At 33.2% G+C, this 144,179-nt stretch overlaps 9 protein-coding genes and 6 long non-coding RNA genes across 21 annotated transcripts; 9 read left to right on the top strand and 6 right to left on the bottom strand.

The window, feature by feature from the left end:
- The first annotated feature begins 9,798 nt into the window (after window positions 1-9,798).
- Window positions 9,799-12,174, top strand: LOC121223344 (uncharacterized). 2 transcript variants are annotated; one of them, XR_005920691.1, is made up of 3 exons: window positions 9,831-10,711; window positions 10,808-11,167; window positions 11,836-12,174. It is a non-coding gene; the product is annotated as an uncharacterized lncRNA (long non-coding RNA). The 2 variants fall into 2 exon arrangements; XR_005920690.1 differs by having other exon boundaries at window positions 9,799-11,167.
- A 6,632-nt stretch (window positions 12,175-18,806) lies between these two features.
- Window positions 18,807-25,698, bottom strand: LOC107933830 (uncharacterized). Its single transcript, XM_041104331.1, is given in 7 exon segments — window positions 18,807-18,949; window positions 19,002-19,074; window positions 19,185-19,619; window positions 19,717-19,837; window positions 21,140-21,237; window positions 21,335-21,922; window positions 21,924-25,698. Coding segments are annotated over 7 exon segments (4,833 nt in total). The 5' UTR covers window positions 25,299-25,698.
- Window positions 25,699-28,380: 2,682 nt separating this feature from the next.
- LOC107933823 (uncharacterized) lies at window positions 28,381-31,614 on the top strand. Its single transcript, XM_041104618.1, has 2 exons — window positions 28,381-28,589; window positions 29,143-31,614. Exons 1-2 carry the CDS (start codon window positions 28,577-28,579, stop codon window positions 31,353-31,355), a joined length of 2,226 nt encoding a protein of 741 aa, XP_040960552.1. The 5' UTR covers window positions 28,381-28,576; the 3' UTR covers window positions 31,356-31,614.
- LOC107933824 (uncharacterized) lies at window positions 31,514-32,530 on the bottom strand. The gene is made up of 2 exons (XM_016866115.2): window positions 31,890-32,530; window positions 31,514-31,773 (listed from the first exon to the last, which is right to left on the bottom strand). The coding sequence occupies exons 1-2, from the start codon at window positions 32,046-32,048 to the stop codon at window positions 31,669-31,671; spliced, it is 264 nt and encodes an 87-aa protein (XP_016721604.1). The 5' UTR covers window positions 32,049-32,530; the 3' UTR covers window positions 31,514-31,668.
- A 15,253-nt stretch (window positions 32,531-47,783) lies between these two features.
- LOC107933829 (glutamate dehydrogenase 1) lies at window positions 47,784-50,105 on the top strand. Of its 2 annotated transcripts, XM_016866122.2 has the most exons (10): window positions 47,784-47,857; window positions 47,951-48,083; window positions 48,164-48,277; window positions 48,351-48,572; window positions 48,642-48,716; window positions 48,836-48,952; window positions 49,041-49,291; window positions 49,373-49,448; window positions 49,535-49,621; window positions 49,733-50,105. In XM_016866122.2, exons 2-10 carry the CDS (start codon window positions 47,976-47,978, stop codon window positions 49,916-49,918), a joined length of 1,236 nt encoding a protein of 411 aa, XP_016721611.1. In that variant the 5' UTR covers window positions 47,784-47,857; window positions 47,951-47,975; the 3' UTR covers window positions 49,919-50,105. The 2 variants fall into 2 exon arrangements, with proteins under 2 accessions (XP_016721611.1, XP_040960551.1); XM_041104617.1 differs by lacking the exon at window positions 47,784-47,857 and having other exon boundaries at window positions 47,878-48,083.
- A 4,148-nt stretch (window positions 50,106-54,253) lies between these two features.
- Window positions 54,254-56,627, bottom strand: LOC107933832 (receptor-like protein 46). The gene is made up of 6 exons (XM_041104330.1): window positions 56,381-56,627; window positions 56,010-56,256; window positions 55,696-55,973; window positions 55,199-55,512; window positions 54,759-55,123; window positions 54,254-54,662 (listed from the first exon to the last, which is right to left on the bottom strand). The coding sequence occupies exons 1-6, from the start codon at window positions 56,625-56,627 to the stop codon at window positions 54,254-54,256; spliced, it is 1,860 nt and encodes a 619-aa protein (XP_040960264.1).
- A 2,248-nt stretch (window positions 56,628-58,875) lies between these two features.
- LOC107933850 (uncharacterized) lies at window positions 58,876-60,362 on the top strand. Of its 2 annotated transcripts, none has more exons than XR_001693720.1 (3): window positions 58,876-58,923; window positions 59,358-59,403; window positions 59,989-60,362. It is a non-coding gene; the product is annotated as an uncharacterized lncRNA (long non-coding RNA). The 2 variants fall into 2 exon arrangements; XR_001693721.1 differs by having other exon boundaries at window positions 58,878-58,923; window positions 59,358-59,441.
- An 8,825-nt stretch (window positions 60,363-69,187) lies between these two features.
- LOC107933855 (casein kinase 1-like protein HD16) lies at window positions 69,188-75,261 on the bottom strand. 3 transcript variants are annotated; one of them, XM_016866145.2, is made up of 17 exons: window positions 74,814-75,261; window positions 73,607-74,069; window positions 73,140-73,265; window positions 72,980-73,053; window positions 72,807-72,876; window positions 72,652-72,707; window positions 72,467-72,538; window positions 72,274-72,368; window positions 72,001-72,067; window positions 71,789-71,918; window positions 71,481-71,699; window positions 71,265-71,395; window positions 70,644-70,818; window positions 70,461-70,551; window positions 69,936-70,093; window positions 69,643-69,831; window positions 69,188-69,486 (listed from the first exon to the last, which is right to left on the bottom strand). In XM_016866145.2, the coding sequence occupies exons 2-17, from the start codon at window positions 74,012-74,014 to the stop codon at window positions 69,427-69,429; spliced, it is 2,121 nt and encodes a 706-aa protein (XP_016721634.1). In that variant the 5' UTR covers window positions 74,015-74,069; window positions 74,814-75,261; the 3' UTR covers window positions 69,188-69,426. The 3 variants fall into 3 exon arrangements, with proteins under 3 accessions (XP_016721634.1, XP_016721636.1, XP_016721637.1); XM_016866147.2 differs by having other exon boundaries at window positions 74,836-75,215; XM_016866148.2 differs by having other exon boundaries at window positions 74,885-75,215.
- Window positions 75,262-80,621: 5,360 nt separating this feature from the next.
- LOC121223343 (uncharacterized) lies at window positions 80,622-87,669 on the top strand. The gene is made up of 5 exons (XR_005920689.1): window positions 80,622-80,831; window positions 81,129-81,459; window positions 81,542-81,900; window positions 82,007-82,116; window positions 87,391-87,669. It is a non-coding gene; the product is annotated as an uncharacterized lncRNA (long non-coding RNA).
- Window positions 87,670-98,035: 10,366 nt separating this feature from the next.
- LOC107933820 (ADP-glucose phosphorylase) lies at window positions 98,036-100,510 on the top strand. Its single transcript, XM_016866110.2, has 3 exons — window positions 98,036-98,621; window positions 99,217-99,507; window positions 100,099-100,510. Exons 1-3 carry the CDS (start codon window positions 98,139-98,141, stop codon window positions 100,357-100,359), a joined length of 1,035 nt encoding a protein of 344 aa, XP_016721599.1. The 5' UTR covers window positions 98,036-98,138; the 3' UTR covers window positions 100,360-100,510.
- A 1,287-nt stretch (window positions 100,511-101,797) lies between these two features.
- Window positions 101,798-106,104, top strand: LOC107933854 (YTH domain-containing protein ECT3). 2 transcript variants are annotated; one of them, XM_016866144.2, is made up of 7 exons: window positions 101,798-102,050; window positions 102,712-102,788; window positions 103,353-103,928; window positions 104,144-104,725; window positions 104,827-105,039; window positions 105,132-105,278; window positions 105,437-106,104. In XM_016866144.2, exons 1-7 carry the CDS (start codon window positions 102,035-102,037, stop codon window positions 105,665-105,667), a joined length of 1,842 nt encoding a protein of 613 aa, XP_016721633.1. In that variant the 5' UTR covers window positions 101,798-102,034; the 3' UTR covers window positions 105,668-106,104. The 2 variants fall into 2 exon arrangements, with proteins under 2 accessions (XP_016721633.1, XP_016721632.1); XM_016866143.2 differs by having other exon boundaries at window positions 101,840-102,077.
- Window positions 106,105-106,516: 412 nt separating this feature from the next.
- On the top strand, window positions 106,517-108,248 carry LOC121223342 (uncharacterized). The gene is made up of 2 exons (XR_005920688.1): window positions 106,517-106,773; window positions 107,001-108,248. It is a non-coding gene; the product is annotated as an uncharacterized lncRNA (long non-coding RNA).
- Window positions 108,249-118,918: 10,670 nt separating this feature from the next.
- LOC107933862 (protein SINE1) lies at window positions 118,919-121,836 on the bottom strand. Its single transcript, XM_016866164.2, has 3 exons — window positions 121,533-121,836; window positions 119,608-120,943; window positions 118,919-119,519 (listed from the first exon to the last, which is right to left on the bottom strand). Exons 2-3 carry the CDS (start codon window positions 120,937-120,939, stop codon window positions 119,043-119,045), a joined length of 1,809 nt encoding a protein of 602 aa, XP_016721653.2. The 5' UTR covers window positions 120,940-120,943; window positions 121,533-121,836; the 3' UTR covers window positions 118,919-119,042.
- A 16,500-nt stretch (window positions 121,837-138,336) lies between these two features.
- Window positions 138,337-139,885, bottom strand: LOC107942843 (uncharacterized). The gene is made up of 4 exons (XR_001695924.2): window positions 139,757-139,885; window positions 138,990-139,175; window positions 138,690-138,916; window positions 138,337-138,607 (listed from the first exon to the last, which is right to left on the bottom strand). It is a non-coding gene; the product is annotated as an uncharacterized lncRNA (long non-coding RNA).
- Window positions 139,886-140,692: 807 nt separating this feature from the next.
- On the top strand, window positions 140,693-143,024 carry LOC121223341 (uncharacterized). Its single transcript, XR_005920687.1, has 3 exons — window positions 140,693-140,889; window positions 142,470-142,583; window positions 142,712-143,024. It is a non-coding gene; the product is annotated as an uncharacterized lncRNA (long non-coding RNA).
- Window positions 143,025-144,179: the final 1,155 nt, after the last annotated feature.

Below are 144,179 nucleotides of genomic sequence, written 5' to 3'. Positions count from 1 at the left end.
GCTTTCGATTTGTTATCTATTCGAACTTAGGCTTTTTTCTTACATCAAAGTGTATGAGTCACGCATACATAGTTCATCATCCACTTAAGATTTAGGTATGTCACACTATGAACATTACAAGTGAATAAATCCATAAACGGATTCAGAATCTATTCTACTTGGATTATGTTCGATGTACTGTCATTCCAGTCAATCATATCTGTGTCTGTATCTTCTAGGAGTCATCTGCTCCGATGTAACACCCCAAACTCACCTAGACATTATGCCCGAATTTGACGACGTCACAGGGTAGTGCTTTTCAAAAAATATGTCGTTGCTAAATTCCCTTCTCTATTTAACCATTTTTTTCATTATCTTATGTTAATTTCAAATCATATCGTTCGTTTCCAAAACATCATTCATTTACAAATCGTTATTCAATTTCAAAAAAATTTTTATTGCTGAAGCTTTTAAACAGTTGCGTAATCGTTGTATTTTTTATAAAATATTAATTTCATTGAAAACCCAAGTTTTACCTAACACTAGCAGATTTAAATCATAAAACCGTATAAAATCCAAATTTAAACCAAAATCCGTAAAGGCCACAATTACAGCAAAATACTCCCAAATAAAAGTAAAATCATAAATAGGTAATAAACTGTGTAAAAGAAGTCGTGTGGCCACCACTGAGTCTTCCGCCGCACCAGTCCGCCTAAATCTGGGGATTACCTGTACAGATTAAACAAAAGGGGTGAGTTTACGTAAACTCAGTGTGTAATCCCCATACAAATGAACAGACAGTAAACAGATAACCACAGTCTGGGCTTAAGCCCTTTTCAATATCAGTCTCACTACAAAAACAATCATACAGTAGGGCTTTAGCCCATCACAGTATCAGTAGCATTAACAGATATGCAGTCACAAAAATCCTACCCATCCAGCCTCTACACACCATCTCCGTCCAACCCTACACCCTATGTGGGGACATAATCAACCCACCCATCCCTACACTCCAAGTAGTACCGAATACGGCAGTAGACAGTATTTTACAGCTGAGCTACCAGTAAATTAGGCTCGAGGCCTTTCAGTACACTTCCTCCGAATATTATAAACCCCCAACCCAATGCAATGTAATATACAGATATGACATGCTATAACATAATATCATGCATGAAAACAGGGCATATAGTATCAAATCAGTGGGACATCAGGCTTAATCATATCATTCATACAGTAATTTAAGTCAATTAGGGGTCTAGGTAAGCTTACCGACCCTACAGTAGGTCCACAGTCGACTCAGGCGACCCGTGCAACCTTAGCAGTAAAATAGTGAAAATAGGCCTACAAGCCCATAATGTTCGCCTGTGCGGGCCCACACGCCCGTGTGGCCCACATGACCCAAATTGGCCTTGGCCTCGTGATCCATTTTAATGTAACCCGTGCTAGTTAAATATTCATATGTGTTTCCACTATTTACTTATATGATCCTTCAAAGTTGTCTACTTGAGTCACTATTACTAAATTATTTGTATCTTAAGCTACAGAATTCTGAATTAAGATCTGCAAATTTTCCTGAAACTAGACTCACATATCTTCTTACCATAAAATTTTCAAAATTTTTGGTTTAGTCAATAATTACAGTTTATTCTTTAAAATTTCCCTAATTCTACTATTTGACAATTTTGACCTCTTTGCACTAAAAATTAATTATCTTCTCGTACAGAATTTAGATGATGTTCTCGTTTTTTCCCTTGAAAATAGGCTCATTCAGGATTTTAAACATATAAATCCTAAGCATAATTATTTTTATAAAATTTTTAATAATTTTCCAAAGTCAGGACAGGGGATTCCAAAATCATTCTAACACTATCTCACTAAAATTAAAATATATTCTCATATGAAATTATTTTGCTAACTTCGTTTCTTCTATGAGAAACTAGACTCAAATATCTTTAATTCCAAATTTTTCCATCCTCTCATTCGATTTTCACAATTTATGGTAATTTTTCAAATTTAGCCTACTGCTATTGTCCAAACAGCAAGCAATTTCAGCTTTTCGCCAAATCCCTTATTTTTGCGATTCGGGTACACACCTAGTTTTAATTGATGCTAAAATAGTCCCCGAGCACTCCAAAGCCTATAATTGAAAAAATAACACCATAATCAGTCTTACCTCATGATTAATCAAAATCCCAAAACCAAAATACTTACCCATAAAACGATGGACACTTATCACAAAACTTCAAATCGGTACGTTTACGAAAATCATGAGGAGAGCCTTAATCCTCGCGAAATGTTGCTTCCAACACCCTGGAATTAGACTATTGAACACAAAATAATATCTTAAAATGATACCCAACAACTTACTAAATTTGCACAAGTGCTGCTTAACGCTACGAAATCAAGAGTAAAGAATGGTTTAGGGGAAACAAGGGAATTTTGGCAGTAGTAGAGGAAAGAAAAGAAAAGATAATCGAGTAAGAAGTAAAGAAGAAAAAAATTCGGCAGAGATGGGTGAGAGAAAACGTCATAAAGATGGAGAGAAAAACGACTCTATTTTTTTGAAAAAAGAGAAAATGATCAGATTTTGGATATTCTCCCCCATAATCCCCTAATTCACTCCTAAAATCGCTCCCTCACTTCCCGCTACACATCCACCACTCGAAAACCCAGTTCAGCAAAAATCTTGCCGAAATTAGGAGAAAAATACAACCCTTACCGTCCCAAAGATTCAAACCCATGACCTCCCTTACACCAACACTCCACTTAACCACCAGACCAACATGCCCATTATGTTAATTATTTGCCACCTTTTACTTAAAAGCCTACTGACCAAATATAGGGCTTATTCATAAAAATAACAAAATTTGCCCAAGTCCTGGCTTGAACTTGGGACTTCCCAAACACACCCAGAACAACTAACCACTAAAGCAGATAGATATTTGTGTCACACATTCACAATACCAAAAATTAAAATTTTGGGGCGTTACATCCGATGCCCAAGACAAAATATCTCCCAAATGGACTTGATAAACGACATTAGCCTTTCTATTCGTTTAATCATTTCCAATTACACTAAGGACATTAGGTTCACCTACTAATACAACTTGTCTTTTCGTATTACAATCTGACCATGTAATGTTATTTAGTATTAGTTAAATATTAGACAACCAGTGAGCAGCATTTGCTTCTATTTTTCCCTGTGTGCAAAAACTATGTGAGGACAACATACAAAGGATTAATGTAATTCATGAATTATTTTATTAACCAATCTATTTGAAAAAATTACAACTGTAGCTAGACAAAAATACTACACTTAGGAAACCAGATCCAACACAAGTATCCTAACAATTAGATGCCAAGATCTAGAAGTTGTGCTTGGAAATCCAATAGCAAGGCACTAAGCATCCAAAATATAGCTAGGATGGTAGGTTTCTCAGAAGGAAGGGTAAGATTGCGGTGGGAAATGTGACTGAACTTAAACAAAATTGTTCCAACTTTTTTCTGCTAGTGATATAGGGGGCACTCAGGGGGACATACAACAAAAAATAGGATGGAAAGTCTACTATATTAGAGGGAATTTTCCAATGATATCAAGAAGTGGGTGAGGGAATGCCCCACTTGCCTTAGTGCAAGTCAAAGAATGTAACCTTTCTCATTTTGCTACAACCTATACCAGAGAGAGCTTGGTCATCCATTTGCATGGATTTTATAGAATGACTCCTTGTTCTAGAGGAAAAAATGTCGTCTTTGTGGTGGTAGACTGCCTTACCAAGTATGGACATTTCCTGACTCTTTCACATCCATTTATTGCTACTATTGTAGCTCAAGAATTCATGGACCACATTTACAAACTCTATGGCATGCATGATTACATCATATCCAACAGGGACAAGGTGTTTGTCAGTAACTTCTAGCAAGATTTATTCAGAATAGCTAGGACTAAGTTTCAACTATCCAATGCATACCATCTCGAGACAGATGAGCAAACTAAGGTATTGAACAAATTCCTTGAAAGGTATTTAAGATGCATGTCTAGAGATAGACCTCAAGATTAGCGTAGCTAGCTCCCTCTAGATAAGTGGTGGTACAACTCCACTTTCCACTCAGCCATACAAATTACCCAATATGAAGGTTTGGTATGGGCAACTTCCCCCTTAACATATGTCATCCTTAGTTGGGACATCACTCGTGGTCACTGTGAATAAGAGCTTGCAGCATAGAGAGGTTACCAGAAAATTCCTATAGTTCCATTTAAAAGAGCCCAAGGTAAGATGAAGCAGCAAACTGATAAGCATAGGACAAACAGGCAATTTGAAATAGGGGATCTAGTGTATTTAAAACTCCAACCATATTTCCAACACACATTCGGACTGTTGAACCAGAAGCTCTCTCTCAAGTTCTTTGGCCCTTTTATGGTAAAAAAAGGTGGGAAATGTAGCCTACAGATTAAAACTACCCCATGGTTCCCAAGTGCACCCCACTTTCCATGTTCCCCAACTCAAGAAAAATGTGAGAGTAGCACAAATCCAGGCTACCTTCTTAATAATAGATACTCATGGTGTTCGGGCTAAAGAGCCTACTAGAATTTTGGATCGACGAATGGTGAAACAATGCAACATTGAAGCCACAAAAGTTTTATGTGGTAGACTATCCAATGTCATACGACGCCATCTTTAGAATGCCAATAATGAGGATGGCGATAATGGTGATTGCAACATTTTGTATGAAAATCAAGTTCTTGATGAAGAATGGGTTAAATTCCTGCGATCTGATCAGGGCACTACAAGGCAATGTCACATGCTATTCTTCAAGCAAATGAAAGAGCCCATGGTTGAAAGATAGGGTTCACAAGGGGCTCAGTTAGTGAGCCAAGCTCTGGATTTTGATAGTCTGGACAGAAGAGATAAGCACAGGAGAAAAAAACCCAAAGCTGCCGAGCATATTGAGACTCTGCAACTATTTTACGACAACGAAAAGTGAACCGTTAAAATCTCTTCAACATTGGCAGAAAAAGAAAAGAACATGTTGGTCAAATGCTTGAGGAAAAATATGGACATTTTTTCCTGGTCTGTGATAGACATGCCAAGCCTAAACCCCTAAGTGATTGTCCACAAGCTGAATGAGCTCCCAAAGGCAAACTTAGTAAAGCAGAAAAGAACGAAGTTCGCACCACAACTAATAGAAGCAGTGAGGCAGGAATTTGCTAAGCTGCTCTCTACAAAGTTCATTAGAGACGTGAAATGTCTAGATTGGGTTTCAAATGTTGTAATGGTGAAAAAAGCAAATGGTATATGGAGAATGTGTATCGACTTCACCAGCCTCAATAAAGCATGCCTAAAGGATAGTTTTCCCTTACCCTCGATTGACTGACTGATTGATGTCTCTACAAGCCAGAAAATTATGAGCTTCATGGATGCCTTCTCGAGGTACAATTAGATTATGTTGGACTAGAGCAACCAAGAAAAGATGGTTTTCATCATTGAAGAATGAATCTTTTGCTATCGATTCATGCTCTTTGGCCTCAAAAATGTTGGAGTAACCTATCAAAGGCTGATAAATAAGATATTCAAAAACCAGATAGGTCACGTCCTCGAGGTCTATGTCGATGACATGCTAGTAAAGAGCGAGCCCAAGAGGAAGCATGTGTGAAGCCTATCAGAGACATTCATAGTCCCAAGAACTCACAGCATGAAACTGAAACCAAAGAAGTGTGCTTTTGGGGTGCAAGCTGTCAAGTTCTTAGTTTTATGATTTTGGAAAAGGGAATAAAGGTAAACCAAGAAAATATCTGAGTCATCATGAAAATGTCCCCTCCACAGACCATAAAAAACATACAACATCTCATGGGAAGAGTGGTAGCACTGAACAAGTTTATCTCGAGAATGGCGAACAAGTGCCTCTCATTCTTTAAAAGCTTTAAAAACTTTCTTCTCATGGACAAAAGATTGTCAAGTTGCCTTCTACAAACTGAAGCTATACCTCACCTCCCCTCCACTATTGAAATTGTCTCAGGTAGGAAAAACACTTTATCTCTACTTGGCTACCTTGAAGAAGACAGTCGCAGCGGTATTAGTCAAGTCAGAGGGTGTCCACCAGTTCCCAATATATTACACCAGTAAAGTGTTCCAAAATGGTGAACTAAGGTACTCTAAAATAGAAAATTACATCTATGCTCTGATTGTTGTAGCAAACAAGCTACGACTGTACTTCCAAGCCCACCTGGTTACGGTGGCCACCAATCAGCCTATAAAAAAAGTATTATCCAAGGTAGACACTTTAGAAGGTAACGAAGTGGAGTATCGAGCTCGCTAAATACGGGATAGACTTCGCCCCGCAAACAGTGATAAAGGGAGAAGTGTTGGCTGATTTCATAGTGGAATATTCCTTCGAAAGAACTATCGACGCCACAAGTAATGTGGGCTATGATTTGAAATGTTGGATATTGTATGTCTTATAAAATTTGTACATTATGAACTTTGAAGAATGATAACAACTTGATCTGTTATATTTTATGATGAAGCATGAGATGCTAATGATTCAATAAGTTATATTTTGTGTTGAGACACCATGTGTTCCATATTTCACACTAAAATTACTTTTTCATTTTCTGAACACCGTTTAATAGTTAGCCCGCCCCCAAAAAAAAAGTGCACATGCAATTGAAAATCCAAAAGGTTGGCTAGTTTATGTTAAAGGCTCTGCATCCAAAACAGGATCAGAGGCAGAAATGCTCATAGTCGACCCCAGTGGGAACGAGTGGTAGTACGGATTATCATTTGGGTTCCAGACATCGAATAACATTGCCGAGTATTAAGCCTTAATATTAGGACTGCAATTAGCTCACCAACTAAGGGCAAAAGATCTAATTGTCCATACAAATTTGTAGTAGGTGGAAAAGTAGATAATGGCGACTACAATGTAAAGGAAACAGTGCTAAAAAATATCATACAATGGCAACTCATCTACTCACAGGATTCGATAAAGCTCAAATCAAACAGCTCTCAAGACTCGTACTGATACCTTGTCAAAGATAGCTTTCTCAGTCATTATCCAATAAATGGGAAAATCCTACTTCAGCATAGGGAAACCCCGAGCTACGATGAACCCCAAGTACTATATACGACTTAGGAGGAAATCTAGACCACGCCAATAATCCACACACTCCAAGGTGAACAAGACAGTCGAAACAGGAAAGAGCTCATGAAGCTACAATGCAAAGCTGCAAGGTACGTCATTACGAAAAATTACAAACACTTGAAAAACTCCTCATATATGAATTGAATATTCGAATATTGAAAGCTCGTTGCATGATAAATTAAGATAACATATTTGAATAATGAATCCACCGGACATCATTGATTAATAAGGTGGTTGCTATGTGCAGAATCCACCGAGTATATATTATTATTCCGAAGTGTTCATCGGGAAATTGGCTAAGTGTAATTGAATAGCGAATATAGGTGTGGAATTGAATTGAATATCGACTTAAAAAAGGAAAAGTGAATTTTGAATTGAATTGTGATTGAAAGTGAAAAAGTGAAATTATGAAAGAGTACATTTAGCAATAAAACAGTTTAGACAGCAACAGTTGTGTGACTTTGAAAAATCACCAAAAATGGTGGATATTGAATTAAAGGCTGAATAATATATTAAATTGAAGCTGAATGAGTCTATTTTCACATAAAAGAAATAGAGAAAGCAAAAGAGTTATTTGAAGTTTAGTTAGACAGAGTCAGAATGAGTTCGGAATCCCCTGTTCTAACTTTGGAAAATTGTCAAAAATTTAAAAAAAAAATTATGGAATAAAATTTATATGTTTAGAATCCTCAGTGAATCTATTTTCAAGAGAAACAAATGGAAATAATATCTGAATTCTGTACAATGAGATAATTATTTTTTAGTGAAGAGAAGTTAGAACTGTTGAGTAGTGAAACAGGGGAAACTTTAAAGAATAAACTGTACTATTTGAATAAACCAAAAATTCTAAAAATTTTATGGTAAGAATATATGTGAATCTAGTTTTGGGGAAAATTTACAGATCTTAATTTGGATTTTGTAGCTCCGGGTAAAAATAATTTAGTGACTCTGACTCGAATAGACAGCTTTGAATATACATGTGAGTGAATAGTGAAATTGTAGTTAATGTTGTTTAAGTGTGTTATACACATTAAGGATGTGGAATGGAGAGGAGGAGGAGGAAAATTGGAAGAACATATGAATGATTTGTGTATAATTGGCCATATGCTCGATTATAATCGATAAACGATTGAAAAGAAATGATGTTTATAATTGTGCATTATTATTTATAGTTAAAGTTCATGTGAGAAAATAAAGTTTCATAGTATGTGTATGTGGTATACTTGGTATATGATTTGGTATGTAGCAATGTCAGAAATGGTTTATGAATTAACTCATGTTGATAAGTTTGATACATAAATAAATGTGGTGCTTATCCATGCTTATAATGCTTATACTATATGTTTATTTGGCTAGCATGTTTGGTGTGTATGCTTAGGCTTTGGCCAAGTTGTGGCTGAATTACGCCACATTAAATTTATAAAATTATGCATTGAGATGGTAAATGTCTAGATGGAAATATGCTTGTGATCATAAAAGGGTGGTAAAGTTTAAAGTTTGTAATCTTTATTAAAATGGTTTATTATGTGGTTAGTCTTCAAAAAGACTAGCTTGCGACTATGGTTGAGTGTAATATTTATATCTTGTGTGATATGCATAGGAAATGGGAGTGGAAAGGAAATGAAATACTAGGTTCATGCCTGAAGTGTAAAATGGTGCAAAAAGGGGACGTTAAGTTAAACGATAAATACGTATTAGTATTGAACTTAATGAAATTGAGTTGTACGTGAATTAAATGGAAATTGCAAATGATATGATTTGAATTAAATGAATTATTGTGGTATTGAAATGTATATTGAATTGAGAAATTGAATTGAATCGTGAATTAAATGAAATGGAAATGAAATATTGAATTGCATGAGTATGTATTGGGTCTCAGAAGCCCTATTTGTTACAAATATAGTATTTTGAAGTTATAACGTGAAGATTTATAAAAGCATGTTAAAAATTTGAAGAGTTTAAATTTGAATGAAATTTTATAACTCGGTTTAACATGTTTATAAGTGTATGTGTTCTGGTAATGCCCGTACCCTATTCCGGTGTCGAATGTAGGTAAGGGGTGTTACAATGTGACATTTCCAGATTCGGTCATAACGTTTAGACCGAATTTGGGGTGTTACAAATATAACTATTATTATAATAACTTAATATAATATATATAATACACATGCATAATCATTAAAACATGGCTGGTCACCATCTGGTATTTTTGCTACTTTAGCCCCTTTAGTTTGTTTTAATCTATAATTCAATTTTTAACTCTTACGCGATTTAGTCCCTGTACCTTAATAACCCTGAATTTCACGAGATTTACCAATCCAAAAATTAATTCGTCTCTAATATGACTCCATAAGTATTTAACAAAAACATTTACGGGTCCAGTTTATGATTACAGAGTCCTGGAATTACACTTTTTAACATCCCTAGCTATCGGGTCATTACAATTTTCAAGTACACGTGGTGGAGGAAATATTTTTCGAGGAGCCAAACAATTAAAATTTTCAAGTCGTCGCGCTAATGACGTTAAACAAAAGCACTTTATGAGAAGTAACTCACATTTATTTTTATTTGTTTTTATTTATTTTAATTTCGAATACTAATTTAGTTTGAGTATTAAATAAAATATTATTTTGATCGTGTTATTTTCCAAAGGTATGGACAAAGACAGACATTGTTTTAGGAGGTCAGAATTAATTCATCCATCTTTCTCAAATAAATAAACCCATGACCTAACCCAAAGTTTAAGAGCCCAACTTGACCAAAAAGAGAGAAAAAAAGCCAACAACCAGCCCAAGCCCAAGCCCCAACAAAAAGAAGAAGGAAAGAAAAAAGAGAAAGAAAAAAAACCAAAATTCAAACCCCACATTTCCCTTCCTTTTCTTTCCCTATTCTTCTCTACCCATCTTCTTTACTGAAATCCTAACCCCGAAAGTCGTCGTCGTTCACCCCTTTATCGTCGTTTACTGTTAACGACCTTTTCGCCATCCCTCAAATCGTCCCTCTTCTCACCCCCATTGTCGAATAAACCCCTCAAAACACCACCTCTCACCATCTATGCCACCACGACCATTCTTAACCCCCTTCCGTCGAACACCACCTTTTGCAAGCCAACATCACCAACGTTCATAGGCCCCATCATCGAACCTATACAAAACCCCTAAAAAACTTCATCTTCTTCACCCTAACCTAACCACCACCTTTACAATCCCAAAACCTTAGCTTTCACCCCATAACCGCCGCCCATAGAAGCACCCAAACTAACCAACGACATTTCAACCATTTACCGCCATACATCGTCATCCACCGCAGTTTACTGTCGCCCACAATCACTACAAATCACCGTCGGTCGACTCTAAAGCCCGAAAATGGACCATGGTTCGTACTAGATGCCAGTCAGCCAACATTTTCTCGATTCTTTTAAACCGAGGCTGAAACTGATTTTTAGCACCACCGGTCATCGACCTTGACGACGAAGTTCTAGAACCACCACCACGATACATGTTACTAGAGCGAGTCAACATCGACAAAGAAACTCGACACCGATTGAGATAGAAAGTTCATACGTTCATCTCGATGATTCAAATGACACAAGGTATAATGTTCTGAACCCACAAATCTAGTTTATTGTTATTAATGTTTTCTACAAGTCATTTAGACGGAGCTAGCGCCTCGACTAACAATGACACAGCATTCCTGAACCAAAGTGAGCAACCAACTCCACAATGAATAAGGGCGTCCACTGCTCGTGCTCGACATACAAGATCACACCAGCCTAATGAAGGGTCATAGTCAAACCCGAACAGCAGTACTAAAGCTACTAATATGCTGAGTCTATCGCACAGTCCAGTCAAAAATGAATACCAGCCTCCTCAAAATAATAGATGCGGTCAGCGGGGTCGAACCTATACAATGTCGTTGGAACAAAGACTTCGAGGGTTTCTAAATTTCACAACATTGAAACACCAAACAAGATACGAGGAAATTCAACATTGACCAATTCCAATCTGCAAATATATCTTTCACTTTACTCTTGATACACTTAACATACGTAAGTCGGTGTTTAATTATTTTACTATTATTGGTTGGATCATACACAAATATTTATTGTGCTGCACATTATGAACTTGTGTTCAAATTTTATACGATATTTAATTTTGACATGTCTACAAATAGGACTGTTAAAACCCCGAATGTAATTAAATTCAGATTGCTTGGTCATTCATTTTCTATGTCTATTTCTAATTTTAACATTGCTATGGATTCTGTTGACCTTGACGATGTTCAGTCCAATTCGTACCATATTACTTTTCTTGAGATACCTAGTGATTTTGATGTCGATTCAGCTTACTCTATTTTGACTAACTTAATATCACCAACCCTAAGGTACATTCATAGGTTCCTCACTTTTAATTATTTGGGCCACAATGATTCTACGTCTATCTTAACTAGGACAGAGCTATTTTTCTTACAATGCATGCATTCTGGTTTTAAGATCAATTTGGGATATTCGTCTGCATGTAATTTTCATGTTATAACTCACCGACCTCTCATACTCGACCCTTACATCACACATTTAGCTAAAAATATACTTCCATCTAGAGCTGATTTTTCATCATTTACATATGCTTATAATATGGATCCTTTGGATGAATATTGTTTAGATCCTATTGGTTTGCTTGTCGACACCCTTACTTCATTTTACTTTGTTCCTCCAAGTACACAAACCACTCGAAGTACTAAATTCTTTCGATGAAGACGTGATTCGACTACTATGGATGAGCGGCTTCATCGTATTGAAGCTCACCTCGACACAATGGAAGGAAACATCTTAAGCATTCTCAACATACTACAAAGCGGTCACTTCCACCGTCCTCCGACCCATTGAATATACACGGGGAGTACACTTTCCCTCCACTTTTATTATTCTTTTTGCACATTATGGGCAATGTGAGCTAAGTAGGAGGAGGATCTTGCCATACTTTCTTCTTTGCATGTGTTTTGTTAAGAATAACTTCTTAATTCGTTTCGGAAATAAATCTCTAATTATTATGTTTAGTTTATTTAAATAAGTGGGTGAATCATGAATAACTATTGCTTACTTGATCAATGAATATTTTGTACAATTGAAAATGTTATGCCTTAGTCAATATTTCATGAAAATTGTTGGCTTTTTTGAACTTACCTAATGAAAGTACTCGTTTAAATAAGTAAATAAATTTGCTAATAGCTTGGTTAAGAGTAAATATTCAAAAATGTGATCAAGTTGAGTAACCGAAATAAGGTGTTTGGGTTGTCATCTCATTTCGTGTCAAAAGGTTTGGTGAAGAGCCGAAACTTGTAACACTCCGTTAACCAAGCTGCCTTGAAAAAGGAGAAATAAATCAATTAGGGACATATGAAATTGAGTAATCAGGATGATGTGCTTGGGTTGTCATCCTATTTTGTGTTAAAAGGTTTGATTATGTCTCGAATTTGTTAAAAATAAATAAATAAATAAAGAGAACATGTAAGGTTGAGTAACCGGAGTAAGGTGCTTGGGTTGTCATCTCACTTTGCGTCAAAAGACTTGACTACGTTTGAAAAAAATAAAAAAAAATAAATAATATATAAATAATAAATGAAAAATATAAATAAAGTATACATTGAGTATGATCATTTCGCATGTTTAATTAAGTCTAAATTTAGTGAAATAGTTGAATTTGACATATTATTCGAGATTTTATAAAATGCTTATTGATTGAGGTTAGCAACTGTTTAATTTTTATTCACTTAATTATTTGCAATATGCTTGACTAAGAAAGGGGGTTTTATTTTGAAAAGGATTGACAAGTTATTTTTAGTAGATATCATGCTTGAGGACAAGCATTGGCTAAGTAGGAGGAATTTGATAGCAAGATAAATTCGTATTTTTAATATATTTGTTTTTGGTTAATTATCGGATAAAATGTTATTAAATTTGGGTTCTTGTTATCAGAAATTAAGTTGGTGTGCTGAATTCAAACTCATACAAAAATGGGCTAAATTGAAAAAAAAAGCCAAAGAGGAGGGCTTGATTGAAAAATTGAAGATTTAGAGTTGACCGGATAAAGATTGAAGGGTTGAAGATTTAAAAAAAGTGATTGGATAAAGATTAAAGGATTTTTTATATTGTTAAAAGTATGTAATTAGTTTGAATTTAATCTTTAATTTAAATTTAATTTTTAAAATTTTGATTTATTTAGTGATAATATTTAAGAAAAATCTAACTAAATTTTAGTACTAAAAGTGCATATAAATACTTAGTGGTTACAGCCAATTAAAAACACTTAGCTTTTGGAATTAATCAATTTCCTTAATTTTTTTCCTCCTTGCGTCACTTTTCATTCTGTCATTCCAATTTTTTTTTTTTTTTTTTTGCTTTCAACGTTTTTGGCTTATTTCCTTTTCAAGCCCTCTCCCCTTTTACTTTCCACAATTTCATTTAAACCATTTTTATACACCTTCAAGCATGATTCCTTTTATGATTAACTAAATCCCTTTTTAGCCTTAGTCCGGTTACCGCTTTAACAAAATAATCGTGAGATATGAACCCACCCTAAATACTTTGCAATATGGTATTCGCTATCTCTCCAGTATATGAGATACTAAAAATTCATCCCTTAAAGTTGATTCAACTTCAATTCAAAAAGTGCATGTTGGGTTGGAATCGTTTGGTGTACAATTAGGAAGTTGAGTCGACCGTGCTGTATCAAAAATTCTGTGAACAAATTGGCGTATTCAGGTGGGAAAAGCCAGTTCGACTCCCTCAATGGAGATAAAGATCGAATTAAAACGACCTACACGATTAAAGCCTTTGATTCGAGTTGGGCTTTTCAGATCGCAAAGTTGTCGAAGTCTTAAATTACGGGCACATGTCACGTGGTTAGAAATATCGATTTGAAGTCGAACCAGAATAGAATACAAGAAGAAAAGCTAGTAGTTTGAGGCATCTTCGATTGTTATAACCAACTTATCGGTTGGAAGCAAAAACTTCTTTTCAAGGATCAGTTCAAGTTTGAGGTGAACTGAGGCTAAGGCTAAGCTTTAAAATATTTTATTTACCAATTTATTTTATTTTCTTAAATTTATTTTTGCAATTTTGAATCTGTTTTTTTTTATTTTATTACACTACGCATTTCCTTATTTTATTATCTTTATCAATTTAAACCCCCCATTTTTTATTTTTTAGCATTGCTACGCATATGTCGTGGGCACGACTGTGACTGCGGCTACTATTCTGGTCATGGAAAAAGATAAAATTAGATAGCCAGTCCCTATAGATTCGACCCTACTACTTTATATTGTTATTTAATTTTATCTTGTCATAGGAATTTATATTTGGTGGTTTCGACGCCCATCAATCACTCGAACAGAAAATCTTCGAACAAATGTACCACTGGCCTACAATCCAAGGAGACACACACCAGTTGGTTCGCATGTGCGATTCCTGTTAGAGATATGCCAAAGTCCAACGACAGCCAGCGAAGCCCTTTCAAGCCATGTCAGGTCCTTAGCCATTCACAACTTGGGGAGTTGATATCCTTGGTCCATTTCCTATAGTCACAACTTAATAGAAATTCATAGTAGTGGTTGTTGACTACTTTACCAAGTGGATCGAAGTTGAAGCTTTGGCAACCATCACAGAAAAGTAGATAGTCTTTCCTATGGAAATCGATTGTCTGCAGATTTGGGATACCTCACACAATTATTACAGATAAAGGTATGCAATTTCAGGGAAAATTCAAAAAAAACTTATACTGACCTCCAAATAGCTCTAACTCAAAGCTCAGTGAAAATTCCACAAACTAAAGGGCAAACGGAAGAAATGAACAAGAAAATCCTAACAGCCATCAAGAAAAAAATTCGATGAAGTTAAGGGTGCTTGGTTTGAAGAACTGCCTAGAATTTTATAGACTCTGCGAACTACACCCCACAACACAACAGGAGAAATGGCTTTCTCTCTTATCTATGGTACAGAAGCTGTAATCCCTATCGAAATTGGTTTGAGGTCACACAGAACATAACACTTCGATGAGGATGTTAATCAGAAGGCTCTCAAGCTCAACCTAGATCTGATTGATGAACTTAGAGAAACAATAAAAGTCAGAAATGCAGTGCGCCCCCCAACAGGTAGCTCGTTATTATAATTCCAAAGTTAGAAATAAACAGTTCCAAGTGCGTGATCTTGTCTTAAGAAATATCGATGCTAGTCTACCCGCTTCTCAATGAGGAAAAATGAATCCAAATTGGGAATGGCCATACAAAGTGATAGAAAAAATAGGTTATATAGCATATAAACTAGCAAGAATGATCGGCATAGTGGTACCGTGAACTTGAATGCTTGTAATCTTAAAAAATACTATGCATAACTCCTTATCCTATGAATGAAAAATCTTCCTAAATAGTAGTTGTGTCATATCAAGGCTCGCAGGCGAAGAGTCGCAGCCTCCAACACAATTAGCGAGAGCAATGCTCTCAGCTATCATATCAAAGCTTGCAGGTGAAAAGTCGCAGCCTCCAACACAGTTAGCAGAAGCAAAACTCCCAGCTATCGTATTAAGGCTAGCAGGCGAAGAGTCGTAGCCTCCAACACAGTTAGTGAAAGTTGAAAAGCCCTAACTGTGTTATCTTTCAAAATTTTCTTAAGTATGAAATAGCTCGTGGATTAAAATCCCTAGTTGTGTTATCTTTCAAAATTTTCTTAAGTATGAAATAGCTCATAGATTAAAATCCCCAATTATGTTATGTAACAACCCGATTTTGGGGCTAGATGGAACAGTGGTTTCGGGACCACAAATCTGACAAGGAAAATTTTATTTTAAAATTATGACATGGGTTGCATTATGATAGGAAGGTTGCATGAAAATACTGATATGGTAAAATAAGGAAATAAAGTGATAAAAATGATAATTGAGTTATGTCAACATTGGAAAGTATATTATGACATATTAATCCAAGAAAGGATTAAATTGCAAAAGTGAGAAAGGTTTTGTTACCCAAGAGTAAATACTCAAAATTTGAGAGGTTAAAGTGTAAATATGAAAAAATTGAAGGACCAATAGTGTAAATATTTTAAGGGTGGAATAATCTAGAAACTAAGGAAGATGGATGAATTGGGACCAAATTGAATAGATGAAGGAATTATGAGGGACTAAATTGTAATTTTACCAAATTAAGTGATGACTCAATGATGGGATTTTAAAAGAACATAAAGGGCAAAATGGTCAATTAGAAGAGAGAAAATCTAGAAGGCAATGATGATATTGGTGATATTTTAGATTAATTAATTAAATAAATATTAGTTTATTAATATTTTAATTTAATTTTTAAATATTATTTTATTATTTTATTATTAATTTATTTAGTATATATATGTGGAAAGAAAGATGAAAAGGAATCGACCCATCATCTTCTTCTTCCATGCAACCAACGTGAGAAGAGAGAAAAAAGAAAGAAAGTTTTGTTTTCTTTACAATTTAGTCCTTTCACCAAAAATCCACCATTTTCACTTAGAAGTCAAAGAAATTTCCACAGCCACCAAGAGAGAAAATTGACAAGGAGACTATGGGGAGCTAGAATATCAAGTTAGATTCAAGAAATAGAGGCTAGAGGAGAGAGAAAATCAAGTTAAAGATTGAAGTCAATTGAGCAAGGTAAGAACATCATGATTTCAATATATTTTTGAGTTTGATATTATTGAAAAAGTATGAGATTGATGTTAATGTAGGGTTTTATTATATAAGGTTATATGTTCTTGATATGTTAGTGAAGAGAAAATAAGAGAAAGTGTTGAGAAATAGTGTAGAGAAGGAAAATAAGAGTGTTATAGACTTAGTAATCAATATTTTGCACTAAAACAGTTTTGGACAGCAGCAGTAGGTTAACTTTGAAAAATCACCATAAATTGTGGAAATCTAATTAGAAGATCAATAAAACATGAAATTAAATATTATTGAGTCTAGTTTCTCATAGAAGAAACGGTGTAAGCAATATAATTTTAAATCATGAGATATAATGAATTTTGTGAGACAAGGTCAGAATGAATTCGGGTTCCCCTGTTCTGACTTTGGAAAATAATTAAAAATTGTAAAAAAATAATTATGGGATAAAATTTATATTTTTAGAATCCTTGATGAGTTTATTTTCAAATAAAACAAACATAAACATCATTAAAATTCTGTACAATTAGATAATTCATTTTTAGTGAAGAGTGGTTGGAACAGTCAGACAACGAAATAGGGGAAACTTTAAAGAATAAACTGTACTATTTGGATGAACCAAAAATTCTGAAAATTTTATGGTAAGAATATATGTGAGTCTAGTTTCATATAAAATTAACGGATATCAATTTTGAGTTCTTTAGCTCAAGATATAAATAATTTAGTGACTATGACTCAAGTGGACAGCTTTGAATGAATATAAATAAATGTGAAATTATAGATAATGTTACATATAAGCATGTTATATATATTAAGGATGTGGAATGGAGAGGAGGAGGAGGAAAATATATGATTGTTCAACTAGCATGAGTTTTTTTTATTAAAAATGACCAATTATATGTTTCAGGGACTAAATTGAACAAAAGTGAAAATTTAAGGGTAAATTTGTAAAAATGTCAAAAGTGACCAAATTGTATAAAATGAATTGTTTCATTATTTAAAGTAGTAAATTGAATAAATATTAATTTAGATCAAGATTGGATGGAAATTCGAGAAAAATAGAAAATTTCTAAAATGTTCCTAAATTTTGGTATTTCTGCAATTTAGCCTGGTAAGTTCGTATGAACTATATTCTGTATAATTTTAATTAAAGTGAGTGTTATTTGGATGATTTGATTCTGATTATAATGACATGTATAAGTTAAATTGGCCAACGTTAGCTCATTAATGTTTTGATTTTTGATTAGTTATAAACATGAATGCTTGATGAAATGAAATTCTATGGAATGGAATGGAATGGAATGAAATAAAATAAAATTCTAAAAATATATGAATGAATTGTGTATAAATCGGTCACATGTTCGATCATAATCGATAAACGTTGAGTTAAATGGTAAATACGTATTAGTATTGAGTTTAATGATATCAGATTATATGTGAATTAAATAAAAATTTCCATTGCTGGTGAAATTGATTTGAATTGTGAACATGAGAATTTGTGAATTTAATGAAATGAAAATGAAGCATTGAATTGTTAAGATTTGTGAATTGCATGAATATGTATCGGGTCTCGTAGGCCCTAGTTATTATGAATATAATATTTTGAAGATACATTGTGAAGAATTATAAAAGCAAGATAAAAATTTGAAGAGTTTTAATTTGGATGAAATTTTATGACTCGATTTAATACGTTTACAAGTGTATGTTTCGGTAATGCCTTGTACCCTATTCCAGCGTCGAATACGGGTAAGGGGTGTTACCTTTTAAAATTTTTTTAAGTATGAAATAGCTCGCGAATTAACATCCCTAGTTGTGTTATCTTTCAAAATTTTCGTACGCCTCGAACAGTTCACAACTAGCGACCTTCGAATATTCTCAAAGCCTTTACGAATAACGGCATAGTTGTGCGATAAATGTGATTAAACTCACAAAAAAACAAAAACAATTACTACAAAATAAAGCATATTCTCATTTCATTGAAAATAACAGAGTACTGAGTACTGAAAAAAACTAAGGCATATTATCCCTATCCGTTACATCTGCACCTTGGTCTTCATCATCAGAAAGGGCAACGTTGTTGTTCATAGTAGTAGGGGCCACATCCTCATTCACAGTTGGCTCCTTCTTTGTAAAAATCCGAAGAGCTCTTCCAACTCGACACAAAGGAATCTCATGCAACACCCAAGGGGCATAACACATCAAAACCTAGCTCGCTTATATCCACCCCCGCGAGAGCATTGAGATCCACTTTACAAATACCGAAAGGACTAACAGCAACCTGGGCATGGAGTAGTATGTTCATCTACAACTTCAAAATAGATTTTACAACATTCTTAACTGTCTTTTTCTTAAAATCCTCCAGGACCCGAAGTTGTTCCCTGATCGTACTATCCATTTGATCATGGCACTCCCGATAATCTTATCATTTTCTAATGCGTGCTCTTCTACAGTCCCATCCAGCTTAGCCTGCAAAGCTTCTTTGCTTTCTTTCTCAGTGATCAACTCAAGTTCTAACCCATCAGCTTTAGCCTCCACAATTGCCAGACACTCCGTGAGATCTTTATTTTGCTTATTGATAATCTCGTTTTCCTCTATCATCTTATTGCGTTGCTCGCAAACTCTCGCCAACTCCGTCTTAATCTCTGTGAGCTTCTTCTGACAGGCTTCTTCATACATCAATCCAACCATGTTGGCCTCGGATAATAAGAATCCCATAGACGAGGAAAGACTCAATGTCGAGGGTGTTTGTGAGTTTAAGTCCCCACGCCATAGATATGAACTCCCACTAACTCCAACTGGTACTTCCTCAATGACAAGCACAAACTAAAAGCCTCAAAAGACAGGTAAAGGGGTATCTTCGTCAACGGCGATCAGCAAGCGAACAGGGGGAATAAATGGCGAGCTCGTCCCTGAAAATTACAAGGACTCGGAGTTCCAGCAAAAGTGACAATAACATCAACAGGATCTGACCTTTTACCAGAATCGGAGATGACAGATAGACTGGGACGATGCGATTGTCAGCTCCTCTCGTCCTCACCATACTATCAATAAAAGAAGAAAACAAAAATTTTAAAAGAAAAAAGCAAGGTTTCTAAAAATTACCTCTGTTTTGTTTGCAAAAAAATCGCTAAGAACGAAGGATTTAGGGTTATGCAAGATATCCTATTAAGGAAGAAGTTCCTTTCCCGCATTTTAGACAATTCGTATAACCAAAGGAAATCAACGGCCCAAATGTGAATAGATGGAAACAGTTCAATTTTCAACGATCAAATACGCATACGTGAGAATCCCTCGCACACGTAACAGAGCGCTCATTGTGCGTCACAGCTCTCAGCGTACCCAGCAAGCTGCATTTAATCCTAATGTGATGGACCTAAGGAGCGTCACTTTATAACACCCCTTAGGCCCATTTAGGGAGGGAGTAGATTGTTATAGGTCAATAACCTGAGACCCGAATCCTAGAAAAGATCCGAGCCTCCAAACCATGACCCGACCACAAGAAGACGACAAGGCGAACCAACTCGCAAGGCGAGGTTGAGGATCCAGCTCGCAAGAACCTTACGTGAGCTCACAGGGCAAGATCCCAGGTATAACCCGTGGAACCAACTCACAAGATAAGGTTACAAACCCAACTCACGAGAACCTAGGGAAAGTCGCAGCCTCACTTCACATATACCTAAAGAACTCACAAAAATGGTCACGTACTCCGCAAGCTACTCAAACACGTGTCCAATAAGTACAGAGCTTGCCCAGAATGTCAATCCCATGAGCAAAAAGGATCGCTTGCTCCGTAGACACTTACCTAACAGACCTAGAGTTCGCAAATAATGTCAGTACTAGGGACAGAGAATGTCAGTCCTGGAGGCAGCGGAGTCAAGACAATAGTGGGGGTCTATCATGGGCTATAATAGTACCTATAATAACATGTATAAATACTTGAATATTCATATCAATAAGACACGAGCAATTTATTACTCAATAGTATTAATTATCGTATGCTACACAAAATTTAAGTATAAATGGATTGAACGACGTTGAACCTTAAATCACAGTTTCAGTATTCTTATTAACATTATTCCTCTTATTCGCTATTCTCTGACAGGCTCTTTCTTAAGCATCATATCTCAGAATAGCAAATCTGACATTTCTCTAGCTTGTTTGCTTCGGGTGTTTCAACAACTGCGTTGTATCTAATTAAAACATATATCATATATATCTCTGGACACTAAAATCAAGTCAAACGTATATTTCTGTAAATGGGTGGTGAAAAAGGTCTTTTAAGAGAGAACAATAGAAATAATTTTAGTACAACAAGAGTTATTGTTGCTGAGGGGTTGGACTACAATTTGGAAGAAACAAGACAAGCCGTTATCTCAGGAAGATGCCATAAACTATGTATCACTTGGAAAGACTGCGTTGCAACCTGAACCAATTGTCTCTCCTACAATATTTATTGTTCCTGCAAAGAAAAGAAAGAGATGTGAAGAGACATAAAAATGAAAAGGATGGAGATAGGAATTGAGAGGAATTTAACTCACCCATCCAGGAGAAAAGTAGAAGTTTTTCATGATTGTTACTTTGCTATCCATGCTTCTTTCTACATCTGCTATAAAGTCTTCTTTCATATTTGTGAGGGCCAGTTCCTCCAAGGCTGCCAGATTTTCCAACCCATCAGGCTTTTTAAGATTTTTGCAGCTTCTGATCTCTACTTCTCTTAACTTCGGCATGGCTCGTTCCTTCACAGTCCAGCATTTCAGTTTATATAACATCCACAACTTTAAGACCCTAAGTTGAGGAAATCCTGGTGGATCACAAGTCATCTTTGTCCCCAAGAAGGATTGAGCATAAAGCCTAAGGACCTTCAACCGCTTCAGCTCCCCAAGCTTTTTCATTGGGTCTTCTAACAGATGTGTCATTGACAGTGTCAGTATTTCAAGATTCTCGGGAAAACCAATTTGCTTTGGAAGTTTTCCAAGCAAATAAAGTTGTGATAGTCCCATCTGATGCCATTTCTGCAGGTCCTCTACTATGAGGTCTAAAGGTTTATTGAATTTATCTATTAATCTCAATTTCAAGGATTGAAGCTTTTCCATAAGAGTGATCCAGGGACCTATGACTTCATGTGATGCTTCATTGCATGTTAAATTTCCTCAGATCAACCAAACTCTTCATCCAATTTCTGTTGGGACTCGCATTTTTAATCACCAACCCACACAAAATCTTAAGATTGTTCAATGAACCACTAGAAAATGGCTTTAGAGAGGACAAATCAACATCAATATCACTCATATATAAATGCTGAAGTTTCTTTGCCTTCCAGATGGTACTAGGCAACTTGGTTATGAAAGTGTGCTTTATGTCTAAAGTCTCCAGGTGATGCAGGTCACCAACTGACTGTGGGACATCATCCAAAAGTGTTCGCCTCAACCCCAAATACTTTAGATATGGTAGTTTGCCCAGTGTATCAGAAAGCACTGGTTTGTAAACACCTTCTAGATCAAGCACTACAAGCATTCCAAAGCCTTTATCAACAACCTTGCTAAGAAGCTCATTTACTCCATATGTAGGTGCATCTCTTCTTTTTCCATAGAAAGAAATATAAGAACGCAGTCGTCGAACTCGGGTTTCTAAGTGCTTGGAGTGGGAGGAAATATCTGAGTCTTCTGAAAGCCGTCGGATGTTAAACCACGGTGATCCACATATACCTGAACTGTTGGAGAAGTGAAAAAACCCAACTTTCTCTGTATCTAGAAACAAATCATTGTATATGGTATTTGGCACACGACAGGCCTTGGGCCTTCCATCTAACTTGTGTTTTGTAACCTCAATCATGTTTCTACACTTGAGTTCTTCAAAATATTCTTCCACTAGCTTTTCAGGAGGAGTTTTCACTTGGTCTGTTGCTGTCACAAACCCCTCAGCAAGCCAAAGTTGATACAACCTTCTAAGAGGAATCTCATACGACTTGGGAAAAAGACCCAAGTAAAGAAGACAGCATCCCAAAGCTGGAGCTAAATCCTGGTAGGCTAAAGCCACAATATCTGAGTTTGAGAGATCACCGACAGAAGTTGCCTCCTTCTGCAAAGTCCTCTTTTCTTCTTTTTGCTTGGACTGATTTGGAAAATCTTTGCCATCTGTAGTAGCTGTTTTAGGATCTATCATTATTGCTTTCTTCTCATGTTTTTGCTTGGTATATAAGGAAGCTGATTTGCCAGATGGGTTCATTTGATCTTCAGTTCTTACCTTCTTTTTCTTTTCCAATTTAGGAATGGGATGATTGATCACACTTGTCCATTCAACATAATTATCCTTCCTAGATAACAAACCTCCAAGCAGGACAATTCGAAGAGGTAGGCCATGGCATATTTGCAAGATCTTCTCCTTTAGGTTAATATCTCCCTGCATATTCTTTACTTTGTTCAAGAACAATTCCCAGCTTTCATCATCAGTTAAGGGCCGTAGTTGCAGAACTACAGTCTCTGGGTTGATATGGTATGCTAGATATGCATTACGAGTAGTGATTATCACCCTGCTGCCATTTGATAAATTGGGAAAGACATGATTAAGTCTCTCCCAAACATCTGGTGTAGGGACATCATCCAAAACTATCAAGAATCTCTTCCAGGTTAAGAAAAGCTGAAGCCTTTCCCTCAACTTCTCAAGAGTCAAGCTCTCTTTTTGCTTGGCATTTCTAAGCTGTCTCAGTAAGTCAATTAATAGCTGTCTCTCATTGAATTCATCCAACTTCAGGGGAACATTAACCCAAGCTCGACATTCAAAGTGCCTCTTACTTGCTACACTGTCATAAATCGTCCAGACAAGGGCTGTTTTGCCTGAGCCTGCCACCCCTAACACTGAAATTAGAAAATGCAACTTGTAGCTGTTGAGTGTTAGTTCTGCTAATTCCCTTCTTTTATCAGCCAAACCAACAATGCTTGACTTTTCGTCCTTACCATCAGAAAGCTTATTGCAGTTCTCTACAACTGTTTGATCTGAAAAATCTTTTAGCACATCTTCTAAGTGTGGAAACTTTCTCATTATTCCAGAGTTAGCTTCACCTTCACTTAGAGTAAAAATTACCCGGCTACCATTCAACGAATTTGGAAGGGAAATTTGGAGACTGCACCAAATTTTACTCATCCATACGTCACATAAAACCACAAGGTACCTCTTTTGAGCTAAGAAATTGTGAAGCCTTTTTCGTAGTAACTCCACAGTCAGCCTTTCTTTCAACTTGACACTTGTGACTTGCTCAAATATGTCAGTCAGAATGTCTATTTCGTGATACTCCTGAGGAACATGAACCCAAGCATGGCATTGAAAGCGCTGTTTAATGTCTTTTGCATTGTAGATTGGCCATAACAAGGTTCTCCTGCCAGAACCTACTGTACCCTTGATTGAAATGAGGAAAAGCAAAATGTGCGGATTCAGAATCGATTGTGTCAACTTGTCAATTGCAGCCTTCACACCAGTCATACCACATTCCTCCTCCAAATAAGTTGAAGATTGAGGCAATCCATCTATTAATTGCCCCTTCAGCTTTTTTAAGTTGGGGAAATAGTGTCTCCCTCCTATCCATGAATTAATTTTCCTTGCAACATTTTCATTCTGAACAACAGTGATCACCTTGCTACCATTCAATGAGTATGGGAAGGCTGCTTTGATGTTGTTCCAAAACTCAGCTGTTTGGACACCATATAAAACTATCAAATACCTCTTTGAAAATAAGAAATCATGGAGGGTCCGCTGCGGTGACTGAAGGGGCAGCTGCTCTTCCTCTTGGCCACCAGTAACCTGTTTTAGAATGGTAAGTGATATCTCTCTTTGTCCAATCTCTTCAGAGACACGAATCCAAGCTCGACACTGGAAATGCCTTTTGATATCATCTGCATTGTAGACTCTCCACAGAAGAATCGCCTTACCAAGGTATGCCCCATTAACTGTTAAAAGGAGATATTGCAAAGTAAGCCGGCTGAGTACTTGTTGACTTAAATTCTTTTCAAGATCTGTGAGAACAATCGTAGATGCAATTGATGAAACAGTCTCATTGTCAGTTGAGACTTGCAGATCTTCCAAGTCAGTAGATGGCTTTGCTGGCGGATTCAAAACTACTGCTGGAACTCCAGAGTCACTTAATGGACTTGATTGAATTTTTTTGCTGTAAGACCTTATTCCCTTTGTCAGTTGCTCAATCTTGTTACTTAAAGACCCGTCACTCGAGAAGCTGCTGGAAGTACGCCTCTTTCTCCAGACTTTGTGACTCTGCAGCACAGTTCTGCCCAAAAGGACCTCAATATCATCCTCCAAAGAAAAAGTATCTTTCAGAAGGTTGTCCCACTCATCATCAATTGTTTTATTTGAAGTTTCAATGATTTCCCGCAAACGTTTTAGCTCTTTAATTCTGTTATTGATGACATCGGTTTTCAAACCCGGAAAGTTAGGTTCATGACTTGCAACCAATTCTAGTTTGGTTATCAGAATATGTATTGTTTCAAACGCCATGGAACTCAACTCTCAGTATTTGTGTGCCTTTCTTGTGAATGCCAAACCAAAAGCTGAAAACGGCTGAATTGCACAAAAATTCAGAGCTGAGCCGGAGATGGAAAATCACTTGCTTCCTTATTCATGCCTCTTTCTTCTATGGTATGCAGCTTTTGTTTTTCACTCGTCCCCTGCATTTTTACATTTTTCACATGCTTACAGTAATTAGCTCTGGAACTGTATTCTATAATTATCAAAATTAATTTTCTGAAATACGGTAAGAGAAGAAAGTTTCCTGTTGAATTTCCAACCAGAAATAAACTAACTGGATATAAGTATATTTGGAAACATACAATGAACTCATCTTTTATTTGTTCCAAACATAAATATTCAGTTTTTTTCATTTTCCTTTATTGGGTGCGGCAAAAAAAAATTTTAATGAAACCCTTTTTGTCCAAAAACTTCTATGGTTTTCATGTGCTTGAGGAGTATTTCAGGCAAATGCAAGAAAAAAAATCTAGATTTTGATAAGTTCTTTCTCCAAATATAATCCAAGTACATGACCAATTCCCAAGCGTATATCCCAACAATTAGAATTTGGGATTTCATCTTGGAAGTTTCGATTACAAATATGACAAGGCTCATTTACAAATTCATGAACTTTAAATTAGGATTTCATTTGAACTGTTCCAATTAAACATAATCTAACCCCCATCATCTATTTATTGTCTTGTAAAAGTTCATTTAGAATCAAATCCCATTACAATGATAGATTTAATATATATATATTGCTTTTTATTTTTCTGTTCTCATGAATTTCTGTATTGCTAGAAGGACAAATTAAAAGATAAAAAAGCAGGAACTAGATTCTAGTGTATACAAAGAGAAATGGATTGCAATAAATAAAAAATAAAAAAATAAAAAACTGAAAAGAACTTGCCTAGATCAGTTGATTGGCATGGTCATTGTTTCATATTGGAGCTTTGGGCTGTTAGAAGTTTCGAGGCAGTAACTTCCAGGAAAATGGCAGAAGCCTCTTAGAAGTTCCAGGGAGGATGTATAATCGGTGAGATGGCAATTGACAAAGTTTTTTGTTGTTTTGAAATCAAAATCAACTTTACCTCCAAATCATTTTTGTCTGTTAAGAATAGAATTTAACATTAATCATATTATTTATTTTCTGCTTTTTCCTTGGATTTCATTTAAAGTTGTAAAAGAAAAGGGAAAAGAAAGATTCTCAGAGACCTTGGACAGCAAGTATTCATAATTTCAGAAGCCATGTTTCTCAGATACTTTTATTTTTCCTTCACGTAACCGTGTCCTTTTGATATATGCCCAAGTCCCACATCCCTGAATTCGAGTAACCTAGCCTCACAGTTGCAATTAATCTCTTTCCATAGGCACCCAAACCAGAAAGAAAATGGAAAAACAAGAGGTTGAACAACTGGATGCCCCAATAATCCTAGCAGTGAAAGGCCAGACAAGGAAAACAGTAGCCTACGAGCTTGCCAAACACCTGAAATACCCTGTCATTGACCAAGATGAAATCACCCTAGTTCTCCAAAACTCTGAATGTCTCGACAACATATCCTTCAAGATTGCTCTTTCAATTGCTTCAATCCAACTGAAAGAGTTGAAGCTCGGGGTGATCATCAGCATACCACTCTCTCAAAAAGAACACTTGGATAATTTAAAGAAACAGGCCAAGTCTGCAGGTGCTTTTCTGGTGATAATTCAGTGCCTGCCAAAAGATGGAAGCAATGATTTCAACATTGAAGGAGTTCCAAGGCTCATTGTTGATCCCACAAAGCCAACCTTTGATGCTGAAAATTTTGTTTCAGATGAGTTGGATAAGGTCAGAAAAAGATCTTACAGGCACTTGCATCCCTTAATATTCAAAAATAAGCTAACTGCTGAATCTAAAGTGGAGTGCAGTCGCTGTCAGAAAACCATTTCAGGTCCGAACTATCAATGTTTTCTTGGATGTGATGAATACATATTCCATAAAGACTGTGGAGAGCATCCTGGTAACTTGGAACAAGTCGGGAAAAACTGCCCTAAATATCTAAGGGTAACTGAACCTGAATATCTGTTCCCAAAAAAGAGTAACTGCAAAATATGTGAATATAAAAGCAAAGAGTTCTCGGATGGTTGTCATGATTGCCTGTTTCAAACCAACATGGAAGGTGAATTCTTACCAATCATTGTTAACCATGAATCTCATGCACATCCCCTCAATCTTCTAATGATGCCATTGTCTTACAATTATGAGTTTAGATGTTCTGGATGTGGTGGTTTTGGCCATTCTATTAGTTACAGATGCTACGATTGCAACTTCAATTTGCATGTCAGCTGCATGTTGCTGCCACAAACTGTTTCGTACGACTACGATAAGCATCCCCTCAGGCTTACCTATGATTCCCTTGAACAAAGTTATTTCGAGAAAAGCTATTGTGAAGCTTGTAAGAAGGAAAGAAATCCAGGGCACTGGTTTTACTACTGTCCAGCATGTGAATCCTCGACTCACTTGGATTGTGTCACAAATCAGTTAACCAGGTCTTAAAAAGCCGTTGTCGGATAGATCAAGCATCAAGGGTGGCTCACAAAATTGAAGCAAATGTTAGAATTTTCATTTTAATTCCACAGTTTGCAACTTTAACCATGTATGATTGCTGGCTAATTCAAATAGCCAATGGTTCTTTTATGGAGACTGTATGTCAGGAAATGTGATTTCAGTTTTATTCAAATTTAGTTTAAAACCAATCTAGACTTTCTAAAATTTTATGCTTTCTATTCTATTTTCTTAGGAAGGTGGGCTATAAATATGTTTAACCTGATATATCTTTGATTCACCAATCAATGCCACGAACTAAAACACGGTTTCATCACACAGATTCAATGAAACATTAAAAACATATTAATCCTTCATGAGCATTTATCCACGGGTAATGGCATTGAATTCAGTTTATTAAAACTCAACCCTTTAAATGTCAAGATCCTTTCCTTTGGATCAATATAAGGAACTTAATAGTTCCTCAGTTAAAGAAAGGAACCCTTTCTTTTCCTTGCAGTTTATCCCCCATTAGAAACAAAGAATCTGATTTAACTTAGCCCTCACTCTCATTAATCAACTGTCAAGCACAAGCAATACACTTTGTAGATTAAGTAATGTAAAGTTCCATTCAAAGTAATGAAACTATTAAAACCTTCTGAAGGTCTAAAAATGTAGTTTAAAGAGCAACTCAAAATACCTTGTCTGACAAGAGGTATCAGGAAGAGGAACAGCATTAGTATTTCCAATGATTACCGCTGGTAAGTAACTGCTTTCTGCTGCTTCTTTTATAATGATGTTTCAAATGTAGTGTCTTCTGTTTATGTTGAGATAATCATCACATTGTAAGAAAAATAAGAAAATCTGTAGCATGGGAGATAACAAGTTATTGGCATATACATTTAGTACAACGTTTTCAGAATGCAATGTTAGGAACCTTTAAATGATCATATAATTGATTTCTAGATATTTTAGTTCAAAAGACTAAAGATAAAGATTGAACCAACAAGCTGTTGGTCAAGTTGGAAGCAATCTCTCCCTTGTAAAGGTGAGAACACAAGCTCAATCCCCAAGAAACACACTTGTTGGGAAGGCTTTACTTTAAACACTTCCAGCCTGACAAGGATTATTAGACTTAAGTCCAATACGGATTGGGGATACCCTGGGTTTACAAAACAACATATATATATAAAGAGAGAGAGAGAGAGAGAGAGAGAGAGAGAGAGAAAAAAAAGATTTTCTTACCAATTGTGATTTAATGAAGAGGTTATGTAAACAATTGTCAAACTTAACTTTCTGTTTATGCTTATTCAGTTATTACTGGCTTGATTACAATGAGGAGGGGGAGGGGGACAATGGAGGTTTTTACCCCAAAGCTAATGAAGTTATGGAAAGAATGGGAGCTTCGAGCAATGGTTGTAACGAGCCTTCTTGTCCAAATAATTCTCATCGTATTAGGCAGCCAAAGGAAATACATTCCTAAAGTAAAGATTAGAGCCATTGTTTGGTGTTCCTACTTGCTGGCTGACTCTGTTGCAACCATTGCACTTGGCATACTAACAAATAACCTGGGAGATATATATGATGAAAGAGGTGATGTTGACATAAACACTAAACTTACAGCATTTTGGGCGCCTTTTTTACTGCTGCACTTGGGTGGCCCCGATACCATTACAGCTTATGCCTTGGAAGACAATCAGTTGTGGTTAAGGCACTGTTTTGGACTGATAATACAGACAGTTGTGACTGGATACATCTTCTTGATGGCCTGGTCAGATAGCCGTCTTTCGCTGCTAAGCATTCCGATGATTGTGGTGGGATCAATTAAGTACGGAGAGAGGACTTGGACTCTTTGGAAAGCAAGCAGTGATGAACTTCGAGACTCAATGCTGACTTCTCCAGATCCTGGTCCAAACTATTCCAAGTTGATGAATGAATACAGGCAGAAACAAGCTGAAGGTTTCTTTATGGAAATTGAGGAGGTTAAGGATGTTCAGCAAGAATTGGATGTAGCTGCCCCTCAAGGAACCACTCCTGATGACCAAAACATAATCAAAGCTCATGTGTTGTTTCAAACATTCAAGTGCCTGTTTGCAGATCTCATTCTAAGCTTCAAAGACAGGGAGAAGAGCCAATCTTTGTTCCAGAAAATGTCTGGTAAAGATGCTTTTGATGTGGTTGCTATTGAACTAGGGTTCATGTATGACAAGCTATACACAAAAGCAGCTGTCATTTATACTCCTATGGGTTTGATTCGCCGCATCACTACTTTCTGTCTCACTTTCCTGGTGTTGCTGGTTTTCTCTTTTGAGGACATGAAGTATAAAAAAGTAGACATATTCATTACTTTTCTTCTCCTTGTTGTAGCTTTTTTTCTGGAGATATATGCAGCACTGGTACTACTTTTCTCAGACCAAACCAATCATTGGTTGATCAAGCACAACAAAACATCATGTCTCAAACTCATCCATTCTTTACAACCAGTAAGGAAAAGGTGGTCGAGTCGGGTGCCACAGTCAAGTCTACTTGGAAGTTTCCTCAAGGAAAAGCCTTCCTTCAGACTCCTGAAAAGGGTAGTGGAGAAATGGCCACCTGAAACTTATGCAGAAGTTGATGATGATCTCAAAAGGCTGATTTTCAAGCATGTCAAAGAGAAATTTAATCAGTTTAAGGAGAAACAAGATGATGGCAATTTCAGGGATTTGTGCAGCCAAAGGGGAAGCAACATACTTCAAATGTATAAGCGGCAAACTCGCCTTAGCCTTGAGTGGAGTATCAATGTCGAATTTGATCACAGTATCCTTATTTGGCACATTGCCACAGAGCTCTGCTACTTCTCAGAGGGAGAGCTGAGTACCATAACAAGCGATATTCAATCATCCCGTGAAGTGAGCTATTGCATCTCAAATTATATGTTCTGTCTGCTGGTCACTTTTCCTTTCCTGTTGCCAATTGGGATTGGACTTATCAGGTTCCGGGACACTCAGGCTGAAGCCAAGAGGTTCTTCAAAGAAAGATTAACCCTTTCAAGAACAAAGGCAAAACACAGGATTACATGTAACAAAATGTTTCTTCAAGCCATTGACGGTGAGTTAGAAATGCAAGAAGAGGAAAGCAACACAAGTACATGTTGGAAGTCATTGGATCAAGCCATGATGTTCTTGGAAGAACCAACAATGTACCAAATGATTGCAATTTGCAGAATGTTGCTTCGAGAAAACATTGATGTTCTGCCTGGGAAAGTGAAGGGGGATAGCAGCAAGTCTGTGTTGTTCGATGCATGCCGGCTAGCATCAGCACTAAACGGAGTCACCAACAAGAAAGTTAAGTGGGATATGATTAGAGATATCTGGTTGGAGATATTAACCTATGCTGCTAGTCACAGCAGGGGGAGTCAGCATTGCCAACAGCTGAGACGAGGTGGTGAGCTTCTGACTCATGTTTGGCTTCTCATGGCACATTTTGGCATGAGTGAGCAGTTCCAAATATCTAAAGGTTATGCAAGAGCTTTGCTGACAGCAAAATAACCCCAGTTCTTCAATTTTATTATGTATTTTTTTAGCAGCCATGAAAATGAATTTCATTTTTAACAATTCAAGAAACAATTTCACTGGGGATTCAGTTATGTTCTAGCAAAGATTCTACTTGAATAAATTGAATTCACAATCATAACATTGTATAGATCTAGAAAAAGTGAAGATTTCATATCTTTATATTTCAAGTTCCCTCTGTCTGAGAAGAACAAGAAAGGATTCACATGTTCTTATGGTACAATTATTGATACAATAAAAAGAAAAAGGAAAAACTAGTTCAACATACTTGTACAATATGTTAAAACTGTTAAGAGTTCTTCATTTTTTTATCATTCTTCAGTTCCTTGAAATTCCTCCACAAATACTTCCCACTAGCCATATCCACAAATACCCAGAATCCATTCTGAACCATCTGAAATTCAGGAATATGAATGTTAGAAACAAGAAGAAATAAAACCCAAACAAGAATAACAGAAACCCAGAAAAAAAAAGGAAACATTCCTGGAAAAGAAAGAAAATATTTCATACCCTTTTGAAACTGAATTCTTGCTTATCTTTTACAATAATCTTCTCGGAATCCTCAGAAGCTTGGCCGTCGATATCAGATGATGAACGTACCGTCCTCCATGCGAAATACCCTGCTATAATGGCCGAGAAAAACACCAACAAGAACCTCATAGGACACATTTCGCCTCTCTTTCTTTTAGTTTCAGTCCCAATGGGGAAAAACAATCTCTGCCTTGGGTTGCCTTCAATAGACAAAGAATTAAAGAAGATTCTAACAACCCCAAACTTTTTTTTCTCTCTTTTTTTTTCCTTTGCTTACTGTGATAACAGATAATATAGATTGGATTTAATAAGAACAAAAGCAAGGGAAAGAAGAAATGGGAGAAATATTCATTCTATGAAGGCAAACTGTGCAATATTTTATTATGTCAAAAATCATATCCATGTGGAAACCACGTTGCTGGTGGCTGGAGATTGAATTTTTCTCCCCAAAGGCATTGAGGATTTGGTACTGGGATTAATGAATAATTTTACAAGGTCAATAATGGCTCACAAGTCAGCAATCACCAACTACATTACCAATTCTATGCATTTTACTTTTTCAATTTTGTTTGTAAATTGCAAAAGTAGAGAATTGTATTTCTATTTCCTTTTTTTTTTCAGATGCAAATTTGTAAACGGTTTAAGTAGAGAATGACTTTGTAACTTTGCAAATTGTATTTGTAGACAAATTATATATTAATTGATAAATGGCAGTTTTTGGGTATAAATTATATTAATACAGTCATAATAGTCCTTAACTTTTATTTTGTTTTGGGTCTCTAACCCTAATTACTTTTCAAATCACTTTGGCTTTTTACTTTCACATTTTTAGTTAAATAATTTTTCTGTAGATGAAAAATTGATTGTAATAATACTGTGGTCATTTGTTCAGTGTATTTCATAAAAATTAAAATTATTTCAAGTCTTCGTATATATAGATTGTCATGTAGATTATTGCATTAGTGCAATTAAATTTTGAAAGTCGAGTATCAAAGTGATAAAAAAAGAATTAGGACCAAAAGTAACTAAAGAGATCAATGTTAGGGACTAAATTTATCATTATGTCATTACCATATAAAATCAGTTTCTAAAAGAATCTTATGAAGTAAATAGGGTCAAAATGGACATTTCCTTAACCAAAAAGAAAAGCATTTTCATATTTTACATTAGATGTGAAATTGCTTGAAATTGAGAATTGAGAAGGCTAGGTTTGATCACAAGTAAGCGAAGGGAAAAGATTGTGATGTAAGGGCATTAAGGGTATAATAGGTAATAGGTATTAAATATAAGGTTTTTAATTGGATTAATCTAATATTGTCTATATGAAATTGATTCCTAAAGTTATACTTTCTTGTCTTCATGGTTTGTTAGGTAGCAAGCATTGCATTTCTTAATAACTTCTATTAAATACTTATTAAAGTTTCAGTTTCTTGATTTTAATATAAAATTTTAAAGCTTAATTAATTAAATTATTTATTTATCATTATCTCTTTTTACTTTTTTTTGTTTTTTTTATTTGCTAAATTAGCAAAAAAAATTGTCGAAAAAAATATTTGACAAAATAAATTTTTTCTTTAAATTTAGGAAAATAGGTTGGTTTTAAAGAGAGTGTATAAAAGTGCGTCCAACTGGACGCATTTTCTGCAAAGTTGACATGAAACCTCACCTAGCTGAACAAGTTTTTTTATTAAGTCGCATTTTCTAACTTTTTTAATATAACTAATTTCTTTGGTCAGATAATTAAATGTTAGTGGTTTTATTTTTGAATCTTGGGTTCAATTCCTCTTTCACTCACTTTTGTATTTTGTATTTCAGCTTGTTTTAAGCTTTTTATTATTTTTAATTAATATTTTAAATATTTTAGCTCCCTTAGTTAAATGGTTAAATAATTATGATTTCATTCTTGAATCTTAGGTCCAATTCATTTTCTAAACACATTTGTAATTTTTATTTCATATTGTTTTAAGCTTTTTTTTAATTAATAAATATATTGTTTTCAATTTTTTTTACTTTTAATTAATAACTCTTTTATTTATAAAATCGAATAATTATTATAAATATCATTATTTTTAGTAAATTTATTTTTTATATGTGTAATATTGTCCAATTCCTTTTCTAAACACATTTGTAATTTTTATTTCATGTTATTTTAAGCTTTTTTTAATTAATAAATGTATTGTTTTCAATTTTTTTATTTTTAATTAATAATTCTTTTATTTATAACATCAAATAATTATTATAAATATCATTATTTTTAGTAAATTTAATTTTTATATGTGTAATATTTATTTTTCAATCCATATTATGTGTGTAGTAAATTTTAGTATTATATATTTTTGTATGTGTATTTGAAATATTTCACATATAAACATAATGATATTTGAAATAATTAATTGAAATATTTCACATTTAAAAATATTTGAAATATCATACTCACAATGTAGATGAAAAAACAGTTATATTTAAAATATTTTACATATAAAAATCATAATTATATTTGAAATAATTATTTCATTTTATAATATTAGAAATTATTGTACTCACAATGTACGTGGAGAGAATAAATATTATATATAAAGAAAAATATATAAAAAATTAGTTGATGTTTATATTATATATAAAGGAGTTATTGATTTCAAATATTTTTAACATAATGATATATATAATATATTTTTATTATATAATTATATAATTATTATTTAATTTTATAAATAAAAAATTATTAATTAAAAAGATGAATTAAAAATAAAAAATTTAAAAACAATATATTTATTAATTTAAAAAAGACTTGAAACATATAATAAAAATTACAGTTGTGTTTAGAAGAGGAATTAAACTTAGGACTCGATGATGAAATTATTATTTAATCATCTAATCAAATGAGCTAGTATGTTAAAAGTATTAATTAAAAATAATAAAAAGTTTAAAACAACATGAAATAAAAAAAAATACAAATGTGAATAGGAGAGGAATCAAACCTGAAACTAAGGACAAAACCATTAATATTTAACTATCTAACAAAAAATTGATTATATTAAAAGGTTAGAAAATACGGCTTAAAGGAAAAACATGTTTGACTGGACGTGCTTTTCTTGGAAAACTCGTCTAATTGTGCAGAAAACGCGTCTAACTGGGTGCACTTTCACACACTCTCTCCAAATTCAACCTATTTCCCTAAATTTTTTTAAAAAAAACAGTATTTTTTTTTGCTAATTTAGTCTCTCTTTTTTTAAGCTATAAATACCTTTCTTTTAGTTTATTTCAACGGGTTTTTTATATTTTTGTTTTTCATGATTCCTTTGGCATATTCCTTTGATGGATTATTTCAACAAATTTTTATATTAAAAATTATTTTAAAAATAACATTTTTTATTTAACTTTAAAATGTTTTTGGTGTTCTTGATAATATAAGCAAATTATTTATCTATCTTCCATGGTGGAGCACCGAATGTTTTTCTACGTTAAAAAAAGTAAATATCATGAAAGGGATACACACCCCATCGTGCATATTCGAAGGGAGAACATCAAAGTGAAAGTCTAAAGGACACGTGATGGAATTCAAGCAACAAGGATGATAGGGCCTGATTAAACAAAATAAAAAGCAAAACCATATCAATCATCCATCACTGTTTCTTTTTATCACTAATTTATAAAAATTTACAAAATATCACTTAATTATTTAAATTTGTCCTCTTTTTTATCCGTTACCGTTGAATTGACTAATGAAAAAAAATGATATGACAACTTTCCAAATAAATATAATAACAATTTTAACCTTCAAGATTTATACATTAAGTCAATTTAATTTTGATTCTAAAAAATTTAACTTTCGATGTTTTACATATTGTGTAATTTGATCTTTCTAAAATTTTGCTTTCTTTTTTCTATAACTCTTTTACTTAAAAAGTTCAAAAAAGTTATCAACTAAATTCGATTGAAAATATAACAAAATGGAAACACTCTAAAATACAATATCATAATTTTCATTTTTTTTTCTCTTGATTCTCCGGTCCTCCATTGTTGGATAGAAAGCCAACGGTTGAGAGGACTTGAGCTTCATCGGTTCACTCATCATTGATTTCTTAAGATTTGTGCTTGAATTGTTCAAGTTCAATTTAGTCGAGTTGCTCTTGTTATTCTCATTATTGTTATTGTAATCTTTAAAGAAAATAGAGAGCCTCGTCACTTGTTCCATTAACCCACGGTTAAAAAAAATAAAAGTACCTTTGAAATCATCAACTTCGAAGTTGGAATGGCAATAAGCTTAGTTGAATCCAAGTGGATAAGTTGAACAATTTCGTGATCTGGAAGTTTGAACAAACTTGTGAATGAACTCATCACATTACCAATTACCAAAACCGATATAAAATTATGAATTTCGTCGGTAATTAAGAGCGATTAGAGTGTTACCACTTTATCCTTTTGCAATGTTGTCCTTGACTCCATGAAAAACCAAAGAACAACAAACAAACAAAACAACCCAAATTTTAAAAAGTATCTATCCAATCCATTGGAAATAAATAGTATTGACTCCACTAATTTAATCCAATTTTAAGTCTAATAAGTTCAAAAAAATTTTAAGCTTTGATATCAATTAAGTTTTTAACCATTTGAAGTATAAAGAAAACACCATATTTGTAGATTTTCTAGTTTAAAATAAACCATTTATTTTTATTTCTAATTTACACCTTGTTTTCATGTGAAAAAAAAAAAGAGAATAAAATAAGGTAACGTGTAAATGTTGAACCTAATTTTTTAAAAATTTAAAATCAAATTGACATAATGTATAGACGTTGAGTGTTAAATTTATAATTATGACAATTTTAAAATTTACCATGATTAGTCATTTAACGGTTGATGACTAAAGAAAATTTTAATAGTTGAATAATAGAAAAAATTACTAATAATTGAGTGATTACTAATATAATTTGCTCAAAAAAATAAAAACTTACTTTTTAGAGCTATATAAATATCCAATAGGAAAAAGTATTCAAATATGATAAAAAGTTCATTGAACCCCTTTATGGTTTGAAAAGCATCCTCTTACACCTAAAGTTTGATCGCTAACCCATAAGGTTTTATTTATTAGACAATTTTTAAATAAAGAATAATTTTATCATTTATTAATTATTTATTATTCTATTTATTATTGTTATATTAAATTCTTATATGCCATAATTTTTAATTAAAAATAATAAAAGTCTAATTAGTTATAAAAATATTTTAATTAATTAATTATATTATAATTTTTATTATATTTTAATATAATCATACCTTAAACATAGTGTATTTTTCAATCCATATATGTATCTTTTTGTAGTTACAAGTATATTCATAATTGTAATTACATGGAGTCATCCGAATAAGTATAATCCGAATTAATTATTATAGAACTCGATTAAACTTATAATCATAATACATTCAAACTTAAACTAAAATAAATCTAAAAAGAACTCACATTTAGTGGAACATAAATTGAAATAAATATGAACTAAAAACTCATACATGTTTTATACGGAGTGAATTTCAAACATGTGATCTAAAACACTTAAAAGGCTTTAACATTGTTATTAAGCTAAAATCTGATTCACTATGTAAGTTTATTTTTATAAAATTGTTATCAATGATAATTATATTATATTTTCTCTTTTCTCTTTTATTTATTTTTAAAATTTTATACAAATACATACTGAATATTTGAAATTTAATTTAGTTATATATTAATTTTGAATAATTCATTTTAATGTTATTAAGCATGTTCCCTAGCACAAACAAAACCAAAAAAAAAAACAGTCGAAAATATAAGAAATTATGAAACTAAAATCGAGTCTGGTAAAAGTTTTTTGGGTAAACTACAGCACAAGTCACCTGATTATTGCCTCTATTTCTTTTTTAGCCACTTAACTATCAATTCTTTTAATTTGGTCACCTAACTATTGCCCCTTTTTTCTGTCACTCAACTAAGCAATCTAATAACAAATTTATCCTCTAACTTTTTAAATATTATATCGATTTAGTTATAATTTTAAAATATTAACTCTCAAAGTTCATAAATTATTTCAACTTGATCCACAAAATTTACCTTACTCTTTCATTACTCCTACTTCCACTACCATTGTACCCTCCACCTCTACCTCTTCCTTCACGTTTCTCAAAAAAATATCCCCCTTTTTTTTTTTCTATTTGAACCCAATTTACAATGGTATTAGATATGATTATGTAGCTCCACCGTTCAAAATTCAAACTACTGAGCTCCCGTTGAGGCCATTTTCAAGATCCTTTTTGTTTTATTCTTTAGTTCTCACAAAAGCATTCAACAGGTAAGATTCTACCCTTCACCCTCCATCTGCTAGCTTCAATATAATATCCACTAAATCCTGATGTATGTTTTTTCCTCATCTTTTAAGCGCATTTAAGAGTTAACTTTTAAAATTTTTGACTAAATCAATACAATATATAGAAATTGAAGGATAAATTTGACTATTTTACTAAAAAAAAGACCAATTTCCTACATTATTTACAGAAATGAGCCACTTTAAACTTTATTTACCGGAATGGGCCAAAAAACCAAAAACGCGTCCACATACGCGCGTTTCAAGGGAAAATTTCACAAAAGCGTGTCCCTGAGAGAGCGTTTTTGCCATGTCAGTATAAAACGTGTTGACGTAGATGCGCTTTGCTGACATGACAAAAGCGCTCCCCCAAGGACGCGCTTTATCCCGTGTTTTTTCTAGGGTGAGTTATTTGCATGTTTAGGGCTTATGGTTTAGGTGTTTAGGGCTTTAGGGTTATGGTTTTTGTTAAAATAAATTAGGATTTTATTTATTTAAGTTTATGGTTTTGGAGCAAATAAATTAAGGTTTATGGTTTTTAAAAAAATAAATTAAATTAGGGTTTATTGTTTTTAAAAAATAAATTAAGGTTTAGGAATTTTTAAAAATAAATTTCTGTTTAGGGTTTTAAGATTTTTGTAATAGTTTTAGGGATGAGTTCTAACAAAATTATTTTGACAAGATGGATTTTATTTTATTTTTTGTTCACTCAGCAAAAGTATTGAAAAAAGCTCCCAGCTGGATGCTATTTTTCTACAGTAATTTCTAAAAAATAATTTTGAGAAGATGGTTCTGAAAAAATAGGGTAAAAAACGCTTCAAGCAAGATGCACTGTCAGCAAAAGTACTAAAAAAGCTCTCAGCTGGACGCTATTTTTCTACAGTAGTTTCTAAAAAAATAATTTGAGAAGATGATTCTAAAAAAATAGGGTCAAAAACGCTTCAAGCAGGATGCACTGTTAGCAAAAGTACTAAAAAAAGCTCCCAAATGTACTAAAAAAAGCTCCCAAATGGATGTTTTTTTTCTATAGTAGTTTTTGAAAAAAAATAATTTTGAGAAGATGGTTATGAAAAAATAGGGTAAAAAACGCTTCAAGCAAGATGCACTGTCAACAAAAGTACTGAAAAAAATTCCCACCTGGACGCTCTTTTTCTACAGTACATCCTGCTTGACCTTAAGCTATAAATGCGCCAAATTTCTTTCTCATGTTGCATAAGTTACAGCAAGAGAAATTAGAGAAGTTCAGAAGAATAGAAATTGAATAAGTTCAAAAGGTATAAGTTGGTTTATCGTATTAATATTTATACGAATCATTATATTTTTGCATAATATTTTGTGTTTTGAATTTCTTTCGACAGATCATTTGGTTGAAAATGAGTGAACATATTAGAGTCATTATTTACTATGATGGTCAGGTTCGTGACACCGAGAACGGCGTTTTTTTTTACCGGAGAACATAGCGCGACTGATTTTTAACTAAAACATAAATTTGACAGAACTTCGTAAAAGAGTTAAGCGCAAAATCTTCAGAATGACGCCAATGAGAGTTTCATCTATTAAGTATCGATTTTGTGCTTCGATTGATCCCGTGACATATAACTCATTTGATATCAAATGTGGTAGTAGCTTGGAAGCGATGGTGCAGACTCATCTTGCTAGTGGATCACCCTATCTTGAGTTATATGTACAATTTTCATCGCCAGATAAAGCATTTACGACTTCAACATCTATTTTTGTTTGAGAGGAATACACAACCTTTGCCCAACACTCCATTAGTAGGAGAAAAAACACGGAAGTGTCATGTTTGGTTGCAATATAGAATACACGACCCCTACAAAACACTCCGTTAGTGGATGGGACATGCACATTGGTGGGTCGATGTTCGATGCTGAAAATACGTACTGGGGAATGACATCAACTTCTAGTGGTTGGCAATCCACATCTGATTGGGGACGTTATGAAACGTCCACGAGAAGAAATGATGTACTCCCTACGACATCCACCGTCGAGGGGACCTCATATGTTGCAGATAATGGTGGGTTGAATGATGAGTCCAATGTGGATCCACCTAGAGAGCCCGGCCTTGATGGTGTAAAAGTTACATTATTTTCTGAATCGGAGCCTATTCCAACTGAACCTGAAGAAAGTGAAAGGGATTCAGATGAATAAGAAGAAGAAGATTCGCGATTCACGACGTACTCGTCTCCAGCCTACATACGTAATGTTGATCTACCGATAGATGATACGTTGGAGTTTCCAGATCAACCACACAGAATGTGTAACCATACAAGTTCGTCGTTGAATTCATGTGAATTGAAAGTTGGTAAGGAGTTTTCCAGTAAGGATAGTTTTATCGGTGCATTAAAATAATATAGCATCATGAACGAGGTTAATTACCACGTGGTTAAATCCAAATTCAAGAAGTTTGAGGCCAAGTGTGCAACGCGAAACGGTATATGTTCATGGAAAATCATGGTTTCAGTTAAGAAAATGATAGGGTTGTGAGAGATAAAGAAGTTTAAAGGTCTACATATGTGCATTTTCGGTACAGTATCACTGGGTGTTTAGGGTTTTTAAATATTACTGTTATTATTTAATGTTGCATTATTTAACGTACTAATGGGTTGACGGTGTTTCACAAGATCATCCCAAAATGGATTCAGATATGATAACGAGCTTAATATTACCGATGGTGAAGGCGAATTTCAAGACTTCTGTGTCGATCTTAATCGTCAATATTCGTAGCCAATTCAAGTACACGCATTCTTATCGCAAGGCCTCGATAGCTAAGTAGAAGGCGTTGGATAAGATGCACAGTGGGCGGGACGTTTCATATAATGAGGTGTGACAGTAGTGTCAGGTGTTGGAGAGGTACGTCTTAGGTTGCGTAACAGACCTTAAAACGAGTCATGCATACTACAACGGCCACTTGCTCCGTGGATGCCAAGTGTTCAAGAGTCTATTCTGGAGCTTTAAGCAATACCGAGACCTATTTGTGAACTACAAGCCATTGGTACAAATTGACAGTACCTTTATGTATGATAGATATACCCATCGGTTATTGCTAGCTGTGGCACAGGATGGTGGTAGGAAAATCCTTCCAATTGCGTTTGCAATAACACTAGGGGAGTCATGTGACGACTGAGATTTTTTCTTTCTAAGTTAAGGAGACATGTTTGCCCCTAGCCTAATATCTGCGTTATATCGGATCAGGGTACTAGAATACTAGCCGCAATTGAGCGACAGGGAAGCCTGTGGGATTGCACACACTATCAGTATTGTCTAAAGCACGTTGCATCCAACTACTACGGGAAATATCGGTCTACCACTAAACGACAACAAGTGACCAACATGGGTATTTAATCACTACTAATATTATTTCATTTGTAATATTCAATTTGTTTTGAATAGAAGAGTGGTATGTAATTATCACTATCCACTTATATTAACAGGGCATGAGATCAATAAGGACCATTTTCATGAGATGTTAGCGATGTTGTGGTCAATTAAATCAAGGCACAAACTACCTCTGTAACATACCTTTCGATCAGTGGACACAAGCATACGACGGTGGCCTACGATATGGTCATATAACCTCAAACTTAGCTAAATTCATAAATTATATTCTAAAAGGAACACGTCATTTGTCGATAACCTCCATTGTGCGAGAGACATACTTCCTTTTGGCGGTACTGTTTCTAAAGCGAGTAACGAGTTATAAAGGTCAAATGTAAGGAGGCCGTGTATGGTGCCAAAAGGTAGTGTAAGAAATTAACAAGGCGAATGTGCGGGCCAACACCATACACACAGTGTGTCACGACCGTGACAACCTGTGGTTTGGTGTGACAGAGTTTGACAGACCGAACCAAGGTATTATCGGTGGGCAATATCGTGTACACTTAAGAAATATGATTTGCTACTGTGGGAGGTTTAATGCACTTCATTATCCATGCGTTAATGTAATTGCAGCTTGTCAGAATCTTCATTTGGATTCCATGAGTTATGTCGACGAAGTGTACAAATTAGAATACATGTACAACGTGTGGAGACATGTATTCCCACCGATCTCAGATGAATGTAAGTGGTTGTTTATATGGCTTACTCTATTTAAGTTGTTACCGGATAGAGAATTACGTTGCAAACCAAAAGGTCGACCTTGTTACCGGATATCCAGGAAAGAACGAACTAACAGAAGTTGTGCGGATGGTGTAGGAACCCAGGTCATACAATTCAAATATATCCAAATTGAAATAGTTCATAATTGATTAAATAAAACTATGTTGCATTATTTCTATTGCATTGTTCAAAAAAAAAAAATATTTTATTAAATAGGACAAAATATAAAAATAATTGACTATTAAAATATTTAAAGAACTCCTATTTTATTAAATAGGATAAAATATAAAAATAATTTGTTTAAATATATTCAAAACAACTTTTATTTTATTAAATGAAATAATATAAAAATAGTTTGTACAAATATATTAAAAAAATTAATACATGTGACGATTGGAATCAATGCCACATGCGGGTGGTTGACAGTTACGCGCTGGATTCTTTTTTGGTTGAGCTTTCGACAGGGGTTATGGTTGTTTCGGTGAGGGTTGTGGTTGTTTTGGTTGTGGGTGTTGGGAGGATGACCCACCTTGATAGAACAAATACTGTAGAGGTGTTTGCATCACCCACGTCGTAGGTGTTTGAATCCTATAAGGTGATGGAGACTGGAAATAAGATAAGCTCACTAATGGTGCCTCGTGCGATCCCTTCTACGATAATAGCCTATATATTGTAGGTTGAGTCAGAGTAATCGGGAAAATAGATGCATTGAGCCATGCATTCCAACCTGGAATAGAATTGGGAAAAGAAAATATATAAGGGTTAGGATACATTAAAGGGTTAGGATACGCACCAGACATAATCTGAAAGGGCTGTGGTGTGGGCATTGGGCCCAGCGATTGCGTGGGTGCTGTTGATGGGCCCGCCCCATCAGCCATTCTCATTGGATTTAAAGGGCCTCACTATTCCCCTTCGACACAGATTTGCCGACACTTTTGCTCTTCCTAGAGCAAATATGGCTTATCATGGATCTTAAACCATGGCCTGTAATTCGGCTCACAGGCTAACTCTAGAACAATGATCGGTTCGCGAGTAGGTATATGATCATACCGGTTTTCCCACATTTTGATATAATTTAATCAGAAGACTGGCCAATGCGTATCCGGTCGTTGTAAGTTGATTTTGTGCTCTTCATCGAGCACCTCAGGTGCCACGAAAATTGGTTGTCAGAATCCAAATTACCGCAACACTCTATTTGTTTGGTGCATCTTGACAGTAGTGTAGTTGATTAATGGAACCCTAACATGCCAGATGTTCGGATTCTGTAGGAATTCATCCGGAATTATTACCCGAATTGCCAGATCCTCATATGGTATCCATTGAAATTATATGAACGTGATAAAAATATTAGTTATATACATAATACATAATACTAAATACGAAACGATTATGTTATGTATATATATTTCATTTATATATATACTTACAAGCGCTTCCGATCGTTGGTCTAATAGAAGCCGTATATCTTTAAGAGCGGTAGGTATTCCAATATAACTCATCGAATAGCTCCACCTAATTAAATAAAATTTTAGCATAAAATCATATTTTAAATATATGTAATAATTGTAAAATCTAATATAAATTTTACCTCATTAAGAGTGGGAATGTATATGAGTAGTTCACTCAATAACATAAAAATGGAAAGCGAAATTGAGCCTATGATTGTAGCAGTGATAGGAAACCTCTAATTTTGGCTTTACTTGGTTGCGTCGCTCGACACATCTCCCAGTACAATACCGATAACACGGTAGACCCCCAACTGAGTTTGCCAATTGCTCTAAAATTGACGAGTTTCAGCAGCCACCTTAGATGTACGAGGTTCAGTGACAAGTCTGGCATCAAATAACCTCCAATGATCTCAAGGATGTATGCCTGAGCATATCGTATTCTTTCTACTTCAGTCAAATCATCCACTGGTTCCAGGAATGTGTCTCATAACTAGCCTATCTCGATCCAACCTCTGTAAATATTATCTGAAATCGCACCCAAAATATCGTAGCATACGGCTCCCCAATCAGCAGATTGAGCGAACCCGGTGAGTACGGGCCCATTCATCAGCAACCCCAATTGTAACTGCAGGTCTTCCAAAGTGATGGTACACTCCCCGCATAGAAAATGGAATGTGTGCATCTCGAGTCTCCACCTCTCTATGAACGCGCTGATGAGTTTCGGGTCCAACTTGCATCCCCGGCCTATATTGGCCACATGCCAAAAACCCGCTTCCCTTAAGTAATTTTCTATCAACGGTGATGAAGGACCAGGCATATTACGAATATAACATTGTAACATCCAACCTATCAGTTGTTATAAAAAATTATAAAATAAATATTAATTAAAATTACATAAATGAAAAAAATATTAAATAATATTCAAAAATTGAAATTAACCCTTACCATTTTCATTTGCTCGACGGAGATATGTTTATGATCGAGACGAATTAATTCCCCAACCATTGCTAACATGATCAAATATTTTAGAAATTATAAAAAAAATAATACTGATTTAGAAAAAATTTTAAAGGAAATTGTGATTGAAAGAGAGCTTTGAGAAATTTAGAGAGAAATTTGAGAGCTTTTTTGAGAAATTAAAAAGAAATTTAGAATAAATTAAAGAATATTGTGTGAAAAAATAGGTGGGGTTTATATATTTTTTTCATGACCATTCACCCCCTAATGGTCAAATTTTTAAATGATCGTTGGGGTGACCATTGGGGCAAAAAACACTAGTTAAAGCGTGTCCTTGAGGGATCACTTTTGCCATGTCAACAAAGCGCGTCCACACTAGCGCGTTTTATGCTGACATGGCAAAAGCGCTCCCCTAGGGACACGCTTTTCTAAAATTTCCCCTTAAAATGCGCCTACGTGAACGCGTTTTTAATTTTTTGGCCCATTTCAGTAAATAAAGTTTAAAGTGTCCCATTTCTATTAATAAAGTAGGAAATATGCCTTTTTAATAAAATAATCGATAAATTTGTTATTAAATCAAACTTTTTACTGTCACATCAACGGCAGCTCATGGAATTAGTTGAATGATCAAATTAAAAAAATGATAATTAGGTGACCAAAAAAAAGACAATAATTGAGTAACTAAATTAAATGAATTAATAGTTGAGTGACAAAAAAAAAAGTAATAATTAATGATTTATGACGTAGTTTATTCTTCTCTTTTGAATGTTAATGCAATAAAAATAATAATGTTAAATGTTTATTTTTCAAAATTCTACAAAAATAATAATCTTAAATGTGCATTATGCTAATCAACTTCATTTGTATGCTATTTTTTCTGATTAACGATAGAAATAAAAAAATAAATTTAACGATAGAAATCAACAATTAAAGAGAAACAATACTATGACCGGAGCCAGCAAATTCATTCCATACACCCATATTCTATTATCTAGGATTTCCATTTGATGAAACTGTACGTTTGGTTCACTGTATTGGAATAGAGACGTAATAGAATAGAGACGTAATAGGTGAATTTTTGTAACATAGGAAAATCTAGAAATTCAAATGCAGATAGAAAGTGTGAATGTATGGTACTAAATAATATACTCACAGAGGTTTCATCAACCAAGATTGAAGGCAATTTCTTCTCAGTAGCAATTACTACCCCATTAGCAGCCATAATTTAAAACCATTTATTAGCATAAAAATCAAAACCATCATCAACTTTTTTACTACTTCTAAAATCCCCAAACCCTTTTTTAAAAAGAAAACAAAGAAACCTTTGATTCCAAGAGATGTTTGACCCGATCCTACTGCTGTCAAGGCGTGCTCGATCTGAACTAGCTTTCCTAAAGGACTGTTCAAGAACACAACAGAAAAAAGAACTTTTGTTCTAAAAAAATTATGAAATATAGTACATTAACAAAGCTATAAAGCGATGAAAACATTACAGAAAAGAAATATTCCAGATTTGAGCACAGGCAAAACCAAAAGCAAAACAAAATCAAAATCGATTTTACAGAAAAGAAAAGAAAAGAAAAACAGGGAAAGAAATTTGGAAGAAGAAGCAGAAATCTGGAGAAAAGAAAATGGAGAAAAGAAAAGAAATGTGAGAAGAAAAGAAGCGTACCGTACCAGAAGAAGAAGTAGAAATCTGGAAGGGAAAAAATTGGGAAACGTCGGGAGAGGATGAGGGCAAAAAAAGGAAAATAAAATTGGGAATTGATGGGGAATCTCTATTCCCCGCTTCAAACTCAGAATGGCTATTACAGCCAATATCAGTAATAGACACGAAAGGGAATAGGGGTATAATAGGATTACACCCAACCAAACGTCTGTTTGGTGGTGGGCCCAGAGAATAGGGGGAATGCATTTCTATTCCCCTTCTATTTCCCCAACCAAACATGCTCTTAAAAACGAAGACAATAAAGTAGAGCATCCAATATGAGTGACATGTAATAAGGCTATTCGAGAAAGTGAATTCAAGAAAGTGAATGAGTTACTTTATTGGTCAACTGATGTACCTAATTCAAGAATCAGTGCTGAAACAAAGTATTCAGCTTTAAATAGTCCAAAATTAAACAACCGAACTCCGAATCGTCAATAATGGATCGATTCAATGCATACACCACCAACCCCGTGAAATCTATTGTTTTTACATATTGTTTTTACTGTCAAATTCATATATTTTTGGACATCATACTTTCTTGTCATGTCTAAATATTTGTGAAAACAATTGTCAAATAAAAATACATTAAGAAAATAAAAAACTCGGATAAGATATATGATATATTTTATCTTAAATATAAATATTTTAGTTTTTGATGTTACCTTTAGAATCCAACCAGGGCAATTGATTAGATTAGAAATCGGATAGCATATTGATCTAGATAAAGGGTTAGTTTTGAACAAAATGTTGAAATTAGTTGAACCGATTTTGTCTTTTCTTTTTATTTTTATAAATTTTTAACAATTTATTTAATTAAAACTAGACCAATCGATTGAACTAGTTGAACAAAAACTAATGGTGTATTCGATCAACTTAAAAACCTTACTGCTGCCTCCAAGAAATGCATATAATTTCACCATTTTAATAATTTATATCTTTATAATGTTTAAAGAATTGAGTCAAATTTTGTTATTTTAAATAAAGATCAAAGTATAATTTTATATTTATTAATTTAAAATTATAAAAATTCTAAAAAAAAAACAAATAATTTTTTTTCATTTTAGGCAAGCTCCTACCAACCTCCCTATTACGCCCTACCTGGTAAGAAATTAACTAATCGCCAGCCTTAATATGACCTGTATTACCAAATTAATAAATAACTCAAATCAAACTCTGAGGAAAACTTACCTTATTTGATTCTTAACCTTTATCTTTCCTACAATTTTTGCCTCATGATTGGGCTACGAATCAATGCTCATTTAAAGATAAGATCTCCAGCTCTACAGTACTCCACAATCCCACACCATTAATTACTTTAAAATACCTTATTTAAACAAATGTTGATGCCAATCTGAAAATACTCAGTAATTCACAATTACAAAGGTAACGTCTCTTATGTTCTTTTGTAACAGCTTTGGAGTGCCTGTGTTATCTTCTTCATCTTTTGAATTCTGAATCCATTTTGTTTCTCTTCAGAAAGTGTTATATCCTAAGAACAACAATGAATGCATTAGTAGCAACCAACAGAAACTTTAAGCTAGCAGCCAGGCTTCTTGGTTTGGACTCTAAGCTTGAAAAAAGTTTGCTCATCCCTTTCAGGGAAATCAAGGTGGTTAAATTTCTCCCTTTTTTTTCTCCATTACTCTATTCTAATCTGCAGAAACACTATTTTTTTTACATATTTTGCAGGTTGAATGCACCATACCGAAAGACGACGGCACCTTGGCGTCTTTTGTTGGGTTCAGGGTTCAACATGACAATGCAAGAGGTCCCATGAAAGGAGGAATAAGATATCACCCTGAGGTAATCTACATTATTCTACTTGAAATCTTTTGGAAACATGTCATTCTGATAATCCTTTGAATGATATGTACAGGTTGAACATGATGAAGTGAATGCTTTAGCACAACTAATGACATGGAAGACTGCAGTTGCTAATATCCCATATGGTGGTGCTAAAGGTGGGATAGGATGTGATCCAAGAGACTTAAGCATATCTGAGTTAGAACGGCTTACTCGAGTTTTCACCCAGAAGATACATGACCTGATTGGTATCCACGCTGATGTTCCAGCACCTGATATGGGTACAGGTCCACAGGTACAATTTATATATGCTTCAAGTATCTCATTGTTAATCAATGATGACATTTTCTGTTTGGTTAAACAGACAATGGCATGGATGCTAGATGAATACTCCAAATTCCATGGTTATTCACCTGCTGTAGTGACTGGAAAACCGATTGTAAGTATATCTGGAAAAAGAGAGAGAGCATTCAACTTCACATTGTATATATGAAAATTTTAAGCATAGAGTAAATAGACTACAAAACTCCACATTGTATTATTAATTTTTTCCATTAGGATCTTGGAGGATCACTCGGCAGAGATGCAGCTACAGGAAGAGGAGTGCTCTTTGCCACAGAAGCCCTTCTTAATGAGCATGGAAAGGCCATCTCTGGGAAAAAAATTGTAATACAGGTGCACCTTTTATGCCGCACAAACTTAAATACTGAGATACACTTCAAAGTATAAGTTTTTAAACTGATGAATGTAAATTCGGTTTCAGGGTTTTGGAAATGTCGGTTCCTGGGCTGCTAGACTCATCCATGAAAAGGGTGGGAAGATTGTTGCTGTAAGTGATATCACAGGAGCCATAAAGAACAGCAAAGGGATTGATATTCCCAGGCTACTCAACCATGTCAAAGAAAACAAGGGTGTCAAAGGATTTGAGGGCGCGGATTCGTTAGATCCGGAGTCAATTCTGGTCGAAGACTCTGACATACTCATACCAGCAGCACTTGGTGGCATCATCAACAGGTTTCTTTTTTCTGCAATCAAGAAAATGGTTTGTTTCTTTTGATATTTGAAACTAAATGTTGCCCTTTGATCTTAATGAAGGGAAAATGCAAATGAGATTAAAGCTAAGTTCATCATTGAAGCTGCTAATCATCCAACCGATCCCGAGGCTGACGAGGTTAGTGCTTGTTTATCAAGTTCTGAACTACAATCAACTATAAAAATGTGCAAACAGTTTCATTTCATTATCTTCTTTACCTACAGATCTTGTCGAAGAAAGGGGTCATTATCCTTCCCGACATATACGCCAACTCCGGTGGAGTGACGGTTAGTTACTTCGAGTGGGTGCAGGTACCGTATTCGAACCTCGTGTGCCTATGTTACAGGCCAATCCTCATTTCCATTACCATTCTTCACACAAGATGCACATAAATAGTCTAAGGTCGTTACTTTTTGTTGCAGAACATTCAAGGCTTCTTGTGGGATGAGGAAAAGGTGAACAATGAGCTAAAGACATACATGACCAAAGCATTCAAAGATGTTAAAAAAATGTGCCAGGTGCACAACTGCGACCTCCGTATGGGAGCCTTCACTCTCGGGGTTAACCGTGTTGCGCGAGCGACTGTTATGCGAGGTTGGGAAGCATAAGATGCTATATGCTGGGTTGAATAAAGATGGAAGCTACCATGAAGCCCCTGATTTTTGTCCACAGTATTGCTGTAAACCCTCATTCATGAGGAGCAACAAAATTAGTTTTACCATTTTCGTTTGCTGCTTTATGACCAGCAGTTTTGTCCCCCAAAAGATGTTTCATTACTTAGTATGATTTTGATAAGGTTTATGGCTGGATCATATTCATAATTGATAGCAACAAAATCCATATATTGCATCTTCGATAAACAAAGATTATGAAATAAATATATCTCTGAAGAATAGAACTGAGTTACAATTGAAGTTTGTATCTAATTTTTCGTAAGTTGTATCCTTATGGCTTCCTAATGGGATAGCAGAAGAGGGCATTGGTAATATTACCATTTGTTATTACTCCAAAATTGGTAAATTATATAAATCAAAGCGTATGGGTATTCATATGGAGGGAGAAAAAAGTTTTAGGGGCTGAAATTAAATTGTTATCTTTATAATTTTTAAAAGATTAAATTAAATTTTTACTATTTTAGGGGATAAATTACAATTTTACTTTTATTAATTTAATTTTTTTATATTGACAAAATTTCTATTTTAAGGGGAGGCGAGACCCTGCCAGCCTCGTATCCAATTAAAAATGATTTCTACTAATTAAAAATAAAGGCATGGTTCTTTTTCTATATTATCTATGATTTTTCTTTACCAATTATACATGTGTTATGTTTATTTTTAATTGATAGAGATTGCGAATGATGTAATAAAGAGGAGAGGACGTAAAATAATTTTTTTTCTTAAATAATCAATTGGTGTCGGTGAAATCTAGTTGACCTCTTTTATCAATCAACTGCACCATTACTTTGTGTTTGGCTTGGTGGATTGAAATGAAAAATAATTAGCTTAACATTTCTCTTAGGGTTAAATTATATTTTGGCTTTTTTTTTAAAGTTGCACTATAGTTTCTATATTAGGACTTAAATTTTTTTTATTTAAGTTAAGCCTTAAACTTGACAATTGTTTGTGGTAAATAATTGTCAAGTTCAAACCTTAATGTGAGAATAATTGTCAAGTTTAAAGATTAACTTGAATAAAAAAAATGTTCAAATCCTGATGTGGGAATAGTTACATAGTTCAAACCTTAATATGTAAACAATTGCTAAGTTCGAGATCTAACTTAAATCAAGAAAATACACTAATTCATTAATCTTAATAACCCTAATCTCTTGCTTTACATTCTACCCTTTCTCTAAAAAAAATTAAATTTGAAAGTAAATATTATCTTTTTTTTCACCTTGATAATTTAATTACAGGATAAAAAGGAAAAAAAGAAGAGAAAAATTGGGTATTATTGATCTTATTTCAACAAAATAAAATAAATACAAAATTTAAAGCTTGGATTCATTTATTTTTATTTAATCAATAAAATCATTTTAATTCTTTGTCTGACATTCTTCTTCTTACACAAATGATGTTTTGTTTTAGATTTCTTTATCATAAACCTCTTGAAAGGTTTGCTTCTAATGAGAAAATCATATTTATTTATTTTAAATATTTTTTAGCCACAACATGTCACAAATCCAAAAGAATTATATTTTAATGTTTATAAAATTTATTTGTTTAGTCGTAAGTCTAAGATCAACTACCATTCAATGTACATAAAACTATAAATTTAATTTAAATAAAAAAATCACGATTATTCGACCATGTAAAATGAGTTTAAATATGTACAAATATGCATCAATAATTTTACCTTTAATTCGCCAAACTGCAATATTTAAAAAAATAGAAAATTAGAAACCACGTTAATAATTAATTAACTTTTTTTTTTAAAATTAACTTTTTTAATTTTTTAAAAATATTTTTGATTTTTTAAAATTTTTAAAAATTAATTAATTACTGATGTGACAATCCACGTGTATGTCACATCAGTAAAGTTAACAAATGTTAATTTTTTATTCATTTTAGATGATTTGACAAACAATACAAATTTAAAGGCTAAAAAAGACGCAAAAAATAAATAAAAACTTTTTTTACAAAATTGGAGGGCTGAATAAGTTATTATACCTAAAATATATATACATTAAAAGTATTTTACTTACCTTCCAAGCTTTCTTGAAAAATAAAAGATTAATGATATAACTCATAACCTAGGAAGAACGGACACGATTCATCTCTCCTAGTATTGGTGTCAAATGTGTGTTCGATATGGACACTCGTCAAACACACCTGAATATATACGAGACACGTCGGAATAAATTAAAAGAAAATAAGAAATCGAACACGGTCTCGGCACCGTCACAACACGGGTGTCTAAAAACGAACACGTGACAAACGTAGGAAAAGTAAATGGTGACTAATAACACTCTAGAATATCGTATTTTTATGTATTAATTATGTACTTATTCTGAGTATGATCCTGCTAATTTGAGCTATTTATGATCTTTTATCTCATAGGGACTAAATTTGAGGCAAAAGCAAAATTAAGGGCCAAAAGCGTGAATTTAGAGATCAAATGGGCCAATGTGCAACACAAGGAAAAGTTGGTGCCAAAAGTGCAAGCATGGAGGACACAAGGGTTGAAATGCAAAAAGAATAGATTTTATTCTATCAGACTCTATTTTAATTATATTAGGATAATTAATATTAAGATAATTATTAAGGATTATTTAATTTTAGAATTTTATTTTATTTATCTTTATTTATCTTCAATTAAATGTATTTATTTTTTGGGAGTTTAAGTAGGATTAGACTATCTCCCCTAACACTATAAATAGGGGGTGAAGTGACTCAAAAGAGATCCATCTTTTTTTGTAAACACTCTCTCCCCAAAAGTCTAGGCTTTTGTTCTTCTCATATTTCCTTTCAATAAAATCTCTATTTTTATTTTATTTATTTTCTTTTCCACCACAACCATGAGCCACTAAACGTATCTAGCCGAAGGTTGTTGATATTCCCCAAAAAGGGTTCTTGAGGCTTAGAGTCCGTACTTAGCCTCCTCGCCAAGTATTTATCATTTCTCCGCACTGCAGGGCTGACGTTTCCGTCTATGTCCCTTAAGAAGTAAGCTTTTCAACGTATGCAAAGGCGGCTGCTTTGTATGTTTTGGGAAGGTTGCTCAGTCGGTTCATTAGCTTACTACGTCAGAGGCTGGCGAGCCCAAGAGACAAAATGGCGCAGGATTCGCCATTGAGAAGCATTGATCTAGCATAAGATGATCCCACAGAAGCGATTGTTGGCTAGAGTCAGGTTCCACTAAATCGTAAGTCTAAATCATTGGAGCTAGTGGTTGTAGGCGTCCTCTTCCACTATAACTGGCTTATTCGGTTTGGGAAGGATCATCTAAAGCCGAGGATTGAAACCAAGGCGGAATGAGACAACTGGAGGCTGGAACCTCCCATAAGAATTTCCTTTCTCTCAACTCTATTTTTAATTTCTCGAATTTTCGATTCAATATTCTTAATTCTATTTTTATTTTATTTTTCGTTTCCAGATCCAAACTTTTAATTTTGTTATTTTCTTATTTTTTTTCCATGAATACAAGTTTTCTTGGTTAAGATTCTTCTTGGGATTTCACGAAACAAGATATTGTGCAAATCCAGTCCCTGAGGATTTGACCTTACTTCCCTTTTACTATTCTTTTTCATTATTTATTAGGGATAGGATATTTTTAGTGCTTTCAATGACCGCATCAATGACTGACGAGCAGCGGCTGAAATTTTGGCTTTCAAAAGTGGCGAGAAGAAAATAATGTAAAGAAGAGGAGGTGTTGCTAGGTTTTTTGGTGTGTCGTTCTATTTACTTTGTTGCTATGAGTGTTGATTTACTATTTTCGCCATTTTTATTTATGGTCTTTATTTTGTTTTTATTTGTCTTTTGACTTTAGTGTTGGTTAAAACGGGTTGTGGGGCCCAAGACTTGGTGGTTGTGAAAAAATAACAGTATCTTTTTTTATTTTTAATTCTTTGAATGGAAATCTTAATCCGTTTCAAACAAAAATTTAATTTGTTTGAAAAGCATTCAAGCTTTGTACTTGCTTTATTATCTTTGCTGTTTCCATTTTTCACATTTTAAAAAATATTTTACTACTTTCAACGAACTTATATCAATATTTTCATTTACATTAAATATTTTAACATAACATATATATTAAAAATATTTTTTTTATTGTCATATCCTTGTCCTATTTTTAAAAAATCACAGTATAATCATCTTTGTATCACATTATACTTATATTGTGTGTCTGTGTCCGTGCCCGCGTCCGTGTTTGTGTCTGTGCTTCTTAGCTCATAACTTTTGTCTAAGATTAATTAGTATTTCTGGTGTATCTTTGGGTCAATCATCTCAGGAACTACGACGGTGCCCACGACGGTGATACGCCGGTGCAGTGTTGAAATAACCTAAAACATACATCACTGCAGTAGAAGACAAGAACCCAACAGGGTACCTAACTCCTGTTGCTATCCATGAATACATTGGTTCCTGTTTCTTCCTCAATGGTGGCCCCGGTAGCACCAAATCTTTTTCACAAGGAACCTCAATTTGCACCCCACATAGTCCACTGTTATTGGCATACATATTTGGATCAACCAGGGTATCCATTTGAGGTCCTCCAGGAATCTTACCACCAAGCTTGTTGTTGCTCAAGTCTAAATAATTTAGTTCTAAGAGCTTGGAAAATGTCCCTGGTATTTCACCATCAAGGCTATTGTGTGACAAATCCAAGGTCTCGACACTCTCTAGATCACCAAAACTGATTGGGATTTTGCCTGAAAGTTCATTAAATGAAAGGTTAAGTAGCTTCAAGCTTTTGAGACCACCTAATGAATGTGGAATTTCTCATGATAACCTGTTCTTTGACAAGTCCAGAAATGTATAGATATCCCGGTTTCGGATCGAAAGGCCCTGCTTTGCTTTCTTACAATTTACTATCAAATCATGGATTTCAACTGGAAATTTGAAAATTTCAGAAAGTGTTAATGGGGCATTAGGTGTTTCAATCATCCCTATAAGGTTTCCCAAGCTTTGAGGGATTTCACCATTGAGGTAGTTGTTGGAGAGGTCTAGGATTCTGAGACTGCTATGACTTGACAGATCATTGGAGATTGATCCTTTAATGGAATTTTTCCTAAGATTAAGAACTTGAAAAGAGGACATTTGAGAGAAGAAAGCTGGAAATTCACCACTGATATTGTTGCCATGAAGATCAAGGTGCTAAAGCATAATCAAATTGCTGAAATTTTTAGGCAATGGACCGTAAAAGCCATTTTGACTTAACGAAAGCATCACCGTAAAGAGTCTAAAATCCGAAGGAACTTTACCGGAGAAAGTGTTGGAAGAAACATCAACAAAAGCAATTAAGCTATCTGGTCCAAATGCTGGAAATTCATTGCCAGAGAAGCTGTTCTTTGACAAGTCCAGTAGCAACAACCTGTGGGTATTGGAGATAGATTTTGGCAGTGGCCCTGAAAAATTGTTTTCTGAGAGCAAGAGGACCATAATTGAAGCAATATTGATTTCTGACAATTCCCCAGAAAAGTTGTTCCTTGACAATGCAAGGACCGATAGATTTCGAGATTGAAACAACTGAGATGGCAAAGAACCTGTGAGTTTGTTATCTGATAGAATAATAGTTCTAAGATTTCTTTCAGCTAACCACTGTGGGAAGTCTCCTTCAAGATCATTCTCACTCAAATCCAAGTAAATAAGATCAGTTTGATTAGAGATCTAGCTAGGAATTTGCCCCTTAACACTGCATGATATCAATGATAAAGAAGATAACTTACATTTTAGTTCGATAGCCAGATTATTGTTCCATGTTAGTTTGTTTCCTCCAAGGTGCAACTTCTTCATCTCATTGAGATCAAAAAACCATGTTAGGAACTCACCAGACAGCATATTCCTTATCGATAATGGGACTTCGCCACTCAACCGGTTCTTGCTCAAGTCTAAAGTTGTTAGATTCGCCAGGCTCCCAATATCAGCTGGAATCTCTAAGGAAAATGAGTTGTTCTGCAAGTTTAGAACTTCAAGCTTTCTTAGCTGCAATATTGACAATGGAATCCTGCCAGAAATTTGATTACCAGGAACTGTAAACTACTTTAGTTCAATGAGGTTTCCAATCTCTTCAGGTAGCTGTCCATGAATGAAGTTGGCATCCAAGCTCAATTGTTTCAAGCTTTTAAGACCAACAACATCATTAGGTAACACCCTTTCAATCATATTATCACTTAGATCAAGGAATTCCAGGTTAGCCAAATGAAACAACTCCAAAGGAATTAAACCATTGAAGCTATTTCCTCTCATGTCCAGATATACCAGCTCGCTCAAGTTTTTCAATCCAATCCCTAAAATTTCATCTTGTATAGAATTGTAGGATGTCAAGTGACATCAAGGTCTTTATCCTGAAAATAGGAGCCAAAACAATTGAAGTCTTTCCTAGTGTAGGAAAAACACTGTAAATATTCAGACCAGTCACTTGTTGTGAATTACGTTCCACCAGAGCCCACTGACAACATTCTGAATTGGAATTCCATATCTCTAAGCCACCAAGAAACATGTCTGTTGAGTTGTCTGTCATCAACTCTCCAAATAGTAAATCCTTGAATTCTAGTAAAGCTTCTCGTTGATCATCAAGCCTTGGAAAAGAACCAATGAAGCTAAGACTTAGAACAAAAACTATGTAGTATGATTTAGAAAGTAGGCTTAAAGTGGCCATCATTTTAGCTTTTTGATGTTCTCTTTTTTCACTAAATCTGCTACTGGTTATTGCTATATTTCAAGGAGGGAAGTAAACTACACTAATTCATACATGGCAGTCAAAGGGAAAGTGAATAGAAATTGCATTTTTCTTGCGTCAGGTAAAAACGCGCTGACGTGGACACACTTTAGTAAAAAGCGCTGACAGGAACGCACTTTGGGCCGTGTAGTCTCTCGTGGGTTATTTGCAAATTAGGTCTTAGGTTTTGGGTTTTAGGTTTTGAGTTTTGGGTTTGATTAGGGTTTAAGAAAAATTAAATTACGGTTTAAGGTTTAGGATTTTAGGGTTTTAAAGTTTATTTTTTTAATTGCTAAGTATTGTTCTAGAAAAAATAAATTTGACATGATGTGTTCTGAAAAAATTATTTTGACGAGGTGGATTTTATTTTATTTTATTTTTGAAAAAAACGCTCTAAGTAGGATGCAGACAGTAATAGTACAGAAAAAGCTTCCAGCTAGACACTTGTTTTGTACTGATGATTCTAAAAAAATATCTCAAGATTCCCGAGAAATCTGATAGTTGGGGTTGAAAACCGCTCCAAGCAGGATGCATTGTCAGCAAAAGTACTAACAAAGCTCCCAGTTGGACGCCCTTTTCAGTAATGCTGGTGATAGTGCATCCTTCTTAGAGCATTTTTCCCCTACAAATTTCAACCCCCACTATCCGAGGAATTATACAGAAATGAGCATCCCACTATCCCTTAGGCTATAAATGACCCAAATTTCATTCTCTTGTTGCATAAGTTGTAGCAAGCAAAATTGAAGAAGTTCAAAAGAATAGAAATTGAAGAAGCTGAGAAGGTATTGATTTATCGTGTTAATATTTATACGAATCATTATATTTTTGCATAATGTTTTTTGTTTTGAATTTCTTTCGACAGATAACTTCGTTGAAAATGAGTGGACGCATTAGTAATGTTATTTACTACGACGGTGAGGTCATAAACACCGAGAACGACGTTTTTTTATTGGAGAACACAGCATACTAGTTTTTAACCAAAACATAGAATTGACAGAACTTCGTAAAAGAATTAAACGCAAAATATTCAGAATGACGCCAATGAGAGTTTCGTCTATTAAGTATCAATTTTGTGCTTCGGCTAATCCCGTGACATATGACTCGTTTGATATCAAAGGTGCTTGTGGCTTGAAGGCGATGGTGCAGAACACCTCGCTAGTGGATCACCCTATCTTGAGTTATATGTTGAATTTTCAAGGTCATATAAAGCACTTGCTGTAACAGCCTGATTTTAGAGTTAGTCAGAATAGTGGTTTTGGGACTACAATATGAGGTCAAAATTATTATTTTATTATTTTATTAATGTTTACAGCATGATAGAAAGTTTGTGTGAAAATTTCGTAAAGAAATTTTACCGTTTGAGTGGTTAATTTGATAAAAAGGACTTAATCGCGTAAAATTAAAAAGTAGCATGCTATAAGTTAATGTGCTTATTTGCTTTACTTAATTAAAGGTGAGGTCCTTATGTTGTGATTTGACCATTGAATAATTGAGTGGACAAAGATGGAAAACCATTAAGTGTTTTATTTATGTTTTATTAATGGACATTTTGGTAATTAAATAAATAATGGTTAATTAAATAAACCAAAACATGACTTTAGTCCATCTTTTTGGTGAATGTCGAATTTCTAAAGAAAGAAAACACCATTTTTGAGCTCTCATGCATTCGGCACTTGTATCTTTGATCAAGGTAAGTTCTTTGCTCGATTTTTAATGATTTTTATATTTTTGAGATCATTATTTCGTAATCTAGCTAGCCCGTACCTCCGATTTCAAAACTGTTAAAGATTCTGATAGTTGCCATTGTTGAATACATGTGTTAATTGATGTTTGATGATTAAATATGAAATTTTGATGATAGTTTTACATGTTTGGTAAAGTGATTTTGAGTAAAAATGTCAATTTTGGAGAAAAATAATAAATCGTGTGGTAAAAGTGTGAATAAATGAAAATATGGGCTGTTATGGAAATAATAACATTCGGCTAGCTTGGATTTGTGTTTAATTTCATGAAATTGTGATTTTATGTGATAAGGACTAAATTGAAAAAATGTGAAAGTATAGTGGCAAAAGTGTAAAATTACCCTAATGTGTAAATTGTGTTAAATTTAGTGAATTAGTGATTAAATAACTAAATTTTGTATTAATTTAGATCAAGAAAGGAAGAAATTAGAATTGGATCGGGGGAAGTCGAAAGTTATTGAATAGTCGTTCCGGTCCGTTCGTGTCCGTACGAGGTAAGTTCATAAGTGAATAAATGCTCTTGAATTCAAATGTATATGTTTTATATATTACCGAATTGAATTGTATTTATATACATATTGCTGAATTGAATTGAGCATGGAATGACGTGTTTCGAGCTAGAATTGATTGAATTATGACGTCTGAAAGCCCCGTACGAACTATAGGAATAGTATAGGATATATATGTCATGACATAGGATTCCGAGATGTGTCATCGTGTAAGACCACGTTAGGGATGTTGGCATCGATTTGTGATTTACGTGTAAGATATATCTGGGACATCGGTATCGTATATGATTTCGTGTAAGACCCTGTCTGGGACAGTGGCATCGATATGTGATAACATGTAAGACCATATCTGGGATATGGCGCTGTATGAGCTTTCCGAGCTATCCGAGTATCCTTATTGATTTCGAATGGTTCAACAGGTAATATTGAGAAATGGATGACTATGTGAAAGTATATCCGATTCAGGTACATACGAAGTGTATATGTTATTCAAAAATTGAAAGGTGAGTATGTTTAAAATGACGATATGTGAAATATATGATAATGAATGAAATGAATGTATACAAATGAACGTTGTGTTACATATGCTCATTATATGAAATTGTCGTCATATGTTCGAACATGGGAATTATGAAACATGAAACATGGTGTTGAGTTATGCTAATTTGGTTTGAAATTTGGATTAGATAATTGATATCGAGATGGTGGTGTTATGATGCATGGTTAGCATATATGTGAAATGGCTAGTAAAGCATGACTTGTTCTGGTTGGTTATGTAATTAATATGTGCAAATTTAATTTATATGATTAAGCTAACGTTTGCTATTCGAATTTGAAAGCATGGTTTATATGTTCATTGATAAATAAGATAAGTGAAGTTACTTAATGTGGTCATAAGAATTTACGAGTATGATGAATGTATATGTGGTTGAGATTTGCTAAATTCTGCCTAGTTAAATTGAATTATAAATATCATTGAGATGATTTATTTGCTTATGGCTTACTAAGCTTTCTAAGCTTACTCTGTGTGTTTTCTTTCTATGTTTATAGAGTTTCAGATACTTGCTCGGGTTGAAAGTCATAGGAGACCTCATCACACTATCCGGTTATCGTTTCGATAAATATAAGCTTTGAGTTTTTGGTTATGTGGCATGTATAGGCTTGTTTTGATAAGTTTGGTTTTGAAAATTGTATATATGTATATAGCCATGCGAAAATGGCTTGATCATGATACTAATGTTGGTATAAATATATTCGGTCATGTTATAAGCTTAATTTGGAGGTATGTTTCATGTTAAATAGGTTTGTGATGTTGGTTATATGATTTGGCAATGAGAAATGTTAATGATGATGTATAATCGGCCATGAAAGTAGCCCATTTTGGATGTATAATTTGTCTTGTATAGAGGTTTGAAAGTGGTAAATGATGTGTTTTTGACATAATACATATGCTCACATAAGTTATGTAAGTGTGATAGCTTGCATATTGATTGTTAAAGTACAGATTGTGATAGTAAAAATATGAACATATATTGTAATTTATTTGATGGTCATTTAGGTACGGTTATAAATGGTACAATTAGCTTTTGATTCGAATTGTGAAATTGGTTGGATTATCGGAGGATAAATTTTATGACCGAATATATGGTTAAAAGATCGATTGTGCATATGTATTTTGGAAACGGTAAAGGGTGTGTATTTATATTTGGCTAATAATAGGAAAAATATACTTATCCATGCCTGTGATATGTTTTGTTCATGATTTTGGTAATTAATGGTTAAGTTGTTAAGTCAAATGCTTGAGTTTAAAATATACCATATATGTGATTTGTGAATTTGGTAAAGGATAGATAGGTATTTTGGATATTTATTAGTCAAGGGGTATTGTAATTATGGTATGATTTGATTCGGCTCTTTTATATATAAAATTGGTAGTTATTATTTTGGTAAAATGTGCATAATATGGTAAAACCAAATTTTATACTTGACCATTATGTGAAGTTGTTAACATCGTGTATATATATATTAACGTTTAATAAATCATGTGGTTTGGCTTGACTTAGTAAAATATGAAAAAGTGCATAATTATAAATAACACTTTTGGAAAGTAGTTAATGAATTAAATTTATATGAATGGATGTCTTAATATATGATCGGTATATGAAAAAAAATTATACTTGGTTATAAGTTAAGTATTTGATTGCCATGATTCATTGGTTATAATGTTTGAATATTAATTTGGGTAGAGTATGAATTATAGAATCGAAGCACGTTAGTTTGGTTTAAAATTATACTAGATGAATAGAATTGAAATGATTATATTTTTTGGTACTTGAATTGAAATGAATGTCTGTTCTGAGTTGTATTTTGATCGGTAATGCCTCGCAACCCTAATCCAACGACGGACACGGGTTAGGGGTGTTACACTTGCTACTTCAACATCTACTACTGTTCGAGAGGAATACACGACCCCTGCCCGATACCCTCTAGTGGGAGGTAGAACACGGAATCGTCTGTTTTTTGTGGCAGGACGGAATACACGACCCTTGCCTGACACTCCGTTAGTGGATCGGACATGCACCTCGATGGGTTGATGTTCAATGCTAGAAATACTTACTGGGGAATGGCATAACTTCTAGTGGTTGGCAATCCACATCTAATTGGGGACGTTCTGAAACGTACACGATGAGGGATGATGTACTCCCTATGACGTCTACCGACAAAGGGACCTCCTACATTACATATGTTGGTCGGTCAGATGATGACTCCGATGTGGATCCACCCAGGGAGCCCACTACCAATTATGCAGAAGTTGCATTATTTTTTGAATCGGAGTATGTTCCAACTGAACCTGAAGATGGTGAAGGGGGTTTAGATAAAAAAGAAGAAGATTCGCGATTCACGGCATACTCGCCTCTAGCCTACATGCATAATGTCGATCTATCGACAGATGATGCGTTAGAGTTTCTTGATCTACCATACAGGAGGCGTGACCACACAAGTTCTTCGTTAGATTCGGGTGAATTGGAGTTAGTAAGGAGTTTTCCAATAAGGAAGGTTTTCTCAATGCATTGAAGCAAGATAGCATCAAAAATAGGGTTAACTACCATGTGGTTAAATTCAAATCTGAAAAGTTCGAGACCAAGTGTGTAGTGCGAGACGATACATGTTCATGGAAAATCATGGCTTCGGTTAAGAAGAGGACAGGGTTGTGGGAGATAAAAAAGTTCACCGATCCCCATATATGTGTTGCCTCTTGTACAATATCACTAGGTGTTTAGGGTTTTTCAATATTACGGATATTATTTAATGTTACATTATTTAACGTACTCATACGTTGGCAGGTGTTTCACAAGATCATCCCAAGCTAGATTCAGATATGGTAGTGGGCTTAATACTGCCGATGGTGAAAGCGGATACCAGCACTGCTATGTCGGTCTTAATTGTCAATATTCGTAACCAATTCAAATACACACCTTATTACCTCAAGGCTTGGATAGCTAAGTAAAAGGCGTTGGAGAAAGTGCACAGTGGGTGAGATACTTCATATAATGAAGTGTGGTAGTGGTGTCAGGTGCTGGAGAGGTACATCCCAGGTTATGTAATAGACTTTGAAAAGGTTCCTGCGTACTACAACGACCGCTTACTCCGTGGATGCCAAGCATTCAAGCGTCTATTTTGGAGTTTTAAGTAATGTTGGGATTCATTTTAGTACTGCAAGCCATTGGTACAAATTAACGGTACCTTTATGTATAATAGATATACCCATCGGCTATTGCTAGTTGTGGCAAAGGATGGTGATGGGAGGATCCTTCAAATTGCATTTGCAATAACACTGGGGAGTCAGGTGACGAATGAGATTTCTTTCTTTCTGGGTTGAGGAGGCATGTATGCCCCCAACCTAATATCTATGTCATATCGGATCGGGGCCCTGGAATACTAGCCACAATTGAACTACAGAGAAACCTTTGGATCGTACACACCATTGATATTGTCTAAGGTACGTTACGTCCAACTACTACGAGCAATAGCGGTCTACCGTTGAACGACGACAAGTGACCAACATGGGTATTTAATCGCAACCAATATTATTTGGTTTGTAACATTAAATTTGTTCTGAATGGAAGCGTGGTATGTAATTATCGCTATCCACTTATATTGTCAGGGTATGAGATCAATAAGGACTGTTTTCATGAGATGTTTGCGATTTTACAGTCAATTAACGATCAAGGTGCAAACTACCTCTGTAACATACCTTTTAATCAGTGGACACAATCATACGACTGCGGCCTACGATATGGTCAGATGACCTCAAACCTAGTTGAATGCATCAATTTTGTTTTTAAAAGGAACGCGTTATTTGTCGATAACCTCGGTTGCCAATAACCTTAGTTGTTCCCAAAGTAAGTAGCGAGTTATAAAGGCCTAATGTAAGGAGGCCATGTATGGTGCTGGAAGGTAGTTCAAGAAATTAATAAGGCCAAGGCGCGGTCCAACTTCATGCACGTAGTCTGTCACGATCGCAACAACCTGTGATTTCGTGCGATAGAGTTGAACAGATCGAACCAAGGTATTCCCAGCGAACAATATCGTGTACACCTCATAAATAGGACTTGCAGTTGTGGGAGGTTTGACACACTTTGTAATCCATGCACTCATCTAATTGCAGCTTGTCAGAATCTCCGTTTCGATCCCATGAGCTATGTCGACGACGTGTACAAATTAGAATACATGTACAACGTGTAGAGACAAGTAATTCCTACCAATCCCAGATGACTATAAGTGCCCATCTGTATCGCTTACTCCGTTTAAGTTGTTACCGGATAGAGAATTGCGTCGCAAACCAAAAGATCGACCGTTCTCGATTAGAATACATGATAATATGGATATTTGGGAAAAAACTAACCAATAGAGGTTATACGGATGGTGTAGGAACTCGGGTCATACAATGCCAACATGCCCACATCGAAATAACTTCTGTAAAGGCTCAATTTCATCCGGCCCCACAAAGAAAAACAAATAAATAAAAATAATAAATAGTTCATTAAAAATCCATTTACAAATACAAAAAACCCTAAAAGCCCAAAAAACCTAAAGCCCAATTGCCCATTGTCTTAAACTAACAACAAAACCCTAATCCCTCCAGCGCTGCTCCCCACGCCATGTCAGTAAACACGCCCCTAGCCACTATCGCCATGTTACCTGCAAAAAGAACAGAGACAGAGGAAAGACAGAAACAGAGATAAAGAAAAAAAGAAAAAGGAAATATGTTGTAATATTCGGCTATAAAGCCGAAGCCACCATGTAACACAAAGGGGAGAGAATGAAATAGAAAAAATAAACAGAATAGAAGTTTGAAAAAAAAAGGTAGTTCTTTTATTTTTTTAATTTTCGAAGCAAACAAAAAAAAGAAAAAAAATTTAACTTTTTTTACCTGTTAAATTGTCGTCGTGGAACCCCCCTTTTCCCTGACTTGAGAAGCCTCGAAACCCCTAGGGTTCTGTCAAGGGCCTCATTTGAAAAGGGAGAAGCCGAAGGGTTTCTTGGTCCATAGCCGAAATTTGGCTGAATTTTTGGGGATTTTAACCTCAGATTTGTATTCCAAGTGAAAATGGGGCAAAAAGAGAATTTTTTGAGAATTTTCGACCACCGAAGGTGGCGATCGCCGACGCCAATGACCGGTAGCTGTAGCAGCATGCGGCAGCCTTGTGGCCAGAGGCGGAGAGGGGATTTGAGAGAAAAAAGAAGAAAGGGAATAGTTTTTTTTAAAAAAACTGATAAAAATGAATTTTTTTTAGACATTTTAACTTATATAGCCCCCACAAAACGGCTTCACTTTAAGCTTGGCTTCAAATGCCTAAAACGACGTCATTTCAAGCCTGACCTGAATATCCGACCTGATCCTCCTAGGATCCACGTGTTTTCGCAAGGGATGGGTCTAATTGCCACTTTGGTCCTTCCGTTTTTTCCCCTTTTTAATTTCGTCATATTTCTTTTTTATTTGTTTTACTTTCACCCCTTTAATTTTAATTTCTTTACAAGTTAGTCCTTTAACCCAGTGTTGGCCTAAGGGAATGAAATGGGTTTGGGATAATTTTGTTTTTAGTCCCTGTACTTTTCTATTTTATTTTAATTTGAGCCTTTATGTTCTATTTTTTATAATTTATACTTTAAAATTTATTGCATTTTCAATCTAGTCCCTTGTTCATTTAATTAAATCTCTATGCTTGCTTTTTTTTTTAATTTTCACCCAAGTTGCATAATTTACATTTTTTCCCTCGAATTTCCTGATTATTTTACTTTAGTCCTTTATTTTTAATTATTGATGCTATTAATACTATTAAGTGATTATCGTTGCTAATTAATATTATTTTTGTTAAAATTTAATCAAATATCAATATTTTATGTAATTATATTATTATCATACATTTTTGTATTATTTCATTATTATTATCATTAATATATAGTATTATTAATTGAATATTTTTTTATTGTTATTATTTATTATTATTGTATTCACTATAGTATTGTCATTTTATTTCTTTATTTATGTTGTTATTTTGTTAATATCATAATTTTGCCATCATCGTGAATTGCAAATATTGCTACATACATTCATCCGTTTTTCAGCTCAAGCGCATAAAGAGAAAAAATAATTAAAACCGAGGCAGTGTTTGTTATTTTTGGGATTCAATGAGTCATGCTCCTAACTTACAGAGTATGGCCTCTTCCTAGAATCAAAATAATCAAACATCCTTTTAAAATTCAGTACACATAGGACTTAGGTAATAATTAAATGACTATTATTCTTGTTTTCGAGGATTTGAGACCTCGTGCCCTGACTTACAGGGCATGATCTTTTCTTCTCGATTAACTCGAAATAAGAATGCATTTTTCATAAAATTTAATTTAGTTAGCGATATTTTAATCAAATAACATTATGCAAAAAAAGGGGATCATACTTTAAATTTTCTTTGAATTCCCAATTCTCGACACTAAGACATCAAGTAATCAACTATATACCAATTTTGGGCGTTATGAGTTTGCTAATCCTTCCTCATGCGTAACCCAATCACGAAACCATTTCATGGATTTTGTAGACCGAAAATCATCGTTTTAGTAAATCTAACATTTTATTAAAATGATCAAATTACGAAGTGATCCGATCACATCTAATAAAAAGGATTGGTGGCGACTCCATTTTCGTTTTTAAAATTTAAAGTCGATTTCTAAAAACGGGTTTCAACAACTTCTAATTTATTAAATGAAACAATATAAAAATAATTTATACAAAAATATTCAAAAAAAACTTCTATTTTATTAAATGAAACAATATAAAAATAATTTGTACAAAAATATTCAAAAATAAATCAATGCATGTGTCGGTCGAAATTAGTGCCACATAGGAGTGGTCGATAGTTACATGCTGGATTCCTTCTGGGTTCAGTTTTCGGTCGGGGTTGTGGTTGTTCGGGATCAGCTTATGGTTGCGGGTGTTGGTAAGATGACCCACCTTGATAGAACAAAGATCACGGAGGTGTTTGCATTACCCACGGCGAATGAATGTAACCGGCTTGAATCTTATAAGGCAATGGGGATTAGAAATTAGTTGAGCTCTCCGACAGTGTCTCGTACGGTCCCTCCTTGGACGATGGCCTATATATCATCGGTTGACTCAGAGTTATCGGGAAATGAGATGCACCGGGTCATACATGCCAACCTTGCATAAGGCTGGAAAAAGTATACATATAAGGATTAGGATACACATAAGGGTTAAGATACGCACCTTGCATAGTCTGAAGAGGCAATGGTGTAGGTATCGTCGCTTGCTTCGTTGGGACTAGTGATTGCATAGGCGCTATTGATGCACCCGCCTCGCCATCCCTTGTCATTGGATTTAAAGGGCCCTGTCGTTCTCTTTCGACACAAATTAGCCGATGCCTCTCCTCTTCCGAGGGCAAATATGGCTTGCCATGGATCCTAAACCATGGCACATAATCTGGATCACACGCTAACTTCGGAACGATAATCGGTTTGTGAGTAGGTATATTATCGTACCGATTTTCCCACATTTCGATATATTTCGAGTGGAAAAGTCGCCAATGCGTACCTAGTCATTGTAAGTCGATTTTGCGCTCATCATCGAGCACTTCAGGTGCCACGGGAATCGGTTTTCGAAATTCGAATTGCTGCAACACTCTATCTGTCTGGTGCATCTCAATGGTAGCGTAGCTGACCAATCGAACCCTAACGTGCCAGATGTTCAGATTCTGTAGGAATTCATCTAGAATTACTGCCCGAATTGCCGGATCCTCGTATGATATCCATTGAAACTATATGAACGTGATAAAAATATTAGTTATATACATAATACTAAATACGAAATCGACTATGTTATGTCTATATAGTTCAAAATGAAATAAATACTTAATGCACTTCCGACCGTTGGTCTAATAGAAGTTGTATATCTTCAAGTGCGGTAGGTATTCTCTCGTAACTCGACAAATGGCTCCACCTATTTAAATAAAATTTTAGCATAAAATTTTATTTTAAATCTATTTAATAATTATAAAATCTAAAATAAATTTTACCTTATTAAGAGTGAGAATGTATACAAATGGTCCACTTGAGGACGTAAAAATGGAAAGCGAAACTGAGTCCATGATTGTAACAGTGAGAGGCAACGCCTGATTTTGATTTTATTTGGTTGCGTCGCTCGACACATCTCTCGGTACAATGTCGCCAACACGATAGACCCCCAACTGAGTTTGTCAGCTGCTCTAAAATCGATGAGTTTTAGCAGCCACCTTAGATGTACGAGGTTTCGTGACTTGTCCGGGATCAGATAACCTCCGATGATCTGAAGGATGTACACCCGAGCATATCGTACTCTTTGTACTTCAGTCGAATCATACCTTGGCACCAGGAATGTCTCTCATAACCAGCCCATATCGATCCGGCCTCCGTAAATAATATCTAGAATTGCACCTAAAAGACCATAACATATGGCTCCCCAATCAGCAGATTGAGCGGGCCCGATGAGTATGGACTCATCCACTGATAACCCCAACTGTAATTGCACATCCTCTAAAGTAACGGTACACTCCTCACATGGAAAATGGAATGTGTGCGTCTCGGGTCTCCACCTCTCCACAAACGCGCTAATGAGTTTCGGGTCCAACTTTCACTCTAGGCCTATATTGGTCATATGCCAAAACCCGCTTCACTCAAGTAATTTTCAATCAACGATGATGGAGGACCAGGTAGATTACAAATAAAACATTGTAACACTCGATCTACTGACTATTATAAAAAAATTATAAAAAAATATTAATTGAATTATAAAAATAAAATAAAAATATTAAATAATATTAAAAAATGAAATTAACCATTACCATTTTCATTTGGTCAACAGAGATATGTTTATCATCGAGACGAATTAATTGTCGAGTCATTGCTAACACGATCAAATTTCTTAGAAATTATAAAAAAATACTAATTCAGACAAAAATTAAAATTTTAGAGAGCTTTAAGAGCTTTTTTGAGAAATTTAGAGAGAAATTTGAAAAAAATATAAAATTGGTGTGAAAAATGGGTGGGGTTTTTATAATCTTTTTTTCCTTACCGTTGTGCCCAACGGTCAGATTTTTTAAACGGCCGTTGGAGATGACTGTTGGGAGATTACACGGGGAAAAACGCGTCCCCGTCAGGGCTTTTTACTAAAGCGCGTCCACGTCAATGCGCTTTTGCCTGACACAAGAAAAATACATTCCCGTCAACGCTTTTCTGCGTTATCCCCTAAAAACGCGTCCACGTCAGCACGTTTTTGAATTTTCAATCCATACCCATTATTCTTTTTTGGAACGACCCATTTCTGTAAATAGTTTCAAAAATAGACCTTTATTGGTACTATACCCGATTTATAAATCTTTTATTTAATTATTATTAAATCGATAATCAATCTGAAAACCAATAGTCTAACTACAAAAAAACATTTGAGTTATAAACCATATTCTGAAATGTCAAAATGCATTTCTTGGGCAGATTTGTTTCAAGGGGAAATCAAAGGAAGTAATAAAGGATGGAGAAGTGGTCAGACTTCCCATTATTTTTATGATTAATCACAATGATTTTCGTAATTAATAAATAAGATCAGCAATGTGAATGAAGAGGATGATGATTGATGAGTATATTGAAAACAACCCCCGCGGTGTGAAGCTGAATGGTTTCCAACTTAAGGAAAAAACAATTGCAATTTAGTAGCAGCCATTTATAATAAATTCAAAGCATTGTATGATTCAACAAACAGCTGCCATTACTTTCTGAGGTTCTCAAATTGTATTTGTTCTCTTTTCTTTCTCCCTTTTTACATATGAGAGGTTTCTATAGCTGAATTAACCCCCCACCACCCATTATCTCAACACCAAATATACCTCAACAGCTTCAGATTTTTAACATTTTTGGACTCTCGTAATTTACAGTCCAGAGTTAGCAGACCGTCCGCCCATAACAAATCGATGCAATGTAGAGATTTTTTGCCCATTTTCCCTACAATAACACCACCAGAAACAGTGAATAATCGTCACATATTCAAAAACTAAACTCCTCAAAGAGGTGGAGCTTTTAATGCTTGAACAAGTTAAAAACTGCATTGCCAGAGGTTTTAAAAAGATAACAAGGGTATGAATATCGGCTTATGCCCACCTTTACATGGGTGCTTGGAAAGGCAGATGTGCGAAGAGTTTCCTGAGTTTCATCCATCGTTTTTCGTTTTGGAATGCTCAGTATGAAGGCAGCTTGATCTACGGTCGCAGCCATAGATGTTATCCGGTAACCACTTTCCCATCGCCGATGTATTCCTTCGCTTGGATACAAAAAATCAAGCTCCACAACCTTGAATCATTAAATTAAATACACAATGAAGTTATAACCAGCTATTTTGGAAATGGAGGGCAGTAGAGAAATAGATGTACATAAAGAGCAAAAGAAAGGAATACCTGGTCAGAGAATCCAGCGTTCCTCGACATCACTACACCCCAGCGACTCCCAGCAGTTGTCATTGATGTTACATGAAACCCCTCTTTCCACTTCTTGTTTATCCATTTGAAGGGAAAAGATTCACTTACTTTGTAGGACTGCTGAGTGTAAGGAGTTCCTACAAATCACAGAATTTCGAAAGCAGCTTAGTAACAATCTGAGGCATGCTCAAAACTCATTACTTTAGCCAATCTCAGCTTGCAGCTGACAAAGCTAGACGTTACGCGCACTTCCTTGCTTAAGGTTTAATTACATCAAACAAGCCTCAATGATACAATCTCTAGGCTGATTTGAAAATATATTCATATTCATCTGTTAATAATCATCAAGCTATCAATGGCTGCAGCATCTTCGCAGCAGGTACAGGAATATGCACGTAAATTGGAAGTGTATCATCCAGGCTAAATTGTAAATATGAAGTTAGTGCAAGACTATGGTCTTAGAAAATTCAGTGGCATAAATATATTTGGTAGGAAATTACCAACCTTTCGACATAACAACCAAGGAACTCCCATTATTTGCTCCAGCTATTGAACTAATATAGTAGTTCCTTTCCCACTGCTCCATAATCCAATCCTAATGAAATCCAATTGGGATATTAAAGTAAGTCAAAATGTATGTAATCCGAAAAGAAAAATTGACAGGAACTAGTGCTTTAGAATAATAACCTTGTGCAGAAAGACTGCTGACAATTCATAAACCTGGGAAGTGAAACCTGTTCCCGCATCCATGATCAGGGCCCAGAGATTTGCCGCTGAAGCCACACAACTAATAAACAATGCATCTTCATTACCCTTCTCTACATGCTGATGCAACCTTGAATCTGCTACGTTGTAGTGATATCTACAAGATTGATAAAAAGTTACGGAAACGTGGAACAACATTTGAGAACTACCCGACAAAGAACAAACTCTATGCAGAACAATTTGTAAACCTCATGGCTCAATATCTCATATTTTAACAAAGAAGCATGCACCATAAAAACAACATCAAAGAGAGGCAATCTGATTTGAGTGGACCATTTTCAACTTTGAACACCATATATGTTTCGTCATCACATATGAGACATCAATAATGGGAAGTGTTCTCCAAATATGCTACAATATTACTGTGAAGATGAAAACATGCAGAAACAACGAGATTAACGCAATGCCTGAATAGCTTCTGGCAAATGTTGATATTCATACCACTCAATTAAACCCAGCAGTGGAGATATAATGATAGAGTGGTACATGATAAAAGCAGAAGTACAAATGAATATTATATTTAACAAGAAAATGCAACTTTACCGCTGCTTCATGGGGCGTCGTGCATTGTAAACAGAAACCCACTGAGTAGCAGGACTACCCAGTCGTACTTTTTTCTTAGGTTGCTCATCTTCTTCCAAATTAATGACTAATCTTCCACGCTTTTGCCCAACCTATTTATACAAAAGCAAACAGAGAAAGGTTGTTCATTCGAATACCCTATGCAATCCAGTTTAATTGAGGGGGGAAAACAACAACCTTAAGAGCTCCATCAATTCTAATTGGTCTCAATGGTATGCATGGATCAATTAGGCTTTCAAAGAAGGATATGAGCTTGGCATAATTGGGCTCCTCATCAAACTTCATATTTATAACAGCTTCAAGAAACTGCTTGAACGGGGCAGGACAAAAGCAGCACATCAACTCTGGAGATGTACCCATCTTTTTCTTGCAAACCAGAAAACTTTTGTCATCCCCCTGTGCAGTTCCAAAAAGTAAACAAGAATAACTCAGGCAGGAAATAAAATCAGATTACGTAAATCATCAATCAAAACAACAAACGAAACCTGATAACCCTGCCATGGTAACCGTCCTTTTATGAGAAATATCAATGTGTATGCCAATGACTCAAGGTCATCCCTATGACTTCCAGTCCGACCTAAATGAGCATGTACACTAGCATACCTAATTGTTCCCCTGACAGAAGAAATATCCAAAGATATTAATACCAAGCTTAAGCAATAATTAATGACATTTAAAAAAAAACAGGTATACGCACCTGAATACATCAGGCCTCTGATCATAATCAATGTGTTTATCAGAGTGTGCATCTTTCCATCTAGAGGCTGATCCAAGAACATGGGAGGCAGGCAGTAATAAGTACCAAATCTTGAATAGCATTTATTACAATTCAATAAGACATGACTGAAAATAAAATAGAAATCTTCCATTGAAGAGAATATAAACTAGTAGTTAACCATGATGTGATCATGGTTGACAGTTCAGGAAGAAAATACAATTAGCAGGGAAGAGAGGACAGAGGCAAATATACCTAAACCAAGATCAATAAGATATAGCTTCTTCTCATCGACTGATCCTGGTTGACCTAATAGAAAATTCTCAGGTTTCACGTCGCCATGCACAAACCTTTCTTCAAGCAGACAATAAACAATAACAATAAGTTGCTACTATGCAAAACAGGAAGGTGAATTTAGTAAAATGCAGAAGGGTAATGTATGACCAACCCCTTTAAATGAAGCCTTTCAAGAATTGATATTGCCTCCACTGCAATGCAGGCAACCATATTTGGTGACATCCTGTCACAGTACAACATGTTACAAAGCTGAAAGAGTATAGCAGACATATGTACTCGGGTAGAAATGTACGGGTAGGTACAGCAAAGAGAAAAGAAGAAGATTCTATTTCTTACGATTGTCCTAGAGAATTCCAAACATCCCAGAGACTAGGACCAAGCATATCCATTACCTGAAACATTCATTATAGTTTTGTAAGATACATTAAGTAATTAGTGAGTTAAGACACTACAGAGCTAAAAACAAAAACAAAATGAAAATGAAAAATCACCAGAATGTAGAAGTCTCCCTGGCGACCCTTGTAGTGCACCCCAGGAATCCCATAGCATCCATTTAGGGTACTTTTCATTTCACAATTAGATTAAAAGGAAAACAGTTAGAATTTCCTCACTGCACCAAAATAGATAGTAATGTTTAATAATTTTTATGATAAAAATGCCATACTTGTAGACTTGCCACTCATAAGGTGGACCATAATTGCAACCTTTACTGTTTCGGTGCTCTAACTTCAAGGCTACCTGTGATGAAAACATCTCATAACATTACATCCCAAGTGGATTAACCTGGAAAACCCTTAAACAAGGCATGAGTTTCCAAGCCATACCTCAATTGCATCTGGTCCAATTCTATCACTACCGCCACTTACCCTTCGGCCGACATAAACTTGGCCAAAACCACCCTTACCCAATTTCCTTTCTACCTTATATGCAGGAGAATTGCCCACTTGTACCTGCAATGAGTAACAAAGTGATATTCAGTCAAGAGCTTCCTTAAGAAGAACGACTAACTAACGAGGAATGTTTTTGTTGGTAAGAAACTAATGATAAACTCAAAACAGAAATGATTATCCAAATAGTTTTCAGCAAATTTTAAATGCTGAAATAAAGAAACCACTATATCTGAAATTGTATTAGCAACATAGTCAGCTCTTAACTGAAAAAAAGCATACAGGAAAAAAATTGTACTCAGCTGCTTTTCTCATCAAGAGTGAGGCAACTTAATATGGAAGACTTAAGCTAAAAATAAATATATCTAGCAAAAAGGAAATATTAAATTAGTAATATGAAGCACCATTTCAGGAACCGGGGTTGTGCTAGCTTCTTCTTCAACTCCCACTATTTTGTCACCACTTCCACCCTCCATCGCAATATCTTTATCTGCCACTACCTCTGCTTGGTTGAAAACAGGTTCAGCCGCAGCCAAAGGTGCAGCCTCAGGAAGAACTTGACAAAGCTCAGGGTCAAAATCTGTCAACCTAATGCCCCGGCCTCTACCAGCAGCTCTTGGCCTTGTGGGTACCGCTGGTGAGGGTCCTTTGGCTACACCTACAGCATTACCCCTTCCTCTTCCACCAACTCTCCTCCTTGATCTGTTTTGAGCAGGCAGTACCCAATTCTCTGCTTGAACAACAGGCTGAGAAGGAGGCTCAAGATCACCAAGGCGTTTCGATCTCCGGGCTCCACTTCGCAATTCTGGCATCCTCACTCCATGCAATTCACATTGCCCGACTTCCCTCAGCACCACTCCAGATCTCCTGTAACCAAAAAAGTAACCAACTTTACCAACATAGAAACTAATAAACACATATAGCAAAGCACCGCAGATTTGCAAAGATCAAATGATCAATGACTAAGTAATGAAATTTTTTAAAGCGCCCTTACGAAAAAAAAAAACCAAGATTTACATAAGCTTTTGCTGTCATGACATTGCCAGATACCAAATTATAAACAATAAAAACACAATCATTGAGTAATTTAGCAAAATGTGGAAACATGCAATTCTTGCTATAAATCATCCATTAGATTTCTCTCAAAGCGGATACCAAATAGACTATTTAGCAAATACCCTTCAAAAGAGATTTTATTTTTACCAATTACAAAGCAAATGTAGCTGCAACCATACAAAAATCAATGCAAGTACATCACATATTTGATAATAAAAAAATCAAACTTCATAGATCGCGGGAATCAGTCATTCAGTATCAAACAAAATAAACATAAAAAATTTACAATATAAGAAATAATATTTCAGCTCTTTAAATCTATCAAACAAAACAACAATGCTCAATCAGCAATATTTAAATTTCATCACCCCCAAAATATGATATAAGAAACAGAAAAATTGAAATTTTCACATGAAAACTTTTCATTTCACAATCAGTTAAGATCAGGTTCTCAGTAACCAAACAATTCTCAAACAGATCATTCAAATTTTCATCAAATATAAATAATCAAGGGTAAAACTGATCATCAAACAAGCTTAGGAAAAAAACATGTACCAACAAAAACAAAAGAACTCGCAGATCAAATATCCTCAAAACAACTTGTTGGGTCAAGCTCAGATCCTTACGAAATGTTGAGAAAAATAATTTTTGGGGCTCAACTTAAATAAAGGGGAAAACCCCAGAAATAAAAGTCAATACTTGGGGGAAACAAGGCAGCCTTGCTCCTTGGATTTTGGGGATAAAAAACGAAGATACAAAACTCAGGGCGATTACAGACAGAAAAAAGGGGGAAATTTTGAGAGATTGATTGAAATGGGATGTAAAAGATGATACAAAGAAGTTTTTTTGGTGGAGAAATGGGTGAGTCTTTAATAGGTCAAACAAAAAGGAAAAAAGAAAAACAAAATTTGTGTGAAAATGAAAATGGTGGTGACAGTGGTGTTCTTTGATGTTGTTAGCTAGTTTATCAACATAAATATGGATGTCTCTTAAAAAATTATCAATATCTTCTTCTTTTTTTAAGTTTCTCTTATTTTCAATAATTGTTAGTGTAAACTATTTTTATAGTAATTTAATTATTTAAAATTTTAATTTTAGGCAAGTATTTTATAATTTTTATAATTTAAATGCGTACTTTATATAATTCGATCATTTTGATCACTCTTTTAAAATTACTCACATTAAAAACATAACTCTTTCATTTTTAAATTCACCTCGGATAATGCTTTAAAAAAATGCCAAAAAAATCTTAAATGACTAAAATGATCGAATTATGTAACTTGGATACTTAAATTGTATATCTTTTTAATTCCTAAAATATTTTTTTATAATTAAGTGACTATTTATATAATTTACCCTAAATATTAATACAATTATTTATATATTACCACTTGCATATATAAAATTAAAATTAAAATGCAATATAAAAGCACATTCTTGTATGGAAGAACAACCTATTCAAACTTTTAAAATAATATTATTAAGAGAAATAGTAACCAAACTCAAAATAATTATTTTTTATCGAACGTGAAGATAATCTAATTAAAAAATTAGCGTAAGCATAAAAAGAGGAAAATAAGGAAAAATTTTATATTTAAAGAAAATGTTTAACATGTTATAATAAACATGGTATAATAAATAAATCATAGTAAAATATACTAAAGATCTTTAACATCATCATCACCTACGTATGGATTATATAAATTTAATTTCTTTGGATAATTATTATCCATAGTGTGCAGGCCTCAATTAAAGATAGAAATTGTAATAGCTCTAGAAGGCAATCGACAACAACTTAAGCAACAGATTTGGAGTGGTCATATTATAAAATAAAAAAGAATAGTGTTGGTAACGTGTTATAAAATAAAAAAGATTGAAAATAAAGAACAAATAAAATTGTTAGGGATTGACTCGATTAAGCAACGAATAAATAAAAATAGAGGAAGAAATTGAGAAATTAAACACACAAATTTAACATGGAAAAACTTCTCTAAAGAGGATAAAAAACCACGAGTAAAGATAATTTACTATAATAGCAAAAAAACGAAGAGTACAAAAGATGGAGATAAAAAAACCAAACACGTAAACGCAAAATTCTCCTCCAAAAGTGTTATGAGTTCTAATATTTTAACGAATGTGTTTTCTAATGTTGTAAAAGAGTTTATTTATACTAATAAATGTTAAATCTTCTAGAAAAAAATATATTATGTTTAATTTAACTTGCAAGCAATCTCTTATTTTATTTAACAGGAATTTGTTAAAGTTTCATTAAAAAATTTTAACGTTTCGATAGTTAATTAAGCAAAAAGGAACTAAATCGTAATAGTTGAAAAAGTCAATCGCTATTAGTGTAAAAGTTTAAGTTTTAATTTCCTTTAAATTTTAATGGGTAAATTACTCATTCTTAAGATGGTGGACGGTTTAAGTTTTAATTTCCTTTAATTTTATATGTTTTATATATTATTTTCTAATATTAAAATAATATAATAATGTTAAAATAAGAAAACATAAGGTTTTCTTCTTCATTTTTGGTTTTGTTCACCACCGAATTCACCATGGACGTGCTTCTTTGGCTATGGCTATACCATTGCATGATCAAGATCGAATAGAAAATCGAGGAGAATGAAAAATTATCAAATAGCCTTTATACTTTGACATTTCTGTGATTTGGCCAAGTAAGTTCGTATGGTTAGAATTTAACATCAATATGAATTGTTGAATAGATTAACATGGTACAACTTGTATATTTATTTTTAATTATTGATAGTTAATGGTAATTTGAGATATAATATTGAATTTGATACTCAGTTTGGATTCAAAGCGGGATAGAGTATAATTGTGATTTGGTGTGTTACGGCGGCTTTGAGTGGAGATAGTATTGGAGGGAGATATCTGTATATTACCCGAGTAAATCAATGTTCAACATTTGTTGCGAACTCTCGTGTTATACTCTATGTTTGGTGCGTTTCAGTTGGATCAGCTCTTATGAGCTTCTGTCTGGTGTGTTTCGGTTGGATCAGCTCTTATGAGCTTCTGTCTGGTATGTTCGGTTGATTTAACGATGTACTCTTATCCGTAAGTCATTCTTCAAATGGAAAATCTCTATAAGGTAATTTGTTTAATGAATTCAAAAGATTTGCTATTTATTGAATATTGATCTAAACATAGATGAATTCATTGGTTGAAATTGTGGATGATAGGGAATTCTCATGGTTGATTATTATTGTTTGAACTATTGTATTTACTTTGGTAAAATTTATCATTTTATTTCGTCGAGCTTACTAAGCATTCATTTCTTACGTAGTCATCTTTCTCTTACTTTACAGATTATTGGAAGCTCGGTCAGGTTGGAAGCTTGTCGGAGATGTATCATACTATCCAGCGATTATATCGGTAGATTTGATATCTTGATCAAGGTTATAATGGCATGTAGAGGTGAACTTGTGTTTGATGAACTAGTTGTTATGTTTGGCTTGTAAATATAGTAATATGATTGGTGTGCTTTTGGCATTTGATGTTTTGATGATTGGTGTTTTTATTGCCAAATTGATGCATGGGTTAAATGGCCAAAGTGGTATGTGTTGGCATGGTTGAAATGTGGTCAATTAGGTTATGTGTTGATATAGAATTTAGTTAAGTTTGTTTGGATGAAACATGATCCTTTTGATGCAAATGTAAGTATGAATGCTTGGTTGTGATTGAGGTGCCTAAATGGCATATTGGTTGAATGGGCTTATGGTATATTGAAATGGTCTTATTATGCATATTTTGGCATGTTTTGGTGCATTGATCATAGGTTCATTTGGCGTATTGGTAATCGTTGAAATTGAGTGAAAGAAAGCTTGATTTTGGCCTATTTCTTGTCCACGCGGCCTAAGAGACGGGTGTGTGTCCCCTGTAGGTTGTTAATGGTTATTTTTCAAAAGTTGCATGGCCTAGCACACGGCCTGGCACATGGGCATGTGAGGCCATTTCGAATGTTACACGGCCTGAGAAACAGACGTGTGTCTTAGCCATGTGAGCCACACAACCTGGTTACACAGCCGTGTGACCCCTGCAGTTTAAATTTCTGACTTTTTCCTAAAGTTTTTGATTGTTTTTTTATTTAGTCTCGAATCATTTTTAAAGTGTTTCTATGGCCTCGATGGCTCGAATAAGGGACGATATGCATGTATTTAATTGAATTGTGATATGATTTATCTAATGTTTAAAAATGAATGTCTTTTATGTTATAGATTTTTGGTAATGCTCCGTACCCCTATTCCAGTGACGGATAAGAGTTAGGGGTGTTACATAGAGATTCTCAAGTAAATTCAAAATTGAGTTAGATAGAATTTTTAAATGAGGTAAAACTTTATCAAAACTGTTTTATTTGTTTGCAACACTCAAATAGAAAATTTTACTTAAAAATATTAAATTTCTCACAACTGGATTCGAATTAAATATTTCAAAATAAAAACTATTCGATACTAAATATTTAAATATATACATATAAGAAAATTTATTTGGAACATTACTAGTGGAGTTTTTAGACCCCACAAATAGAATGAGAAGGTTGACAAGTGATATATAGGTGTACAATTTAATATGAAAAAAATAGAGACAAATGTCAAGTTTTTAAGATTGCTTATAAAATAATCAAAGAAGTACACTGCTATTGTATCGAATACTCACCCATAAAGAAATTGTTTTTGAAATTCATGAGAGATTTTCACATGATTACAAAACTAGATGAGACCAATCAATTCAACCGAGTAAAAGACTTATTAAAAAATCATTTGAATCAAATTTATGTTTATTATTGTTTCCTTTGACTTATACGAAAATTTTAGAATTTTTTAGGAAATTTTATATTATTATATTTAAAAGATAAATCAATCTAATCGATTCGATTATCGATCTAAACTGTTCTATTATCAATCTAATTTTCACGGGCATTAAATTTTTCCTAAACATTTTATAATTGCGTTGACTAGTTTTTCATAGAAAAAATCGAATTTCGAGTAAATGTATTTTAAAAAAAAAACTTTTTTAGGGTAATTTACATTAGTAGTCATCAAATTATTAGTAAATTTTTTATTAGTCATCCAACTATAAAAATGTTACAAAAGGGCCACTAAACTAAAGTAAATTTCTTTTTTTGATCATCCAACCATGACAAGTTACAAAATGGTCACCCGCCAACAATTTTGTCATTTTTCAATCACCAGTTGGCTAACACAAAAAAATGAAAACACCCAAATATCCTAGGGTGACCAAAAAAGATAAATTTAAATAGTTAAGTAACTATTTTATAACTTTTTATAGTTGATGACCATAAAAAAAATTCACTAATAGTTTAGTGACTGCGAATATAAATTACCCTTCTTTTACGAGGAGAAAACATTTTTTAAATACTATTTCCTTTATTGTTTTTCTACATTAATGGAATAATCTTAAAATAGAAAACAATTTGCATGTCCTTTTATTTTTATTTTTGGTAATTAATGTCCTCTTATTTTATGTGATAATAAATGCCGATGAGGCATACAAATTGGCTGTCCAGTAGCCCAAAGGAAATTATTATTTTTTTAGTAAAGAAATTTAATATTTTAGGCTTACTAATTACGTGACTTTACAATATTAAACGTTATATAATGGAATAACCTTTTTTTCCCTAATAGAGGCTTATTTTAAGGTTAATATGAGACATAATAAATTTTTAATTCAATTCACATATTTTTTTTTAAATTTAGTTTTTCAACTTTTTAAAAATTTAATTTTAGGCCCAATTGTTAATAATAGGGGTGAGCGTTTGATCGAATTAAATGAAAAAAATCAAGTTAACCAAGTTGGCGAGTCTTATTTTATTATCCTAACTTGATTTGAATTTTTTTAGAATCGAGTCAAGTTGAATCGAGTGAAATTGTTCAAGTTAAATTAAATAATCAAACATGTCAAATTAAAATCTTGTTACAGTATAATTTTTTTTTAAAAAATAATTCGATTGGATTATAACTTAAAATTTGAAACAAATAATAGTCCATTGGGCTAAACCCAACTAATTGATCCTAAGAGAACAAAAGTAGACAACGATAAAGCGGGCCACCATCAAATTAGCCCATAAAATCAAAAGCATGAACAGAAAGAAAAGAAAATAAGTGTGAGTTTAGATAGGTGGTGCTTTTACCTGCAGTTAGTGTAAAATCAGCGGTGGCGGTGAGATTAGATACTGTAGCGATACTGTAGCGTGAGATAAAAGTAAGCTAAACGCACCGCACCGCACCCAATCGCCCATCCAAACCCACCCTAAATTTTCAAACTTCACTCCAGTCGAACAGTACAGCTGGCCTTCATTAATGTACCTAACATTTCCTTTGCCCAAGACCACTGTAAAGTAATAGCAGATCTCCTAAAAATCTTTTACTTATCTGCTTTCTTCTCAATCGGCATCATTTTTCATTTCAAAAGTCACAACACTTTTCCTCTTTCAAATCGATAGCCATAATCGTTTCCTCTTTCCTTTTACTCTGAAGAGCCCAGGAGATTTTCCTCCGATTCTCCTCTAAACGATCTTGAAATCCCTCCCTTCAGGTACTGTTCCTCTCCATACTTGAGTGTTTCTTTTGCTAATCGATGGGTTTCTGTGTTTTCTGACCTTGGAGTAAAGTAATATCTGATTTCTTGAAAATGAGCTTTTAGACTTTGAATGTCACTGATAATTGCTCCTATTTCTAACCTGTCGAGATTTGCATTTTGGCATTTTGTTATCACTGATTTCGAGTCGCCTATTATGTCCAAAGTATGATAGCGCAAATGAATCTCTAATTTTGTTGCTTGAAATCCTGCATATGCTTCCGCCGCGAACGAATATGCAACGTTGTCGTGAAGAATCGATTTTGCCGCAATGAATCTGCCCCCCTTGTCTTTAACGACTAGGCCTGATGCAAATCTGAAGTTTTGTGTGTCAAAAGCAACATCGAAAAAAATAGCCACGTTCGCCCTTTGTATGCTTTGTTTAGGTCTTGCATTAGTTTCCAAGCTGAGTTCCCTATCTTTAATACCTTCCAATTCTAAAATATAACTTTTAATTTGTTTGGAGATATCCCAACTCATGCTTGATTTGCCTTCATATATTAACTTGATTCTATTTGTCTAGATTAGCCAGATCCCGCAACAAAACATTCTACACTGCTCATTTGTCCCTTAGTTGAAAACCTAGGTAAGCCAACTCCAAAGATCTAGACTACTGTTGTTGAAAACACAGGAGAAATTTAAGTGACTCCATATTTCTTTCGTTGTAGAGCACAATTGGAATACGTGGTTGCAGTCTTCTTCTCCTTGACTACATCTCATACATTGATCCTCAGCCATCACTCTTCTCAGCTTCAGATTAGAGAAAATGGGAATGTAGTTCCACAAAATTTTCCATACTATAATTTTGATTTTTGAGGGCATGTGTAAATACCACAGTTTCCTGTAAAAGCTTTTAGTATCGGTCTATAAATAAACACTAGGATTCACTGTAATATCTTGTAATAGTTTATAGGCACTCCTTACTGAGAAGTCTCCAGTTGCCTCCCCTCTCCACACCTGGAAGTTTTTATGGGTTGACTTTGATAGCGGAATTTGTAGTATTCTTCTAACGATATTCGTATTAAAGGTATGGAAAATCAAATCTCTGTTCCACGTTCTACTATCTTTATTGATTAAGTCGGACACTATTCTGATACTTTCATTGCTGTTGTTGTTTTGTATTCTATCTTCAGTATTTCCCGATATCCAGCGATCAGTCCATAATGAAATATGGTCTCCCTTACCGACCCTCCAGCATAATCCATCTTCCAAGAGTTTTTTTGTTGACCAAATACTCATCCAGGTAAGTAAAGGTAGGTTACTTAAAGGAGCATTTAAGAAATTCGTATTTGGATAATACTTAGCTTTTAAAACTTGGGCTAATAAAGAATTTTGATAATTAATGAGACGCCAACCCTGTTTAGCTAATAATGCTATATTAAATTTATCCAAACTTCTGAAGCCCAGACCACCCAATTCTTTCACCAAGCAAATATCCTTCCAAGCACAACAATGAATCCCATTTTTCCCCTTACTTTTTTGCCACCAAAAATTTTCAATTATACCCTCCAATTCCTTGTATAAAGATTTAGGGAAAAAAATACGTTATTGAATAATTGGTATAGACTGTAAAATAGCTTTGATAAAAACCTCATTACCCCCTTGTGAGAGATATTTGATACTCCAATTATCAACTCGTTGTTTTAGTCTATCCTTCAAAATCTGGAACGCTGCCTTCTTTCTTCTACCCACCAAATTAGGTAACCCTAGATACCTTTCCAAATCATTTGAGCTTTGCACCCCAAGAACTCGAGTAATTGTTCTTCTTTCTCCTTTCCGCGTATTACTACTGAAAAAAATTGTAGATTTTGAATAGTTTACTTTCTGTCCCGAGCAAGCTTCGTATTCATGGAGGATCTATTTCAAAAAAATTGAACTCCTCTCAGTAGCTTTCCCAAACAACATACAATCATCTGCGAAAAGTAAGTGTGAAACCTGCGACCCACTTCTTCTTACCTTGACACCTCTCACTTTTTTCTCCTACATTCCCAACTTCATAAGGCTAGAAAGGTCTTCTCCACGGAATAAGAATAGGAACAGAGTCAATGGGTCTCTCTGTCATAATCCTCTACAAGGAGAGAAAAGTTCTCCACTGTGCCCATTTAGAACCACCGAATAAGAAATTGTAGTTATGCACTTTATTAGTAAGGCCACCCACTCATAATCAAATCCTAGTTTCTTCATTATTTCCTCCAAAAAGTTCCATTCAACCCTATCATATGCCTTACTCATATCCAACTTTACCTCCATAAATCCTTTTTTCCTTGCCCTTTTATGTCTCAACCTATGAAGTAGTTCATAGGTCAGCAACATGTTATCCGAAATCAATCTCTCAGGGACAAAAGCACTTTGAGCAAGATCAATGCATTTGTCTAGCACTTTTCGAATGCGATTTGCCAGAACTTTAGCCATCAATTTGTAGATAACATTACACAAACTAATAGGCCTAAAGTGTGTTATACCCACTGGATTAGAAATTTCGGGATTAATACAATATTAGTTTTATTGACTGGACCTATTTCCATCCCTCCATTCGGATGAATGAGACAAAAATTAGTGACCTCTTCCCCGATAATTGACCAACACTTCTAATAAAATAATGCTGGAAACCCATCTTCTCTTGGCACTTTTGTGGAACCCAATTCTGCCAAAGCCTTCGAAACTCCTCCTTCGTATATCTCGCCTTTAGCATTAAATTATCTTCGTCTGAAATACTAGTAACTCCTGATAAAATATGCTCATAATTTCCTTTTCTTCAAGATGAGAATAGTTGTTGGAAGTATGATCTAGCTATCATTCTCATTTCCATTATTTCATCCTTCTCCCTCCCATCATCATGCTGCAGTTTATGGATTAGATTCCTCTGTTGCTTCTGTGTTGCTTGTTTGTGGAAAAAAGTTGTATTTTTATCCCCAAATTTCAGCCAGTTAACCCTCGCCCTTTGTTCCCAATAACGTTCATCCTTATCAATCTCAAAATTGAGTTAGATTTTTGTATAGATCATGTAACACCCCTAACCCGTATCTGTTGCCAAATTAGGGTTAAGAGGCATTACATTTCAAAACACAAATCAAAACAGACATTTATTAAAGTTTAATTTTTTTTACAGTTACATATTATAAACTAGGTCTAATATTAAACATGCAAAATTTTAAGCTTCTCTTTTAACCATTTTGAACAAAACAAAGACATTACTATACAAATAAACCATAAGAAAATAAGCCATTTTTGTATGGCTATTAATCTCATATACATTATATATAGAAGTACGAACTTCAAAACATTATCTAGTCTGTACATGCCATAAGTTAAAATTTAAACATTTTAATACCGAGACAATAGATAGAGTGATGATCTTGCTGACGATCCCCGAGCTTGAAGCTTAATCTTTAAGTCTAAAAAAAACAGAAAGACATAAACAAACAAAGTAAGCTTTTATAGCTTAGTAAGTCTATAGAAGCTTTTATAGCTTAGTAAGTCTATAGCATAACTAAAATATATATAAATAATTATATAATTTCCTGGTACACTTAAAGAATTCACAATATACCATGCATGTTATCATTTGAATATTTGTTATTCATAATCATCTTATTTATAACCAATTATATGAACTCATAGAATTCATATCAATGAGTACATATATATAAACAACATGCATACAACCAATTGTATATATAAATACTCATCAAAATCTTATAATCAAATACATTTACATATCATTTACATATAGTCAAATGCACACATAATTATCAACACTTAAAACCGAAAGCATATACAATTTGAAACATGAATAGCCGAATGTATATATACATATATGCTTAACAAATATTATCATCGAATGTATATACACTTTAAACATGAATAGCCGAATGCTTATACACATAACAAATATAATAACAAAATGTATATACACTTTAAACATGAATAGCTGAATGCATATATACATATGCCTAGCAAGTATTATGTAACGACCTAAAAAGTGCAGGCATTGGAAAGTGAATTATCGGGCTGTCGTTTTAGTGAAACGGGTTCATAAATATTTTATTAAAAATACTTACAAAGTTAGTTGTGTGATCAATTAGGTTTTGGTTAGGTGAATTTGACTTAATTAGAAGTAATTATGAAAAAGGATTAAATTGTAATAGAGATAAAAATTTAATTACAGATTAAAGAAAGTTAAAAAGACCAAATAGGTAATTATGCCATCAGCCTAAATTGAGGCGGCATAACAAAAGAAATATCTAAGATATTTTTAATTTAAAATATATATTATATATTATGTTTATTTAATTAATAAGTATGTTGTTATATTATATTATTATATTATTATATATATAAAGCAAATGAAATAAAAGAAAGAAAGAAACAGAACATTAAGCATGGACGAAATAGAGAAGAAACATGGGAGAAAGAAAGAAAGAAAAAGAAAAAGGGAAATTTGGGTTTCAAGGTTCAAAGTTAATTTGGTAAGTTAATTTAATACATTTTCTCTTAGTTTTGATGTTTTTGGAATCGTAGAACAAAGTATTATTGGATTTATGCTGAAATTTTGTAAGATATTATATTTTTTTTAGACATGGTTCATGTTGGGAAAGATGATGAATTAGGGGTTAAATTGATTTAATTTAAAGTTAGAAGTTAGTAAAGGATTTAATTGTAAAATAAAGTGTAAATTTTGAATAGTAGGGACTAAATTGAAAGAATCTCGAAATTAGGGATTTATGGTGAAAATGAATAATTAAAATGAGTTTATAGTAAGAATTAAGAGAGAATATAGAGTTAGATTGGGAAAATAAAATTAGTATTGATAAGGGATTAAATTATAATTTAGGTAAAGTTTAGGTATAAATGGAAATATTTTGATGAAATTGTGTATTAATGATTTTTAATTGTTTAATTACGTAGCTAATATCGTGCAAGAGTCATTGTCCGAGCAAGGAAAGAAAAAGGTGGACAAGAAGTGACTCGAGAGAAATTTCGGTTACTATTACCATAATTCAAATTTAATTATTAATTGTTAAAATTAAAATTAATATACATGATAAGCAAATTGAGGTAAGTGTCATGATTGAATTGAATGATAAATACGTATTGGTATTGAATTTATTAATAGCTATTGTTGAATTTTGAATAATATGTTTAGTAAATAAAAATAAGGTGAATATCAATATTGAATTAAATGTGAATTGAATGGAAATTACTAGTGATATGATATAAATTAAAAGAATTAATGTGGTATTGAAATGAATATTAGATTGAAAATTTGATTTGAATTGTGAACATGAGAAATTGTGAATTGAGTGAAATTGAAATGTGATTATTGAATAGAAATTGAAATGGTTTGAATTGAATTATTGAACTATTGTGGTATTGAACTGGAATATTGAAATTGGTGATTGATATGGATTTTATTGGAGTTGAATTGAGAAAGTGGAAATTGATATGTGAGACTGATACTGAACTGAATTATGGAATACTGAATGTTGTATTTGAGTACTGAATTGAATTGTGAAATTACTGAATATTGTTATGTGTATTGCATTGAACTGTGAAATTACTAAAGTAATGAATTACTGCAATACTGTGAAACTGATTGAAATAAGGAATTATAATTGATACTGAACTAATATGGAAATTGTATTGAAAAGTGAATTAAATACCCTATTAACTAGTCGGATATAGTTGGCATGCCATAGGATATGGAAGAGTAGGAGTTTTTACCAGCTTACTGATCAGGCATTTATATGCCGACTACTGTTACTATTATCGATTCGACACTTTGTGTGTCAAATATAGTTACCTTTACTGTTACAGATTCAACACTTTGTGTGTTGAATACTGTTACTGTTACTGTTACTGCTACCGTTACTGATTACTGTTTAGGTGTTGTGTACCGTGAAGGTACAATGTGTAGTATTGGTGTGTTTAGTTGGATCTGTGTATCCACAAAAGTCCGAGTTAAGTTAATAGGGGTAAATGAATAATTTTGATAATATAAATTTTATTGAATGATCTTGAAAATGAATTGAAATGAGATATTAAATTGAAATATAGAAATGAAATGTATGAACCATGGGTTCAAGAAATAGATAATGATATAATTCATGAAATGTTTTGGTAGTATGAGATGATGTAAAAATCTAAGTGAAGAAAAGCAAATTGAAATAACTATTGTTGAAAAATGAGAAGTGAAAATAAAATGATTTGAAATAGTGAAATAATATGTGAATTTAATTGAATACAAGTTATTGAAATTTATTTATGGATTTAATGTATAAATTGAGTGTTAAAGTTATTATAAGTGCAAATTGATTATAAATGAACGCATCGAATTGAAATATAGTTATTATTATTGTTGTTGTTGGAACAAGTTGATTTAATGTATTAAATGTTTATTGAAAGATTATTAGCATAAATTGAATATGCATATTTATTTGTATAATGTTATAGATTTGAATTATGGTAATACCACTTAGTATACTCATGCTCAGCGTACGGTTGTTTCCGTGCGCAGGTTAGTAGAAAGCCAGTGTCTAGTCCAGCATCCAAAGCAATCTCGACCTCAGAGAAATTTTAGTGATGTATCTTTGTTTTGATAATGTGGCATGTACTTAGGTGATGTATTGATTAAAGTATGCTATGTCTGTTATTTACTTATAAATTGCTCGTAAATTGACCGATATGTTCTGTAATGCCTCATAGCCATGTTGCGGCAACAGTTTAGGGTTAGAGGGTGTTACATATTATCACCGAATGTATATACATGTTCTTCAAATACATATGACATAATTCATATGCATATCCATCATATTTAAACACATAATATAAACAGATTCATCGACACTCAGCCTGCTAGGTTTTAAAACCTGATTCAGTACACCGGCTTTTAGCCTGCTAGACTTATAGTCCGAATTGTTTCACCGGTATTAAGCCTGCTAGACATAAAGTCCGAAATATTTCACCAGCATCAAACCTACTAGATGTAAAGTCTGAAATGTCCAATCACCTTATAATGGTCCAAACTAATAATTTCATACCTTCAATTCCATTCAAAAACTTTTACAAGAATATATATACATAATTGAATATTCCATATACATATATAAATTTCATACTTAAATTCATTACAAGAACATATACATGTATACCTGCATAATCGAATCTCATATAAACTTATATAAATGTCCTTCCTAAATTCAATAAAAGAACATATATATATGTTAGCATGCTCATTCGAATATAGCATATATATAAATTGCAACTCACATATACATACTTATTCGAAACTACATATACAATCATGAATTACATATCTTTAATCAAATCCAAGAGTTTATACATGTATATACCTATATATATATATTCGAACCTAATATATATATGTTATACATACCTTTGATTAAAACCAAAAATGTATACATATACAACATTCATACTTTAACTAAATTCAAGAACTTATATATATGTATATATATTCGAGCATTATATACATATATATATATATACATATACATACATAGATACTCATACCTTTATCTAAATTGAAGACTTGTTCATGTATTTACATATATGTTCGAATCTAACATATGCATATATAACTTTCTTACCTAAATTCAATACAAGAAATTTACATATATATATACATGCTTATTCGAATATCAACTATACTTATATACATTTCTTACCTTTATTTCAACCCATAAATTTATACAAGATTATACTTGTATATTCGAACATGTTATATATATATCATCCATACTTCAAAATTTATTCAATCAATATACTTTTAATTATAGCTCAACACAAAATACAATTAGTATACATATATAAATATTAACTTAATAACTTCTAATTACTAATAGACTTACCTCGGACAATGTAAAATCGAAACCAGACGATTAGTCGACGACTTTAGCTTTTCCCCGATCCAACTCCGATTTCTTTGGTTCTTGATCTTAAATCAAGCTTGAACATGGCCAAATCTATGCTTGTGTTTTTTCTTCTTTCTTTTCTCTAGTTTTGGCTAAACATGGATGATAACAATTGAATTTTTACTTTGTTTTTAATTAACATATATTAGTATTTTATTTATTTACCTTATTAACCTTTATTAAATAATTTATATTTCATATAACACAAGGATAAAGTTGTCCATAGCCACCCACTATCATTTAAATGGCCTAATTGCCATCTAAGACCCCCATTTTTAAAAGACAACAACAATTGAGTGCTTTTAGATTTGACCTCTAAATTTTTATTTTACGCGATTAAGTCATTTTATCAAATTGAGCATTCAAACGATAAAATTTTTATACGAAATTTTCGCACATATTAATTCACATACTGCAAATACTAAAAATAATATTAAAATATTTTTTGACTTGGATTTGTGGTTCCAGAACTACTTTATCCAATTAGGGTCAAAATTGGGCTGTTACAGATCAGATCTGCTAAATTTTCTTCATCTCTCTCAGCTTCTAGTAGTGTGGCCAATTTTGAAGATAACACATTTTTCCTTTCTTCTTTAGAATACCGAATTTGACCAGCCCATAGCTCCAAGCCCCTTTTTATACATTCCAGCTTATTTAAAAAATCTCCCTCCGCATGTTCCCAAATACTTTTGATCTCATTAAAGAACAAATCTTCCAATACCCATCATGCTTCAAATTTGAAACTTTTATGAATTCTCTCTCTGCACTCCTTCTTTGTATTAACCAATAGTGGGCAATGATCTGAAAACGTATGTGGAAGATGTTAAAGCTGAAATTCACGAAATAAATGCAACCATTCTTCAGTCGCCACACCTCAGTCTAACCGTTCTTGAATATTAGTTTCGAGTAAATTCCCTTTTTCCCAAGTAAACCAGTTTCCAGAAAACCCCATATCATGTTGAATATTGGCAATATCCCACATTAGGAAAAGATAGAAATGGAGGGGGTTTGGTTTGTTATATATAGAACCCCTCCCCCTTTGGTTGTATCATCCCAAAATCTTCTCCTTTGTAATATTTCTAGAAGAAATATTGATTTGGTAGTGTCCGAGGACGTAAGCTAAATTGGCCGAACCTCGTTAAATCTCTGGTATTTTATTTCTTATTTGTTTGCTTATATTTAATAGCTTTATGTTGGTTATATTTATTTAGTTATTATTGCTATAAATATCTAAGTGAGTTCTGTCTAGTTGTTGGGTTTTAAGCGGGACCATTTGTGACCCCTCCAATTTAACTGAGAATTTTCTTAGTATAATTGTTGGCATAATAATTATCTAAATATTTCTGATAATATTGTTATTAATATTATCGTCGCTTCCGCAACAATTGGTATCCGAGCCAAGGTTTTGTAGTATGCTCTGTGTTTGCAGCTTAGTCTGATCTTACACATCAGAAACATTTCCGAAAGCTTGTGGGTATTCCGCATTTGGTGGCTATTAAATAGAAGCTATGGCAAAAATGACAGAAGAAAAACCATCCATATCAACAACTTCCACTTCGTACATTTTGCCGAGGATTGGAACTGCAAATACGAGATTTGTAGTGGAAATTTTTGATGGAACAGGTCATTTCGGCATGTGGCAAAGTGAGCTTCTAGATGCCCTCTTTCAACAGGGTCTAGATATTGCCATTGAGGAAGAAAAACCAGAAGGGGTTGATGATAAAGAATGGAAGACCATCAACCGATTGGCATGTGGTACAATTCGATCATGTCTTTCCAGAGAGCAAAAGTATACATTCAGTAAAGAGACTTCTGCAAGTAAATTGTGGAAAGCATTGGAGGAGAAATTCTTGAAGAAGAACAGTCAAAATAAGTTGCATATGAAGAAAAGACTGTTTCGTTTCAATTATGTTCCTGGTACCACGATGAACGAGCACATTACCAATTTTAATCAGCTGGTGGCTGATTTGTTGAATTTGGATGTGACTTTTGAAGACGAAGACTTGGCGTTAATGTTGTTGGGATTGCTTCCTGAGGAGTTTGAGTACCTTGAAACTACTCTACTTCATGGAAAATCGGAAGTAACTTTCAATGAAGTAACTGCTGCATTGTATAGCTATGAACTACGCCGAAAGGATAAGTTGAAAGGTTCAGGTGAAGCAGCAGTGGAAGCATTGGTAACAAGAGGTCGTCAGCAAAGTCAGTCTAAGGGGAAGAGAAGAAAGTCCAAAGGTCGAGCTGTTGCCAAAGATGAATGTTCTTTTTGCAAAGAAAAAGGACATTGGAAGAAAGATTATCCAAAATTGAAGAAAAAAGGGAAGACTCCGCAAGATACAAATGTTGCAGAATATAATAGTGAAGCAGAGTCAGACTTTTCTCTTAGTATGACATCTTCAACATTATATGCAGATGAGTGGATCATGGATTCTGGTTGTTCCTATCATATGTGTCCCATTCGGGAATGGTTCTTTGAATTTCAAAAACTAGATGAAGGGGTTGTTTACATGGGTAATGATAACACATGTAAAATAGCCGGGATAGGTTCAATTAAACTGAGGAGTCATGATGGATCTACTAGAATTTTGCGGGATGTACGATATGTCCCAAAGTTGAAGAAGAATCTCATCTCTTTGGGGTCGTTAGAATCTAAAGGCCTAGTTGTGACAATACGAGATGGAGTTCTTAAAGCAACTTCAGGAGCATTGGTGATGTTGAAAGGCATAAGAAAGAACAATCTGTATTACTACCAAGGTAGTACAGTGGTCGGGACAACAGCAGCAGCAATTACGAGTACCAAGAAGGACGCTGAGGCAACACAGCTGTGGCATATGCGTTTGGGCCATGCTGGTGAAAAATCCTTGCAAACTCTAGCCAAGCAAGGATTATTGAAAGGTACAAAGACTTGCAAACTTGAATTTTGCGAGCATTGTGTTCTGGGAAAACAACGAAGGGTGAAATTTGGCACTGGGATTCACAATACTAAAGGTATTCTGGATTATGTGCATTCTGATGTATGGGGACCGTCCAAGACTCCATCACTTGGAGGAAGACGTTATTTTGTCACCTTTATTGATGATTTTTCCAGACGAGTTTGGGTGTTTCCTATGAAGAACAAAGATGAGGTGCTTGAAGTTTTCCTTAAGTGGAAAACTAAAGTTGAAAATCAGACAGGAAGGACGATTAAGGTTCTCCGATCAGACAACGGTGGAGAATATAAAAGCGATCCTTTCCTGAAGATATGCCAAGATTGTGGCATAGTAAGGCACTTCACCGTAGGTGGAACACCGCAACAGAATGGGGTGGCAGAGCGTATGAATCGAACGCTTGTGGAGAAAGTTCGATGTATGTTATCTAATGCTGGATTAGATAGAAAGTTTTGGACTGAGGCTGTGACGTACGCTCAACATCTCATCAATCATTTGCCATCATCTGCTATAAATGGCAAGACTCCTTTGGAGAAATGGTATGGAAAACCTGCTACTGATTATGACACCTTGCGCATTTTTGGTTCTATTGCATATTATCATGTGAAAGAATCAAAGTTAGATCCAAGAGCAAAGAAGGCTCTATTCATGGGCTTCAATGCTGGTGTTAAGGGATATCGTTTATGGTGTCTAGAGGCAAAGAAGACGATAATCAGTAGGGATGTTACCTTTCATGAATCTGCCATGTTGAATAAGGTAAATCCAGAAGGAGTGAGTAGTACTTCGCAGCAGGTGGAGTGTACTCCGCAGCAGGTGGAGTTTGAGCAAAGTGTGGTAATTCCAGCAAAAGGTACCACTAGTGATTCTTCATTGGCAGATGCAGAGTCAGATGAGGAAGAGGTTTCTACCCAAGAACCTCAACAGCAATCAGAGCCAATTGCAGTCAGAAGGCAGAGACGAGAAATTCAGAAACCTGCTCGTTTCACTGACATGGTAGCTTATGCACTTCCAGTTGTTGATAATATTCCATCCACTTACATCGAAGCCATTCAGAGTTTAGAGAATAATAGATGGTTAGGTGCAATGGAAGAGGAAATGCAATCTCTAGAGAAAAAACAAGACGTGGAAGCTGGCACAACTACCAAAAGGGAAGAAGGCGATTGGTTGCAAATTTGAAGACACTATTGAAGTTTGTGTTATGAGAAGATGTTCGAAGATGTGGAATATCGCCAAGGTGGAGATTTGTTGAATATTGGCAATATCCCACATTAGGAAAAGATAGAAATGGAGGGGGTTTGGTTTGTTATATATAGAACCCCTCCCCCTTTGGTTGTATCATCCCAAAATCTTCTCCTTTGTAATATTTCTAGAAGAAATATTGATTTGGTAGTGTCTGAGGACGTAAGCTAAATTGGCCGAACCTCGTTAAATCTCTGGTATTTTATTTCTTATTTGTTTGCTTATATTTAATAGCTTTATGTTGGTTATATTTATTTAGTTATTATTGCTATAAATATCTAAGTGAGTTCTGTCTAGTTATTGGGTTTTAAGCGGGACCATTTGTGACCCCTCCAATTTAACTGGGAATTTTCTTAGTATAATTGTTGGCATAATAATTATCTAAATATTTCTGATAATATTGTTATTAATATTATCGTCGCTTCCGCAACATATCATACAAATTACATTCCTCCAGTATCTTGCAAAAATCTTCCATTCGTGCTTCCTCTCGAGGTAAACCACCTTTTTTTCTCAAAACCATACAAAATTTCATTAAATTCCCCACAAACCATCCATGGTAGCTCTCTAACAGTACCTAGATGACGTAAGAAATTCCATGCATCAGCTCTATCATGTGAATAATGATACCCACAAAAACCAATAAACCTCCATTTGTGTCCTTCCTCCACATCGTCAATGATCACGTCAATATGTCATTTTGAAAAACTCTAAAGCTGAATATTTTTACCACCACGCCAAGCCAAACATAATCCACCTCTAGATCCATTTGAGTCAACATCAATGCCATTTAAAAACCCACAACTTCTTCGAACTCGTTCCATTTGACTGTTACAAATTTTTGTCTCCATAAAGAAGATCACTTGGGGATTATATAACTTCAGCACATGCCAAATTCTTCAAATTGTCTGTGGACTCCCCAATCCACGGATATTCCAGCTTAGGATTTTCATTGTGCCCGGTCGGCTTGCCACTTGGCAGCTGCCAACGATTGATGACTAACCTCCACTACCCTCTTACTCCTGACCGCCAAAGTGTTAGTCTCTTCTTTGGCCAAGACATCTTCAATTTCTCTTCAATTTCTTTTTTTACCCTCCTCACCAATAAACACTCCATCTTCAAAGTCGTGTTCCATTAAGTTATGCTCCTGATTCCCACTCCAATTTCCATTTTCTTTTCATAGATTAGATACCCTTTCCAGATTTATTCCCAGTACTGGATCCAGATTATTCCTATTACCTTATTTTCCGCTAGACTCTTTGAATTATTCCCCAAAATTTTCCTTCCCCTATTGTTTCCCCTCCATTGCCCCTCACCGTCTTCTCGCAACCACACACTAGTCATCGTTAGGGCTCGACGAGATTGTGCCCTAAGTGATAAGTCCCATCCCATCTCTGTAATTTCCACTCCTATTGCCATCTTTGCTTCACAAAAGGAATCACTATGGCCCAAACGACCACAATAAAAGCAAAAAAGTGATAACCTTTCATATTTAAATCGAACATATGAGCACTTTCCATAACACATTATCTATTTTTTCCTTTTCAAAGGTCGCCTTATATCAATTTTGACACGTATTCTCATGAAATTTCTATTTTCTTTTCCCAGGTTTGAACCATCATACTCCATGAAATTTCCTATAAATTTACCCATTTGGATTACCAGATTTTCCGAGACAAAACCAATAGGAACATCATGTAATTAACCCACAAAAGAGAATCAATTAATGGGATTTTCAAAGGATCCTCCCCCCTTTGCAACTTATGAAGAACCAATAAATGATTATTAAAAGTCCATGGTGAACCCTTTATAACCCTTTCAAGATCCATTATATGAAAAAATTGAAATAAGTACCTTTTTTCCCTAGATCTCTAATTTGAACCCCCCGTACGGGATGCCACAAATTTGCCATTATACTCCTCATTGCTGGGAAGTGAACAATACTTGCTGTTAAAAAACACCCCACCAATTGCAAACCTCCACTTATCTATCCGTATCCGCTCCAACTTGTACTTGAAGAGCTTCATCTTCCTCTTCATCAAGTGTTAACCCCGCAAAATCTGTCTCCATAAAAGCACGTAACTTAAATTGCTAAAGCAGGAAAGATATCTGAAGAGATAAATTGCCGCCACACCAAGACCAATAAAAAAAACAAGAAAACCCTAAAACTGCTAGAGATAGTAGACAAAGACGTGCCAAATTAGCAGACTTTTTGGTTAAAAATAAAATTGTTATAGTATAATTAATTCCATGTTAGTAGTATGATAAACTTAAATCATTAATTAACTTATTTAGGTCCCAAAAAATATTATTCTAGAATTTTTTAATTTTTTAACTTTCTTTATATATTTTTTAGAATTTTTATATTTTAATGAATTTTTATAAACATTTTGAATTTTTTTTGTAACTTTCGTTGAGAAAGAGACCAATTTGCTTATTTTTAAACTTGACAGGGACCAAAAGGGTATTTACACCAATATGTTATTCAAATTAGTCGAGTTATTCGAATTGTAAAATTCAAATCGATTCGAACTTGAAACTCGAATTACTTATTCTAGTTGACTTGAATACTTCGAATAACTCGACTCGGTTAACTCAAAAATTTTAATTTTTTTATTTTTCGAATCGAATCGAGTTTTATTCATCCCTAGTTAACAATGTTAATTTAAAAAATATATATTTGTTGATGTATTTTGAAAATAAAAAAATACTTACTTGGTAGCAGTGTAACTAAAAAAAAGAACCGAATCTAACAAAATGATTTTAACAGTGTTACAGTTAGACTTAATTTTTTAAATCTGAAAACCAGAGAGATTAAATTCTTATAAATAAAAGTATAGGGGCTAAATATTAAATTTACAAATAATACAGGAATTTATAGCATATTTTAACATTATTCCAATTATAACTTAATTCTCACAAAGTTTGGTATCGATGACAAATATTTTAATTTTAGGATCTTAAACATTCAAGTTCAAATTCTATCACGTGAAAATTACTAGTGAGATAGTTATTTTCTTGGAATAGTTAATAGTTTTATAGGATAAATATAAAAATCTATACATGAATTTTGATTAAATGTTTAATTTCATACATGAACTTTAATTTGTGCAGTTTTACACATAAAATTTTAATTTGAACAAACAAATCATTATAAGTTCTGATTATATTTACTCTATAACTACCCATAGTCCCTTCCCAACCCATAAATAGGAGGATAATGCGCTTCAGCACACTCGAATCTATCTCATCTTGCATTTACAGTAATATCCATACCAATCGAGTTAAGACTCAATCTACTCTCATTAGAATATATTATATATGATAATAGAAACAATATAAAAATTAATTGAAATAGGACGTAAACATAACCTAGTTTGAATAAATGAATATCTTGAAATTGGAATATTACCTTATTCATTATAAGCCGAATTTTCCAATTCAACGTTCAGAATTAGTCTTTTTTAATGAACTTTTATTTTTTTTAATATATGGATTTTTATAAGTATTTGTGTAGTAAAAAATGGTAGAATAACTTATTTGGTCCTCTAATTTTATTAAAAAGGTCATTTTAGCCATATATTTAAATTGTCACCTCTTTTAGCTCTTAAATTTAGATTGTTTATCAAATTACGCCAAAATCGATAGAAAAGTTAACATATGCTAACTTTGCAATGTGACAGTCCACATGTATATCACGTTAACAATTAATTAATTTTTTAAAAATAAAAATATTAATAATTTTTATAATTTTTTAAACTTAGTTGAATTTTTCTAAATTTAAAAAAATTATTAATTGCTAACATGACAATTTATCAAGCCAATAAAGTTAACAGACGTTAACTTTTTCAACCATTTTGTATGTTAATTTTTTTAACCATTTTAAAGTGATTTGATAAATAACACATATTAGGGGATAAAATAGGCAAAAAAATCAAATAAAAAGTTAAAATATATTTTTTTTAAAGTTAGAACGAGATATAATTAGTATACCTAAAAACATTTATAGAAAGAAGATACATATCCCTTTTGTTGTGTTTGTAGGAGGGGTTTAATGAATAGATTTCATTTATTTTAAGATTTTTAAATTTTCAAAAATAAAATTAATTGCATAAAAATTTGTAAAATCCATATCAAATTTCAAAATAAACTTCAGCTACTTACTATTTTTTCGGTTTCATTAATATGTAAATAAATAAATGTTTAATTGAAAATTTTATAATAAATTTAAAAATAAATATGAAAAACAATTCCTTATTATTTTCACTAATTTTTTTTAAATTGAAAAAATAATTAAAACAGTTGCCTTTTAAAAAAATATTTTGTATAATTGAAAAAATAATTAAAACAAATTGACATTCATTAAAACCCATATAAAAATACTTTTTCGATGCAATATTAGGAGTAGGAAATGAGATAACACGACTCGAATCTATATCAAAGAAATGTTAAAAAAAAAGTAATCATCATTCCATTCAAAGCAAGCCCCATATAAAGTATTATTTTTTGTAAAACCTATATGATACAAAAAAAAATTGATACAATGACTAAAATTACTCATAATCTCTCCTTAATCCTTAAATAAAAAAGTAATGCACTTAAGTGTACTCGACTCACGTTCTCTTACACTAACAAAAATATTAAACATGTTACTATCGTTAGAACCTAATTTTTCTAATTTTATCACATGACTTACTATAAAACTATATAAAATTAAACCACAAAATATAATTTTACAAGCTTTAATATATATTTTTATATTTTATATTAATAAAATCATATTAATATACTTTTTTTTACAAATTTAATAATACCGATTCATGTCATATATATATATTTATTTTAGTACGATTACTTTTCTTTTATAAATTTTTTTTAAATATTCATCCGCAAATACTAAAATTTTCCATATTTTAAAACAATACATATTAAAATACCTTCTAGAATTTTAAAATTAGCATGAAATAAATAATTAACATATTAAAATTTATAACCTAAATATTTTAAATATGATTTTAAATTTCTGACAAAAATATTAATATATACTTTTCTAATATTAGTTATTGACCCAAACACACAGCAGCCTTTAGATAAAATTCCTCTTTCTTTTATTTTTTTATCTGAAAGAAGTAAATTTCCAAACAATCAAAAAGGAAAAGTCGAAGATCATGGCAACTACACCACCAACTCGGAGCCCCGAACTCCGAAAAGACCCGGTTACAAACCAATGGGTCATCTTCTCTCCGGCCCGAGCCAAGCGTCCTTCCGATTTCAAATCCAAATCGCCGGAAAATCCTAACAATAATTCTTCATCATGCCCCTTCTGCATCGGCAACGAGCACCAGTGTGCACCCGAGATATTTCGAGTCCCGCCCGATCCTAACTGGAAACTCCGGGTTATTGAGAACTTGTATCCAGCTTTAAGCAGGAAACTCGATCACCCAAATGGCCAGAATGACGATTCGAGTAGCGAGTTGAGCGGGTTGGGTTGGGTTGTAGCGGGATTCGGGTTTCACGATGTGGTGATTGAAACTCCAGTTCACTCGGTTCAGTTGTCGGATTTGGATCCGAGTGAGATTGGTGATGTTTTGATTGCCTATAAGAGGAGGATTGAGCAGATTAAGCAGTTTGATTCAATCAAATATATTCAGGTAGTGGAAAAGAAAAGCCTTCTCTTTTGTGAATGTGTAATAAAGCATTTCTTTGATATAAATTTCTGTCTTTTCTTGAAATACTTGTGTGAATATGGACCTGTGAACTGTGTAAAGAGTATAGTTTTCAGCTATTTTGATTGCAAGTGCTTTTAATTTGATGAAATGATCTATTTTAGAGGGCTGTATTTTGCATTTCATAAAATCCTGTACTTATCATTCGTTCCTTGTGATTCAAATTTTTGAGAGCTAATTACTTCTATTTTCCATGGTTTCTTTTAAATAAAGGCCTAAAATAATGTTTTTTAATTAAACTAGCAATTCGCATAACCTGTTCTATTGTGGTTGTGTATCATAATCGTGTTTAAGATATTTTATATTATATAAATGTTGACATATAAATAATCTGTATCATATAAATTTTGATACATTTGCATATTTGTGTCCTGTACTGGTGTTTTTCTGTTTCATGTCATGTTTCAGTTATATTTGTCCTTGTTCGTATTCAATATTGTTAGGTCTACTTTTAATCTGTATGATGTGTTAGTTTCGCGAGCTTATAGGTTCTTAGTGCTACTTCATTTGTCTTTGGTAGGTGTTCAAGAACCATGGAGCTTCAGCTGGGGCTTCAATGAGTCACTCTCACAGTCAGATGCTATCTCTTCCCATTGTTCCTCCTAGTGTTTCTACTCGACTCAACAGTATGAAGGAGCATTTTAATCGGACAGGGAAATGTAGTCTCTGTCAGGTCCAATCAAAGGACCTCTTGATTAATGAAACCAGCCGTTTCTTTTCCATTGCTCCATATGCTTCTTCATTTCCTTTCGAGATATGGATAATTCCCCGAGATCACTCTTCTCATTTTGATGAACTGGACAATAAGAAGGTAACTTTTCTGTTCCTTCATGTTCATGGACAATAAGAAATTTATATGTAACATAATATGATTGTTATTTATTTCCTAGTATTTAGTGAACCCGAGATGGTCTGTTTAGTGGCTTTGCTTTTTTCTGTTAGCAATACTAGTTTCATGATGCCAGTTTGGCCTTTAAACCTGCATAGGATATAGGGAATCTTTAAGTAGACATAGCAATGTTGTGTGAGCACAAAACTATCATGACTAATATTTGAATAGTACTTGTAGTCCTGTGTGAGATTGTATAGAACAAGTAATACAAAGTTTGAATGAGAGTAAATGAATTTAGTTTTTATGGAAATTCTAATTAAAAGAAAAAACACCCTATTGACTTAAGAAAATTGGTTTTCTTTTGACTTCACTCATGTCAGCTAAAACGCATGTCATACTGTCAAGCAGGGCTATGTTGAGTTGTAGATAGAGTGATTGAAAGAATTAAGAAGTTTCTGCTTCTTTATGCTATAAAACGCAAGTAGTATGTTCATCCATAACAAAATAATAAACGGATAAAGCTTTGCAATCTAACTTTTCACTCGTTTCCATTTGATTCTCATTATGCAGGCGGTTGATCTCGGTGGCTTGCTAAAACTCATTCTTAAAAAGATGGCTTTGCAGTTGAATAACCCCCCATTCAATTTTATGATCCATACTTCACCAATACAGGTTACTGACTCTGAGTTACCTTATAGTCACTGGTTTTTACAGATAATACCTCAGTTAACCGGTGTAGGAGGTTTTGAACTCGGATCTGGATGTTACATAAACCCTGTTTTTCCTGATGATGCTGCTAAAATTTTGAGGGAACTTAATGTTCCTATATAGGGATTAGGAGCTGATTAACATCATACTAGTACTGTAAAATCATATTGCAATAAGAAAATGTTTCAAACAATTTGCGTGAGGAAATCTCTTGTAAACCTATTTAAGCCAAGCTTTTCTAATTTTATCTATTCGTATTCATTTGTGTGGTAAACATACCAGCTTTTACTGATCTTCCATACTTTTTGGGAAAATGCTGTTCGTAGATGATAACTTCATATGTGAGTACAGTTGCTTAAAGGGATCCAATGCAGCTAGGCCATCCTTGCTTTTCTTTTAAAAAAAGCTTAAAAAGGCGAGCATATTTCTTGCTTAAACCTTGCTTTATCCTACAGTCTTGATGAGACCGCCTGAACCAGGGACCTTACCAACAAAACCAGCAAGGTTTGGTTAAGGCATGTATGTGTGGTCAAACTTCATGAGAATAATATGTTTATGCAAACAACCCTGATAGACCGTCCCGACCTGATGTTATAGGGTCTGATTTTTTGTTTTTGTTTGGGACTAGAGAAACAAACTGCTGGGTTTCATTGTCATTCCTGGACAAGGCACATGCTAAAGATTGCATGTGAAGATTGCTTACGGTATATGCAAATATATAACACAAACAATTATGTGTATCATATAATCCAAGAAAATAAAAAAGAAAGGGTTAATTGCTTCAAACATCTATAAGCTATAGCCCAAATTCTAATTTAGTCATTAAAGTTTAAATCATTTTAAATTAGTCCTCGAAATATCAGTATTGTAACAATCATAAATTTTTATTGGTCACCCCATCAATTAAACATTAATTGTGAATTCAAATTTGACATGAGTATATCTAAAACAAGCTGATCAAATTTTAAATAGGTGTAGTGACAATGCTATTTTGATTGATACTATCATCAATGATTATGTAATGGATAATAGATTCATGCACTCTTTACTTGTGAAAGGCTAGTAAGTAGATTCCGACATATTCCAAAGGAACAAAATAAGGTTGCAGATTGCTTCGCGAAAATGACTACTGGAGATTTTAGCACGGTATGCACTTTTACAGAGCCTCTATTTGTTCTAGCATTATTGTTGGCTGATCTTCAGCATTTCGAAACAAGGATAAACTCCCATTAGAGCTACGTTAATGTAGTCAATTTTATTTCTACCAAAAAAATGTGGTTTATTTATAACATACACAACTATTGCTAAAAGAACCGTTAGTAAAGTTTAATGTAGCTATTCAATTAAAAGAGATCTTGAAATATGGGATAATATAAAATCTCGAAGTGAAATTAACAAAAAAAAAAAAACAAGATCTTGAATTTTTCCTGATGAAGGGCTTAGCACAATATAGAAGTCAATCCATTAGACAAAATCAAAAGCACACACCATGTTTGAAGTGTCCAAACTCTGAAGCCCAAACCAAAAGATAAAGCGACAATCAGATCTTTCACCACAATACAACAACAAAAAGAGTCAATAATGGAGGGGATTTTAGCGTCTTCTTTGTGTATTTCTTAAACCCCACCACCTTCCCAAGGCTCCTTGGGTTTTTGGCGGCTACCCGTTTTTTACACGGCCCACGCGTTTAAATATACTTTCCTTTCTAGGGTTGTTTTTTCCTTCTTTCCTTCTCCTACTCCCTTTGTTCTCTGTTTTTGCTCTCTCACTGAATCTGCTACCCCCTTGCTCTTTGAACATGGCCACCGCCGATAGTATCCTTGCTAATTTTACACCTCTGGGTATGATTTATTTTTGTTGATATGTTGAGAAATGTTTGTGTTTTCTTTTTAGTTAGGATTTATATGTTGTTTAGAGCTGTTAACTCTTTAATATCTGTTATCTGTAATAATAATTAATGGATATTTGAATTTTTATCACGGAGATTTGTTGTAAAGGTTCTTTTTTTTACTGGCTTATGAAAATTTTAATTTGTTTTATGAATTTAGGTATGGTGGTTTTTGAATTTCATGAATTTTAATGTATTTTATTTTTGGATCATTGTTGTTGAAAATTCTGGGACTTTTAGGTGGGTTTTAGTTGGGTTCACTGAGAAGTTATTTTTTTATTTTAAAAATTTTGGTTGTGCTTAAGTTCAATACACTTTGCTAATTCTTTTTCCCCTATATTTTATAAATTTGTGTATGGTGGTTTTGAAAGGGTAGTAATTTGAATGTGTTTTATCTTTGGATCTTAGCTTGTGTACTGTTTGTACACATAGATAAATTTATTGGGTGGCTTATGTGATATTGGTAGCTTGAAGTTGTTGGTTTGTTAGTTGCTTTAAGTGATATGTTTTAGATATACTTGAACATTTGTAATGTTTAAGCTTTAAATTGTCAGTTTTGTTTTTATCCTTTACTTCTACAATCTCAGAAGTTGCAGATTCACTGGAGAATTTGTCTATGGATTCACAAGCCAAGACCACAAAAGTTCCTGAGCCTGTTAAGAAGGTAGTGCTTGGATTTTGAGATGCTGATTTCTTGTTCTTGTCTTGGTAAATGTTTTACTTTTCATTAGTTGGATTAGTTGGTTATTGATTTTATTAGATGGTGTGCAATTTGAGCTGTGAATTTCAAGTTGGCTGCTTGGTTACTTGTATGGCTTCGTTATTGTCAACGGCCCTCTTTGTGTGGGTAAGGTTGTGTAGTATTGTCCTTCTGCTGCCATTAACACACAATTTCTATGTCAAAGTGGTGCTGATTGATGAGATGAGAATTTCTCAGAGATAAATGAATTTCTGTTGGTTTAGGACAAATGATAATGCTTTCTTTAAGTTGCTCCAAAACTTATCATTGACAATGGCCTGCTTGCAGCATTTAGGTGGCATTGTGTTTCTATAATGGTCTTGCTAGCATTTTAATTTTGATGGATTTTGGATTTCCAATATTTTGGCGCTCTTGCTGTTATTTGGAAGATGCAGATGTGATTGATTACTAACCTATTAATTCGCTTTGAGGATCTTTTGGTTGCATCTTTAGGATTTGTTTATTTGATAATCTTAATGTTATTGACAGGATTTTTACAGTGATAATGGCTCTTACATGTACCAGCAAGCTTATGGTTATATGCCATATGGGGCATATTCCATGCCCGGTTCACCTCTTCCACTTATGGGACATGATGGCCAGCTGCATGCACTGCAAGAATACTATTATCCAAGTACTTATTACCAACCGCCTCAGCAAACTAGTAAAACAGATGCTTCTCAAGTGGAGGTTTCAACTGTCAATGCAGATGATCAAGCTTCTTTATCAACTGAAACAAATACAGGAAATTTGAGCACTGTAGAAAGTGGTGCGGGTTTGAGTGGTAATAATGGTTCTGGGTCACAAAAATCAACTTTCAAGGTCTCCTCTCTAAATCCGAATGCTTCCTATAAAAGAGAAAGCTTTCCAACAGGTAATCTATCCGAAGGTCATCAGAATTCAAGATTTAGCTACGAAGGGGTCCAGCCAACAATTCCTTGCTTAGATATGTCAGTGTCTTCTAATGGGCAATCCAAGCATACCGCTAATAATGGATTCTCTTCATATGCAAAAAACCTTTCATCTGGCAGAAATGAGAATCTTCATCCCTTCCCTCATTTCATGGTATGTTAAAGTTGCTTTATTACTTGGATTAATTCCTTGCTTTATGGATATCTGGATTTTAACCCTTGCACATGCACAAACAGATATAGTATAAGCCATAAGTAGAATGATAAACATACATACTATGCTAGGTAGACGATGGATAGATATAAGATCTGCACGTCCTGCTTCTTTCATTGTGTGCTGGCGTAACGATTCTGATGATCTAAATGCAGCATTTACACAATGCAAGACCATCATCAGGTGTAGCCCAAGCATTTGGATACATGAATCACATTTACCCTAACAACATAACCTATGGCCATTATGGAAACACCAATGGAGGGGGTTCTGGTTCTGGTTTTGGATCATATGGCTACTCTGCCTGGAAGAAAGGGCAAGGGTGCTATAATGCTGGTAACAACAACAAATCTAGGGGTCTTGGTTATGGAAAAGAGAATATGGATGGTTTAAATGAGCTGAACAAAGGACCCAGAGTGAAGGGGAGTAGCAACAAGGATGGTTTTGGAACTGCAACACTAGCTGTTAAAGATCAGAACCTTCCATTGACTGAGAGCAATAAGGAGAACAGTGTTTCTCTTGTTCCAGATCTGGGACAGTACAACAAAGAGGATTTTCCTGAGAGTTATTCGAACGCCAAGTTTTTTGTTATTAAATCATATAGTGAGGATGATGTCCACAAAAGTGTCAAATACAATGTGTGGGCCAGTACATCTAATGGCAACAAGAAGCTTGATGCAGCATTCCGTGAGGCCAAGGAGGAGCCTGATGGCTGTCCTGTATTTCTATTGTTCTCGGTGAGTATAATAAATGTTACTATTACTATATGCTGTCTAGTGCCTCTGGTTTCCCAAGTATATGATTTGTCTGATTTTTACTAACCTGAACCTTTTCCCAGGTTAATACCAGTGGTCAATTTGTTGGGGTAGCAGAGATGGTCGACCAAGTAGATTTTAACAAGACTGTAGAGTACTGGCAACAAGACAAGTGGACTGGTTGCTTCCCTGTGAAGTGGCACATCATTAAGGACGTCCCAAACACTTTGCTGAGGCACATAACACTTGAGAACAACGAGAACAAGCCTGTCACTAATAGTAGGGACACCCAAGAGGTATTCTCTCTCTTTATGTTCATATGCATATGTTGATTCTGCTTTTTGTTATCTTCACCCTTCTCTTTGTAAAATGGTTTGTACTGCTGTAGGTTAATTTTGAGCAGGGGATCCACATTCTTAAAATTTTTAAAGATCATCCCAGTAAGACGTGCATTCTTGATGATTTTGAATTTTATGAAGCTCGTCAAAAGACAATCCAAGAGAAAAAGGCTAAGCATCAGCTGTTACAAGAAAAGGTATGTCTTGACTCTGAATTAAATCTAGCACCTGGATTTTGTTTTCTTTCCCACTCATAAAAGATATTTTCATGCCTTTTTTTTTTTTTGTATGGAATCTTATGGATGCTTTGCATAAACTGTTTTAAATATTAACTACTTTTATTCTGACTAAACAGGTTTTGAGTGGAGAGCCTAATGATGCTGTAATGGAGAAGAAAGAAAATGTGGCAATAGCAAAGAACGCTTCGGAAAAATCTGTGGAGTCAGCCTTGATAAAAGAACCAACTGTTGCATCAACAACAGAAGTAGTAAAGGCTAATGTCGATGTGAAACCCGTACAAGAGAATGGATCAGTTACAGCAACTGAAGATGGCCCCAACTCAGTTTGTGTTGCAAGTGCTTGCTAATTGCCTTCTTAGATTTGGAAATAGTGTTGTACTTTTGGTTGGTTATTGACAAGTTAGCTGATTCAGATCAGAGCCTCTGATTGGCTGGGACTGGTCTATAGCTTATTCCATGGAGGTAGGAATGAGCAACACCTTTCAGCATTGTAGGCAAAATAGCAATTAGCAGCATGGTTAGACTGAATGTGACTGCTCAATAGCGTGAGGTTTCTTTTTTGTCTTTCATTTCTCATCTGTTTTCCTGGGTTTTTTTCTTTTTCTTAAGGAGAAGGAATTGAGAATGAAAAATATTACTCCTATTTGCATCTTGCATTTGATGAAGTGGGTTTTTGTTAACATTTCTAGTATAGGGAAGTAAAAGAGTTGTATTGCAGACTTGTTATGTTCTTGTTCACAATCTATAATTTATGGGGTGTAATAAATTTCTTTTGTGTGAGAAATGCATAAATCTGTGGCCACTGTTTCAAGGAATAGCATATTACATGTAATTCAATATGTCCTAACAGTATTTATCCATTTGAAAATAGAAAATATGCATTAGTTAAACTGCTAATGCCTCATTTACTTATATTTTTTATGTACTGTTCTTTGGGTATGAATAAGATGGGTATTAATCATTTAGATAAGCACTTTGTCGCCATTGATGCTGCCATTGTAGTCAACGAACTTTTGGGTCAGCTGCAAAGATTTTAGTCTAGCATGTAAGTCTCCACAAGAGTTAATTGGTGACGGGGCTAATTTTACAATTTGTTTGGTGGAAAGCTTCTCCAAAATGCATAGGAGCATATTTGGACCTGTTTGTACCTGTGTGAGATAATCAATGCTTATGCTAAAGCAATTATCAAGGTTCGCACTGTGCTTTTCCAAGTAACGAATGACTTGGGAATTTTAATGATTGATGATAAACTGTGGTCTTTTGTTATTCTGTTTTTATCTTTTAAAATTTGAAGATGTAGATTTTGCAGGAGCTGGGAGAGGAAGGTTCTAATACCGATATTCAGAGTAATCATCACTTTGTCAACTCGAATGAAAGCTGTTGTTGCTGGCAAACAACACTGACAGGAAGATATTGCATTCTCATACAAATTGAAGCCGTTGATGCTTTTCAGGTAATTTCTTAGTTATATGCTAATGTTCAAGTTCACGTAGCTTAGACTCTGTTACGCAAGGTACTAGTTAGTTCAGTGATTACTAAGTTCCTGCTCATGGAGATAATTGAAAGCCGGTTTAAATGGTTTTTCAGATTGAATTCCAAAGTTCAATAAGCTATCATGTATAAATTAATGGAATATTGGGAAAAAAAATTGTCTTCTTAGATTAAAATGCCATCTTTCAGGTTGACTTGAGTTGTGCTGCTGGAACGCTAGATATACCAACCATTACATTGTTTTCCTTTGTTCACCAAGGATAACAACAGCAACCATTGTGCCATAGTCATTTGGACCTTAAGGGGGAAAAAAAGGAGGCACTGGAGTTCTCTTATCTGAAGCCTGAGGTAATAACATCTTTTCTCTGTTCCCCTTGCTTTGCCTTTGAACTTTTGGACGTAGCATATTATAATTTTAGCATGTATTGAAGTACTCTATTTGTTGCTCCCTTCAGTTTGAATGGGAAAAATGGAGTTCTTGCATAATAATTGTATCCAGAAGGATTGTTTTATCTGAATCGGTTCAAGCTTAAATTGATGTGGTTGGAGTTAAGAAAGCCCAAAGGAAGAAACCCGATTGAGAGCTTAAATGGTCATTTTGGAATTTTTGGTTCCTGGATTGGTTTCTTTCTTTTCTTAAGATTTGCTTGAGAAAGTCCATCATCAACTTTTGAACCATTACTTGAGACTAATGAATTAGGATAGTTGTAGAAGGTTATTACATTCCTTCAATCACAAATAGAAAAAATTTTCATTGCACAAAAAGAATCTAAAGAATTCTAAACTAATATCATAATCAACCACAATCCACAATACACTAATAAACTTAAAATTGAAAACCGAAATGGTTCATGTTTGGAAGGAAAAATCCATCTTCGGCAAATACCGTTGGGCTGTTGACAGAAGAAAGATCAACATCATTATGTGAAGACAAGGTCACAGAACGACAATTTGAGGCTTTCAACACCCTTCCATTAGTTTTTAAACCTGTAGGTTCCTTAAATGGCCATCAACACTTCAAAATCAACCTGAAAGAGAAGAATAATATCTTCGGGAATGTTTGGAGTTTGGGGCATTGTCTCACAAATTTAGACGGTGAGAATGAGGACTCGAACGAAGAGAGGGCATAGTCAAAGTTCAACGATGATCCAATGATGCAAGGAGGAGGTTGAAAGGCGAGAAGATCAAAGGGCAATGCTTCAATTTTGTGGATTTAGAAGAGGTTTCTCGAAAAAATAACAATAGATTTAAGGTGAGGAGATGATGGGTTTCATTTTAGTGTAAAAAAGAATGTGAATGTAGACGGGTGATGGAGTAATGGCAACGAAGGTGGTTTGGGTGGGGAAAATAAACTGGGATTGAATATTTTATTAATACCCAGTATCTGTTAAACATTTGGGCTGGAGGAGATTATAATATTTGTTCAATGTTTTTACATTTTTATAAATTTTTAGTATGATATAGTTGGTATCAGTTAGAATTTTGGTATCTGTGAGAAGTTTAGGGTTTAGTCACTAAATTATGAAATTGCAATTTGATCATTAAACTATTCTTAAGTTTTTATTTAAGCTATTGGGCTATTAAGGGTTTTTTTTAGAAAATTTTGTTAGTGAGCTTTAAGTGGTGATTAGGCAATTAATACAATATTAGAAGATATTTAGATTCTAGTCAATTTAATAGTCAGAGCTTGAAAAAAAAAACTATTTAAATTTTGATTTGCGGGTTCATGATATCTAAAGTTATTTCATGAAAAAAAAAGTGAATTATAAAAAAAAAATGAGAGAAAGAAGGCTTTCAGTTGGTGTAGATAGTGTGAACATATAAAGTTATATAGCATTGATCTTAATAGTTTACTGACTTAAATGAAAGCTTTTAAATAGTTCAGTGATCAAATTGTAATGTTTTAAGTGACCAAAAGAAAAACTTATCTATAGTTTAGTGACTAATGGTGTAGTTTTTCCTTAAAAATATTAGTATCGGTGAGAAATTTTGACATTAACTTGTGATCGGTTGATTAATTAATTCAGGCATTTTTTTTATGGTAAACCTCAATTAATTATAAAAATTTGAGGTGAAAACTAAAATTTTAATATTAAGATCCCTCACATTAATTTTTATTCTTGAGAGGATCAAAATGTAATTCTCTCTTTTTGACAAAGAGCCCAAAGCCTTGGCCCACTTTTCACTCTCTTTTTTCCTTTAAAATATTTTTAACCATTTTTCTTTCACAAAATTTTAATACAATATAATTTCAAATTTGCATAGGCAAATGTTAGGTTACCACAAAGGTGAATTTGGGATTCAAACCCTAATATCGAGTATGAGTCAACTCCAATGAGTTCAACCATTTAAACTATCTAATCTTCCATAATTATATTTTAACTCATCACTTATAATAACTAATTATAACTTATGGCAACGTAAATTCGTTCAATTTGTCGACCACTCGTACGAAGTTCAATATTCGATTGCAATTAGGGATGACAACTGCCCAACAATTGTTATGTTTTGCTTCATCATCCATTTCGCTCTATTATAGATATAGATATGTAATATTGAAAATTACTACTACTTTCATGGATATTAAATGCATCTGTCCCTGCTTTACACCGCCCTGCTTCAATTAATTTTTGCTAGTTATTTTTAGTATATTCAATTTTTTATAGGCAAGTAAATATTCAAACATAATTTTTCGAGAAAATATTCAAAATAAAACATATGAGTTTTTCTTATAACATATTTTTATATTTTTACCCTTTAAAAGTTATATTCGGTGGAACGAGAGTATGCGAGGCAGGCTATTGTTATAGTTGCTCCATACCCATCATCTAAAGCTAAAACCCACCACGCATTCACTTTTCAAAAAAATTCTGCTCCACTAAAAGCATATTAGGTTGTAATATATTGAGTGGTTCGGATTTTGGTTTTGTCATTCTATTAGCAACTTGATTTGGATTATAAACACACCCACCATATAGGTGAAATTTGTATGTAACAATTTTTTTAAAAAAATTTGATACAATACTTAAATATGGCTTTGGATGAAATGGTAAAGTTGAGTTTTTAAAAATTATAATGTCTTGGTTCGAATCTATAATATGTAAATATTTTTCTAGGTTGTATATGAAAAGACAAAATTATCCTCAAAATAATATTTTTGTAAAAGGATTGGGGGGTTGGTAAATTCTCCATTGAGTTGGGACTCAATTAAAGGCTGACACCAGTTTAGTAAGAATCTTAAATATTAGTATAAATAATGTCACCCAACTTCTAAATTGTTTTCATATTGGTCATAAAATTTCATATTGTACTTGTTTACCACCTTTCAAAAGTTTTGTCTTTTTTCATATTGAAATTTTAAATTTCAAACATCAAAATTAATTAAATAAATTGTTAAAAGATTTTAACCCTTGATAGTGTCATCTGATTTGTTACAAGAATATTGAAATTAATTAATTTAATCTCCTAAAATTTAAAATTTTATTTTATGTTTCCAAATTAAAATCAAATCAAATAACTCATTTTTAATAATGGTCTACGAAACTCATATTTCTTTTGATTATATGATGAATATCTTCCATGTTAAGCTAAAAGTAAAGAATTTTTTTTAATTAATTAATTTTATCTTCCATGTCAAATAAAATCTAAAATTATTTTTTATCACTTCTTTATCTAAAGGAAGAATAAGCAATTAATTTAGGTAATATTTGGAAAACCACCTAGTAATTAGATTTAGGTGTAAATTAATGAGTCTACTGAATTGGATGTAATTAGACCACCCCAATTACACTTTTCAATTCTAAGATCTGTATGAACAACACAAAGTAATTGAATGAAAGTGTAATTACAAGGGTAGTAATTAAACTCTTTTATAATTACAAAAAATTGTAATTCCCCAAACGTGTTTGGTAGACAGAGTGTAATTACATAGTTACATAATTTATATTTTTAAAAAATATTAATTATTATAAAAAAAATTCTTAGTATGATAAAATAATTTCTAAACAAGTAAGAAAAATTAAAATAAAATCATCATATGTATTATATTAGTCTAAATAAGTAGTTGATAATACGATTACTAATAAGAAAAATAAACATCATGTGCAATTTTATCTAATTGTTCTAGTGCATATTTATTGTGTTATCCCCTCTTTAATATTTAACATATGCTCATCATCATCTGTTATTACTTATTGAATTCATTATCATCTGAATTTGATTTTGTATCATTAAGGTTATCAAAACCCTTTTCTTTTGTGTACTTTTCGAAATATGGGTCATCTCAATTCTACTTATAATTGAAGTTATGAAATATAAATATGCTAGTACGATCCAACATTATTTTTTCATGTTATACTAAGGTGATGTCATTAATATAAAAAATATTTATTTAGAACAACAAATATCTTCTCAACCACATTTCAAAACCTTGAATGTCGATCTCAATTTAAAAAGTTTGCGAGTTGTCTATAATGCTTGTACCTGATATCATTCTCTCAAATTGTATCATACCGCATGATATGGTGCAAAAAAAAAAACTTTTTGTATTTGCATAATTAGTATCGATCTTATAATATTTGGACTCACAATCTAAATTATCTATAACTTTGCTTATAAAAACTTATATAAACATAATTTGGAGAAAGACTTAGTTTATATATATTTTTTATAATATGTAAATTAAGTAAAAAAAATAATATAAAACTTATAATATACATATATATAACCTTTATAAATAAGGTTTTATAAACTGTCCAATAGCTTTCATAACACTTTTTATAAATAATATAATATTTGTCATAATTTTAGAAATTTTTTTATAAATAAGTTATGATAAAAAAACTATAATATTTTTTTATGAATAAGTATATTATTTTTATAATATATAGCAAGACACATAAATAAATTATGTCCATAATTGTCATAATTTTTTATAAATATTTATATTATAAAAATTTTATAAAATATAAATTATTTTTTATAATAAACTTTTGGCCATAACTTTAGAATTTTTTTTAGGATTTAAATAATATAATTTTTTGTTATAAATTTGTAAAATACACAAATTATTTTTATAATATGATTTTTAATATATATAATATAATAATTTTTTTTGTCATAACCATCCCAAACATTCATACCTATTCATATTTATAATATAAAATTTATAATTTATATAAAAATATTTTTTAGATTGACTTGTGTGTAATTACATGTGCCATTACTCCAATTCACACATCCCCTAAAAACTAAAAAATATAATTGGGGTACTTCAATTACACTCAATTGAGTGGGACTCACCACTTACAATAGTGTTATAATATATTTATTTGTAAAAAATATGACCATGGACATAACTTATTTATGTGTCTTTCTATATATTATAAAAATAATATACTTATTCATAAAAAAATATTATAGTTTTTTTTATCATAACTTATTTATAAAAAATAGCTTTCTAAAATTATGACAAAAATTATATTATTTATAAGAAATATTATACAAGTTATTGGACAATTTATAAAACTTATTTATAAAGGTTCTATATTATAAATTTGATGTTATTTTACTTTTTTACATATTATAAAAACCTAGAATAAATCTTTCTTCAAATTAAGTTTATATAAGTTTTTATAATTAAAGTTATAGGCTATTTGGACTGTGAACCTAAATATTATAAGATTGGTGCTAATTATGCAAATACAAAAGGTTTTCTTGCACCATATCGTGCTATATGATACCATTTTAGAGAATGATGTCAGACAAGCACCATAAACAACTCGCCAACTTTTTAACTTGAGACATTCAAGGCTTCAAAATGTGGTTGAGAAGACATTTGATGTTCTAAAAAGATAATTTACATATTAACATCTTTGTACAACATGAAAAAAAAATTGGATCGTACTAGTGTCACGGGGCTAGAACTTTAGTCTCGCAAACCGCATGACCTTAGGTGATTTTTTTGCTCTGAATCTACCTAAGTCAGCCTAACTCTCGCAAAAGTGAGATTTCTTGCGAAAATTCCCTAAGGCACCGAAATATAGCAGAAGCACACTCAAATCGAAAGAGCAACGAAGAACAAAAAAACCAAAGGAAAGTGATGCACACCAAATGTTTGAGTAAATACTCTTAAATATATTCACAATTATAAATGAAATGACTACAAAATGAAAGGGGAGGCCTTTATTTATAGTTAAGCTCCACGAGAACCAACGGTACAGATTGAGTTACATCGACAGTCAAAACTTTAGCCTATCTACTATTAAGAGTCCTAAGGGATTTAAACTCTATACAATTTTAAACCTTTAGGATTTACACTGTTTATCCTGGTAACTCTAGTTTTACTAGAGTGTTTCACTAGGCCACCAAGGGTTTAAGTAGATGGGCTTCTTCAAGAATTCCACGAATCAAGCCAGTTTATGTGGGTCAAATGAGCCCCAGTTCATAAGTTGACCTTTATGGGGCATTTTGTGCGTAATGGTCACGGGCTTTATGTTGTATCTGGTGCCCTAAATGTAGTATTTTCATTTAAGTATACTTGTAATTTTTCAAACAGATTGGTTAATAAAATTATTCATGAATTAAATTAATACTTTACATATTATCCTCACATGGTTTTTGCATGCAAAGCAAAATGCAAACAAATGTTGCTCACTGGTTGTCTAATGTTTAACTAATACTAAGCAGTATTACGTGGTCAAATCGTAATACAGAAAGAGAACTTATATTAGTAGACGAACCTAAACATGACCTTAATCGAATTGAAACCGAGCAAACCGATTGAAAAACTAATATGTTGTCTATCAAGTCCAACTGAGGAGACGCCCTGTCTTGAGCATCGGAGCGGATGAATTCCAAAAGATAAAGACATAAATGTGACTAACATGTGGAAAAGCATTCGTAATAATCTTTGTCGATTAAAATATTTAGTGCTTGAGATATTACTTGGTTGAAAAACATTTGGTTTTGTTCTGTTGTCGCCTCTGGTTGATCTTCATTTAGGTTATTCGAATCGATGTTGTCACTTGTTCCCATGTTCATTGGGTTATCTAGAGTTGCATTTCTGTTTTAGCCCATTCACCTTTAGTCAATCTTCATTCAGGTTATTTGGATCAGCATTGCCATTTGTTCTTGCATTCATTAGGTTATCTGGACTGGCATTTTTGTTGTGGCCATTCATCACTAGTTGATCTTGATTCAAGTTATTTGGACCAGCGTTGTTGCCCCTATTGGGTTATCTAGACATTAACTTGCATTGGGTTGTTCTTGAGACATTTCTTTTGTGCCCCTTAAACGTATTCTTGGTTGTTGTTAGGACATTTCTGTTGTGACCCATTAAGGGTGCAACATAGTTCCTAGAATCCTAATCTTTGTTATACGTCAAGGTAGCCTCCGGCTTGAGAGACCTATTCGAATTCTCTTGTTCAGGGTTGTCATCAAGCTCAAGAGTTCTCTTGTTTAAAGCAGCCACTAAGCTTAGGGTTGCCTTTTGGGCTCAGTTATATCTCGTGGTTGCAATTCAAAATCAAAACTCAAGTTTAATTTTTCTAACATTAGGAAAAAGAACATACAACTCATTTCCATTCATCTTAAATTTCTATTATATGGTGTTGAGTGATATTTTTTTGAGCAATATTTTTTTATTCAAATTTTAACTTATTACATGAAATGAGAAGGGATTGTATGAAACTGTGATTCCACATCAACTCTATCCCTTTCTAATAAGAAAATGACAAGTCAGATTTTTCCTCCTGATTTTCAGCTTTTTCCTCCTGAAAAAAATTCAAATCCAACTAAAAATGCTAAAAATCAGGAGGAAAAATCTGATTTATCATTCTCCTATTGGAAAGGGATAGAGATAATATGGAATCACAGTTTCATATAATCTTTTCTCTACACAAAATATATAAGTGAAAACATTTCAACTTACTACAAATTTCATTTCTTTAGTTCTCAACACAAATTTTTTACTAAATTATTTTTAAAAAAATAGACTCAAATTTGTTTTAGATTATATCAATGTAGTAAAACTAACCTCGACAAGCAAATTTTCATTTTACTTCTCACTCCAAATATTTTACTAAATTAATTTTAAAAATAATAAATACTATCAAATTTAATTAAAGATAATATATTAAATATTGTTTGCAAAATGAAGGATGAATAATGAATGAAAATAAGAATATAATAAGATAAAAATATAGAAGCAACCATATTCCCAATAGTTGTAAGAGTAGAAATTATATATATATATATATATATATATCTGTGTGTGTGAAAGAAAAACATCAATACAACGTATGTTTTAAGTTGATTATGACACTTGTTTAAAGTAAAAAACTGAAGACGGCAAAATATTGTACTTTGTGTATCATGAGAATTTTTGTAAATAACTAATTAAATTTTAATAATTTCCAAAAATTAAAAAATATATAAAAATTATTAAAAACATTTTTTAATTTTCGAAAATCAGTTAATTACAATTAATTACATATGTGGCACATTGAATTTTTCTATTTATTTTGAGTAATTTGACAAATAACGTAAATTCAATTACTAAAGGAAATGAAAAATTAAATGAATAATTAAAATAACTTTTTTTATAAAGTTGGAGGGTCAAATAATTTATTATGCCAAAAACATTAAGATGAAACAATGTATACCAAGGATTAGGTTGTAGAGATTAATCAGATCACATACTGTGATGATTTGAGACTAACATTTTTAACAATACTAGTTTCTAACGTCACATGCACTGCATATGATTTTATATGTTTAATTTTTAATTAATTTTTAAATAATGTATTTTTAATATTTTACCTATTATTGGTAATGATAAATTCTCTTAGTTTTTAAACAATTATACAAATTTAAACTATATAAAAAAGTAAGCTATAATATTAATTTGAAAAAAAAAAGATCAAGCAACATGCAACAATCATAATAATAGTTCATGATAAATATGAAATATATTTACATTAAATTAATAAATACATTTAATAATAGTGATTAAAAATAATTGTTAAAATTTGACTTTATTTTCAAAACAAACCCATAAAATATTTTTCACCCACGCTCAAAAAATGACGCATCGATAAAATAAAATGAAAAAAGTCCTCACTTCACGCACGGTTAACAAGCAAAAAGCAAATAAAAGTTATTATAATATTATATTACTTATCATCAATTAAAATAACCTTCGATTACTCTTTGATTTCATTATTGTTTGAATATGATTCGATATTACCTCTTTAAAGAACCATTACTTTAATGCTCCATTTTTTCTTTTCAATGCTAACAACATTTTTTTATCGATAATTCTTTTAGATGTTACTTGATTGAATATGACTAACTATTATTTGTTATTTATAAAATTAAATTAAATTTTTAATTGGTATATAACTCTAATCTATACTATTTATTAAAACCCTAATTGAGTTGGTGTCACCGTCAAAGGGGTCATCACCACAGTCAGGAAATTACGAAAATGCTCCTCTGTAATTAAAAAACTATATTATTCGAGGATATTTTAGCCTTTTTCATTTTAACAAAAATAAATTAAAATACATGAATAATGGGATTTGAACCCGTGTTGATTAGATTACTAAAACCTTAAATTCACCACTAAATCAAGGCTTCATCTTAATGTATTCTATACATTTTTGTTTTAATATGCACAAATTATTATCTTCTTCGGTCAGAAAATTACGGAAATGTCCTTAAATAATTTAAAAAAGTTGTATCATTCGAGGATATTTTAGCCTTTCCATTTAAATAAAAACTAATTAAAATATATATATGGTGGAATTTTTACTCACACCAATTGGATTACTAAAGCTTTAGATTCACCACTCAACCAAAGCTTCATTTGTATTTTATACATTTTTATTTTAAAATGCAAAATTTATTATCTTCAGTTATATATATTAATAATGTTGTTAATTGAGTGTTATACTTCCATCAATTACATCAGCAAATCCGTGATTCTCACGCGCATATGTGTGATAGGATTTTTAGTATTCTATTCAAGCAATAACACTATTTTATATCAATAAAATTGTGACAATATTTATTTAAAAAAATAATTGAAATATGAAATGATGGTAAATAGGATTATTGTTTTTTTTCTCTAAACTTTTTAATCTAAACAAAGAGATGAAATTGTTGAATTTTGCATAAGTGAAATTTGGTGTTCAAACTCGGGATTTTTTTTCTTAAGAAAAGGAATTTTAATTAAAATTATATTAGGAATTGAAAAACTAAAAACACTTGTCATTACTTGATTGGCCAAAAACTATTTTTTCACGTTTGGATTAAAACCCTTAAAAGAGGAAAACTTTAGATACTTCAAAAAAAAATTAAATATAAAAGTGGAAAAATATATAAGCTTCACTAGCCAAATCATGAATTAAGCCTTAAATTAATTTGAAAACAAAATTTAATAAAAATATTTTTATATATTTTAATTCAATATTTAAAAATAATAAGTTAATTAATATAATTTTAAAGTTAAATAAAAATAGTGATATTATAAAAATAAACTTATATATGTATTTTTATTTTTCAAGTTTTTATTTAATAATTTATTAAAATTTTAATATTTATAAGTTAAATTGTTGTTAACTTTTAAAACATAATATTTGAAAGAATTTTTGTTATTAAATTATGTTTTCAAATCATTAAAATTAATATTGAATGATAAAATTAAAATTAATTTAATTTCAAAGTTGCTGGCAAAATATAGTAAAATTCAAAGTTTAGTATAAATTCAATCACATAAGAGTTGAATGACAGATTTACTCATATTTTTAATATATAATGACAAATATCAATAAAAATAAAATATAGTGACAAATATTAATATATAATGCATATTATAAAGTGTTCACAATAGTTTGCTCAAAAATGTATTTATTTTTTCTTTTACCGAAATAAAAACACATACGCCAACTTGTTATTTTCATATATTCCAATAATTATTTATATTTTTCTTTCAATTTCTGTAAGGAAAAATTTGGTTTTGGAAATCATAACCATCTAATTGAATATTTATAGCAATTCATTCCCCTTATTGAGCATTTCTTTTTGTTGCAATAATAAAGCAAAAGGTTAAAAGCTTGTTGTCAACATTTGGAATGAAATTACAAGTTTGGAAATCATGTGCTAGGTTAGGTTAATGTAAAATTTTAGACTCATTTTTTGAGTTTGAATTTAACTCAACCTAAAAATTGACCTAAAATTTTACTCAAACCCGACCTAAACAAAAAATGCTAAACTTAAACTCAACTTAATTATATTTTTTTTAATATAAAAACAAATTTAAAAATATAATACATCAAATACACTAAAAACATTATTTCCTGACAAATTGAAAATACATTAAAAGAAATCTTTATAAATAACACTAAAATAGTTGTAACTTAGCAATAAAATAATAGTAAAATTAATAATAAAACAAAAATTATACAATATCCAAACAATAACAACAAAATAATAATAATATAATTACAAAATAACAACAACAGGAAAAGAAATCTTAAGCAAATTCAAACAAAAAAAAATCTTACCCGAGACTTGACCCATTTAAAATATAAGTCTTATTTTTTACCTACGTCTATTTTTCAAACTTCTATTTTTATGTAAATCTTCCCACTTTTCAAACAGACCTTTAGGCATTAATGGGTGGCCAAACACACAACCCATGATCAAATCTAATTTAAAACTAGTTGCTATATTTAATTAATGAAACTGATAAAGAAAGAAGAGGAACCAAATGTGGTCCCACCGTGTAGCTTATTGTGCATTCCTGATAGCAGTCCACATACACTCAGATAGATTACAAGCATATATAATTCTAGCCCTAAACCTATAATCTTAAGCCCAAGAGAGGCTGCCATCATTTTCAAATTCCAAATCTGTACCCCCATCCTTAAGCATGCTTTTAATCTCATCATGTACAAACTTTCATGCGTTGAAGGACATTAGTGATAGCAAATGCCAATCATTGTGAGGATGATAAGACACCCACAATATGGATCAACCACATAAACAGGAGAGAGACAACAGAGTGAAATGAGTACATACAAAAAGAAGAGTATCTCAAGGGATGCAGAAATGCTCAGCTAATATTGTTACTGAAAAGGACATTGTAAAGAGCCTGTTCTCCAACATTGTTCTTAACACTGTTCCTAATTCACTAGGACAAGTTTGATACAACAGAGTTGAGTGAACCTAAGTTGGAACAACATAGAAGCTTTCATCCTCACCTTCAGTCCACCATAAACAAGTGAGGACTGCAATTATAATCAAAAAGAGGCCCAAAAACAATTTAGGAGCCATGTTCTTACCTACTTTCTCGTTGTGGTACTCGAGAGTTTCTTTTTTGTTCTTAGGGGCTGCATCAGTAGACCCTGGGACATCAAGCTCAGCAGGACTGTCATCAGTTGATGATACAGATTCAGAGACACCATGATCTTCACCATCGGTATACGAACGTGCTTTGCGTTTGACCTCATTGATCATACCACGACGAAAAGTGTTACGGTTTGTGGTTGGACTACCTCCAAATTTCTCTGAGCATGGACTTCTGAACCTCCTGAATTGTTTCTCGGAGTAATCTGAGTTCAATTCATTAGGATCTTGAAGTGAGTGGATGAGCTTCCTTGGAGTTGTAAAGAGGGTTTCTACGTTAATCCGTGAACGTGATCTCTGAAACACAAAAAGTAACAACGCAAATGCATTTAAACAAACAAATAAAAGGGGATAAAACTGAATAGACAAATCTAAAGCATTTTACCTGAGGACTGGGAGTGGCACTTCTTGGCAACACATTTCTAGGACTTCTATACAAGAATCCTGAAAACTCCTCCGTGAACTCCGACCCATTATTGCTAAGTTCGTGAAGATCAGAAGGTGAGTCACATATGGAACGTCCTTGAGCCACTGCAGAGAACAAACCATCCTTAAGCGATACATCTACACCTCCATTTTCATATTTCCAAAGCTTCCGAGTCACACTCCTTTGATCATATTCCATGTTGCGAGAAATTTGAGTCATCGAGATTGGTGACTCAAGCAAAGAATCATATTCCATAAAGGAGTCAAGTGTTTGTGATTCGGGTGATGCAGTTGCAGGAGATCCATCACTGGCTGTGCCTAAATTCCTTCTACGATTGCGGTCTCTCCTACCAAAATTTGATCCAGTAACCGAACCAGAACTGTTCTCAAACTTTGACCCTTTCTCTTGTCCTATTTTCTTTGCAGTTTGAGAAGCTTCATAAGCAGCCCCTTTAACATAAGCCATCTGATCGGATTGGCACTTCTCCATCTCTTCCATAATCAACTCTACCTCTGAGAATACACTCCTTGGATCCAACCACTTCATCAAGAAGTTTATCATTTGTATTGCTGAAAACCGTTTCTGAGAATTACCTTCTGCAAGCCCAGCATTGGATATTCTCAAGCCAGATTTTATTAACAATCTAGCATACGCTTCAACAATCAAAGCATTATGCTTTGCTAAAGCCATAACCAGCCCCATATGTGCATTCGTCTGAGTAGACTTCTCCTCCAAAGCACCAGCCACATTTTGACAAACATTGTTGACCATCTCATCCGAAGCAAACCGCCAGTTATCAGATTCTACAAGCGCCTTCAAGCAAAGAGCAGCTCCCGAACTCAAGCTTTCTAGGGAACCCAAAAGAGATTCCGAAAGAGGCTTACAAAGTGAGTGAATGATGTGCCTCTTCTTATCTTCTGGAGTGGTTGGATCGATCCCATATCTTGCAATTGCAGGCACCACTTTCGAACATGCCTGTTGTAGAGGGAAAGAGCCTGCACTTGAAGCTAATGTCTTGATAATAGTAGACATTATACTATCAATCTGTGGAACAATCTTCACACCATGAACACGAGCAAGAACTTCATAGAGTGAAATAGTGTATTCACCAGACACACACCCAGTTTCTTTGGTCTCGGAAACTTGAGCAAGGAAGACCGGTATTGCCTTTGAATCCAAGTCTCTCACATATGATTTCAGTGCTTTCATTGCTGATTTTCGACTATCGGCATCTTTGTCAAGATTTGCCAGCTCTCGCCGCAAAATCGGGCTAAGATTTCTACCCATCATTTACCTGAAAACACAGAAAAGAAAAGCCATTTAACTAAAAAGATTAAAAAATAATAATAGGGAGTTCCCTGAAAGTTGAGTACTAAACTAAATCAAGCATGAATATCTAATAACTAGTTGAATACTAAACTAAGAAGAAATCTAAGTTTAAAGTTATGATTTTCCTAAAAACCCAAAACAAAACAAAACCTTCTTGATCTGGAAAACTAACATGAGCTCTTTCATTATTACATCATAAAAACAGCATATCTGAATTTTTTTTATTACAGCATAACCTGAAGATTTAGAAAAAAATGCGAAATTTAAAGAGCAAAATCACAAACAATAACCAAAGATTGGAAAAGCATCCTCCTTTAGAAAGCAAAATTTTATTGAAAGAAAAAACAGTACTTAGATCCAAAGTAACAAAATCTACAAAAATGCAAACCAAACAAACAAACCAAAAAAGGGCAGCATGCTTAGCTCTGATTCTGAAATGAGAAAAGAAATAAAAAGAACCCAATTTTATGAAAAGGGTAGTTCAGATTTTGCTCAAGAACCACAAAAATGAACTAAATTTGCTATAAAAATAACAAAAGAAAAAAAGAACCGACCTTTCAGTCTTCTTCTTCAATTGACAAAAGCACTTGTCTTTTCCAATTTCAAACTAAGTTGAATCTTGAATCTTGATACATATCTGAAGGAAGTTTCTTAATCTTGGAAGCAGTGAAAACTAAACCAAGGAATTTTAAAAAATCTATATTTCTTTTTAGGGTGTTTTTTAATGGAGTTTTTGGGGTTTACGTATTTTAGTTGGTAGATGGCTATTGGTTGGGGGAATAGGGGCCTTCAGGTTATTTATTTAGGGTTTTTGAATTTCATTTTAGTTAGACCCGTATATTAAGGACTGTCGGATCCAGGGATTTCACTTTTTACGTTGAAATTCAAATCTTCTTCCAAAATACCACCGCTATCCCTAATTTTGTAGGTCCCACTACCAAGACTTGTACCATTTGACGGTTATGCCCTTCTTTTTTTGCAGATCTTTGGGGGCAGAGCTTACGTACATATAGATATGTCCAAACTTACAATTCACTCTTCTTTGTCTTTTTCTCCCTTTTTCCTTTTAAATCTCCAAAAAAATACAACTGTCATAATTTTATATTTTAATCAAAATAAAACAAAATTCATCTAATAAATGTAATCGATTTTTTCTTTAAGATGAATATTAATTTGATTAACTCAAACTCAATTTTAAAAGAAAATTAATCTTTAATATTAATTAAAAATAAAAAATTAAATTAATGTATTTGTTAAGAGCTTTTCCTCTAATCCCTCCTTCATAGAAGTTATCGTCATATTTATAAGGTATGATTTTTTGACTGAAGGAGATTCCTCACAAGCAAGTGAGCTGGGAGGTGGAGCTGGAGAGTGGCGAACTAGCAAGCTGGGAAAGATGGCGAGCTGAGAAGAAAGTGGTGAACTAACAAAGTGGCAAGCCAGCGAAGTGGTACAAGTAAGGGGAAGGCGAGCTGTGAATGTGAGGGGAGACGAACTGTTTAGATTCTCAAGTCGAGTTGCCATCCGGACTGGGTCGTAAGACATACAGTGGTAACAGTATTACTTTATCAAATTTTTAATAATTCAAATATTATAAAAAATACAATAAAATTAAAATTTTATACGGAGAAATGTGGTTAATAGAAACTGAATTTAAAAATTCTTTTTAGGGGGTTCTCTTCTCTCAATCATAATCTTGTGAAGGGGCAAGGGTAGATTCGTCATTTTGGTTGTTGTGATTCCATGGACCCAAAATATTTTCAGTTCCCGCTCTCCCTCCCTCTATTGCCGGATTCTTCCAATTTCAATTCTTACAAAAATTCAAAGCATATAGCACACTAACTGACAATATCACTTAACAACAACATTATTATTATTATTATTATTATTAAAATAATTGCAAATATTTGAATTTAAATTCGAAAATCTTTAAAAATTTTAGAACTGCGCGTTTTTATTATTCTATTCATAGAATGAAAATAATATATTTTTTATTCAAAATCTGAATATTTGTTAGAAATTTAAATAAAAATATTAAATTTATAAAATGAGTTTTCTAACCTTAGTAGCTAAAAATGAGTGTAATTAAATTTTTCATCAAACTTAAAAGGAATAATTTTTTCTCAAATTTAAAAGAAATCAATTATAGTGTTCAAACGATCGGTTTTGCTAATACATGAATTGAATTATTACTAACTGAATTATCTAAAATGTAAAAAAATTTAACCGTTAATTCAATCAAATTTTTTTTAAATACATTAACTTAACTGAAATATTTCAGTTAATTCAGTCGGTTAACTGAATTAATAAAAAAATTATACGTTTTTGTCTTTTGGTTAAAATAATTATAAAACATATAAAAAAACACATTGCTAATGTTAATTTTTTTTATTTAATAACTTAAAAAAACTTTAAATGAATGTGGAAATAATAAATAAGACATTAGAAACACTATATAAATCTTGAAAACAACAAATATTTTGGTTAATTCAATTAATTGTCCGGTTTTAAACAGAATTAACCGATAACCGAAATTTCAAAAATCATTAATCGATCTCCAACCTATCTAAATTCAACCATCGACCAATTAATCAAATTAAATCAACTTAATCAATTACTTCAATTTTAACCGAACTACGAACACTCCTACACTCCTTTAATATTTATTGAAAAACAGTTTTACTTCATTATTCATAAATTGTGAGAAAGATGTAAGAGCATAACCAGTTACAATTGACCAAAACATCTTAATTAATCCTGCAATTAAAATACATGTATCACATTTATTGTTATTGGAGTGGCCGTCCCGACACATGCATGATGCATGCAATCATATATATATATTCACCTCCTTCCCACAGAAGTAATAGAAAAGTTAACAAGTAGCAACCAATTTGTTAATAGACATTTAAGTGCAATCATTATTGTGAATATAAATAGCTATACAAATATGGGTGGCACCACACAAAATCAACCATTCTATCATGTGTTTTGTGCCACTATGTGCACTATTCCATCCCCACGTTATCTGTACCCAACTTCACAGGACATTAATTAAATTACAAATATAAAGTAATAGATTTCATTATAAAAATCTTTTCATTATTTTAAGGTGTCATATAAAATTTATAAAATATTTATAATTATGAGACTTGAACATATACATCATGGTCTTTAAAGCATAATGCGATCATTTCAATCAAAACTTCATTTGCTATTTTTAATTTTTTAATAAACATATTGTTCACATAAAAAATTCCGCCTACATGATGTTCAAGTTTAATTATTTGTAGTTGTTTTTTAAAGTTTCCAATGTAATGTAGCATGTTGATTGTCAATGCATAAATTTTATACGTTAATATCATGCATTGGTAGTATTTATGTAAAATAGAGTTGTGCTAGATAACATTTAAGTTTCAAAATGGTAGATGAACAGTAAAGATTAATTTATAACCCTTTTAATAAAAATTATGATATATATTGGAGAGATAACAAATATAAAGCATATGATAAACTAGAAAAATAATACAATTTTGGTTTGGTGAATCAATTACTTTGAAACAAAATAGGTTTGTTGATACAAAGAAACAACAGAAGTAAAGATGGAGGTCCCCTAAAATGAGAGAGAATGGTATCCTCCTATTTCTAGAGGAAAATGGAAACAAATGAAGGAGCCTCCCATTTTGGGGTTTAGGGTTTCTTTTTATTATGTCGAGTCAGATCTCGGGTCCAGTCATTTTTATTTTATTATAATTATATAACAATTTGTCCCACCATATTGTCGAAGAAGAGTTATAAAGTGACTCTTCTGAGACAAGCTTACACTTATAGTGTGTTTAATTTAGGGCTTACTATATAAGTTTTAACTTGAAACTTTATTGAACAATTTTTGTTGTTCGATCATGTGGGACAAGAGTCAAGAAGTGTAATACAGAATATTGTGAATTGTATTTTCCGTAAGAAAAAATTTGTAGATTGGCGGACTTAGAAAAGATTATTCGATATCAGTTTTGATTTTAAATCAGCGAGCCATTCAAAGGTTGTGGTTATAAATCATACAGACTTAGTAATATTAACTGTGATATTAAATCAGTGAATTGTGTGAAGTTGCAATATTAAATCAACTAACTCAAATAATTGAAGGTTACGATTTTAACTCAGGTAACCTTTACAATATGAGTCGGGAATGTAAATCCAAGAGTTGTTTTAAAGGTCGAGATATTAAACCGGTGAGCCTTTAGAATATCAGCTTGGAAATACGTTCGTGAACTATTTTGAAGGTCGTGATATTAAACTGATGAGCCTTAAAATTACAACTAGAAGCTTGAGCTGACGCCAACTATTTTGGAGGCTGCGTTGTTGAACCTACGAGCTTGAGATTACAACTGGAGCTTGAACTCACCCTAACTGTGTTGGAGGCTACGACTCTTCACCAGTGAGCCTTAATGTGGCAGCTAGGAGCTTTGCTCTCGCTAATTGTGTTGAAGGCTACAACTCTTCACTTGCGAGCCTTAATGTGACAGCTGGGAGCTTTGCTCTTATTAACTATGTTGGAGACTGCGACTCTTCACTTGCGAGCCTTAATGTGATAGTTGGGAGCTTTACTATCACTAACTGTGTTGGAGGCTGCAGCTCTTCACCTACGAGCCTTAGTATGACAGCTGAGAGCTTTGCTCTCGCTAACTATGTTAGAGGCTGCAACTCTTCACCTGTGAGTCTTAATGTGACAGCTGGGAGCTTTACTCTTATTAACTGTGTTGAAGGTTGATGTTTTTTATCTGCGAGCCTTAATGTGACAGTTGGGAGCTTTGCTCTTACTAACTGTGTTAGAGGATGTGGCTTTTCACCTGTGAACCTTAATGTGACAGTTGAGAGCTCTGCTTTTGCTAATTGCGTTGAAGGTTGCGGCTCTTCACCTTTGATTCTTAATGTGGCAGCTGGGAGCTTTACTTTCGTTAACTGTGTTAGAGGTTGCGACTCTTCACCTGTGAACCTTAATGTGACAGTTGGGAGCTTTGCTGTCGCTAATTATGTTGAAGGTTACGGCTCTTCACCTTCGACCCTTAATGTGACAGTTGGGAGCTTTGCTCTCACTCATTGTGTTGAATGTTGTGGCTCTTCACCTTCGAGCCTTAATGTGACAACTGGAAGCTTTGCTCTTGTTAACTGTGTTGGAGGCTGCGACTCTTCACCTGCGAGCCTTAGTATGATAGTTGGGAGATAGGAATTTTGGGGTATTTATACATGTGGTTACAAGTACTATGACAGCTCATAAAAGGGCCTCACTATTTTGCCTTTATTTTATTACCTCCGGTACAAACATTTTCTGCGAACTTTAGGCCTATTAGACACGTGTCTACGGAGCACATGGTCCTTTCTATTATTGGGACTGATATCCTGAGTGTGCTCCGTACCTGTTGGATATGTGTTTGAATGGCCTACAGGGTGCGCAGTCCTTTCTACGCACTCATTGGGTATGTGTGAGCTGAGGCCGTGGTCTCCCTTAGATTCCTGCGAGCTTAATCTGTGATTTGTGCTCGTAGACCCCTTTAGTGAGCTGTGTCCACAAGCTCTCATTGCAAGCTATGTTTGCGAACATGGCTCTCTGTCCTCTTATGATTCTCCTTATACTTAGTCTTCGAGTGGGATCTTTCTAGGTCACGAGTCAGAAACCCGAATCCTTTCTATGGCTTAGGTCATGGTTACTGATGTATAACAATCTAGTCCCTCTCGTGGGCCAAAGGGGTGTTATAAAGTAGTGCATTTTAGATCTATCTTGTCAAACTTAAATGTAGTTTATCGGGTACGCTATGAGCTGTGATACACAACGGTTGTTTTGCCACGTGCATGTGCTGGTATTGAATGTGCGTATCTAACTATCGATCTTCCTTGGTCATGTGAATCGTCAATAAGCGGGAAAGGAAATTTCTCTTTAAAAAGAGGACTTTTGGTGCCCTAAATTTTCACACTTAGCATTTTTCAAAGATCTGAGATAAAGTTAATTCCCAAAAACACTTGCTCTTTAATTTCTATTTTTGTTTTCTTTCATCAACAATATGGTGAGGATGAGAAGAACTGGTAACATTATTGTCTCAGGCCGTCCACCGTGGGTACAACCATATTTGGTTCTGGTGACGAAGAAATCGTACGCCTATACCACTAAATAGGAGGAGTTGGAACAAAGTATGTCGGTGTGGGGAATAAAACTCCCCAACTTTGCATATGAGTTATCCCTTTCGGAGGGGTTACATCGGCTATGCAAGACCACCAAAGATAGTCTTCTACTTCCTATTCATATGCTTGAGGCTGAGTTTCATTTACCGCTGCATCCTTTCTTCTGCAACCTTCTGGATGACTATAACAATTCTCCAGGCCATCTATTGGGCTTTTACTGGTGGCTTGTACATACTTCATTGACCGCTGTTAGCATGGTGAGGTATCTATGCTTGTTGTTTTCCAGTATTGGTATTAGTTGAAAGGTCGTGATTTGGAGAGTTCGTTGGGGTTTTACTACTTCTTCCATCGCAAGAAGGTGCAAATAATTATCTAAAACCAATATTCCAACCTTCGCTTGAACCGAGGAAAGTACGTTCAGGTTCATAATTTGCTTGTCGAGGATTTTGGGTTCATCATAAATTGTCCTCACCTAGTAAAAATATTTGCACGTTTCAACGAAGCCTCGCCACAGATGAAACTATTTCCCAGTTTTGAAGGCTTCACGATAGTCGCTCATTGATTGTTGAGACGCTCATCGCAGCGAGGAATATCTTCATATATTATTTGGAAGGTTTTATCCCTAAATGATAGAGGCTTAGTGACAACCAAGAGGTCGCTACGTCAGTCGGTGCATTACCTGATGGTGTTACTTAACCTCATGACTCGTTCAATCGGTTGGCTCAGATACTGCTAGGTTATATGTCAGAACCTTTTAACTTTTTCTATGACTTCTACCAAATAAAGCTTTGTCTGTTTGCTTTTGTTGAGTTTACACAATGGATTTGTTGGGTCAGATACTAATTTGTTAACTGCTCCCACTGATCATAGGGTTATTGTTGGTGCAGGAATTAATCAGGGCTCCGATGACACTTCAAGTGGAACTAATAACATATCTTACGAGCTCATCGAGGTTATGTATATTGATTCATTGGTTAGTGGGGCGTGTAAGAAGCGTAAGACTACCATGGGTGCTATACATATTGGTTCTATGAGTGGGGAGGAAGGAAATAAAACACAATAGGAGTATCGTAGTAAAATGAGAATAGATCCTATTAGGGTTGTTGCTACTGTTGCTGAAGCCTCGAGTTTTTCTAGTTTCCCACCAGCAAGCTTACCATCTGTTCACCTTACTAGTTTACCGATTATCATTTTTGTGGATACCTTCACCTGCTGCTTGTGCTTCCCTTTCTATGCCTGTTGCTAGAGAAGCGTCGATCGGGGGTAATGGAGGTTCGTAGGAAAAGAATGTATTTGGCATGTTTTTGAATGATAAAATGGAATTGAGTTTGATATGTTTAGTTGAGAGTTTTGAAATAGGTACCAAACGATTCATTTTTACCAAAAATAGAATCCACATCCCGATGAGTAATATTCCTTGTAACATTTCATACCTGGCCTAGACGACAAGATCAAGTCTGGAAAGCCGCATCAATTATTTTTTTCCAAACATAACTTCCAAAACTTAGTTCAAAGTCTTTCTAACCAAAATAAATTTAACAAATATAACACTTAATCCGAGAGTTATCATTTTAGAAAGTCAAATGTTTTGAAAATATCGAAAACAAACTAATAATTATAAAGCTGATAATTAGGATGACTGAGCTTCCAAACTATAGACTTGATCAAGTCTGTGGACTACCTGCAGTTTAAGAAAAAAAAATTGAATTAGTGTAGCACTAAAGGAAAGATTATATAAGTCCAAACAATTTACGAGTAACTAGTAAGTTTTCTTATTCAAGATCAAAACCAAACTTAGAGGACAATCCATTAACTTAATAGATCAGAATAGATCAAACTAATAACTAGATACCTATTTTTCAGATACATAACATATTAGAATAGATATAGTGTCATGCAGAGCGGATTAGAACAGACACAGTGTTATACACAACAAATAGTGTCTTACCCCCATCGTTATAGACTATCTTCGGCCAACCCAACACACCAAACAAGGTATTTAATATCCATCCAGCCCTACACATCATATAATGTCAGTATGACACATTTCAATTATCGCAGACTAGCTGCCTTATCAGATGACAGATATCAGTGGTTTAACCACTAGCTCAGAATAGAATACTTCCACCTTTACTCAATTGCCACCCAATGCAGATGCATATTTCAAATGACAGTTAATATAGAGGCATATACGACCATTTAGATATAATTCATACTCGTACATAATAAATCAATATCATTAATAATTTTCACATGCAATACACATATAGATTTTCAATACTCAATCTCAAATCACAGAATAACAATTTAATTTAGTTTATATGGACCCCATGAAAGACTTGCATTTGTTTCATATAATGATTGCGGCCTGAGGGGAAAAATCCAAATATTGGTCTACACGCCCGTGTGGTTTTACACAGCTTGGACAACAGGCCCGTGTGGTTTCACCTTGCCTGGCATATGCCTATGTCACCTGTCCGTGTGGCCCTAATGCACAAACAGTAAGTTACACGGCCTAGACACACACTCGTGTCCTTAGCTCGTGTGAACCTTGTACAAAACACACAATCTAAACACACATCCGTGTCCTTAGCCCATGTGTCTCTAACTCGTGATCAGTGAGTTACACGGCCTACCACACAACCATGTGGCATCGACAACCATGTTTCTTAACGTCTAAAATTCACAGAAAGTCAGGTTTTTGATACGCACCTGGTATCAATTTGATGTAGGAACAACGCAGAATAACCCTGAAACCTAAAACGAATATCCAATAACCATTTTAACAATTACCGTCAACACACACAAACAATAACATACAAAACTAATTTTCATGTTGAAACCTTCAACACAATCCTCCCTCGAATTCATGTACCCACTTTGCTCGTAGCGGTGAAAACAGCGAAACTATCGCATTAGTAAAATCGTTCTTGTAAAATCCTCACCTAAACAGGAAACCAACGTATGCTTACTAAAGAGTTCAAGTAATTTAAGCAGAAAAGCAATTTTGACAAAACAAGAAGAACAACAAGAATTCGCGAAAGAAAAAAATTTCGATAAAACTTACCCGGTAACCTTCCAAATTACACAGCGAATGTACGACCCTCAATTAGTCTCGGTAGCCACTTAACGGACGAAATCAAAAAGAAAGGAAAAGAATTAAGATAAAAAAATGAAAGAACAAACAACAATAAAAAATAAATAAAATGAAAGTTGAATAGGGACATTCACAAAACTATTAATTTAAAAAGGGAACTAAAATCCCCCTAAAAGCATAAAAATATTTCCTATTGTGCGTACAGATACTCGAACACGGAACTAGAAGATACACAAAAGTTTAACCGTCAAACTAGAAGGCTTATTCTTGATACAAAATCGCACATAATTAAACTTAAGTCGATAGTTTAAAGATAGAGGTTAATTTAGGATAAAATGGCAAAACTTTCCAAAGACACGACTTGAACCCCTGACCTCAAACATATAAACTGAGTACATAACTACAAATATAAAGACTTAACTAAGATGAATTTTACAATCAATATTTAAATTTTTGAGGCGTTAAATTCCTCTTCACAACGTTAGTCGATAGAGAGTCACGCTGCGATGTCGAGTGGCTTGAGGTCATGACGTGATAGACTATTTAGTGACGTCACAATGAGAATGAGGTGACGTCACAACGTCAACCCTAAATTTTCAAAACTTTATAATTTGGTCTTATTTCATGTTTGGGTCAACAAATGAGCATCCGTAAGCTCGATCAAGGCTTACATTTATTTATGTATCTTAATGTGAATGTGTTTATGAATGATTACATGTTTGAATGATTTATTTACATTGTATTTGATGGTAGTTGCTTCAGCAACGGATATGGCATCTTATAACTCAGACTTGATGATCGGGTTAGGCAAGAGGTGTTACAACTCCCCCTAGGGATTTTAGGAAACAATGACAAAGTTTTGCAATGAAAACATTGCTAGTTTCCCAATCAAAGTAGAAAAAATGGTTGTTACCTTATAAAAGTTCAACAAGTTTTCTTCTAGAACACCTTTCGAGCTAAAAGATTAGCACTTGCCAAAATTAATCAAGGTACTCAAAAGGTTTTATGTGACAAAGCCAACCTTTTCTTTTCAAAGCTTAAGAAAAAATATAAGAAAGTTACACATAAACCTTTAAACATTAAGTGATGTTATGGTTCCAAAATCAATGGAGAAACATAAATAATCAGAAGATAGAAATATGAAATATGTCTACACTTCAACTCTTATTAGAAGAAGTAAAAATAAGATTGGAGCATTAAAAGAATCAACCAACATTTGGATAACATATACCTTTTGCCTCAAGAAACTTGTGGTGGAACATTATAAGACCTTATTTACTCAAAATATGTGTAATATTGAAAGGCCCAACATTACAGTCTATTTTACTAACATTAACAACTTTTAAATGGATAACATTCACCCATAGTCATAGTTGAGGAAACCATGATTGCTATGTTCAACGTTGCCCCCTATAAAGCCCTTGGACTTGATAGATTTCAAGCTTTTTTCCTTTTAAAAAAATTGGGATATTATGATAGAGGATATTTGTAAGGTTTTTCATGATGCCTTATTTATACTTGAATTATACATATGGAACTCAACAAAACTCTTATCACCCTTATCTTGAAAACCAATTAGCCTAAAAATATGAATCATATTCGACCCACAAATATTTACAATATGAATTATAAAACCATCATAAAGATTTTGATTGATGGGACTATGATGGTGCTTTCTATTCTTATTAGTCACTGGCAAAGCAATTTTGCTTTCGACAAATAAATCATGGATAATATGGTTATTGTTTTGGAAATATTGCATTCTTGGAGGAAGAAAAATATGGGTCTTTTAATGAAAAATTGAGTTTGAAAAGGCATACGATTAATTGAATTAGAAATTCATCAAAGAAACCTCATATAAATTGGTTCAACTAGTTCTTTTATCTCCCTCATTATGTCCTACATCACTTCAACATACTACTCACTTCTTTGAAATGGAGGTAAAACTAAAGAGTTCCTATAAATAAGATTGAAGCAAGGGGATCCTCAATCCCTTTATCTACTTGGCTTTGAAATGGAAAGATTATCTCATATCATCCACAACAAATTTAAAGCTAAAGAATGGAAAATATAAAGAGATCTCGCAAGGGTCCAAACATTTATCATTTTACACTTTGTTTAGGATCATGTCATTTTCTCTCTTACAAAGGGTAATCAAATTAAAGTTGTAACAACTCGTTTTTTAGTGGTATAAAAATTGTGGGTTCAGAACCGCAGTTCTGATGAGTAAGTATGTAAATATTATTATTTAATATTTACGGGGCATGTATTATGATAAAGTGAATTTTATTTGATAATTAGTTAAGTACAAGTGGGTTATCCCTAAAGTTAAGTGATTTTGGAAAATGAGGTATTGGGACCCCGTTTCCATAATCCAAGGTTATAACGAAGTTGTTATATAGGTGTATTAAATTTTGGTATGGAAATTTTAACGTTTGGATAATTAGTTAAAAAGGAATGACTAAATTGTAAAAGACGTAAAACTTAATCGCTATTGAATTATATTGATTAAATAGATTAATTATTAAATATAAGAGGACTTAGGAGACAATTAGGCCCTTTTCATGGTGGGTGGACGGTTAGTGGTGTTTTTAGAATAAAACATTTGTTAAAATTATATGAATAATAATAACATAATAACATTTCATCATCATTTTCTTCTCATTTGAAAACCGAACGACCATGGACGAGTATTCAAAAGCTTTCGGTCATCTTTCCTTACTTTTCATGGTATGAATTTTTAATTTGTTTCTTGTAATTTTTATGTTTTTGATATCATTACAACTAGGTCCGGTTAACCCGTATCTCTGTTTTCAAAACTGTTAAAATTTGTTAAAATTACCATTGATGATTTTTGGATGTTCTTGATATTAAATGGAATATTTTAAAGCTTGGAAATGTTTTAGGACTATTTTGTTAAGTTATTTTTGTTAGTTTTGCATTTAAGGACTAATATATAAATATGTTAGATTTAGCATGAAAGTATTGTAATTTTCAAGTGATGGAAGGCTGATTATGGATGGAATTAGAATCGATTAAGCCATGTGAAATTTTAATAGTTTCGATTTTAGGGACTAAATTGAATAAAATGTAAAAGTTTAAGGTTAAATTCGTAAAATACAATTAAAAAGGCTTAAATGCATAAATTTGATTGTTTATGTGGTTTAAAATTTATTTAATTTAACAAAACTATACTTTAGATCAAGAATCTCATCGATTGGAGGAAGTACGAGGAAAAAGGGAAAAATTATCGATTAGTCCCTGATAGTTAAATTATTTTGACAGGTAATCATACTATTATCTTTGGTTATAATTCGTTATTAAATGATGTTAATGATATATATTTATGAATATTTAACAGTACTGAAATGAAATTGATTTATGTGAAAAATATTGAATTTCTGAAATAATTTCGATGGGTCGAGTAAAAGTTTCATACATGAGATTTCTGTCTGAATTTTTGTTCGGGATCGAGCTTCAGCATGTGTTGCGAACTCGGGTGTACATGTGACTCGGATTTAGCCTGGACTGGTAATCCATTGTGGTTTTAAATTTTAGCCTTGACTGGTAACCTTACATGTATACATAGCCCTGACCAGGCTATTTTTCTGTGTTGTCACTGGTTTAGCCCAGACGGGTAACCTGACACATTTATTTTCTATTTGATTAGCTTTTACTAGCATTACCTGTTTCTGGACTTATATATTGAATACTTTTACAAAGATCCATCAGAAGAATAAAAGTTATTTGATACGAAATTGTTTCATTGAAGTAAACAAATTATGAACTCTAAATATTTGTATGTTCATTACTTATTGACTCGAAATTTGTTGAACTATGCCATGATATGAATGAATATGACAAGGATATATGATGAAAGTTTTAAAGATGAAAGTGTTTCAAATTGATAAATTATAAAATTGATTCATGATAAATTTTGTGTTAAAGTTGGTATTTTGCCATTTGAAACTATAATTGTGGTTGGGACCAATTCTCATATGGTTGATGTTTTGAATACTATGACAGGTGAATTTGTTTCATATTGATTCGTGTAATTGTTGAATGGTTAAGGTAAACTATTTGTTTTATTATATGAGCTTACTAAGTATTTTATATACATATTGGGGTTACTACTTTTTTATAGATTTTGGATGTCTGGAACGTGCTAATCGGATCAACGAGAAGCTCACATCTACCGTCACTTGATTCGATAGACTTTTGAAATTGGAAAGTTGGTTACTTGTGGCATGTATATAGGATGCTTATTTTGAAAATGTTGAACATGTTTTGGTAGTTTAGTTATAAGTATACTTGGATGCAATTTGATGTATATATTGCATCTTTGTTATTTTGGTAATATGTAGTTAATAGTCATGTTTGGATGATATTTTGATGAATATATGGTAACAGGTTATGTGTGTGAACATTGTTGGTACATGAGTCTAAAATATACAAGTTGAATGAATTAGTTTGGTGATTAACTTTGATTTATATGTGGTGTCAATGAGGGCACATTGGTTAGTCCTTTAGGTTGGATGATTTGGTTTATTTTGTCATATTTTCATGCGTTTTGAATAGGTAAAAATTATTAGAAATGCTTTGGCTCATAACATAAGATATTTTAGATGAAAAAGCTTGGACTTAAGGTTAATTCAAGTGCACATGGCCGTGTACCACACACGGTCACTCACACGACTGTGTGGTTGTATGATTTTAGGTGCAAGATTTTTCACATGGGCACAATGAGTTACATGGCCTGATGACACGGTCGTGTGACCTTGAGTTACATGTGCACAATCTGTCACACGGCCTAGCCATAAGGCCGTGTGACTCTTGTTTACACTTTTTTACCTAAATTTTCGTAGAAGTTTCAATTTAGTTTAGAATTGATTCTAGTTTGTTTTAAATGTTCTATAAGCCCAATTATGGTCCAAACATGATTAAATAACATGGTCCAGGTAAACAACCAACTCCGCTAAATCTAAAATCTTTTTTGTCATAGAATATACAATAAAAGGTGCCAAGAAGACTAACTAGAGGTATAAGCATCATTAAAACTAATAACTTTAGCAAATATTTAAGAGTCTCCATTATACATGAGAGGGTCTCTAAAGTGAACTTTCTAGAGCTTATGGGAAATAGTTTAGGCTTATATCATAGTTTTGGAATATTAATAACCATTTTCTGGAAAGTGGATTAGTACTTATCCAAATTGCTTATGTTTCCATTCCTACTTACACTATAAAGATGATGAAAATTTCGAAATTTGTTTGTGCTTCCATTGATAAATTGAATAGGGAGTTCCTTTAGGGAAGCATAATTGAGAAAATAAGAATCCATCATATAAATTAGGAAATAGTTTGCAAGCATAAAGATTGAGATGGATTGGGGTTAATGAAAATAAATGAGATAAAGCTTGCATTCCTTGCCATATTAGGTTCAAGATTGCCTATAAAAGATGGAGCCTTTTTGGATGCAAATCTTAAGGGGAGAATATTTATATAGCTCAACCAAGCAAAACATTAGTACAACAAGTAACAACTCTTATACGCACAAAAATATCTCTATTGTAAACTAATACTCTAAAATAACCTTTGGCTACTCATTTTCTAGTTGTCTATTGAAAAGGACAATTGGAGAAGTGGACAATATTGACTTTTAGAAGGGAAAATGAATTGATGAATAATAACCTTTAGCTACTCGTTTTCTAGTTGTCTTAGATTCACTTTCTAATAACAAATTAGTGTTTAATTTAATTTGTAATGGTATATGGATTTTAAAAAAACTCCCTAATCTTCTTCCACAAAACAATCATTAATCAAATCCACGCAAATTGGTTTCAATTTCTTGCAACCTGATAATATAATTTTGAGTTTTACTCCAAATGATAAATTCTCCACTAAATCAACTTATTTAAGTCTCCTTAAAGAAGACATTGCCAATCACACAATGCTAATAAGATATGAAAACTAAAAATCTCTAATCGCATCCAAACCTAGATTTGGCTTACCTCAAATGATAGGTTAACGAACAAAAATATTAGAAAGAAAAAAGATCAATTAATGACAATCAATGTAAAATCTATAATGCTATTATGGAACCAACACTACATATATTAATGAATTTTGTTGAAGTAAGACATATTTGGAGTAACATGTTAAACCACAATCAACACTATAACTTTTGGCAAGGGACATTCTCAAATTGGATAAAGATGGATTGGATGAATGCCTTCAACGAAAAATGAGCTTGAATAGGTTTTCTGAACACAAAATCAATGTAGCGAGAAAGAATATTCCCCCAATATTTCATCTCACCATTGATTATTTTGCATCCAAAGAAAGTTTAAACCGAATAATGTTGGTTAAGTTGATTAACTTGATTTTAGCCTAATTTTTATCCCTCTTAGATAATATGATTAGTTTGTATTTCACTGATCCCAATCTAATAAGGATTAAATATATCTTTAAAAAAATCAAGCATGGGTCAAGAAAAAGCTTGTGATCTAGTGTAATTTAAGGCACAAAGATAAAGATGTTTATATTATTTGCAATGACAATGTGACACCATACTTATATTTGATGCATATTTGGACATGTCAAATAAACTAAACCTAGACTAAAAATGAGCTTCCAATTCGATTTAGTTTCTCTAATCAAAAAAATTAGCGGATGCCTTTATTTAGTTTAAAGATAAGGCTAAAGTTTAAAGCATACACATTAATGTATCAACTAGTAGTTTTAAAAATTATACAAGCCTTCACTAAATCACATGTTAGTTGACACTTATTTTGGGTTGAATCATTTGATGAGCTTTTCCCTGCCTCTTACAAAAGAAATTATATTTCTATTGCTAATCAGCATCTACTCACATTAAATGAACCAAAAAAATTGCTTTCTCAAATAAAAATAAATTGCATAAGGTTATCTAAAAATACTTTTTTAAGTAAATTATATTCATAGATTTTGATTTTTTTTTGTATTCTTTAATACTTAAATGTTGAAATTTATAGTATTTTATTTTATTGATAAATGAATATATCGTTCTAGTTATTTATTTTGACATCTCCTTTCTTAAATTAATAAAATAAAATAAAGGGGAAACATTGCGTTTTCAATTTTCTCAATTAATAATAAAAAAATATAGTTTTCTTTTCATATAGTCTTATAAATATGGTTCTGATTATATTTGTTTTTTTTACACAATGCCTAAAACTACCGATAACTCTTCTCTAACCCATAAATAAAAGAATAATACACTTTAGCATACTCAAACCAATGTTCTCATATATTGATAATAATGCTCATTACAATCAAGTTAATACTTAGAGTCTGTTTGTTTGCCAGTAAAATATTTTTCGGAAAATAATTTCTAGAAAATAATTTACTTTTCTGGAAAATAATTTACTGAAAATATTTTCTGGTGTTTGGATGAATCTGTGTAAAATATTTTCTGTTGTTTGGCAGATTTCCTGAAAATATTTTCCGAAAACGTTATTTTTACATATATTAATAAATTTATATACATATTAATAAATTTTTATATTTTAAATTGTTTTTACATATATTACAATGATTTATTTATAAACAAATAAATAAATAAAATTAATATATAATAATACTCAATTATTAAAATATAAAAGCATTGCAAACTACTTCCGAAATTACTAATTAGTAGTGAATCTAATTGTAGTGATCTCCTGATGAAATTACACTCAGCATAAAAGCAATTTTTTTGTTGTCTTACAAACAACACATATAGCATCATTATCAAATTTCAGCCACTCTCAAGTATAACAGATTCCTTAGCCAACCAATCTACATTGTAACACAAAGCTAACTCCTATAAAATTTATCCCAATGCACACATTTACAGACATAGATATGTATATATGTATGCATTCAACAAAAACATAACCATATGCATGCAATCAGCTATGTTCTTTGAAAGCTACACTAGATCAAGCATTGCCCCAATACTATAGGCTGTCATCCAATAGAGAGAAAAAAATACAAGCGAAGAACCCAGCTTTTTACTTAGACATATGGCGAAACGTGGTCACGCAACTGGTAAGAAAAAATCACTCATGGCCCAAAAAAGAATTTCATAGAACTGATAGTAAAATCAAAATGAATGATACATACAATCAAAATTTTCAACTGACATCTATTGATTTAATACAACCAGGTAAAGAGGCAGACAACCATCTGATATCTATGAAGTAAATGAACTAGCAATATACTAGAAATATTAGCAATTGCAATCAACAAAGGCAACAGGCTCCATTAAAGTCCCCAATTTAAATCTATTGATTTAATACGTGCTCTCATTGAAGTCCCCAACTCTAGGAATATGGTTCTGCCAGAAGCCAGTCAATTAAGCAAAATCAATAAAAATTCAAGAAACATAAACCCAAACCCAGATAAACTACTGCATTTACCTTACGGTGCTTGCCTATTATGTTGCCATGATTTCCAATTATAACACAGTATTCCAGAGAGTCTCTCTATGATTTATATCCCTCTCTAGAATTGAGCTTATAATGACCATGTTATACTTGAGTGCAAATTCCTAAAGAAATTGTGTAGATTCCCTGTTAACAGGTTCTGCAAATTCACACCACCTCTTTTCTCGTGTACAGAAGGCAAATGACATCATCCATGCTTCCTGAACTTGCATCATAGACTCATTGATTTGCATTTTTACAATATTATACATCGATTAATAAAATTGACCATACCTGCAAGCATAGTATGTTGACTCCTGAAGCACCAGCAGCATCAATTATTGGTCCAAATTTCTCAAATATAGCTTTTTTTTGGTCTGAAAAGGGAGTAGTGGTTGGGAGAGTAATGGAGTTCTGAATAAGACCGACCCTTACCCGGGGTTCTCTTAACAACTCTTTGTCAACAGAAAATTTGAAAGCCTGGAATGATTTGAAATGGAAAAGCACATATAACTGCCTTCTACAATATATTTGTATTGAAATGACAAAAATCTAAAGAGATAATAGCTATAAGTATGCTCAGGTCAGGTTGGTGAGAGAATAATTTTGTAATGAGAAAAGGGATATTTTTCAACCACTTAGATAAGAGTGGATTGAATGAAAATCAACATATTTCAAGGAGATCCTGGTAGTACTAAAATTATACATTAGAACTATTATAACCAAATGTTCAAATGTATGAACTAGAAACTGGAAAAGGGGGAAAATAGAGGAAGAAAAATATTCCATCCAAATATCAGAACATATGACATAGATTAACTAACCCTACCTAAAGATTAACATAATTTTCAGTTGCAGTCAAAATGCATGGTAGTGCATTGTATATCTAAAGTGTCCAAAACATATATTGTTCCTTCACTTTGATTGTTTTATAAGAGTATTACGATTTCAGCCAGGACAACCTTGTGGTTATTGTTTTCCAATACTGATGAGCTAAGATGATGGATCTCTATATTAACAAATCGTTATAATGCAGTAATGTTGGATAAATAAATAGGCACCTGAAGATCAAACTCATGTTTTGAATAGAGGGTTTTAGCTGATTCAGGTGGAACAATAGTTTCAAGTGTTGTTCCGTAATTCAGCCCCAGAAACAATCGGCTGACTTCCTGTTAATAAACCATAACAAAATTCCAAAAGATTGTTACTTTCACTAGCAATAAGATCAGTAGATTTTGACTTTTAATAGGCAAAACATGTTACTTGTTAATGAGATAAATTGTTTACAAATTCTAGGATCGACTGCAATAATCATTTCAGTTGCAAAAACTGACCAAAATGACAATAACCAATCGATTCATAATAGACAATTTGAAATGGGGTTTCATTTTTCATGATCAAATTTGCTTTTACAATATATATATAATAAAGAAAAATAACAGGAAAGTTTGGAATTTTTTGCCCAGTGCATGGCCCGATTAAGAAAAACAAAAATACCCAAATCAGCAAATTAGACACCGATTGGTTAGATATTAACACCATATTTGGTTGGGTGTAATGGCTATATTTCATGGGCCCCACTTAATCCTGTGTTTGGTTCGGTGTAATGCCCTAATATGCGCCTATTACGTTACGGACGTATTCCCAAAATTTTTTGCTTCAGCGTCGATTTGTATTCCCTTCCAAAAGCAATGATTAGCTATTCAGTCTCTGTTTTACCCTCTCAAGCCGAAATCGACCTCCACCCTCTCCCTCCCAACATCAACAGAAGCTACCAGCGAACTAAACCTCCACCCGCTCCCGTTTCACTTTCATCTTGGCATCTTTCGCCAACTCCACTGTCTCAGATCTCCGGCTCAATTGAAGCGGCAAGTGCTTCTTCTCTTTTTTTACTTAATTCAGATTTGTATTTTCCTCCTCATGATTTTTAATTTCTTGTAGCTTCTATTTTCTTTTTTTTTATCATTTTATTTGTTTATTCCCACCAGTTATTCCCACCGACTCAATGTTGTTTATTTTTAGAACTCATTTCATTGTTTTGTTGACCAAAAACAGATTTGTGTTCTTCAAATGCAAACTAGGGTTTGCGCTAATGGTGGGTTTTGTCTATTGAAATTAGGGTATTTTTGGGATAAATTTTCAATTCTCCTGTAAGGGAAGTGTGGTTGTAGTGGCTTTCCAAATATATAGGCCTGTGAGTAATCTCTATTTCTTTCCTCTCTGCATGCATTTTTAATGGGTGTTATTGCAATTTTTTTTATAAATACGATTAGTTTTTGGTGCGATTGTTTCAATTCATTAGTTTCTTGGCAAATCGGCATTTCGTTTCTTGCAGGTTATGATTTTTTTTCATTACCGAAGCTAGGATAGAGAAAATTTTGGGCTGGAAATGTATTTACTATTTTTTATGCTTTATTTTGTTCGTATTTGTGCTTTTTGGGAAAAACGGGGGCTTTCTTGTATAAATACTTTGTCCAGGCAAATAAGGTGCTTTTTTTAAACCCTCGTTTTGTGGTGTAAGGTTTTGTGTTAACTAAATACTTCATTGCTTTCCTTTTCTATATTTTACATGAAGATTTGCTATTCTTCTGGGTTAATTTCTTTGAATTATTTTCTTGGCTTTGCGGCATTTATTCGAATTGTTTAAACAGCTATATATTATTCCTTCGGTTCCTTTATTTCTTCTACCTTATAAGCGCGATTTAACTTTATTTTGCAGTATAACATGCTTTCTTTGGTCTTGTTGGCGCTTTCTTTCTACTGCGCATGCTTTACTAGAATCTTTTTTGTTTTCCTCATGATTTGTCTTTATTGAGAAAAGAAATGGAAATTTATTTCATGAGAATATTAATATATGATTTGAGAGATGTACTGCCAGCTTTAATTCTAGTTTATTCTTGTGCTTTTCCTTTGCTGCATGGAACTTAAGTAGGTTACAATAATTTTTAATAGGTACATTGTGAAATAATAACACTCAAAAGAGCATTACAGAAACTAAGAGACGCTTAAGATATTTTTAAGTCTGATACCAGTGACTTTGAAACATCTTGATGCAGCGTACATCTTTTTGGGATAAACATTCACAGAGTAAGAATATATGTTGGCAACTAATAAAACCTATAAGCCTCAACAATTTTTTTCTTAATATAAAAAATGGAGCATTAATAGTGCTAAATACATAGGATACTTAACAAATGAAGATGTGAAACATTGTAAGATCATTAAGATGTCGAACAAAGTATATAGGATATGATCGGTTTAAGTAAATTGCTAAATAATTTAATAAGTTGGATTGGTCTTAAACTTCATATTAGTTACTTTCAAAAAGAACACAAAAACTTCTAGAAAAATAAAATTACCGACAAATAGGATAAGGACTTCATCAAGTATCCTATGGGATGCAGTAGCAACAACTAAGGTGACATAGTAGTATCTCACTTAATCAGTTAATATGCCTATGAAGGCAAGGTTTCAGTTCCATAAACTGCGAAAATAAATCTGTGACTTGTGTTAGGAAAATACGTGTTCATAGTTGTGCATGAACATGCCTTGATATTAGAAAGTTGTTTTCGTGTTTGTCATGAGATAATTAGATTACACAGACATGTACTATGTTTGATAAATCTGTGTAGGCACTTTGATTGGGCAAAAATGTTGATGGATTTATTTTCTCTGTCTATAGGAAATGAACCTCTCTGTAGCAAAAATGTTTACTTTTGTGAGCTATGTTGTACAAGATTTATCTTATTGCATTATTTGGCTAAATACGTGCAGGTATGAGCCATTATCCTTTCTCTTAGGCAAGGAGTACTTTCTTCACGGATACGGTCCAATATATGCTCTTTTAGCTGATGTTGTTGCAAGTTTGGTTGCTCTAAGAAACAACATGTACTATTAAATCCATAGTTATCTATTAAATCAATTCCTCTGTTCTTTATGTGTCTTGTTGGTGTTTTGTCTATATTTGGGTCATAGATCTTGACTTGCTGACAATGCCTTTTTAATGCTGTTTACAGTGATTGATTTTGCTTTTACTTCTACTCCTGTTTGTGCAAAGTACTGTGTGAAGTGTATATGCTGGTGCTTTTAATCAAATAAGTTGGTTCTTTCACATGCCATATTCAATATCTTGAATGTGAGTCTTCAAATGGTATGGGAGACTGCTTTGGGGAAATATATGAAGGTTTAAGACAAAAATTCAATTGTGATGTCGTAGTTGATGCACGGCTTTCCTCTACATAACAGACTTTCAAAGTTAAACTATTTTATCTAGTTTTCATTTGGAGACCATGATATCTTTTTAAAATTATTTCAAAATATTTTTATACAATGTAATTTTAAAGATAACTTATTATTGTTATTTAAATACTAGCTCTATTATTATTATTTGAATAAAATTAACATTTTTGTCTGTTGATATACTATTTGCAGGCTCTAGTGCATTTTAGATATTATATTATCTTAATTGATGTTATAAAAAATTTAATTTTTATATTACTTAAATATTTATTAGTTGACAAAATTTTAACAATATGATAAACAATCTAAATAAATGGTAATTATATTATTATAGATAATCTGCTCCAAATAATTTATAAAGATATTTTTGGAATAATTGATATCCAAAAAGAGATTTTAAAAAAAAGAATGACATGGAAAAAGCAACCTTGTATACATTCTGTAATTTTATCTATGCAAAAGTTACAATGTGTCATAATATATGTGTAACCATATTAAATATCATCTCTTGTAAGTATTTATTTAGTTAATTTCCAACAGTTAAGAACCACATATATGTTAAGATAATTTGCTTATAAACTTTAAATGTATTTAGTAGAGCGTAAAAATAGAAAGATTGAGCGTAAAAATAGAAAAAAGAATCTCAAAAGAGAAAATACATTCATTTTTCATCCATAATTAATAGAAACACTCTTCATCCCATGCTTAAGTTGTATTGGAAGATGAAAGGCAGTGACTTTACCTTTGATTAGGTGGGGATGAGAGCGTTAGAGATTAGTTGCTTGGATATCAACTATGAAGCCTGTTTTAGCGTTATGATCCATATCACAATGTTTGAGTTAATTTGTTTATGTTATTTTATGTATCTAGTTTGTGAAATTAGGGTGGTGTTTGAATTGATTTTTGTATTGTACTAAACTTGTTGAATTATAATTTAATTTCTTTTCATTCAGCATGTGTTATAATTTTATACAGTGTTGAGCTTTTGATTCATGATATTGAACTTAATTATAATTTTATAAAGTGTTCACCTTTTGATTCATTATATTAATAGTAATTAATATAATTTGTTTTTTTTCTTAAGATAATTATGTTAGGTGTTTCAGAATCAAATGTTTCTTCTCAAGCTTCTCGAGGAACCAAAAGGAAATGGGTTCCAGAAGAAGGTGCAGCATAGGTTTCCTGCATGGTGGACTTGCACAATGTTGGAACATTTAATGCTGATACCGGGTTCAAAGCCGGTTA

This window comes from Gossypium hirsutum, chromosome D11, assembly GCF_007990345.1.
Source record: "Gossypium hirsutum isolate 1008001.06 chromosome D11, Gossypium_hirsutum_v2.1, whole genome shotgun sequence".
Classification (NCBI taxonomy): domain Eukaryota; kingdom Viridiplantae; phylum Streptophyta; class Magnoliopsida; order Malvales; family Malvaceae; genus Gossypium; species Gossypium hirsutum.
This window is presented reverse-complemented; position numbering and strand designations above follow the sequence as displayed.

What these genes read in the sequence shown, in the direction of transcription:
- LOC107933820 (XM_016866110.2), top strand. Translation starts at nt 98,139, where the DNA reads ATGGCAACTACACCACCAACTCGGAGCCCCGAACTCCGAAAAGACCCG. An exon ending in ATTCAATCAAATATATTCAG is followed by an intron (nt 98,622 to 99,216) that starts GTAGTGGAAAAG and finishes TGTCTTTGGTAG; the next exon opens with GTGTTCAAGAACCATGGAGC. An exon ending in ATGAACTGGACAATAAGAAG is followed by an intron (nt 99,508 to 100,098) that starts GTAACTTTTCTG and finishes CTCATTATGCAG; the next exon opens with GCGGTTGATCTCGGTGGCTT.
- LOC107933824 (XM_016866115.2), bottom strand. Translation starts at nt 32,048, where the DNA reads ATGTGTCCTATGAGGTTCTTGTTGGTGTTTTTCTCGGCCATTATAGCA. An exon ending in AAGAATTCAGTTTCAAAAGG is followed by an intron (nt 31,774 to 31,889) that starts GTATGAAATATT and finishes CCTGAATTTCAG; the next exon opens with ATGGTTCAGAATGGATTCTG.
- LOC107933854 (XM_016866143.2), top strand. Translation starts at nt 102,035, where the DNA reads ATGGCCACCGCCGATAGTATCCTTGCTAATTTTACACCTCTGG. An exon ending in ATAGTAGGGACACCCAAGAG is followed by an intron (nt 105,040 to 105,131) that starts GTATTCTCTCTC and finishes GTACTGCTGTAG; the next exon opens with GTTAATTTTGAGCAGGGGAT. An exon ending in ATCAGCTGTTACAAGAAAAG is followed by an intron (nt 105,279 to 105,436) that starts GTATGTCTTGAC and finishes CTGACTAAACAG; the next exon opens with GTTTTGAGTGGAGAGCCTAA.
- LOC107933855 (XM_016866145.2), bottom strand. Translation starts at nt 74,014, where the DNA reads ATGCCAGAATTGCGAAGTGGAGCCCGGAGATCGAAACGCCTTGGTGAT. An exon ending in TTGGACCAGATGCAATTGAG is followed by an intron (nt 73,054 to 73,139) that starts GTATGGCTTGGA and finishes TTTTCATCACAG; the next exon opens with GTAGCCTTGAAGTTAGAGCA. An exon ending in TCTTATTGATCTTGGTTTAG is followed by an intron (nt 72,068 to 72,273) that starts GTATATTTGCCT and finishes TTCTTGGATCAG; the next exon opens with CCTCTAGATGGAAAGATGCA.
- LOC107933829 (XM_016866122.2), top strand. Translation starts at nt 47,976, where the DNA reads ATGAATGCATTAGTAGCAACCAACAGAAACTTTAAGCTAGCAGCCAGG. An exon ending in ATATGGGTACAGGTCCACAG is followed by an intron (nt 48,573 to 48,641) that starts GTACAATTTATA and finishes TTGGTTAAACAG; the next exon opens with ACAATGGCATGGATGCTAGA. An exon ending in GTTACTTCGAGTGGGTGCAG is followed by an intron (nt 49,622 to 49,732) that starts GTACCGTATTCG and finishes TTTTTGTTGCAG; the next exon opens with AACATTCAAGGCTTCTTGTG.
- LOC107933832 (XM_041104330.1), bottom strand. Translation starts at nt 56,627, where the DNA reads ATGGCCACTTTAAGCCTACTTTCTAAATCATACTACATAGTTTTTGTT. An exon ending in TCTGGCTATCGAACTAAAAT is followed by an intron (nt 55,513 to 55,695) that starts GTAAGTTATCTT and finishes ACAAACTCACAG; the next exon opens with GTTCTTTGCCATCTCAGTTG. An exon ending in CTGGACTTGTCAAAGAACAG is followed by an intron (nt 54,663 to 54,758) that starts GTTATCATGAGA and finishes AATCCCAATCAG; the next exon opens with TTTTGGTGATCTAGAGAGTG.
- LOC107933862 (XM_016866164.2), bottom strand. Translation starts at nt 120,939, where the DNA reads ATGATGGGTAGAAATCTTAGCCCGATTTTGCGGCGAGAGCTGGCAAAT. An exon ending in GTGCCACTCCCAGTCCTCAG is followed by an intron (nt 119,520 to 119,607) that starts GTAAAATGCTTT and finishes TTTGTGTTTCAG; the next exon opens with AGATCACGTTCACGGATTAA.